This window comes from Capricornis sumatraensis, chromosome 1 (genome assembly GCF_032405125.1).
Source record: "Capricornis sumatraensis isolate serow.1 chromosome 1, serow.2, whole genome shotgun sequence".
NCBI classification, from domain to species: domain Eukaryota; kingdom Metazoa; phylum Chordata; class Mammalia; order Artiodactyla; family Bovidae; genus Capricornis; species Capricornis sumatraensis.
Window position 1 is genome coordinate 188,190,165 of NC_091069.1, and position 114,152 is coordinate 188,304,316.

Below are 114,152 nucleotides of genomic sequence, written 5' to 3' on the forward strand. Positions count from 1 at the left end.
TTATTTTCTTGGGCTCCAAAATCACTGCAGATGGTGACTGCAGCCATGAAATTAAAAGATGCTTGCTCCTTGAAAGAAGAGCTATGACCAACCTAGACAGCAAAGGTCCATCTGGTCAAAGCTATGGTTTTTCCAGTAGTCATGTATTGCGGTGAGAGTTGAACTATAAAGAAGGCTGAGTGCCGAAGAATTGATGTTTTTGAACTGTGGTGTTGGAGAAGACTCTTGAGAGTCCCTTAGACTGCAAGGAGATCACACCAATCAATCCTAAATGAAATCAGTCCTGAACATTCATTGGAAAGACTGATGCTGAAGCTGAAACTCCAATACTTTGACCACCTGATGTGAAGAACTGACTCCTTGGAAAAGACCCTGATGCTGGGAAAGATTGAAGGCAGGAAGAGAAGGGGACAACAGAGAATGAGATGGTTGGATGGCATCACTGACTCAATGGACATGAATTTGAGCAAGCTCAAGGTGTTGGTGATGAACAGGAAGTCCTGGCGTGCTGCAGTCCATGGGGCTGCAAGGAGTCGGACATGACTGAGCAACTGAACTGAAAAGAATATCTGTGAAAATAATACTTCAGTTCAGTTCAGTTCAGTCGCTCAGTCATGTCTGACTCTTTGCGACCCCATGAATCACAGCACGCCAGGCCTCCCTGTCCATCACCCGGAGTTCACTCAGATTCACGTCCATCGAGACAGTGATGCCATCCAGCCTCATCGCTAAAATTTGTGAAACGTCAGTGAATAAAACCACTCCATTGTTTTGTTTTTCCTCTGAAACTTCCAGACTGCCTTCTGGCCAGTTGATGGGCTGTGGAGACCACCTGAGGCCAACTGCATCTTCAAAAACTTTGTCCCAGTCTGAACCCAGCCTCATTTATCTTTAGTCTTTGGCCTGCTGCCTAGGACGTAATAGTTGCTCGATTCGTAGTTGAAGTATTAATCTTAGAGATAATCCTTAGGAATGCCAGAAGAAGGAAAAAAAAAAAAAACTGGAAGGATTGGACAGACAAGAAAGTGGTATGTTCCACAAGGTCTCTGCATGAGAGTTCTGTACATGTTTGGTTGATATTAGTACCTTACTCATTTAGATGAAATGCATGAAGTGTTTTATATGTTCCAGGTATGTGTCATATCATATAATTGTCAGGATCCCACATATCTGTCTTTGCTAAGAAGGATAATGAAGACTGTGATGAAGCTGCACCAACGTAGTGCGTCTAGAACTTGTCCAGGGAAGCCAGCTCCTCTGGGCCAGGGGTTTGCAAATCTGGACTTACTGGCAATTTCACGCATCTTCCAACGTCCTGCCTGACCTACTTTGTGATGGGAGCAGGACAGGGGCCAGCAAAGAGGAAGAGACGGCAAGGGTGTGCTGAGCACGGGGCTGCTGTCAGGGAAGGAGGAGGACTGAGATGGAGGATGGGCATCAGAGCCCGGGAGAGTCCCGGGGCGGGAAGCTGTGCCGGGGCCGGAGGCGGTGCCGGGTTCACATTGGCCCAGCAGACGCCCCTCCCCTCCCCAGGACGCGCCCAGCGAAAGTGATCTTGCCTCGCAGCTGAGGGGTGAGGGGCAACTGAGCAAATATGGCTGAGTTCACGCGGCTGCAGAACTGCCTGGCACTGATCCGTCTGCGAAACCCGCCAGTCAATGCGATCAGGTAACGGGCTCTCGGCGATCAGTCCGGGGATGGCTAGCAGGGGCGTACCTGCCTGCCTGAAGTGGAGGCTTTGACTTCCCCCTGCTGGTTTAAACAGAGAAAGACACTGACACGGATAGAATCAGGGCATATGCCAGGACCTTTTACGTTGTGGTTTCCCAGACGATAAAGCGTCTGCCTGCAATGCGGAAGACTCGGGTTCGATTCCTGGGTCGGGAAGATCCCCTGGAGAAGGAAATGGCAATCCACTCCAGCACTCTTGCCTGGAAAATCCCATGGACGGAGGAGCCTGATAGGCTACAGTCCATAGGGTCGCAAAGAGTCGGACACGACTGAGCGACTTCACTTTCACTTTACATTGGTAGGCTCGGTACCTGTTTGCAGAGACCTCTTATCTCCGTTTCGCTGATAAAGAAACCGAGGCTGAGAGGAATACAGCTAGAAATTGGGGAGCTGCGCCCGAACCGGCCTGTCCGTGCCAACTTCGTGCTGAACTCCTGTTTACTTGCAACTTTGACTTCTCAGATGTACTTTCTAGTCCAGAGGTCTTAGTGCCTCTGTCCGCGCCAACTTCGTGCTGCACTCTTCTGCTTACCTGCAACTTTGACTTCTCAGATGTACTTTCTAGTCCAGAGGTCTTAGTGCTGTGCTGCCTGGACCTTGATCACTCCCTTCCCAACCTGGAGTCCAGGCCACCCTTACAATGTGTAACTAAAAGCTTTGGGAGTCCAAAAATAAGGTGGCTTCACACTGTTAAAAATAAAGATCCCTATTAATGCCAATTTAGTGAGTAAAAGAGAATTATGTCCTGGCCCAGAAACACAAAGATGTATCTCTTGGTTTGTTCTAAACTTCAAGGTCTTAGTGCTTTGGTGAAGATCCATGTTAGAATAAGCTCATGTCAGAATTAGCCTATTAAATAGCATTTCCTGAAAAACTGCTATGCTGTTTATGTTATTTTATCGTGGAGTACTTTTCTTGTTAAACTAGTAGAAGCATTACTTTAAAAAGTGAGATTAATGCTGCTGTTTTGAAAATTAATGATATATAGGTTTGTGCTAAGTCACTTTAGCCGTGTATGAATCTGTGTACCCCTAAGGACTGTGTGCCCCTAGGCGCCTCTGTCCATGGGATCCTCCAGGCAAGAATATTGGAGTGAGTTGTCATGCCCTCCTCCAGGGGATCTTTACCACCCAGGGACTGAACTCTTATGCCTCTTGCATTGGCAGGGAGGTTTTCACCACTAGCACCACCTGGTTCTTTTATATCTCTGGAAAAAGTATAGTGATCAACCTGGGGAAAAAACCACTCATCCACAGGGAGTAGGGAAATGATCATTTACAGAGAACATATAAAGCATAAAGAGAACGACTTTTGGTCAGAATCCTTACTGCATGCTGCTGGAGCAAAAAGAGACTGAAATGAGAAGACATGCTAATTTTAACTGAATTTTTGTCCTGTCATCAGATTTGGTTTTATCATTAGCATTAATATTATAACTTTTATTTTAATATAAAATTTTGCATTTAATAATATAAAAATTTTCAGAAATAAAATCACACAAAGAATAAGTCCACTTACTTGCCACTCAGAATAAAGCAAAATATTGTTATTTCAGTTTTGATGAAGAAAAACATGAGTACTACAATTACATATCAATTTTGAACTTTGCATTTCAATTAAAATTACTAAGTATTAGGACTCTGCCTTAGTCTCTTCTCATAATGGATAACTGTGCCCATCTCTAACTTTGGGGAAAATAGTTCCACAGTTTAGTACTTATAACTAGGAATATTTTCCCATAACTACTTAAAATGTGTCTGGTATTTAACCTGTTCCCTTTCCCCCTTGCAGAAGAAATTTTAGTACCTACCTCATTAAGTTGTGAGGTTTAAATGTGTTGCCGATTAGAAACTGACACTTAGATGTTGTGTGTGTGTGCGCACTTAGTTGTGTCTGACTTTTTGACCCCATGCACTGCAGATTACCAGGCTCTTCTGTCCATGGGAGATTCCAGGCAAGAATACTGGAGTGGGTTGCCATTTCCTACTTCAGGGGATCTTTCCAACTCAGCCGCGTCTTTTGCTATCTTTCATTGGCAGGTGAATTCTTTACCACTGCACCACCAGCTATCATTATTTTTATTAGGCAAAAGGCCTGTTACAAGCCCCTACCAACAGGCCCTGCTGCTCAGGATTCATTGCAGCTGCATCAGGATTTTCTCCACTTGACGATAAACACTTTTTTGCACTTTCCTCTTGAACTTGTACTTAGGTGAAGGTATGTGTCCTAGCACGATCATCCAGTTTAACAGGTCCCCCCTTTTTTTTTTCTCTTTTTGCTTTAGGCTTTTCATCTCCTCTTCCTTTCGCCCTTCCTATTTCTAATTTTATTTGGGAAATTATTTCTTCTTAGATAAGTGAGAGATTCTTATTTGAATATATTTTGGCCCAAACAGTTCAAATCTTTCTATGTTCCTTTAGCTAAGCGAGATTTCTTTCTATTTGGATAAATGCCAACCCTCTTTATAAATGTAGGAGATGCCTAATTACTAGATTTGTCTCCCAAAACAATGGCTTTTATATATTTTTAAATTATATTTTACACAGTAATCCATGTTTTACATAGCAACCTAGGACACAAACACACAAACACACATACAAATATGTAACTGAAAGCAAAGTTTAGTGAAACAAAACTTTTCTTTTTATTTGATGTATTCTATTTTCATTCTGTTTCTTTGAAAAATGCTGGTCACAAGCCATGACTTTGATGACTTCTGGTTTTAAAAAATGGTCACAAAAAAGACTTCTAAAGTGACAGAAGGCTAAGTTCTTTGGTCATCACTCATGAAATGTTACCTTTAGACTCCATTTCTCCATACCTGAGAATATTAAGGGGAGAAAATAATTTCTTAACCCCTGTGACTTTGATATTGCTATGAAGGTGTGGTCCCTTTTCACTCAGCTAGAATCTAGTAAAGCTGTATGTATAATAGCCATTTTCATTCTTCTTTTTCTTGTTTTATTTTTGCAAAATTGTGTGTCTGTGTGTGTGCTCAGTCACCCAGTTGTGTCTGACTATTTGCAGCCCCGTGGACTGTAGCCCCTGCACTGGCAGGCGGAAGCTTCCCAGGTGGCTCCCAAGTATTAGGATTCTGCCTATCTCTCCTCATAATGGAAAATTGTGCCCATCTCAAACTTGTGGGGTAAATAGTTTCACAGTTTGCTACCTACAACTAGGAATATTTTCCCATAACTACTTAAAATGTGTCTTGTATTTAAACTGTCCCCTTTCCCCCTTTCAGGAGAAATTTTAATACCTATCTCATTAAGTCGTTGTGAGGTTTAAATGTGTTAGAGATCTGACAGTTAGCAAATGCTGTTTGTGTGTGTGTGTGAGTGTGTGTGCTTAGTTGTGTCTGATTCTGTGACCCCATGCACTGTAGCCTACCAGGCTCTTCTGTCCATGGGATTTTCCAGGCAAGAATATTGGAGTGGGTTGCCATTGCCTATTCCAGGGGATCTAAAGTGACTCAGTAGCAGAATCTGCCTGCCAATGCAGGAGACGTGGGTTCAGTCCCTGGGTTGGGAAGATCCCCTGGAGAAGAAAATGGCAACCTACTCTGGTAGTCTTGCCTGGAAAATTCCATGGACAGAGGAACCTGGTGGGCTACAGTCCATGGGGTCGCAGAAGAGTTGGACACAATTTAGCAACTAAACAACAACAACAAATGATGCAAAATTAACAAGAAGATAAGAAATGAAAGAGTAGGGGTTGATTGAAATGGGAAAAGCCAGACTTGTCTCCTCAGTGGCACAGATTGGGCTCATTTTGGCTAATTTTGCAGCCATTGTTTACCCAGAAAGCAGTATGTGACTTTTGGACTTCTCAGTATTCTGGATGGTTCAAATTCCGTTTTTCTGTAGCAGATTTGGTTTCTAATGAAATCAACTGAAGGCAAGAGGTTTTGTTTGATTTCATCTGGGTTAAATGGTGAAAAGTAACTAGGTGAAAGGGAATTACCATATACAAGAGCAAGTATCTCCTTTATTCCCTGAGGTTTTTTAATTAATTAATTTATTTTTTAATACCAAAAACCTTTTGTATTGGGATGTAATCAATTAGCAATGTTAGTTGCTGGTTTGAACAATCTGGCTTTGGTTGTTTTTTAAGTTTTTTTCGCTCTGTATAAAATTCCCCCATATTACTTAGAATTCTAAGGCAAAATTCACCGGACTCTGGTTTTATAATTTTTTCTTTAAGCAGTTCTTCACTACTCTTCCTAGAGCTCCTCCTTTGCCATCCCTTAGCACTTACTGATCCTCTGCTTCTTGGAAATTCTCCTCTATGGTCTCGTTGGACTCCTCGGTACTGAATCACTCAGCTGAGCCTCTCCCGCCTCTTAAATATTTACAGGATCTACTCTCAGCTCTTTTTTTTTTTTTTTTTTCCCTTTGGCAAACTCATTCAATCTTGGTTTTAACCATCTCCTCTGGGGATGACTCCCTCATCTACTGAAACTTGACAAAAATTTACCAAATGCCCTTCCTTTCCCAGACCTTGCCATTACCTTTAGGTAATTAGGCTTGGCTGCTAGTTACAGAAAACTCAACATAATAGTGGATTAATCGGTTTTTAGCTGGATACATGGCTGCCCAAAGTAAAGACTCTATTTCACAGCAGCAAGTTCAGCCCAAAGCATTAAGTTCTGGCCAATGGAATGGAAATGGACTTAGTATCTGCAACCTTAGGGAACAGTTAAAGTATTAGTATTAGTTTAAAGTGTTAAGTATTAGTTTGCGGGTAACTTGCATCCCCTGCCACATGACTTAGAGTGTTATTTTTAGACTATTTCAGTTTTCTTTTATTAGGCCAATATCAAAATCAAAAGCACTTTCTTTCAGAATGTCCACATCATTTTCTCTGTACCTTTATTATAGCACTCATCTCAGTATGCTATTGTGTTGTGTACACTGTTGTCCCTAGGATGTCTTAAACTCCTTTCACTATACAGAGAAAATGTGTGTAATATTTTAAAATTGATAGTGTTGATTCTAAGTGGTCAAAGTTACAGCAAAATGCAGGAAAACACTTTTATTTTCTGAAGTTTATGTGTTTAATCACCTCAGGGCTTACTTCACAGTAAACATATATTATTTCTTAAATTAGTGAAAATTTAACAATAAGTATCTAGGATTTTTCTACAACATGTATATGTTTAATTTTTCATTGTTAGAAAAGAAAAAAATAAACTCTGAGATGGTAGAAATTTGATTGTGACTAATGCTACATGTAATTTTTTTTCCCCTTTTAGTATAAATGTTGCCCGTGGAATAAAAGAGAGTCTGCAGAAAGCTATAACAGATGATACAGTTAAAGCCATTGTGATTTGTGGAGCAGATGGCATCTTCTGTGCAGGTAATGTGTCCAACCCTTTCCCACTCTCTCTGACATCTCACGCAGACTGAGATCAGTGCTACATTACCTGTACCCATGGGCAATCCTGTAGTATAGGTGATGAGTAGGGGAGGAAGAAGAAACATGGAGAAGGAGACAAAGAGTCACAGGAGAGACCCAGAGAAGATGCTGACTTTAATCTCTTTTATATTGGATTGGTCCTTTGGAGGACATTTAGTTCCAGGATTGATAGCTATTATACCTGCTAGTATACACCAACCAGTCCATCCTAAAGAAGATCAGTCCTGGGTGTTCATTGGAGGGACTGATGTTGAAGCTGAAACTCTAATACTTTGGCCACCTGATGTGAAGAGCTGACTCATTGGAAAAGACCTTGATGCTGGGAAAGATTGAGGGCAGGAGGAGAAGGGGATGACAGAGGATGAGATGGTTGGATGGCATCACCGACTCGATGGACAGGGGTTTGGGTGGACTCCGGGAGTTGGTGATGGGCAGGGGGACCTGGCGTGCTGTGGTTCATGGGATCGCAAAGAGTCAGACACGATTGAGTGACTGAACTGAACTGAACTGATACGCCTAGGGTTACCTCATAGCTCAGTTGTTAAGAATCTGCCTGCAGTGCAGGAGACCCCGATTTGATTCCTCAGTCAGAATGATGTGCTGGAGAAGGGATAGGCCACCCACTCCAGTATTCTTGGGCTTCCTTTGTGGCTCAGCTGGTCAAGAATCCTCCTGCAATGCAGGAGACCTGGGTTCAATCCCTAGATTGGGAAGATCCCCTGGAGAAGGGAAAGGCTACCTACTCCAGTATTCTAGCCTGGAGAATTCCATGGACTATACATGCAGTCTGTGGGGGTCACAAAAAATCGAACACAACTGAGCGACTTTCACTTTCACTTATCACTTCAGTATACACCTACTGGTACATACCTGTTCTGCATATGTCTCTACCCTATGTGAGGTTGGGGAAGTTCCTTAAATCTCCTGAAATCCAATTTCTCTGTTGATAAAATGGATACCATAATATGTATACCTTAACAGAGTTTTGTGAGGTTAAAAGAGATAACACATCTGAAAGCCCCTAGAGCAGTACCCCTAGAGCAGTACCAGGAGAAGGCAATGGCACCCCACTCCAGTACTCTTGCCTGGAAAATCCCATGGATGGAGGAGCCTGGTAGGCTGCAGTCCATGAGGTCGCTAGAGTTGGACACAACTGAGCGACTTCACTTTCACTTTTCACTTTCATGCATTGGAGAAGGAACTGGCAACCCACTCCAGTGTTCTTGCCTGGAGAATCCGAGGGACGGGGAAGCCTGATGGGCTGCCGTCTATGGGGTCGCACAGAGTTGGACATGACTGAAGCGACTTAGCAGCAGCAGCAGCAGCAGAGCAGTACCTGGATGAAGAAGATGTTCAATAAATGTTATCTTTTATTTCACACAGTCTTGAAATGGAGTTCATTTTTTTTCTGTCACCCATCTCAGTGACCATGGACTCTTAATTATCCTGTGAAGGGGTGGGATGGAGGACAGAGAAATGACGATGAAATTTCTAGAGTAGGTCATCAGCCTCCTGTAATTTAATTTTGTGTGCTTCGCAGCGTCTTGGTGAATACAAGGATCAAACCAAAAAGTTTGCCATAAATGATGATTTTTTAAATTTTACTATCAGTATTCAACTGAAATACAGTTCACTTATCCTACAATTTATGTAGAAATTACCACTGATTTTCAACGGAGATCAAGCCCTGAGCCTTTGGAGTGGGAGCACTGACTCCAAGACCCTAGACTACCAGAGAACTAACCCTCAGTTCAGTTCAGTTCAGTCTCTCATTCGTGTTCGACTCTTTGTGACCCCATGAATGGCAGCACGCCAGACCCCCCTGTCCATCACCAACTCCCGGAGTTCACTCCTGGAGTTCATGTCCATCAGGTCAGTGATGCCATCCAGCCATCTCATCCTCTGTCGTCCCCTTCTCCTCCTGCCCCCCAATCCCTCCCAGCATCAGAGTCTTTTCCAATGAGTCAGCTCTTCGCATGAGGTAGCCAAAGAACTGGAGTTTCAGCTTTAGCATCAGTCCTTCCAAAGAAGACCCAGGACTGATCTGCTTTAGGAAGGACTGGCTGGATCTCCTTGCAGTCCAAGGGACTCTCAAGAGTCTTCCCAAACACCACATTTCAAAAGCATCAATTCTTCGGCACTCAGCTTTCTTCACAGTCCAACTCTCACATCCATACATGACCACTGGAAAAACCATAGCCTTGACTAGGTGGACGTTTGTTGGCAAAGTAATGTCCCTGCTTTTTAATATGCTATCTAGGTTGGTCATAACTTTCCTTCCAAGAAGTAAGTGTCTTTTAATTTCATGGCTGCAATCACCATTTGCAGTGAATAGGGAGTATCAAATAGTGAGAACTTACAAAAAGGAAACCACTTGAATACAAGACCTGGCATCACCCAACCATCAGTAGCACCCTGTGCAGGACGCCGCATCTAAACAACAAACAAAACAAAAGTACAGGATTACCACTTCACTCAGCCTTGCTCATCAAAGGAAAAACAAAGAAACAAAAACTCAGCACAAATCTCCTGTGAAAAGAAGAGAGGCAAAAAGCAAAGGAGAAAAGGAAAGATATAAGCATCTGAATGCAGAGTTCCAAAGAATAGCAAGAAGAGATAAGAAAGCCTTCTTCAGTGATCAGTGCAAAGAAATAGAGGAAAACAACGGATTGGGAAAGACTAGAGATCTCTTCAAGAAAATTAGAGATACCAAGGGAACATGTCATGCAAAGATGGGCTCGATAAAGGACAGAAATGGTATGGACCTAACAGAAGCAGAAGATATTAAGAAGAGGTGGCAAGAATACAAGGAAGAACTGTGCAAAAAAGATCTTCACGACTCAGACAATCATGATGATGTGATCACTAATCTAGAGCCAGACATCTTGGAATGTGAAGTCAAGTGGGCCTTAGAAAGCATCACTACGAACAAAGCTAGTGGAGGTGATGGAATTCCAGTTGAGTTATTTCAAATCCTGAAAGATGATGCTATGAAAGTGCTGCACTCAATATGCCAGCAAATTTGGAAAACTCAGCAGTGGCCACAAGACTGGAAAAGGTCAGTTTTCATCCCAATCCCAAAGAAAGGCAATGCCAAAGAATGCGCAAACTACTGCACAATTGCATTCATCTCACATGCTAGTAAAGTAATGCTCAAAATTCTCCAAGCCAGGCTTCAGCAATACATGAACTGTGAACTTCCAGATGTTCAAGCTGGTTTTTGAAAAGGCAGAGGAACCAGAGATCAAATTGCCAACATCTGCTGGATCATGGAAAAAGCAAGAGAGTTCTAGACAAACATCTATTTCTGCTTGATTGACTATGCCAAAGCCTTTGACTGTGTGGATCACAATAAACTGTGGAAAATTCTAACAGAGATGGGAATACCAGACCACCTGACCTGCCTCTTAAGAAACCTTTATGCAGGTCAGGAAGCAACAGTTAGAACTGGACATGGAACAACAGACTGGTTCCAAATAGGAAAAGGAGTATGTCAAGGCTGTATATTGTCACCCTGCTTATTTAACGTCTATGCAGAGTACATCATGAGAAATGCGGGGCTGGAAGAAGCACAAGCTGGAATCAAGATTGCTGGGAGAAATATCAATAACCTCAGATATGCAGATGACACCACCCTTATGGCAGAAAGTGAAGAGGAACCAAAAAGCCTCTTGATGAAAGTGAAAGAGGAGAGTGAAAAAGTTGGCTTAAAGCTCAACATTCAGAAAACGAAGATCATGGCATCCGGTCCCATCACTTCATGGGAAATAGATGGGGAAACAGTGGAAACAGTGTCAGTCTTTATTTTTTTGGGCTCCAAAATCACTGCAGATGGTGATTGCAGCCATGAGATTAAAAGAGGCTTACTCCTTGGAAGGAAAGTTATGACCAACCTAGATAGCATATTCAAAAGCAGAGACATTACTTTGCCAACAAAGGTCCGTCTAGTCAAGGCTATGGTTTTTCCAGTAGTCATGTATGGATGTGAGATTTAGACTGTGAAGAAAGCTGAGCGCTGAAGAATTGATGCTTTTGAACTGTGGTGTTGGAGAAGACTCTTGAGAGTCCCTTGGACTGCAAGGAGATCCAACCAGTCCATTCTGAAGGAGATCAGCCTTGGGATTTCTTTGGAAGGACTGATGCTAAAGCTGAAACTCCAGTACTTTGGCCACCTCATGCGAAGAGTTGAGTCATTGGAGAAGACTCTGATGCTGGGAGGGATTGGGGGCAGGAGGAGAAGGGGACGACAGAGGAAGAGATGGCTGGATGGCATCACTGACTCGATGGACATGAGTTTGAGTGAACTCTGGGAGTTGGTGATGGACAGGGAGGCCTGGCGTGCTGCGATTCATGGGGTTGCAAAGAGTTGGACACAACTGAGCGACTGAACTGAACTGTATGCACATGTACGGAATCTAGAAAAATGGTGCTGAAGAATTTATTTGCAGGCCAACAGTGGAGAAACAGACATAGAGAATACACTTTTGGATGTGGGGAGAGAGGAGGAGAGGGTGAGGTGTATGGAAAGAATAACATGGAAACTTACTTTACCATATGTAAAATAAATAGCCAACAGGAATTTGCTGTATGTCTCAGAAAACTCTAACAGTGGCTCTGTATCAACCTAGAGGGTTAGGATGGGAATGCTGATTGGAGGGAGGTTGAAAATGAAGGGAATATGTATACTTTGTCTGATTCATGTTGGGGTTTGACAGAAAACAAAATTCTGTGAAGCAATTATCCTTCAATAAAAAAAGAAAAAGAAAAAAAAATTATCCGGTGAAGATGCAAAGATAGTGACAAAATATGGCCAAAGTATCTGAAGTGATGATTTATTCATATTTGTGGCACATTTTCTTCTTTCCCAAATGAATATATTACACTGTTGGCAAAAGTTGCATGGATATAAAGGCCCATTTATTCTTACTGTAACCAGAGGAATTTTTTTTGCTCTTCTTCTTTTTTTAACCAGAGGAGCTTAATGTATATCAGTAGTAGTGTAAGAAGAAATAGATGTTGAAATAGTGACAAGAAATATTTAAAGTTTAATAATTACCATTTAGTTTACCTTCTATATACCAGTACTGTGTGACTTATTTATTTATTAACAATGGAAATAGTAATATTTTTACATACTTTAAATTTTAATCCTCAGTTGTTGTTCAGTTGCTCAGTTGTGTTCTATTCTTTGTCACCTCATGAATTGCAGCACACCAGGCTTACCTGTCCTTCACTATCTCCTGGAGTTTACTCAAATTCATGTCCATTGAGTTGGTGATATTAATCCTCAGTAAATCCTACAATTTTCGCCTACTGATGACAAGGCTGAACCTAAGAGAGATTTAAAAGTGTGCCAGACTTTTCAGTTCAGTTGAGTTCAGTTCAGTCGCTCAGTTGTGTCTGACTCTTTTCAACTCCATGAATCGCAGCACGCTAGGCCTCCCTGTCCATCACCAACTCCCGGAGTTCACTCAGACTCGTGTCCATTGAGTCCGTGATGCCATCCAGCCATCTCATCCTCGGTCGTCCCCTTCTTCTCCTGCCCCCAATCCCTCCCAGAATCAAAGTCTTTTCCAATGAGTCAACTCTTTGCGTGAGATGGCCAAAGTACTGGAGTTTCAGCTTTAGCATCATTCCTTCCAAAGAAATCCCAGGGTTGATCTCCTTCAGAATGGACTGGTTGGATCTCCTTGCAGTCCAAGGGATGCTCAAGAGTCTTCTCCAACACCACAGTTCAAAAGCATCAATTCTTCTGCGCTCAGCCTTCTTCACAGTCCAACTCTCACTTTTACTAGCTATTAAATAGCTGATTCAGCTGTTTGAAAACTTAAGGTTGGGAGTCCAAGATGGTGACTTTGAGGCATGGAATGAAAGATCAGAATTATGAAAAATCAGAACTGATATTTCTTGTAAAAAAAAGGAGGTAGGAGAGAATGTTGGAAAGTTCAGAAGCAGAAAAAATAACTGTCCTAGAAAAGCATTGGGATTATCAGGCTTGACTTAATGGACTTAAGTAGAACAATGTACCCAACAACTGGAAAATATATATGCTCCAATCTGCCACATTTACAAAAATTGATCAGGTACTGGACCATGAAAGCTTATCTCAGTAAATTTCATTTAGACTGTGTTCTCTGACAACAATACGATCAAGCTAGAAATCAATAGCAAAAATATAACTAAAGATTCTCATGTGTTTGGAAAATAAATTCATTTCTTAATAACCTTTTAGTCAAAGCAGAAATCATGATGCAATTTAGAATACATTTTGACATAAATAATAATAAAAACTTAAAACTTGAGGCATAAGCCAAAGCATAGCTTAGCAGGAAATGTATAGCCTTAAAGGTATAAGTCAGAAAAAAAAGAAAAGACTGAAACATATTGTGTTAAGTGTCTCTATCAGGGGACTGACAAAACAAGCAATAAAACAGATCCAATGAAGTAGAAGGAGGGAAATGATGGAGGGGAAATTACTAAAATAGAAAACAAATGTGAATTATGAGAACAATAATGTCAAAGGTTCTTTGATTAGTAATAACAATAAAATTGATAAAGCTTCAGAGAGACTTGAGAAAAAGAGAGAAGGTACAAACACTACGTATAAAGAATGACAAAAGGGATAGCACTACAGATGCTCTAGCCATTAAAGAAGATAATATGAACAAGTAGAAAAATAGAGTTTACAAAATTGACTCAAGGAGAAATAGAAAACCATTAAAGAAATTGAATCAGTAGTCCAAAATTTCACACGGTAAAGTCAAGTCCCAAATGACTTCATTGGTAATCTCTAATTGAAAAGTCAAGAGAAATATTATTCTAATTTTACACTAACAGAGGATAAAAATAAGAGGGAACACTTTCTAAATTAGTTTCCTGGGGCTTCTGTAACAAATGAGCACAAACTAATGACTTACAATGACAGAAATTTATTCTCTCAGCATTCCAAGGCTTAAAGTTCAAAATCAAGATATTTGCAAGGCCATTCTTTTGTTGTTGTTGTTGTTGTTGAGTGGCTAAGTCATGTCTGACTCTTCACAACACCATGGACTGCAGCATGCCAAGCTTCCCTGTCCTTCACCATCTCCCAGAGTTTGCTCAAATTCATGTCCATTGTGTAGGTGATGCCATGCAATCATCTCATCCTCTGTCATCCCCTTCTCCTCCTATACTCAATCTTTCCCAGCATCAAAGTCTTTTCCAGTGAGTCAGCTCTTTGCATCAGTTGACCAAAGTATAGTACTGGAGCGTCAGTTTCAGCATCAGTCCTTCCAATGAATATTCAGCATTGATTTCCTTTACGATTGACTGGTTTGATCTCCTTGCTGTCCAAGGGGCTCTCAAGAGTCTTCTCCAGCACCACAGTCTGAAAACATCATTCTTCGGTGCTCAGCCTTCTTTATGGTCCTACTCTCACCTCTGTGCATGACTACTGGAAAAACCATGGCTTTGACTATGTAGACCTTTGTCAGCAAAGTGATGTTTCTGCTTTTTAATACACTGTCTAGGTTTGTCATAACTTTTCTCCCAAGGCACAAGCATCTTCAGTTCCAAGGAGCAAGCCATTTCATGGCTGCAGTCACTGTCTGCAGTGATTTTGGAGCCCAAGAAAATAAAGTCTGTCACTGTTTCTATTTTCCCCCCATCTATTTGCCATGAAGTGATGGGACCAGATGCCATGATCTTAGTTTTCTGAATGTTGAGTTTTAAGCCAGCTTTTCACTCTTTTTCTTTCACCTTCATCAAGAGGCTGTTTAGTTCCTCTTTGCTTTCTGCCATTAGTGTGGTATCATCTGTGTATCTGAGGTTATTAGTATTTCTCCTGCCAATCTGGATTCTAGCTTGTGCTTCATCCAGCCTGGCATTTCACTTGATGTACTCTGTGTAGAAGTTAAATAAGCAGGGTGACAATATACAGCCTTAATTATCTATTTTTGGCTGTGCTAGGTCTTCACTGCTGCCTGGGCTTTTCTCTAGCTGTGGTTAGAGGAGGCTACTTTCTAGGTGCAGTACGCAGGCTTATTGCGGTGGCTTCTCTTGTAGAGAACGGGCTCTAGGGCACATGGGCTTCAGTAGTTCTAGCTCTGGGGCTCTGGAGCACAGGCTCAATAGTTGTGGCACCCAGGCTTAGTTGCTCTGTGTCATTTGGGAGAACCCATGTCTCCTGCACTGGAAGGCAGATTCTTTACCACTGAGCCAACAGGGAAGCCCTGCAAGGCCATTCTTTCTCCAAAGGCTCTAGGGAAGCCTCCTTCCTTGCCTTCTCTAGGTCCCTGGTGGCTAGCAATCCTTAGCATTCCTTGGCTTATTGCTGCATCGCTCCTATCTCTGCCTCTGTCTTCCTTTGGCTTTCTCCTCTGTTTCAGTATTTCCCTGATCTTACACAGACCCATCCTAATCTGGTATGACCTCTTCTTTACCTGATTATATCTGCAAAGACTCTATTTCCAAAAAAGATCATATCCATGGGTTCCAGGTAGACACTATTCAGTCCAACTCATCTCCCAACTCATTCTGTGAGGCTACTTAAGATCACAAAATAATTTACATATATGCATCGGGAAAAAACAGACTTCACCAAAATATTACATTGATATCTCTGTGTGGTGATATTTGGGGTAATATTTATGTCCTTTATAATCTTGTGTATTTTAAAAAATTTCTATAATGGATATGTTTAGTTGCTTGTTGGGGTCCTTTAATGGACTGGAACCTGGTGGTCCAGAGTCGACGATAAGAAAGTGAAAGAAAGAAAGAGGCTGATATTCCCTGGTTTACGCAGAAAACCAATAAAGCCCTTGACACAGGACTTGCATCACTCTCAAAGACACCAGGCATCCTCTCGAGGGGGTGAAGGAAGAGGCGCCTTCTCGAGAGGGTCTTAGAAGCCCGGGCAGGAGAGTGAGCACAACGGGTTTCTATGCTCCAGAGAACTAGCCAGGGAGAGACAGAGAGAGAGAGAGAGAGAAAGAAGGACAGACATGGGGACCCAAGCTCTGATGGAGCAAAGGTGCGTTAATGATCTTTCTGTGAGTATATACAGGCTGTTGTACAAGACATTTCTTTTGACAATGATAAAGATCAGAAAACCAAACATACAGCAACTGTTACCAAGGGAACAAGGGATTAATAATGGTCACAAGGTCAGGAGACAACCCATATCTCAAGAAAGAGGATGGAGACTAAGCAGTTTTGTCGTAAAGAGAAAGTTTACTAAAGGAGATTCAAGCCTGTCTCACATAATGACCTCAGTTCCTGGGAGCAGCGTGCTGTTCCATTTTGATAAGGAACAAAGGACTTATGAGAAACAGCACATAGGAATCCTCCTGTTAAACACTCCCTAACAATTCCCCCTTATTTATTTAAAATTTGTAAAAAGAATTCTGACCAGTAGAGTTTGTTTAGTTTTAACAATCTTTGCATGAAGGCAATAGTAGATGACAAATATAATTGTCAAGACAATCACCAAAATTACAGTTCCAGACCCGATGCTGTGAGTAATGCTTTAAAACCATCTGCGTGGGTCTAGCCCAGATAATTGATCAGCTAGTTGTTCAGCTAAAGTTTTCAAATTAGTGGAAGAGAACAGATTTTTAGAAAAGGCTTCAAAAATTTCTTTTTGTAATAATTATACATTCAGAGAGGCATTATCATGTATGTTTTGTTAATGAAATTTGATTTGCTCCCAGTTGTAGGCACTATTATTGAAATGAACGGAAGTAACACAAAATTGAGTAGAATTCCAATCACATTTTAGCATCACCTGTTTTTGTACATCTGTTAATTGATCTCCAGTCCATCTGATGGCTGTTTTTAGTTCCTGTATTTCATCTTGAATATCCTCATCTATCTGAGCCTGAGTGGCCCACATAGTATGAGCATCTTTAGTCCAATTTTGGATAAAATTATGTGTTTGAGTTGAGGTTTGTAAAGTAATGCCAGTGATGGCAGCACTGATGCAAACAGCTATTAATCCCAAAATGAATTGTTTAGATCACCAGAGCAATTTATTAAGTAACTGGGAAGCAAGTCCAGCCATGGGACCTTCTTCCCAGGGCCGCTGGAGATTTATTGGTAACCACAGATTATGTTGAGATTGAAGAATCAAAAGGGAGTCATTTCTCAAGGAAATAGAGGAATTAAGACAAGTATATAATTTACAATTTATACAAGTTACAGAATGTAAAGTATAATTGAATTGTAAATTTCCTATAGCTATAACAAAAGGAATTGGAACACAAGCTTGTATGAAATATGATTGATTATAATGAAAGAAATAGTTTCTATGACTATGATTGGTCCCTGTGAAATGTCCAGTCCAAGTCCTAAGTTCTTTGGTGTTCACACCAAGTTTTCAGATGTCCCATTGTTTAGGCCCCATCTGTTTATCAAGGATGATTCAAGGACGAGGGGGGCCATTCCACCGTCAAGCCACCCAAGAAGTCCTTTGTCATGGTAATGCTCCATTGTAGTATTAGTAACCTTCCATGCTACTCGAGTAACATAATCACACACCGTGCTGTTAATATCATCTGAGCAGTTAGATAACCACATACCATGGGGTCCCCAGTCGACAATTGTATGATTAGCCATAAACATTAATTTTCCTGACTTGGCCTGACATTTGTCCCAATGAACAGAAATATATTTAAAGTTCTTATTAGTAAACCCTTTGCATAGTGTTCTTTGTTCTTTCCTTAACTCTTTCCCTGAAGTTTCAGTAGCCTAAACATGGTTCACGAACAAAGAAAGGGCAGTAAATAATCCAAGCAGCGTCTGAAAGTCCTCTTTTGGAGGCAGGACGAAAGCCCATGTTTGTCGACTAACATTAATATATAATTTTGTTGGGCCCATGCATAAAGGAAGGATTTTATAGCCTAGAGAAATGTTAATTAGTTTTCTTTCTTTCTCAGGATGAGAGGGCCCCTCCAAGTTCCAAGGAGGGGGCATATGTGTTGAGTCATTAGTGGATACAATTGGTCCTATCTCTGTCCATTTTATAACCTACAATAAAAAGGGGGGTTAGGTATATAAGCCCAATAAGTGTGATCAATCAGGTCAGCCTGAGCGAGGGAAGCAAAAGCAAGCAAAGCAAGCATGGCGAAAAAAGAAAAAAAATATTTTAAGGATTCTGAGGCATTCCCTGTTGAGAAATCAGATTTTCAGCTCGATTAGTAAGGATTTTTATCTGTCCGCCAGTAGGGAGATCATAAGGTCGATGACATCAAGTGTGGTGTTTTTGGAAATTTTAAAAGCTGCTATGGCTTGTACTGGTATTTCTTCCCCCTGGGGTTTTTGTTGTTTTGTCTCTAGTTTGAATGTTGGGGGCCCCTTTAGGCTGAATCTTCCAAAGAGGAAGCCAAATGAGTTTGTTAAATCCATCTGGAGAAATAGAAGCATACCCTTTTCCCTGTAAGATTAGTTTCTTAGATTTCCATTGATTAGTTAACCTGTCTTGATACCAAATGGGCAAAGGAAGGGAGGTGTTCTTCAATGTCTCGAAACGTTTTTCTGCTTTGGTCAAAATATCTCTTTGTGGTAAGTTTAAAAAATTTAGAACAAATAAAGTTATATTAACAATAGTTATAGAAAGAAAGGTAAGCGATAATGATGAAAACATTCCTAGGAAATATTTCAGTCCAAAAAAAAAAAATCATCTAGAGATCTGTTTGGGGACTGGTATTTGGCTGTGGTTTTGAATTAATGGGTTGATTTCCTCCTCATTCAGTACATACATTTTTCCTGATATAAAAAGAAATAGGATCTGACTATGTTTTAAGTGGTTTGTGTTATTTGGGGCAAAGGATTGGGAGCAAACACTCAAACATTTTTTCCTAAGTGAAATTATTGAAAAGCTGATGCAGAACAACTTGATAAATGAAATGCTGCTCACATCCAAATACCTGACCTTGTCCCCGGAAAAAAAACGCAGCCTGGCAGCTGCTGAATCTCTCTGTACAGTGTGTTAAGGAAGATGATTATATTTACAAGACAGACCTGAAAAGAAGGTGAATATTTTGCACTTTTGATACTCTTAGAAACAAATAACTTATTTGGCAAATGGTGCCTTTTTTATGTTGTTTTTGTTTTGTATTGTGAAATAGGCACTGAAGTTGATGTTATTTTGTTTTAAGAATCTTACAGACTGGAAACAGAAATAAAGCTATATTAACAATAGTTACAGGCTTAAAGAATATATTGCATTAGAATCTAGTAAAGTTTGCTCTGGATAAGGAAGATAAAAGTGTTTTTGTGCATTTCCCCTTATTTAATATTTTATTTGCAGTTTTACTGTGTAATGTGTTTGTTTAATTATGTCTTGTATTTGTGGATTATAAGGAATGTTTGTAATCTGTTTAATAGAGAATGAATGTAAAAATTGTTTGAATTGTTTATAAATATAGGCAGGGCCATTGTCTGTTTTTATAGAATTAGGTGTTCTCATTATTGTAAAGTAAGCTATCAGGTGGGTTATAACATGTCATGTAGTTTCACCTCAGAGAGGTGTGGCCCCTATAGAAGAATTTGTATAGATGGAGACATGTAAGAAGGAAGAGGAAGAAAGTTCAGGGCAATGAGTTACATACATTTGCCATAAAATTTTCTTTCATTTCTCATAAACCTTTTTTACATTTTTGTATTCATCATTTTATTTGCCATTTCTTATATCTTTTATTAAAAGCATATATCTTACTTTTCTTTAGCAACTATGAAGTGTCTTGTATATTAGCATTTTATAGATTGGTGAAAATATTCATTATATCATATTATCAGTTCAGTTCAGTCGCTCAGTCGTGTCCGACTCTTTGCAACCCCGTGAATCACAACACGCCAGGCCTCCCTGTCCATCACCAACTCCCGGAGTTCACTCAGACTCACGTCCATCGAGTCAGTGATGCCATCCAGCCATCTCATCCTCTGTCGTCCCCTTCTCCTCCTGCCCCCAATCCCTCCCAGCATCAGGGTCTTTTCCAATGAGTCAACTCTTCACATGAGGTGGCCAAAGTACTGGAGTTTCAGCTTCAGCATCATTCCCTCCACAGAAATCCCAGGGCTGATCTCCTTCAGAATGGACTGGTTGGATCTCCTTGCGGTCCAAGGGACTCTCAAGAGTCTTCTCCAACACCACAGTTCAGAAGCATTAATTCTTCAGTGCTCAGCTTTCTTCACAGTCCAACTCTCACATCCATACATGACCATAGGAAAAACCATAGCCTTGACTAGACGGACCTTTGTTGGCAAAGTAATGTCTCTGCTTTTGAATATGCTATCTAGGTTAGTCATAACTTTCCTTCCAAGGAGTAAGCATCTTTTAATTTCATGGCTGCAATCACCATCTGCAGTGATTTTGAAGCCCAGAAAAATAAAGTCTGACACTGTTTCCACTGTTTCCCCATCTATTTCCCATGAAGTGATGGGACCAGATGCCATGATTAGGCATAATAAAAGCATTACATAATGTTGATGACTTAAGACATGTCTTAATTAGATTAGCAAAAATTACATTTAAATTATATATTTAAATTATATTTATATTTAAATAAACATTATATTTAATATTGAATAATTTTCAGTTCATGTGAAGTTGAATTTAAATAGACCTTATTAACCTCATATTATCCAAAAACAAAGACATATATTGAGACATATATAATTTTAGATAGATAGGCATAGTTTTTTGCTTGAAATTAAAAAAATTTTTTTTTTTTAGTTCCACCAACTTGTTTATGGCTGGAGTCCTAGATAGAGTGGGCTGTGTATCCCAAGAACATGGTAAGAGTTAACTTTAGGTTTTTTCTTAGGTCTGTTTTTGTTTCCCAGGCAGAACTGGAGCTCCAAAAAAGTATTTTAACAAGTTAACCTTTCCCTAACTGCATGTGTAAGAAGAACCAGTTTTGCAATTTCAAAAAAGATTTTATTTTAATCAGTTTTCTCTGGAGTCTAAAGAATATCCATGGCCATTCAGTGTCAAAATATCATTTCTCCTTTTTGTAGTTACAGTATATTATTAATGATATATGCATGAGGGAATTGCTGTTACATTGGATGTAAAGCCTTGGCTACAAAATTTTGACAAATAGTGGGACTGTTAAGCATATCTTGAGGTAACATAGTCCATTGAAATCTTTCATGAGGCCTGATATGATTAGGATAAGGGAGAGAGAAAGTGAATCTCTCCCAATCTAAAGGGTGTAAAGGTATATATAAAAAGCAATTTTGTAAATCAATAATAATAATGTGCCAACTTTGAGGAATAGTAATAGGTGATGGGATCCCTGGTTGTAATGCACCCATAGGTTTCATAGATGCATTAACTTTTCTAAGGTCTGTTAAGAGACGCCATTTGTTAGATTTCTTTTTTACAACAAAAATAAGAGAGTTCTAAGGAGAGTAAGATTCCTCAGTCAGTCAGTTCAGTCAGTTGAACTCAGTCGTGTCTGACTCTTTGCAACCCCATGAATCACAGCACGCCAGGCCTCCCTGTCCATCACCAACTCCCGGAGTTCACTCAGACTCACGTCCATCGAGTCCGTGATGCCATCCAGCCATCTCATCCTCTGTCGTCCCCTTCTCCTCCTGCCCCCAATCCCTCCCAGCATCAGAGTCTTTTCCAATGAGTCAATTCTTTGCATGAGGTGGCCAAAATATTGGAGTTTCAGCTTCAGCATCAGTCCTTCCAAAGAACACCCAGGACTCTCCTTTAGAATGGACTGGTTGGATTTCCTTGCAGTTCAAGGGACTCTCAAGAGTCTTCTCCAACACCACAGTTCACAAGCATCAATTCTTCAGTGCTCAGCTTTCTTCACAGTCCAACTCTCACATCCATACATGACTACTGGAAAAACCATAGCCTTGACTAAACAGATCTTTGTTGGCAAAGTAATGTCTCTGCTTTTGAATGTACTATCTAGGTTGGTCATAACTTTCCTTCCAAGGAGTAAGCCTCTTTTAATTTCATGGCTGCAATCACCATCTGCAGTGATTTTGGAGCCCAGAAAAATAAAGTCTGACACTGTTTCCACTGTTTCCCCATCTATTTCCCATGAAGTGATGGGACCGGATGCCATGATCTTCGTTTTCTGAATGTTGAGCTTTAAGCCAACTTTTTCACTCTCCTATTTCACTTTCATCAGGAGGCTTTTTGGTTCCTCTTCACTTTCTGCTGTAAGAGTGGTGTCATCTGCATATCTGAGGTTATTGAGATTTCTCCTGGCAATCTTGATTCCAGCTTGTGCTTCTTCCAGCCCAGCGTTTCTCATGATGTACTCTGCATATAAGTTAAATAAGATTCTTCAATATGTTTTAATTCTAATTGTGTGTCTCTAAGTTCTTTAGTAGCCTGTAATTTATCTTTCTTAAGGGGCCATTTCTCTGTCCAAATAGGCTCGTCATTCTTCCAAGTTATTTTAGTAATTGCTTTGTTTGTTAAATGAGCAGTGGCCCTTAGGAAAAATGTAGAAGGTATATCTGAGTTTACCATAGAATCTGAGATGACATCATAATTTGAATCTCTCCTTTATAATCTGAATCAATTATTCCAGGATGAACAGTAATTCCTTTAGAAGTCAAACTAGATTGGCCAAGTAAAAGACCGAAGGTTTGTGAGGGCAGAGGTCCAAAAAGACCGGTAGATACTCTAGAAGGACCTGCTTGAGGGTAAAGGAAAAAATCATTTAGGGCTGGTAGATTGGTGGCAGTACTGCCGGATGTTGAGGGTTTGAGGGAAAAGATAGAATTTCCCCCTGGTTTTTGTTGTACGGGACCTGGGAGGTCCCCTGTTTGGAGTTTCCTGGAATAGGTTTTCCTTCAATGTCAAATTTAGATTTATTATCCTTAACCCTATGCATTCCTCTATGGCAGCAAGGGCAGATTCTTGGAGGATTTTTTTTATTAGTCTTCTTAGGGCAGTCTCTTTTAAATAGTTTTTATCTCCACATGCAAAGCATCCTTCATTTCTCTTTCTAAAGATAGCAGCCATTGTCTCAGCTAGCATTTGCATCTTTTGAATTTCTGATCCTAGATTGTGACAACCCTCCAAATAATCAATAATAGTGCCAGTCTCATGAATTGGAGCAATAGCTCTTTGATATTCCTGATTTGCATTCTCATAAGCAAGTAATTTCTCTAGCTGTTTCTTAGTTTTTTTTTCCGATTACAGTACAGGAAATAGCAGTTTCTAATCTAGCTAAAAAATCAGCAAAATTTTCACTGGTCCTTTTAATATTTTAGTGTAGCTACCTGTAGGCTCTCCTTGAGGAGTAATTCAATCCCAAGCTTTAAGGGCTACTGTTTTTAATTGTTCATGCAATAAGGGAGGGCATTGTGTTTGAGCTTCTATGGTATCAAATTGTCTGGTGCCAGTTAGCATTTCAAAAATAATTTGGTTTTGGGGAGTGCCAGCTCGAGTATTCTTGTTAGCATGATCTCTGGCTATATCATGAAATCACATTGTCCATTGAAGATATTCTCCTGGTTTAAGGAGAGCTTTTATTAAAATTCGCCAATCATAGAGAATAAAGTTTCCAATAGAAGATGCTACAACATTTGGAAGTTCTTTAGTAAAAGGCAAATGTGGGCCATACATAGTTATAGCCTTTTTCATTTGTTGCATGTAAAAAAGATTAATATTGTCATATTGAGGTATTATGTGCCCTTGAGCATCAGGATTTCTTAAAACTAGAAAGACACAGAAACCATTGGCATCAGAAATTTGTGATTGCAAAGCCATTAATTTAGAGAGCCTCTTTGCAGAGAAGAGAGAGTAAGTTCTGATTTTCTGCAAATATGAGTCTGTGCCAAGGATTTATCATTATTGTCCAGAAGAGCATTGCCAGCTTGGGTGTCAAAAAACATCTTAGAAGAGTCATTATTAGCATCATTAGGTTCTAACAAAGTAGAGACTTCTGAATTCATGCCTGCTGGCAGAGGATGAGCATTTGGAGTAGCTGGGGCAGGACTAGTAGGAAAATTTTGAAATATTTTGTGTTGTTCTAATTGGGCCTTTTGTAAAGTTTCATCATCTAATTCATTTTCAAGCAGTAAGTGTTCTGTCTGTTGTCAAATATTGTGAGGGGTAAAATTTACCTTGAAATGGCAGAATTACAGCTTTAATGAGAGCCCATAGGAACCAGAAATCAATTGGAATATTTTTTTCCCTGCTTGGTGGCTCATTCAACATTTTCTTTGACCCATTGCCAAATTTCTAAATCAAAACTGCCTTCATCAGGGAACCAGGGATTATGTTCGACTACTGTTTGAAGGCAAGCCTCTATTCATTGGCGTGAAACCAGAAGTCCCTGAACTTTAAACAAATGGTGAAGTGAAGTAGAGAAATAATGGGGCTTTCCAGCCATTTGACCCATGTCTAGTACTTACCGACCTCCATAGGGCCTGACCTCCATAAGCCTGGAGTCACTCCATCCAAAATGCCACGTATACCAGAGTCCTTGTTCTGGACACCACTTGTTGGGGTCCTTTAATGGACCGGAACCTGGTGGTCCGGAGTCGACGATAAGAAAGTGAAAAAGAGAAAGAGGCTGATATTCCCTTTTTCACGCAGAGAACCAATAAAGCCCTTGACACAGGGCTTGCGTTGCTCACGAAGGCACTAGGCGCCCTCTTGAGGAGGTGAAGGCACAGGGCGCCTTCTCGAGAGAGTCTTAGAAGCCCAGGCAGGAGAGTGAGCACAACAGATTTCTACGCTCCAGAGAATTAGCCAGAGAGAGAGAAAGAAAGAAAGACACGGGGACCCAAGCTCTGATGGAGCAAAGGTGCTTTAATGATCTTTCTGTGAGTGTATATAGGCTGTTCTACAAGAAGTTTTTTTCGACAATGATGAAGATCAGAAAACCAAACGTACAGCAACCATTACCAAGGGAACAAGGGATTAATAATGGTCACAAGGTCAGGAGACAACCCATATCTCAAGAAAGGGGATGGAGTCTAAGCAGTTTTGTCATAAAGAGAATGTTTACTAAAGGAGATTCAAGCCTGTCTCACATAATGACCTCAGTTCCTGGGAGCAGCGTGCTGTTCCATTTTGATAAGGAACAAAGGACTTATGAGAAACAGCATGTAGGAATCCTCCTGTTAAACATTCCCTGACAGTTGCTCAGTTGTGGTCCGATTCTTTGCAACTCCATAGACTCTAGCCAGCTAGGCTCCTTCTGTCCATGGGATTTCCCAGGCAAGAATACCGGAGTGGGTTGCCATTACCTTCTCCAAGGGATCTTCCTGATCCAGGGATCCAACCTGCATCTCCTGTGTCTCCTGCATTGCAGGCAGAATTTTTACTTGTTGAATCATGGGGGAAGTCACTTTATAATGAGTATTATTTTTGTAAATAAGAAAACCAGTAAATGTTACTCTCATTGATTGCAAAAGAGTCTATCAGAAAAACATAATTCTAAGCTGGTTGATCAATATATAACTCACAAATATGTCTGCATTTTACGAGGTTTTATATTGTAATAACTGATACCCTTAAAAAAGATACAGGTCTAAATGGCTGTGAAAAGAGTTGGTGAGCAATATCATGCCAAAAATGAGGAGGGGCTAACTCAATCTCAGAATCTTTGCTTCCTTTCTCTGAACTTTCAAATTTTTCTGAAGGTAGAGTTATTACTATCGTATGGAAAAACAGATTTTAGATTACAGGACTTCTGATAAATATTTGATGACTTTCATATCATTCTACATTTTTCAGGCTACTTGTTGCTTTACTGCGTCTGCAGCCAAAGAATGAAGTGTTTCAGGGATCCAAAGAGATCTGAGATTCCTTAAGTGCTATCTGATAGTCTATTGTTAAATAGCAAAGCCTTCCTCAACTTTATTTTTTCCTTTTCTCTGTGTTCTTAGGTGCCGATATTGGAGAATTCAAAGTTCATAAGAGCTTTGACATGCAACTGGGAGACATAGTAGATGAAATACAGAGAAACAAGAAGCCTGTGGTGGCAGCTATCCAAAAGGTGGCTTTAGGAGGGGGACTGGAGCTGGCCCTGGGCTGTCACTATAGAATTGCCCATCCAGAGGTAAGAGAGGGGATCCATACAGGAATTTATGTAGGGAGCTTTTCTTTAAAGCAAGCATTAAATGTTGTCATAAGCATCAGAAGTGATCACTGTAAATGGTTAGCTTACTGGTTGATAACTCTCAGATACTTCTAGCACTGGTGTTCAGCTGTTATATACCAGTATAGTGGTACTGGTTGTTGAAATGTTGAATTATGTCCAATCTAGCTGATAAATAGCTGCTACCCTGAGCCTGTAACTGACCCTTCACTAACCCTTGGCCCTCCCTGTGAACCACTAGATAAAGGGGAACTCCTGTACAGTGCTATTGCCCACATCAAATTTCACTAAGCCATGCTTGTACAGTATGAAGTATTAAATATTTGGACGTAACTTCTGAGTATGCATGTTTATTTAAATTTTCATTTCCTATCTCAAACATTTCAGTTTTGTGGTCTCATAATTATTAGTACTTAAGGATATCACCAGATGGTCAACACCGAAATCAGACTGATTATATTCTTTGCCAAAGATGGAGAAGCTCTATACAGTCAACAAAAACAAGACCAGGAGCTGACTGTGGCTCAGATCATGAACTCCTTATTACCAAATTCAGACTTAAATTGAAGAAAGTAGGGAAAACCGCTAGACCATTCAGGTATGACCTAAATCAAATCCCTTATGATTATACAGTGGAAGTGAGAAATAGATTTAAGGGACTAGATCTGATAGATAGAGTTCCTGATGAAATATGGAATGAGGTTCATGACATTGTACAGGAGACAGGGATCAAGACCATCCCCATGGAAAAGAAATGCAAAAAAGCAAAATGGCTGTCTGTGGCGGCCTTACAAGTAGCTGTGAAAAGAAGAGAGGCAAAAAGCAAAGGAGAAAAGGAAAGATATAAGCATCTGAATGCAGAGATCCAAAGAATAGCAAGAAGAGATAAGAAAGCCTTCTTCAGTGATCAATGCAAAGAAATAGAGGAAAAGAACAGAATTGGAAAGACTAGAGATCTCTTTAAGAAAATTAGAGATACCAAGGGAACATGTCATGCAAAGATGGGCTCAATAAAGGACAGAAATGGTATGGACCTAACAGAAGCAGAAGATATTAAGAAGAGGTGGCAAGAATACACGGAAGAACTGTGCAAAAAAGATCTTCATGACCCAGATAATCACGATGGTGTGATCACTAATCTAGAGCCAGACATCCTGGAATGTGAAGTCAAGTGGGCCTTGGAAAGCATCACTACGAACAAAGCTAGTGGAGGTGATGGAATTCCAGTTGAGCTGTTTCAAATCCTGAAAGATGATGCTGTGAAAGTGCTGCACTCAATATGCCAGCAAATTTGGCAAACTCAGCAGTGGCCACAGGACTGGAAAAGGTCAGTTTTCATTCCAATCCCAAAGAAAGGCAATGCCAAAGAATGCTCAAACTACTGCACAATTGCACTCATCTCACATGCTAGTAAAGTAATGCTCAAAATTCTCCAAGTCAGGCTTCAGCAATACATGAACAGTGAACTTTCTGATGTTCAAGCTGGTTTTAGAAAAGGCAGAGGAACCAGAGATCAAACTGCCAACATCCGCTGGATCATGGAAAAAGCAAGAGAGTTCCAGAAAAACATCTATTTCTGCTTTATTGACTATGCCAAAGCCCTTGACTGTGTGGATCACAATAAACTGTCGAAAATTCTAACAGGGATGGGAATACCAGACCACCTGACCTGCCTCTTGAGAAATCTGTATGCAGGTCAGGAAGCAACAGTTAGAACTGGACATGGAACAACAGACTGGTTCCAAATAGCAAAAGGAGTACGTCAGGCTGTATATTGTCACCCTGCTTATTTAACTTGTATGCAGAGTACATCATGAGAAACGCTGGACAGGAAGAAACACAAGCTGGAATCAAGATTGCCAGGAGAAATACCAATAACCTCAGATATGCAGATGATACCACCCTTATGGCAGAAAGTGAAGAAAAACTAAAAAGCCTCTTGATGAAAGTGAAAGAGGAGAGTGAAGCTCAACGTTCAGAAAACTAAGATCATGGCATCCGGTCCATCACTTCATGGGAAATAGATGGGGAAACAGTGGAAACAGTGTCAGACTTTATTTTTGGGGACTCCAAAATCACTGCAGATGGTGATTGTAGCCATGAAATTAAAAGACTCATACTCCTTGGAAGGAAAGTTATGACCAACCTAGATAGCATATTCAAAAGCAGAGACATTACTTTGACAACAAGGGTCTGTCTAGTCAAGGCTATGGTTTTTCCAGTAGTCATGCATGGATATGAGAGTTGGACTGTGAAGAAGGCTGAGAGCCAAAGAATTGATGTTTGTGAACTGTGGTGTTGGAGAAGACTCTTGAGAGTCCCTTGGACTGCAAGGAGATCCAACCAATCCATTCTGAAGGAGATCAGCCCTGGGTGTTCTTTGGAAGGGATGATGCTAAAGCTGAAACTCCAGTACTTTGGCCACCTCATGCAAAGAGTTGACTCATTGGAAAAGACTTTGATGCTGGGAGGGATTGGAGGCAGGAGGAGAAGGGGATGACAGGGGATGACAGAGGATGAGATGGCTGGATGGCATCACTGACTCAGTGGACGTGAATTTGAGTGAACTCTGGGAGTTGGTGATGGACAGGGAGGCCTGGCATGCTGCGATTCATGGGATTGCAAAGAGTCGGACACGACTGAGTGAATGAACTGAACTGAAGAAGACATGTTCCTATTGAAAACAGCACACAATTAATAAATCCATTTATTTCTGAAAATAGATTTAATTTAGGTTATTAGACATATAGATTGAAGTTTGTGATGCCTGCCCTACAATAGTAATATTTTTATGTGATATATTTTCTGATAATAAAGGTAATATTCATCATTGTAATAGACTATAAAATACAATAAAATCATCTTTAATTAAAGTCACCATAAACTCACAGTTCGGAAATAACTGCTATTAACATTTTATCTTTTTTCATTCTGATCCTTTTCCTGTGTAACATTTTTTCTTATATTTATTTTTCTTTGCAACCTTTCTTAAAAAAAAAAACTATGGCATTTTATTGTATTCTATTTTCTACTAATACCATATTTAAATTATTATTATATATTTTTTATCCATTCTACCAGTGTCTACCATTTATTTACATTTAACATAATTACGGATGAGGAAGGACTTTGGCCACTTTCCTGTTTGTTTTCTACATCTTATATTTCTTTTAATTCTTCAATTTCTCCATTAATACTTTTCTTTATATTAAATGGATAAGTTCTGGTAATGGATAAATGGATAAATTCTCTTATCGTTTCTTTTACTGTATATTTTTTAGTTATTTTCTTAGTGGTGATTGCCCTAGGGATTATAATTAACATCTTAATTTGCAATAAACTAGTTCAGATTCATCGGAGAAGGCAATGGCACCCCACTCCAGTACTCTTGCCTGGAAAATCTCATGGACGGAGGAGCCTGGTAGGCTGCAGTCCATGGGGTCGCTGAGAGTTGGACACAACTGAGTGACTTCACTATCACGCATTGGAGAAGGAAATGGCAACCCACTCCAGTGTTCTTGCCTGGAGAATCCCAGGGATGGCGGAGCCTGGTGGGCTGTTGTCTATGGGGTCGCACAGAGTTGGACACGACTGAAGCAACTTAGCAGCAGCAGCAGCAGTTCAGATTCATACTAACTTAGGTTCAATAGTATGCGAAAAACTTGCTCCCTTACAGTTCTGTTACACACTTCCTTTATATTGTTATTGTCACAAATTATATCATTATACATTGCATGCCCATAAGCATAAATATATTATTATTGCTTAATGTAATGGCCTTTTGGATCAGATAAGAAAAAAGAGGAATTACAAGCAAAAAATTAATTACATTAATACTGTCTTTTATATTTACCCATATAATTACCCTTTAACAGTATTCTTTATTCTTTCATGTGGATTTAAGTTACCATCTAGTGTCTTTTCATTTTATGCTGAAGCATTTCTTGTATGGTAGATCTGCTGGCAACAAATTCAGTTTTTATTTATCTGAAAAATGTCTTAATTTGCTTTCATTTTTAAAGACTACTTTTGTTGGAAGTAGAATTATTAGTTGACAGTATTTTTCTTTCAGTACTTCAGACATGTCATCCCACTACCTTCTGGCCTCCATAGTTTCTGATGAGAAATTTACTGTTAATCTTACTGGAAATATTTCTTAAAAATATTTTAAATGGTTATATAATTCCCCTCTTATATTAATAGATTCATCATAATTTATTTAACCTTTTCCCTTTGTTTTAATTTTTTTAATGAAACTTATAAATAAAGATGAGCTTCCCTGGTGGCTCAGAGGTAAAAGAATCTGCCTGCAATGCAGGAGCCTCAAGACTCAGGTTCGATCCCTGGGTCAGGAAGATCCCTTGGAGGAGGGGATGGCAACCCACTCCAGTATTCTTGCCTAGGGAATCTCATGGACAGAGGAGCCTGGCAGGCTATAGTCCATGGGGTCAAAAAGAGATATGACTGAAGTAACTTAGCATGCACACACGCATAAATAAAGACACATATCTTGTGTTCCTTTTTCTGTGTTCCTTATATCATGACCTTCTGAACATTGAATGCAGATCTAAGTTACAAGCAATAATAAGTCAGGGAATGGGGATGACCAGTGGTGGGGGAAATGGTGATTAACAGCTAGGAAAGCCTCATGTGAGAGAGACTCAAACATTCCAGGTATATTGGAGCTGTTGGCATCACAACTTGGATAAATGGCGGTCTGTATTTAAGTATCCTCCTCCTCCCATCCTTATACCTGGGAAATGACTAACAGAGCTTTGGCCACTTTTAAGACTAGGGAAGTCATGTGATTAAGGTCTCAAGGTCACCCTCTCATCTGAATTGAGATTGCTGCCTGACTTTCTTTCTTCCTATCTTTCTTCCTTCCTTCCTTCCTACCTTCCTTTCTATAATAGCTTCACTTAGATATAATTCATATACCATGTAATTCACTCATTTAAAATGTACAGTACAATAGTATATTAGTATATTCACGGAGTTATGCAGTGTTTACCACAACTGACTTTAGAATATTTCATTGCCCCCCAAAGAAACTTCACACCGTTTAGGAGTAACCCACCATTTCCCTCTACCCCAGTCCTAGCAACCACTAATCTATTTTCTGTCTATATGGATTTGCCTATTCTAAACATTTCATGAAAATGGAACCATATAATATATTGTGTCTGTTTCTTTCCATTCAGCATTATTTTTTTCATTGTAGCATGTCATTAGTATTTCATTCCTTCCAATGACTGAATATTTCTTTTTATGGATATACCATATTTTCTTTATCCATTCATTACTTGATGGGCATTTGGATGGTTTCTCCTTTCTTGGATTTATAAACAATGTTGCTATGAAAATTTTCGCACAAGTGTTTTTTTGTGGGCATGTTTTCATTTCTTTTGGTTATGTATATAGGAGTGGAATATCTGGGTTGTTGTTGTTCAGTTGCTAAGTCGTATCTGACTCTTTGTGACCCTGTGGATTGCAGCACACCAGGCTTATCTGTCCTTCACTATCTCCCAGAGTTTGCTCAAACTCATGTCCATTGAATCGGTGATGTCATCCAGCCTTCTCATCCTCTGTCACCCACTTCTTCTCCTGCCCTCAATCTTTCCCAGTATTGGGGTCTTTTGCAATAAATTGGCTCTTCATATCAGTTGGCCAAAGTATTGAAGCCTCAACTTCAGCATCAGTCCTTTTAATGAATATTTAGGGTTGATTTCCTTTAGGATTGACTGGTTTGATCTCCTTGCTGTCCAAGAGACTCTCAAGAGTCTTCTCCAGCACCACAGTTTGAAAACATTAGTTCTTCAGAGCTCATCTTTCTTTATGGCCCAACTCTCACATCTGTACATGACTACTGAAAAAACCACATCTTTGACTAGTTGAATCTTTGTAGGCAAAGTGATGTCTCTGCTTTTTAATACACAGTCTAGGTTTGTCATAGCTTTTCTTCCAAGGAGCAAATGTTTTTTAATTTCATGGCTGAAGTCACCATCTGCAGTTATTTTGGAGCCCAAGAGAATAATATCTACCACTGTTTCCACTTATTCCCTATCTATTAGCCTTGAAGTGATGGGATCAGATACCATGATCTTATATAGCTATATGGAAACTCTATGGTTAATCTTTGAGAAACTGCCAAATTGTTTTCCAAAGTGACTGTGGCATTTTACATTCCCACAAGCAATGTATGAGAGTTTTATATTCTCCACATCCTCTCTAAAACCTGTTATTGTCTGTCTTTTTTTTTTTTATGCCAGCCATCCTAGTGGTTATGAAGTGGTATCTTGTAGTTTTGATTTGTATTTCCCTGATGGCTAATGATATTGCACGTCTTTTCATGTGCTTGTTAGCCATTTGTATCTTATTGGAGAAATGTCTGTTCAGATGCTTTGCTCATGTTAATTGGATCACTTATGTTTTTATTATTGAGTTTTAAAAGTTCTTTATATATTCCAGACATATGATTAGAAAATATTCTCTCCCAATTTTTGGATTGTCTTTGTAATCTCTTGGCTGCTTGGCTCTTTCAGGGCTCCATAGAGCTGTTTCTGGAGATTATTATTTGGGTTGGCTGAGACAGGTTGTAATAAAGTCAGAGAAAAAAATGTATAAGGAGCTAGGGATGTGTTTCAACATGAAGACTTAGTGATGGCACAGTTCTGTTTATGCTGTTAATTAAAGGAGCGGGTATACATTGATTTCCTCTGTAGAAACCTTCACTGAATTCTGTGCAACAATGTTTTTGAGGGTGTGAGAAACCCAAGGGAATGCTTGCCTTGACTCTGAATGTAGCATCTCATTCTAATGACCTTTATGCCTTCAATCTTTGATAGGCTCAAGTTGGCTTCCCAGAAGTCACACTAGGAATCCTTCCTGGTGCAAGAGGAACCCAGCTTCTCCCCAGACTTGTTGGAGTGCCTGCTGCACTTGACTTGATTATCTCAGGTGAGTACTAACTCTGCCAATGGCAGCCTGGATCAATGTGAGGAAATAGACAAGGATTTAGAAACATTCTGGCTTGATAGTCTTCTACCCATGTAATGTTAAGAGGATACTTTAACTTCTTTGATGTCAGTTTTCTCATCTGTAAAATGGAAAGAATATCTTTCCTGAGAGCTTCTCAAAAGTTACCATGAAGAGCAAATATGTGTACCTTTTAGATGAGAGTATATACAAAGCCCTAATCACATTTAAGAGTCTACTCATAGACACTGCTTTTGCATAGGGTGCATTATATTCAGATCTTACTCAGAAATCATAATATACAACAAGAATTAAAACTAGAATTTCCAAGGAAAGATTTCAAGTTTTAGTTTGGAAATGACTGAATTTTTCATTTCCCAGGTGTGAAGATATTAGCCTCAAATAGAAGTTGTAATCTTTCAGTAGAGAATGTGAACAATGCAACACTAGAAAACATTTCTCCCACATTGCAGGTGGATTTTTTTTACCACCTGAACCACCAGGGAAGTCCAGGAATCTTGGGGTGGGTAACCTATCCCTTCTCCAACGGATCTTCCCAACCCAGGAATTGAACCAGGGTCTCCTGCATTGCAGGCAGATTCTTTACCAGCTGAGCCACCAAAGAAGCCCTTAGAGACCCTGCATTTACCAAATATTAAAAGACATAAAAGATATTTCCAGTTGAAGTAAGGTTGGAAGATAGTGCATGCATCAGTGTTTATTCCAAACAGAAATAATGTGAGACCTGGGGTCAATCACTTTACCTCTCTGTGCCTTAGTTTCCTCATAAATGTATATAACGGCAGTGCCTACCATATGGTGATATGATGAAGATCAGATGCATTAATGAATACAGTGTGCTTAGAACAGTCCTAGACATGGTAATACATGTTAGCTATATATTATTATTCCTACATCTGACTTTCTAGTAAAAGAGGAGGATTGAGTAAAAATAAGATGAACATCTTGGTAACAGACTGTATCCCAAGGAACAGGCAATAAAAAGAGCACATGCTTTGGAATTAAAGACCTGAGCTTGAATCCTAGCTGTGCTACATATGAACATGTATGCTTTGTACAAATTCTGTTTTATTTACTCATGCAATAGCTGTTTAATTTTTTTCTCATGTGCTGGGCCCTGTTGCAGGCAGTGGACCTATAGCAGCAAATCAGACTTACCAAAACTCCTGTGCTTATAGAGATTACATATAGAAAATAGCAACGATAAGAATAATTATCATTATTATATTCCATCTGTTCAAAAATGCACAGTGGTATCCACATCTTTGAACTCAAGATGCTTCTTACATTCCCTGGAGTCATGGTTTGATTGGCAGTGTTTTTTCTCCCCTTGTTTCTGTGGGTCAGTGATTTTGGAACAGCTTAGTTGAGTTCTTGCTCAAGGGTTCTCTTGAGATTGTAGCCGAGACACTGACTGGGGCCACAGTCATCTGAAAAGTTGAATGGGGCTGGAAGATCTATTTCTGGGATGGCTGAGTCACATGGATGGCTGGTTCCTGTTGACTGTGGCAGAAGGCTTCATTTTCTTTCCACGGGGGCCTCTCCCTAGAGTTTCCTGTATCCCCTCACAACATGGAAGCTGGCTTCCTCTAGAGTAACTGGTCCAAGAGGGAGCAAGGCAAAGACTGCAGTGTCTTCTATGACCTAGCTTTGGAGTTTCATGCCATCTTTTCTGAATTATCTTATTGATTATACGAGTCTTTCCTATTCAGCTTGTGAGGGGAGCTTAAATACCCAGAGGTCAAACACACGGCAGGTCACTTTGGTGACCAGCTACCATGCTGGGTACTCTTACTAAATGCCACGGCTACCTATTATGTAAGTAGTATATCTGGTCGATTAGATGGAGACAAGCGCTGAGGAGAAAACATAAAGCAGAAAAGGGAAATGTGAAATGATAGGCTGGGGGGTGGGTAAAATTTTATAGGTAGGATAGCTAGAAAAGGTTTTCCTACAAATGAATGTGAGTGAAGACCTGAAGGATTGAGGAAGCTTTTTTCGCCAATATCTAGTGGAAGATATTTCACATGGAGAAAATAGCAAATACCAAGCCCTGAGGTAAGGCTTACTTGGAAATTTCAAAGAACAGCAAGAAGGTCAATGAAGCTAGAGTGAGGTGAGTAAGGGAAAGAGTAGTTGCGGGTGAAGTCACATCCTATAGAGCCTTGAAAATTATAGAGAGAACTTTGACTTTTCTGCCTAATGAGGTAGAAAAGCGTTGGAGTGTTTTGAGCAGAAGAGTAACATGCTGTCACTTGTGTGTTTTGCAAGATCACTCTGGCTACTGAAACTATACTGATGGGAGGTTAGGGCAGAAATAGGAAGACTGGTTAGAAGGGTGCTTTAATAATCCAAGGGAGCCATGATGGAAATGTAGACCTGAGTGGTAACAATGTAAATGGTGAGACACGGTCAAATTCTGGATATATTTTGAGCCAACCAGGATCTTGTGATATATCAAATGTAGAGGTGAGAGAAAGGGGAGAGAAGAATGATTTAAATGGCTTGAGCAGCTGGAAGGATGGTGCCATTACCAAGATGGGGATTTCTGCTTGTAGAACAGGTTGTAGGGAAGAATTGCAAGAGCTTAGTTTTGGACATGTGAAGTTTGACATCCAAGTGGAGTTGTCAGGTAAGACAGTTGGATAGACTGGCCTGGAATTTAGAAGCAAGATTGTCTGAACTCATCTTGGTCTTTGTTTTTTCATCAGTAAAACAACCACATAGTTGTTCTAAGGAATAATGAGATTACATGACATGCTTCTGCTAGAGTACCTGTCACCTAGGAGATATTTTATAAATAGTAACTGTGGTAGGCATAACAATGCCCCTCTCCAAGATGTCCACATCCTAATCCCTAGAACTTGTGAATATATTACCTTACATTCAAAAGGGACCTTGCAAATGTGATTAAATTAAGAATCTTAAGATGTGAGATTATTCTGGATTTTCTAGGTGGGCCCCGCTTATCTCAAGGGCCCTCAGAAGTGGAAGGAGAGAGGTCAGAGAGGAAAGAAGATGGTACAAATTGGCTTTGAAGATGGAGGAAGAGAAGAATAAACGTGGGTAGCCTTCAGAGACAGAAAAGCCAAGGAAATGGATTCTCTCTCCGAGCCTCTGGAAGGAGCACAGTTTGCTGACTTATTTTAGATTCCTGATGTCTTGCTTCTGGAAAACATTTTTCCTGAGAAAGGATGCTAAAAAAAAAAGTTGTTACTGGAAGTTGAAGATTCCCTACTGATGTTAATGGGGAAAAACACCAGCTTTGTAGGCACTGCCCTGTAGGAAATTAATATGTAAATAAATTTAGATTAAATTAATGAGTAAATAGCTAACCTTTTCTTCTGAAAACCATGAGAGAGGTAATTCTGGAAAAGTGGATCAATTACAATAACTGCCGCTTCTCCACAATTTCCCTAAAATGCCATCTGAAAACAACTGAATCTTTAGCAGTAACCACAAAAGATGTGCTTGGGCACATTGCAGTTCATCCCTGATGTTTTCCATCCATTCAGATGTGGAGAACTACAAGTGCCTTGCCCTTCCTTCTGCTGTTGTTTTCTAGATCCCATCTCCCTTGTTCACTGAAGTGCACCCAGGGTACTGGGGAAGAAATTGCAAGTGACATCTTTATCCTGCCAGCCTTTCAGATTTAGTTAGGTCCAGGTGGGTTTTCTCTGAATTCAAACAGGATGTTAAGGGCAAGTTTTAGTACCCATGGCTCCCAGTCACCAGTAATACATATGAGCAAATATTATTTCATGACTAAGACAAACTAACAGACAAAACCTTTAACACTCAACCTAAAATCTATGAAAATATGCTATGACATTAGAAAAATGAAACATAAATGTGAGTCTGTTGAAACAGATTAAAGAAAAAGGTTAGCAAACTCAATATTCTGAATTAGAAAAGAAAATATATTATTTATTAAATAAAAAACCTGTTTGAAATCAATATGTTAGCCAAAATAATTTTTAAAGCATTGAAAAAAGGATGCAATAGAACAGACTACTGAATCAGCAACATGGAGGATAGAGACCCACTTATAGAATTCAGAAGAATTTTTTTAAAAGATACATGAAATGTAAATGAAGGCAGCAGACATGGAAGGTCTCTAATAGAGGTCTCTGCGACGAATAATAAACACTTCCAGAGCACAAGCAAAAATGGGAGAAGCAATAATCAAAGGGAAAAAGGGAAGAAACTCTTCAGATACATAAAAGAATCAGAGATTGTATTTTAGCAGACACACCATTTTCCTGGAAAATCTGATGAAATGTCAATGCCTTGTGTTTTGATAAAGGTTTTAAACTTTCAGGAAATAGAATCCTGCAAGCTTCCAAAGGATAAAAACAAAATACAACAAAAGGTTACTCTCAAAGTAGCTAAAATCACACCAGCCACAAATAAATTCTAAATGTATGGATTCATATATAAGATGCTACATGGTCTTTAAATGTGGTCCAAATCAGGAGTTGTCAAAGTGTGACCCACAGACTCCTAGGTGTACCTAAGACCATTGTGTGGGGTACAGGGGGCTGGAGGGGAGGCAGTCCTTGAAGTCAGCATGGTTTTTGTAATAATAAGAGGTTATTTTATGCCATGTGGTATCAAAACAGATTGAATGAAGAAGCAGAAATGAAAACCCAGCTATCTTCTATTAAGCCAGAAATTAAAGAAATTTTAAAAAATGTAAAACAATGACACTCTTCTCACTAAATTCTTAAAATAGGATTATGTACATAAAATTATTTATGTTTATATGTAATAGGTCTATCATGATTATTTTAAAGTGATTTAATAAAGGCACATTTCTAAAGTTCTCAGTTATAATTTCTAATATAGTAAATATTGATAGAAATAACCCACATATACAAAGGCTCTTAAGAGTATTCCATAATTTTTAAGAGTACAAAGGGGTCTCAAGACTAAAAATTTTGAGAACTGCTAATCAAAACACTTGTGCTTTGACACAGAAACCACAATACAGAACTGTGCACACAGTCCAAATTAGAAAATAACGTGAGTCTATATTATTACTAATATATCATTCAGTTCAGTTCAGTTCAGTCTCTCAGTCATGTCTGACTCTTCGCAACCCCATGAATTGCAGCACGCCAGGCCTCCCTGTCCATCACCAACTCCCGGAGTTCACTCAAACTCACATCCATCGAGTCAGTGATGCCATCCAGCCATCTCATCCTCTATCATTCCCTTCTCCTCCTGCCCCCAATCCCTCCCAGAGTCAGAGTCTTTTCTAATGAGTCAACTCTTTGCATGAGGTGGCCAAAGTACTGGAGTTTCAGCTTTAGCATCATTCCTTTCAAAGAACACCCACGGCTGATCTCCTTTAGAAGGGACTGGTTGGATCTCCTTGCAGTCCAAGGGACTCTCAAGAGTCTTCTCCAACACCATAGTTCAAAAGCATCAATTCTTCAGCGCTCAGCCTTCTTCACAGTCCAACTCTCACATCCATACATGACTACTGGAAAAACCATAGCCTTGACTAGATGGACCTTTGTTGTCAAAGTAATGTCTCTGCTTTTGAATATGCTATCTAGGTTGGTCATAACTTTCCTCCCAAGGAGTAAGCGTCTTTTAATTTCATGGCTGCAGTCACCATCTGCAGTGATTTTGGAGCCCCCCAAAATAAAGTCTGACACTGTCTCCACTGTTTCCCCATCTATTTCCCATGAAGTGATGGGACAAGATGCCATGATCTTAGTTTTCTGAACGTTGAGCTTCACTCTCCTCTTTCACTTTCATCAAGAGGCTTTTTAGTTTTTCTTCACTTTCTGCCATAAGGGTGGTGTCATCTGCATATCTGAGGTTATTGATATTTCTCCCGGCAATCTAATGTATAATTTATACAGTAATTGATACAGTTACTAAGAAATTTAGACTAAAGTCTAAAATGGCTTTTTTTCGCCTTTAAATAAGGAGGTGTTATAAATTCTGTAGAGCTTGAAAGGGGAGTTAGGAGAACTAAATTTCTTGTCTTCAGTAAAATAGATTAGAAATTGCTTTAATTTACAATGGTAGGGTAACTGCAATTTTAAGAATGTGAACTGTTCTAAGTCCCTAATGCAGAATTCACAAGAGAATGCTTACAGTCAACCCAACATACTACAGAAATTCAAAGCACACGAGAGGGTTCACTCTGGAAAGGGCAAAATAGAAAGGAAGCAGAGAAGCATAAAATATGGTGGGAATTCATAACAGTGTGAAATGAGTCTGTGAATTCTAAGGTTTATATTGATAGAAATTAAAGCATTTGGAGGAATACTGAGGAATTGTGTGTTCCTGCTTTCAGTATTAAGCCTGAAGGGCAAGGATATCTTGAAGGAAATCAGGAAGGAACCTGGCTTCTTTGACAAAAAGCAAAAAAGTGATCTAGGATTCACTTTTTTCAAAACACTGCTGCTTATAGAAATATCACTATTTTTAACATGATGAAGAGAAGAGGTAAAAGCAGTAAGAGTATGATGGATTTTGATTTGCACAGAAAAGGTCACAATAAATGAGAAGAATGCTAACATTAGAATCATCCTATGTTTTTAAGTAGTCTCTATAATTTTAGGGGGACTTTAAAATGGCATCTGGCAAGTGTTCTGTGTAGAATTTTTTTTCTGAAGGCTCGAAAAGAAGCCACAAAGGAAATTGGAAAAAAAAAACGAGATTACGTGGCTTGGAGAAGTCTCAACTTCAAGTTGCTCCAGTCTCTTTGTAGTAGATCAAGGCTTGGCTCTCATTAGATCGAACAGTGGTTATTGTCTACACTCAGAGCAGCATAAGAAAGAACAAGTTCAAATCTCAGCATGAGCATTTGGGTTGGATATACAGAGCTGTCTCTTCAGATCCTTGAAACAGAATAAAAGTACCTGAAATCTCATTGACTCCATACAAACAGTAGCAGTACTCCCAACTTTTGTGAAATCCAGGTCAGAAGAAATCATTATAGCTGAAGGAATTTTCAGTCCATCCTGTGGGTATCTCTTGTCTCCACTGTTCAGCTGCCCCAAAGATCCTTTTAGTAGCCGCATTTTCATATTCCATTCTGTGTCCCTTTGGGCCCCTTAATGTGGGGGTCTGATTCACTCATCCCTCACCTAAGTGGTTTTATACCTGAGAGACTTCACCCTTGAAGCCAGTTACCCACTCCTCCCTGTCCTCCTCACCCCAGGAGGAGATCTGAAGGCCTGCCTTCAGAGGCATTTCCAGCAGACTGCCCAAATATTGCTGTTACAGAGTGACCCCTGCCAAAAATCATTGAATTGTCTATCTGATCAAGAAAACCCATTGGTTGCTCCCTGAAGCACTAATAAGAACCAGGAATGAAGGTTTTGCTTTGGAGATGGCATCCGACAACACTCTGGAAGAGCAGCGAAGACTGTGGAGGAGTTGGGCCTGCAAGACTGATTTGGTGGTTGCTCTTCAGAAGCCCAAGGTGGCGCTAGTGGTAAAGAACCCACCTGCCAATCCAGGAGACACAAGAGATGCAGGTTAGATTCCTGGGTTGGGAAGATCCTCTGGAGAAGAAAATGGCAACCCACTCCAGTATTCTTGCCTGGAGAATCCCATGGACAGAAGAACCTGGCCTACAGCCTACAATCCACGGGGTCGCAAAGAGTTGGATACGACTGGAGCAAGTTAGCACGCATGAACAATGTAGAAGCCCAGATGATGCTGGCAAGCGAGCTGTGTGTCACTGTCTCTCCTTCTGCCCTTGTGTTGAGGAATGCTTATATTCCTTAACCTCCTACTTCAGAGTATGCCGATCAGATTACACATTTATATCTGTTGAACTTGAGAGTGATGCTAACCCTCATGAAACTTCTGTTAGCCCCTAGAGCTTCCAATCTATTATTACACCAGAGGCTGCCAGTGCCACCTCTGGACAGTAGGTGCTCCTGGCACCACCATCACCACCACCAGACACTCAGTGTCACCACCTGCAAAATGAGATTTGAGCTGTTATCTACTTCAGCTGAAAACCATCAATTAAGCCCTCCATTTGTCCTGTTGGGGATTATGGGCCACATCCTGGTGCCAGGTCTGAAGAAACAATTGTCTGATCATCTCTACATCCTTTTTACCTTCCTTTTTGGTTCCAAAGCTCACACATTAGCAATTTCACAAACTAAGGAAGAAGTTGAGATGCTGGGTAGCCAAAAAACGCAAAGGTCCATCCTATTTTCCTGTGACATTTTGATTATATCTTATATAATATCAACTTAATAATGCTTTCCCACTGTCAATCCAACTGTATTTATGTTTGAGGACTCTTCATAATCAGTGGCAACGCTTGGTATATGTTAGTATAAGAACAGGTGGTACTACAACTGCTCTTTTCTTACTACCTTTATTATTTTTTAACTGTATTATTATAAAGATTCAATCCTCTTATAATTATATAGAGATTTATAATTTATAAAGTGCTTCTATAGAGATTTAAAGAATATAAGGAAAATGTTTTATTTTCACTTAATACTCATAATAACTCAGGTAAGCATAATTATTGTCAATTACCAACAAAGAAATTATGGTTCTAGTATAGCTCACACAAATAGTATAGGCAGAGTTGGAACTTGAATCCAAGTTTTCTGATTATCTCTGCAGTAATTTTCCACTATAACAATCAGTGTAGTGCTTATTTATTTTGTAATAGATGTTTATATCTAGGACAAGTGAACTTCCTACTAGAGAGAATGGTGCTTTTGCTTTAATCTCACATTGTTCTGTTTTATTTTGTTTTCTTTTAGGAAGACATATTTCAGCAAATGAAGCACTTAAGCTGGGTATTATAGATAAAATTGTGAACTCAGACCCAGTTGAAGAAGCCATCAAATTTGCCCAGAGAATTTCAGGTAAGAAGATAATAAAACTAGCACAAGTTTGGAAATAAGTTAAATGTCCATCTTAATATGGTACTCCTTAAATATTTTATGGCATGTCCAAACAGAATATGATATAGATTTAAAATGAATGAGAGGGCTTCCCTGGTGGTTCAGTGGTAAAGAATATGCCTGTCAATGCAGGAGATATGGGTTCGATCCCTGGTCCAGGAAGATCCCATATGCCATGCTGCAGGGCAACTAAGCCTATATACCAAAAAAAAAATATATATATATAGATAGATAGATAGATAGATAGATAGATATATGTATGTATATATAGTGGAGAAATAACTCCAGAAATAATGAAGAGATGGAGCCAAAGCAAAAACAACTCCCAGTTGTGGATGTGACTGGTGATGGAAGCAAGGTCCAATGCTGTAAAGAGCAATATTGCATAGGAACCTGGAATGTCAGGTCCATGAATCAAGGCAAATTGGAAGTGGTCAAACAGGAGATGACAAGAGTAAACATCAACATTTTAGATATCAGCGAACTAAAATGCACTGGAATGGGTGAATTTAACTCAGATGACCATTATATCTACTAAAGTGGGCAAGAATCCCTTAGAAGAAATGGAGTAGCCATCATGGTCAACAAAAGAGTCAGAAATGTAGTACTTGGATGCAGTCTCAAAAACAACAGAATATCTCTGTTTGTTTCCAAGGCAAACCATTCAATATCACAGTAATCCAAGTCTATGCCCCGACCAGTCATGCTGAAGAAGCTGAAGTTGAATGGTTCTATGAAGACCTACAAGACCTTCTAGAACTAACACCCAAAAAAGATGTCCTTTTCATTATAGGGGACTGGAATGCAAAAGTAGGAAGTCAAGAAACACCTGGAGTAACAGGCAAATTTGGTCTTGGGGTACAAAATGAAGCCAGACAAAGGCTAATAGAGTTCTGCCAAGAGAATTCAACCTCTTCCAACAACACAAGGGAAGACTCTACATATGGACATCACCAGATGGTCAACACCAAAATCAGATTGATTATATTTTTTGCAGCCAAAGATGGAGAAGCTCTATACAGTTAGCAAAAACAAGACTGGGAGCTGACTGTGGCTCAAGATCATGAACTCCTTATTACCAAATTCAGACTTAAATTGAAGAAAGTAGGGAAAACCACTAAACCATTCATGTATGATCTAAATCAAATCCCTGATGATTATACAGTAGAAGTGAGAAGTAGATTTAAGGGACTACATCTGATAGAGTGCCTGATGAACTATGGACAGAAATTCATGACATTGTACAGGAGACAGGAAGCAAGATCATCCCCAAGAAAAAGAAATGCAAAAAAGCAAAATGGCTGTCTGAGGAGGCCTTACAAATAGCTGTAAAAAGAAGAGAAGCCAAAAAAAAAAAGGAGAAAAGGAAAGATATACCCATTTGAATGCAGAATTCCAAAGAATAGCAAGGAGAGATAAGAAAGCCTCCCTCAGTGATTGGTGCAAAGAAATAGAGGAAAATAGAGTGGGAAAGACTAGAGATATCTTCAGAAAATTAGAGATACCAAGGGAACATTTCATGCAAAGATGGGCTCAACAAAGGACAGAAATGGTATGGACCTAACAGGGCAGAAGATATTAAGAAGAGGTGGCAAGAATACACGGAAAAACTGTGCAAAAAAGATCTCCACAACCCAGATAATCACTATGGTGTGATCACAACCTAGAGCCAGACCTCCTAGAATGTGAAGTCAAGTGGGCCTTAGGAAGCATCACTACAAACAAAGCTAGTGGAGGTGACGGAATTCCAGTTGAACTGTTTCAAATCCTGAAAGATGATGCTGTGAAAGTGCTGCACTCAATATGCCAGCAAATTTGGAAAACTCAGCAGTGGCCACAGGACTGGAAAAGGTGAGTTTTCATTCCAATCCCAAAGAAAGGCAATGCCAAAGAATGCTCAAACTACCGCACAATTGCACTCATCTCACACGCTAGTAAAGTAATGCTCAAAATTCTCCAAGTCAGGCTTCAGCAATACATGAACAGTGAACTTTCTGACGTTCAAGCTGGTTTTAGAAAAGGCAGAGGAAGCAGAGATCAAATTGCCAACATCCGCTGGATCATGGAAAAAGCAAGAGAGTTCCAGAAAAACATCTATTTCTGCTTGATTGACTATGCCAAAGCCTTTGACTGTGTGGATCAAATAAACTATGAAAAATTCTCCAAGAGATGGGAATACCAGACTACCTGACCTGCCTCTTAGGAAACCTATATGCAGGTCAGGAAGCAACAGTTAGAACTGGACATAGAACAACAGACTGGTTCCAAATTGGGAAAGGAGTATGTCAAGGCTGTATATTGTCACCCTGATTATTTAACTTCATGCAGAGTACATCATGAGAAACGCTGGGCTGGATGAAGCACAAGCTGGAATCAAGATTGCTGGGAGAAATATCAATATCTCAGATGTGCAGATTCTGCTGCTAAGTCGCTTCAGTCATGTCCGATTCTTAGGGACCCCACAGACTGCAGCCTACCAGGCTCCTCCGTCCATGGGATTTTCCAGGCAAGAGTACTGGAGTGGGTTGCCATTGACATGACCCTTATGGCAGAAAGTGAAGAGAAACTAAAGAGCCTCTTAGTTGAGGCTTCTCTTGAAAGTGAAAGAGGAGAGTGGAAAAAGTTGGTTTAAAGCCCAACATTCAGAAAACTAAGATCATGGCATCTGGTCCCATCGCTTTGTGGCAAATAGACAGAGAAACATTGGAAACAGTGGCAGACTTTATTTTGGGGGGCTCTAAATCACTGCAGATCGTGATTGCAGCCATGAAATTAAAAGACGTTTACTCCTTGAAAGGAAAATTATGACCAACCTAGCTGCTGCTAAGTCCCTTCAGTTGTGTCCAACTCTGTGCGACCCCATAGACGGCAGCCCACCAGGCTCCCGTCCCTGGGATTCTCCAGGCAAGAGCACTAGAGTGGGTTGCCAATGCCTTCTCTCCAATGCATGAAAGTGAAAAAAGAAAGTGAAGTTGCTCAGTCATGCCCGACTCTTAGTGACCCCATGGACTGCAGCCTACCAGGCTCCTCCGTCCATGGGATTTTCCTGGCCAGAGTACTGGAGTGGGTTGCCATTGCCTTCTCCGATGACCAACCTAGACAGCATGTTAAAAAGCAGAGACATTACTTTGCCAACAAAGATCCATCTAGTCAAGGCTATGGTTTTTCCAGTAGTCATGTATGGATGTGAGAGTTGGACTATAAAGACAGCTGAGAGGCAAGAATATACAATGGAGTAAAGACAATCTCTTTAACAAGTGGTGCTGGGAAAACTGGTCAACCACTTGTAAAAGAATGAAACTAGATCACTTTCTAACACCGCACACAAAAATAAACTCAAAATGGATTAAAGATCTAAATGTAAGACCAGAAACTATAAAACTCCTAGAGGAGAACATAGGCAAAACACTCTCAGACATAAATCACAGCAGGATCCTCTATGATCCACCTCCCAGAATACTGGAAATAAAAGCAAAAATAAACAAATGGGATCTAATTAAAATTAAAAGCTTCTGCACAACAAAGGAAAATAAAAGCAAGGTGAAAAGACAGCCTTCTGAATGGGAGAAAATAATAGCAAATGAAGCAACTGACAAACAACTAATCTCAAAAATATACAAGCAACTTATGCAGCTCAATTCCAGAAAAATAAATGACCCAATCAAAAAATGGGCCAAAGAACTAAATAGACATTTCTCCAAAGAAGACACACGGATGGCTAACAAACACATGAAAAGATGCTCAACATCACTCATTATCAGAGAAATGCAAATCAAGACCACAATGAGGTACCACTTCACACCAGTCAGAATGGCTGCGATCCAAAAATCTGCGAGCAATAAATGCTGGAGAGGGTGTAGAGAAAAGGGAACCCTCCTACACTGTTGGTGGGAATGCAAACTAGTACAGCCACTATGGAGAACAGTGTGGAGATTCCTTAAAAAATTGCAAATAGAACTACCTTATGACCCAGCAATCCCACTGCTGGGCATACACACCGAGGAAACCAGAATTGAAAGAGACACATGTACCCCAATGTTCATCGCAGCACTGTTTATAATAGCCAGGACATGGAAACAACCTAGATGTCCATCAGCAGATGAATGGATAAGAAAGCTGTGGTACATATACACAATGGAGTATTACTCAGCCGTTAAAAAGAATTCATTTGAATCAGTTCTGATGAGATGGATGAAACTGGAGCCGATTATACAGAGTGAAGTAAGCCAGAAAGAAAAACACCAATACAGTATACTAACACATATATATGGAATTTAGAAAGATGGCAATGACGACCCTGTGTGCAAGACAGGAAAAAAGACACAGCTGTGTATAACGGACTTTTGGACTCAGAGGGAGAGGGAGAGGGTGGGATGATTTTGGAGAATGGCATTCTATCATGTATACTATCATGTAAGAATTGAATCGCCAGTCTGTCTGACTCAGGATACAGCATGCTTGGGGCTGGTGCATGGGGATGACCCACAGAGATGTTATGGGGAGGGAGGTGGGAGGGGGGTTCATGTTTGGGAACACATGTAAGAATTAAAGATTTTAAAATTAAAAAAAAAAAAAAAGACAGCTGAGCACCTAAGAACTGAGGCTTTTGAACTGTGGTGTTGGAGAAGACTCTTGAGAGACCCTTGGACTGCAAGGAGATCCCACCAGTCCATCCTAAAGGAAATCAGTCCTGGGTATTCATTGGAAGGACTGATGTTGAAGCTGAAACTCCAATACTCTGGCCACCTGATGCAAAGAACTGACTCACTGGAAAAGACTCTGATGCTGGGAGGGATTGGGGGCAGGAGGAGAAGGGGACAACAGAGGATGAGATGGTTGGATGGCATCACCGACTCAATGGACATGAGTTTGAGTGAACTCCAGGAGTTGATGATGGACAACGAGGCCTGGTGTGCTGCAGTCTGTGGGGTCACAAAGAGTCGGACTGAGCAACTGAACTGAACTGAACTGATATGTATATACTTCCCTGGTGGCTCAGATGGTAAAGCCTCTGCCTACAATGTGGGAAACTCGGGTTCGATCCCTGGGTTGGGAAGATCCTCTGGAGAAGGAAATGCAATCCACTCCAGTACTCTTGCCTGGAAAATCCCGTGGATGGAGGTGCCTGGTCGGCTATAGTCCATGGGCTCTCAAAGAGTCGGACACAACTGAGCGATTAAACTTATGTATACAAAAATTAAAAATAAACTGAATGAGAAACTCTATGTATTGACATGGTTTGATTGCCATAGTATATATTGTATTGTTAAATGAAAAAAGAATCATGTATACTGGCACAAAGACAGAAACATAGATCAGTGGAACAAAATAGAAAAACCATGCACCTATGGACATCTTATCTTTGACAAAGGAGGCAAGAATATACTATGGAGGAAAGATAATGTCTTTATTAAGTGGTGCTGGGAAAACTGTCAACCACTTGTAAAAGAATGAAACTAGAATGCTGTCTAACACCATACACAAAAATAAACTCAAAATGGATTAAAGATCTAAATGTAAGACCAGAAACTATAAAACTCCTAGAAGAAAACATAGGCAAAACACTCTGATGTAATCATAGCAGGATCCTTTATGACCCACCTCCCAGAATATTGGAAATAAAAGCAAACATAAACAAATGGGACCTAATTAAAAGCTTTTACAGAACAAAGGAAACTATAAGCAAGGTGAAAAGACAGCCTTCAGAATGGGAGAAAATAATAGCAAATGAGGCAACTGACAAAGAATTAATCTCAAAAATATACAAGCAACTCCTGCAGCTCAATTCCAGAAAAATAAGCGACCCAATGAAAAAATGGGCCAAAGAACTAAACAGACATTTCTCCAAAGAAGATATACAGATGGCTAACAAACACATGAAAAGATACTCAACATCACTCATTATCAGAGAAATACAAATCAAAACCACAATGAGGTACCATCTCACCCAGTCAGAATGGCTGCTATCAAAAAGTCTACAAGCAATAAATCCTGGAGAGGGTGTGGAGGAAAAGGAACCCTCTTACACTGTTGATGGGAATGCAAACTAGTATAGCCACTATGGAGAACAGTGTGGAGATTCCTTAAAAAACTGGAAATAGAACTGCCATATGACCCAGCAATCCCACTGCTGCGTATACACACCGAGGAAACCAGAATTGAAAGAGACACGTGTACCCGAATGTTCACTGTAGCACTGTTTACAATAGCCAGGACATGGAAGCAACCTAGATGTCCATCGGCAGATGAATGGATAAGAAAGCAGTGGTATATATACACAATGGAATATTACTCAGCCATTAAAAAGCATGCATTTGAATCAGTTCTAATGAGGTGGATGAAACTGGAGTCTATTATACAGAGCGAAGTAAGTCAGAAAGAAAAACACCAATACAGTATATTAATGCATATACATGAAATTTAGAAAGATGGTAACGATGACCCTGTATGTGAGACAGCAAAAGAGACACAGATGTAAAGAACAGACTTTTGGACTCTCTGGGAGAAGGCGAGGGTGGGATGATTTGAGAGAATAGCATTGAAACCTGTATATTATCATATGTGAAGCAGATCACCAGTCCAGGTTCGATGTATGAGTCAGGGTGCTCAGGGCTGGTGCACTGGGATGACCCTGAGGGGTGGGATGGGGAGGGAGGTGGGAGGGGGTTCAGGATGGGGAACACATGTACACCCATGGCTGATTCATGTCAATGTATGGCAAAAACCACTATAATATTGTAAGGTAATTAGCCTCCAATTAAAATAAAATAAAAGAATCATGTATACAGTAGTTCAACATTTGTATAACAGAAAAGGGGGGACTGAATGTCTATATAGGGAGAAGGTGTGTTTGTAACTGTTTGTTTATGTATAGGATACTTCTGTAAGGATTCACAAGAAAAGATTGATGGTTGCCTCTGAGAATGGGGCTAGCTAGCCAGCAGAAGCAGTCAGAGGAGATGTCTCTTTTTATTCTTCTGTACCTTTTGAATTTTTATTGAATGAGTATATGTTCTATTAATAAGTACAATTGAAATTTAAGAAGAACCAAGCAGGACTTCCCTTGGTGGTCCAGTGGTTGAGACTCTGTTTGCAATGCAGGTTCTCATCGGAGAGAGTCGGGGAACCAAGATCCCACATGCCTTGTGGTATGGCCAAAACATTTAAAAAAGAAAAAAAAAAAAGAATAAGAAAAGCCATGCAAACAAACACTTCAGCAATTAGAAGGCAGGCTGTATAATCTGCCACAATAAAGCCATGGTTCTGACTCAGTGAGCCCGGTTTTCTCCCTCTCACTGGTTTCTCACGTCATGGACTTATGACATTCCTAGATGATTTTTTTTCTTTCTTTAAAAAAATGTTCCTTTTCAATTTATGGAGGTTGGCAGCAAGATGGAGAGGGTTAAAGAGAGTCAGAAAAAATAATTGGAAGGAATGTTGGGCTACAGGCAGAGCAGTGTGTTCATCTCCCCAGTTGGTGGTAGGTAATGGCTCAGTGTCATTCAAAGGCCTCTCTGAAAAAGTCATTCTTTTGTCCACGCTGGCAGGGACCAAACACTTCCCTGAAATAATCCTTCTTTTTGTGGCTCTAACCACTTACTGTTTCATTTCAATAGTGAAAGCTTAAGCTGGAGAGGCCAGGGACTGTGAGGAGAAAATACGGGTGACTCTAAAGAGAGTTAGCGAGGCTTTGCCCTAAGGGGAATGAGTTTCCTGCTGTCTTCTCTTCTTTCCAGATAATCTTCACCACAGTTTCATCTGGTTTTGTTGTGCCTCCTGAGAGCACTTATTGTTTTGTTAGAAGTCAATTGGCCTACAGGAAAGGCTGTTTGCATTTGGGGGGGTCCCTAAATGGTTTTTGGTTTGGGGTTTAAGATAGACCCATGTCTATCATTTCTCACCTGTGGTTTTCGTTTGTAAGGACATGATTTCAACAGGAAGTTCTTTTCTTTGACTTCTGGAAATTCAGATTTGAGAGTTAAGTTACTTCAAGAGATAGATCGGGATCATGGTCTGGTACATTTATACAATAATCTTATAATTAATAAAATAATTTATTTTAAAATGAATAAAATCATAATTATTTATATCTTACAATTAATAAAAATTTTAAAATTAATTTTAAATAAAAAATTTAACATTGAAGTATTATTTTTTAAAATGTACAAAATGGCCTACTCAATCTCAGTAATATTATTACACAGTTTGTCCACTTGGTGGCATCCAAATATTGAAGAGAAATCATTTGCTTTAAAATTTGGTAATTTACCTGTTAACAGTAGGGGAATGGTTATGGGCTTTGGACAATTGTGTATCATAAATTATAATCATCAAAACTTGGTAGAAATGTGAAATGGTGATCTAAAAGTGTCTAAATACAAAATTACACATGTGCTGTGCTGTCGCTCAGCCGTGTCCGACTCTTGGCGACCTCATGGACTGTAGCCCGCCAGGCTCCTCTGTCCATGGGGATTCTCCAGGCAAGAATACTGGAGTGGGTTGCCATGCCCACCTCCAGGGTATCTTCCCGATTTTATACTTAGAGCTACATAGTGTGTTATGAATGGTGACAAAAATGTAAAGAAAATACACAAAAATGAAAATAACTTGTTTCCCCCCCAAAATTTCATAAATGATTTTTGCTTTGGTTTTGATTTTTCCAGCTTGAGGTGTAATTTACACACAGTAAAAGTCACCCAGTTTAAACGTAGCAATTCGATGAATTTTTGTAGTAATGTACAGTTGTGCGGCCCTGCTACAATCAAGATATGGCTCAGTCGCTCTAAAAAGTATGCTCCTGCCCCTTTTAAGTAGATTCCTTCCCCTGCCCTTGGCCATATATGACCACTGGCCTGTTTTCTGTTACTATAGTCTTGTTTTTTAGAATTTCATATAGCATGTGATCTTTTGTGTCTGGTTTCTCTCACTTAGCATGATGTTTTTGAGGTTCGTGATGTTCTTTAACTTAAAAATATTAGTAAAGCAGTCTGAAAGGCATAGTTGAAAAACATACATGTGTGGTTGCATACCTTGTGATTATACTAAAAACTCCTGAATTATAAACTTTGAAACGGTGACTTTCATAGTATGTGAACTAAATCTCAATTTTTAAAAGCATATGTAAAATTTTTGAGTTCTTTCTCCATTTGTAAAAATATTTCATTAATTCAACCTATTCTCATCCCCATCATTACCCTCAACTTGCACTGCTGAAATGTTGACCTACAAAAAGAACAAAAAGAAAGGATTAAGAACACTTATTTATATATGATTTATGTTGATGTATGGCAAAAACCAACACAATATTGTAAAGCAATTATCCTCCAATTAAAAGAAGTTTTTTAAAGCTGTAGTAGTAAAGTATGAGTCTAAAAAAAAAAGGGAGAGAGAGAGAGAATTCTTATTTAGTTTCCACATGCAATAGGCAAATTGAAAAGGAAGGAAATTTCCAGTGGTCAGTGTTGCAATTGGAATCAGTTTTGAAAAAAATTGCAGTTTTGGAGCCAGTTTGTAAGAGGTTAACATATATATCTAAAAATATGATTTGGGCAGTAGCTTCAAGTTTCTCTATAAATTTAACACACATCCTAGAGAGTTGACTGTGGAAGTTAATTAGCTTCATGTATCTTAATACTCTTGTTACACGAAGCCTCCCTGATGACTGCAGTGCAATAGATTTAGCAGAGCAATTCAGTTGCTTGGCCAAACCAGATTGCTTTGGCTGAACTCGGGAGGGGAGGGTCCTGTCAAATGCGGTTTATTTGCATTTGGCCAGCAGCCTGCTTGTTCCCAAATGGAGTAAGAACCCCTTGTTCCCACGAGTGTGATTCTGGCATGAAGCTGAAAGTGTGTGCTGTTAGCTGAAGATGAGCACAGGGGACATCCAAGTGGGAGCCTCAGCTCAGGAACCCAGTGCTCTGGTTTTGTCCCTCCAGCAAACCCTGGTCCTATTACTATCACTGCCCTGGGCTGTGATAGGCATTTTTAGCGATTCTTATTCTGCTCAAAGACCTTGATCTGTTTGTTCATTTGGATTTTGTGACTTAAAAAAAATCTTGGTGGTTTCATCTGTCTTTGTCTTCTATTTTATCTTTTGCTGTTTGTAATTTATTTTTACTCTCTGTGAACATTTGCATAAACATGTTTCACAAAAGCACAGTGACACTGCCTTACCTAGGAAGCCTAAGCACATATCTAAATCGGGCTTCTTTTTTATGTACCCCAGTTCTTTGGGGCAAAGAAGGCGATGGCACCCTACTCCAGTACTCTTGCCTGACAAATCCCATGGACGGAGGAGCCTGGTAGGCTGCAGTCCATGGGGTCGCTAGGAGTCGGACACGACTGAGAAACTTCATTTTCACTTTTCACTTTCATGTGTTGGAGAAGGAAAAGGCAACCCACTCCAGTGTTCTTGCCTGGAGAATCCCAGGGACAGCGGAGCCTGGTGGGCTGCCGTCTATGGAATCACACAGAGTCAGATGCGACTGAAGCGACTTAGCAGCAGCAGCAGCAGTTCTTTGGGGACCCCCTCAAGCCCAGAAAAAGTGCAGTTGTTCTGTCTGTTCTTTGCAGAGCTTCTGTGAGAGAGAGTCTATTTATCCGAGCTAGAGAGAGTCCTGTATGTCTTCGGAAACCATTTTTGTAAACTGCACACTGTACATTGTGTCTCTTTATCCTAGAGAGAGAAAATCTCTTCTTGTCAGCTTACTAGAAAGGAAAAAGGGAAAATAATCATCTCTTTTTCCTCCTTGAGGCATATGATTCACTTATTTTCTAAATGAAAACTTCTGCCTTAGAAAACTTCAAAGAATTGAGAAAAAAATATGAATGGGTCAGGGAAAGAATTCAATTATAAGCATACTTGAATCATTAATTAGCTCCTCTCTTTCCCATTTTCCTGGGGAGCTAGTGCTGGTTCTGACCTGCTCACACTTGCCTCACACTTTAGAACTAGCAGGTATATAAGAAATGCACTTTGAAAACACCATACCTGTAGACCCAAAGGGGAAATTCTGAATAATTTTGTGGGAATAAAATGAAGTTGTAAAATAATAGCATCCTTCAGTTACAGCCACAGAACAAAAAGGATAGGAAATTGAGCAGGCAAAAACCTCCTAACGGTTATGCCCTGATCCAACACTCTCCAATAGATATGCTTAGTTTGGTCTGGACAAGTGCTGTGGGGGATCCCCAAATGCCTGTCTGCGGTCTCAGAGGTTCTGAGTATCCCTGGGATACTAGAAATGTGCCAATTGGCTAAAATTACTGCACACCATTAAGCATTTTCTTCTTCCTTTTTTTCCTTTCTCTTCTCTCTTCAATCTCTGCCAGGTCAAAGTAGCCAGGAGCTGCAGATGACTTCTGATATGGTGGCTGATAAATGCTTTGCTCTTGGACCTCCAAAAGGCTATAACTCAAAAGCAACTATTGAATTTTTTTTTTTTTTTGACTGTACCAGGTCTTTGTCGTGGCATGTGGGATCTTTAGTTGTAGCATGTGGGATCTAGTTCCTTGACCAGGGATCAAACCTGGGCCCCCTCTAAGCATGGAGTCTTAGCCATTGGACCACCAGGGAAGTCCCAAAATCACCTATTAAATTTTTTAAAAATACTCATGTCCAGGCCCCACCCTTAAAGAATCTTAACTGAGTTCACAGTGGAGCACTTTAAAAGTCCTAAAATAACTCTGATGTGCACTATGATGTTGAGAATCAGCCCCTGTGATGGTGGGGCTGGTGGCAGCGTTACAAGGACAGATCCAGCTCTAAGATACCCATCTAAGCCCTGTCCCCACAAAGACTGTACTAGCCACCTGTTGTCAGGTGCCACAAAACTGACAGCTCTGACCTCTTTCCTCATCTACTCGATCCTCTTCCCACCACTTCCCTCTCCCCACTATCTGTTCTCATCTCTCTTATGGGCCACTAGGAAATTAAATCAGCTGTAGGCCCTGGAAAGGTCTTCTTTCTCTGCTGAGCTTGAAAAAAAGTAAAAGTGTTGGTCACTCAGTCCTGTCCTACTCTTTGCGACTCCATGGACTATATACTGCCAGCCTCCTCTGTCCATGGAATTCTCCAGGTAAGAGTACTGGAGTGGGTAGGCTTTCCCTTTGCCAGGGATCTTCCTGACCCAGGAATCATACCTGGGTCTCCTGCATTGCAGGCAGATTTTTTACTGTCTGAACCAGCAGGGGAGCCCATAAACTGAAGATTGGCTAACTCACAGGATAACTGAACAATTGTGGCTCAGATGATTAAGAATCTGCCTGCAGTGCAGGGAACCCGGGTTCCGTCCCTGGGTTGGGAAGATCCCTTGGAGAAGGGAGTGGCAACCCCACTCCAGTATTCTTGCCTGGAAAATCCCATGGACAGAGGAGCCTGGTGGACAACAGTCCATGGGCTACAAAGGGTTGGACATGACTGAGTGACTAACACACACACACATATGCTCTTTGGTGAAATATCCATTCAAGTTTTCACCCATTTTAAAAACTGAGTTCTTTGCCTTATAGATCTTTATATACTCTGGATGTAGATACTTCATTAGATATTTGATATGCAAGTTGTATTCATTGTCTGTTGCTTGATATAACAAGCTCAACAAGCTCAGCAGTTTGAACAATGCAAATGTATTATCTTATCTATCTACAGATCTGAAGTCTGGTAGGGGTCTCACTGGACTGAACCCAACGTCAACAGTTGCACTTCTTTCTGAAAGTTCTTGAGGAGAATCTGTTTATTGCTCACTTGAGTTGTGGGCAGAATTCAGTACTTCTGTTGTGGGACCAAGGTCTCCATGTTTTTGCTGGTTGTAAACTGATGGCCATTCCTAGCCTAGAGGAGTGGCTCTTGGTCCCCTTCCTCCATCTTCAAAGCCACATTGTCATCAAAAGAACTTTCTGTGTGGCATCTCTCTGACTCTTCCTCTCTCACTACAGCTGAGAGAGGCTCTCCTCTTTTAAGGGTTCGTGAAATTAGATTGGGCCTACCTGGATAATACAGGGTAAACATCACATCTCAAAGTCTTTAACCTTAATTATATCTGTAGAGTTTCTTTGCCATGTAAGATAATACATTCTCAGGTTCTGCAGATTAGGAAGTAGATGTTTGGGGAGCATGTTATTTTGCCTACCATGCAAGTGTTTTCTCCTAGTCTATGGTTTATCATTTCATTTTCTTTTTTTTTTTTTCTTTTTTTTTATTTAATTAATTTTTTTTAAATTTAATTTTAAAATCTTTAATTCTTACATGTATTCCCAAACATGAAACCCCCTCCCACCTCCCTCCCTATAACATCTTTAATGATGTTCTTTGAAGTACAAAAGTCTTTAATTTTGATGAAGTCCAACTTAATGAATTTTTTTCTTTTGTGGATTGTGCTAAGAATACTTTGCCTAACCAAATGTCATAAAGATTTTTCTTATTTTTTTAAGAAAGTCTTACAGTTTTAACTCTTCAATTTAGATTTATGGCCCATATTTGAGTTAATTTTTATATGTGGTGCTAGGTAAGGACCTGTTTACTTATTTCATGTGAATATTCGGTTGTCCTCAGCTTTGTTCGTTTAAAAAAAACTCTCCTTTCCCTCATTAAATTGTTTTGGCACCTGTGTTGGAAATCAATTGGTGATGATTGTAAGGGTTTATTTCTTAACTCAGTTTTTTCCATTGATTTGTATGTCTATCTTTGTGGCAATATTATACAGTCTCCTTTTCTAGGTACTTTAAAGTTTTTGTTACTGTTAAGAATGGAATTGAAATTATTTTGAACCTAAAATATTATTAACTCAGAACTATTTTCCTTAAGCTCACTGGCAGATTAATATAACTAATCTATCTATTATCTTGGCCTTGAAGTAAAAGGAAGATGTAACTTTTATGCCTCTATTAGGTAACTTGAAATTACTTTGAATCTATTAAATTCTATCTTATGGGGCTAAGTTGCAAAGATATCAGAGATTTTGTTATTAGTGTTACATTAGATATCTTGACAACTGAGTCAGTTGTAGTGAGGTGGATGAACCTAGAGCTTAGTATAAGGAGTGAAGTAAGACAGAGAGAAAAACAAATACCATATGTTAATGCATATATCTGGAATCTAGAAAAATGGTACTGATGAACCTATTTTCAAGAAGGGCATAGAGACACAGACATAGAGAATGGACCTGTGGACACAACAGGGGAAGGAGTGGGTGGGATGAATTGAGAAAGTAGCGTTGACGTATATACACTATCATGTGTGAGATAGCTAGCAGGAAGCTGCCATATGACATAGGGAGCCCAGCCTGGCACTCGGTGTGGCTGAGGGGAATAGGGGCCAGGAGGGAAGTTTAGAGGGGAGGGGAGGGAGGCCTAAGAGGGATATATATATATATATATATGTATGCATAATTATGACTGGTTCTTGATATTGTATGGTAGAAACCAACACAACATTGTAAAGCAATTTTCCTCTAATTAAAAAGATTTTTAAAAAGAAACACATTAATTAATCATTTAATGGAAAACTATCTTAAATAGTGTTTATTATTATATACGCACGAGCCTGTGATATAAGTGAACAGTTCCAAATTTTCTTTCTTATTTCTTTTAGATCAATCTCCAGAATCCCGTAGAATCTGCAACATGCCAGTCCCGAGCTTGCCCAACATGGACGCCATTTTCAGTGAAGCCTTTCTGCAGGTGCGGAAGCGGTACCCTGGGTGGCTGTCTCCGGAGGCCTGTGTCCGAGCAGTCCAGGCTGCTGTCCAATATCCATATGACATGGGCAGCAAGAAGGAAAAGGAGCTGGTCCTGTACCTTAATACCTCAGGGCAGGCCAAGGCCCTGCAATATGCTTTCTTTGCTGAGAGGATGGCAAATAAGTGGTCCACTCCCTCCGGGGCTTCCTGGAAAACAACATCGGGACGACCCATCTCCTCTGTTGGCGTTCTCGGTAAGAACATGAGCAATGTCACTCCCCAAATCTGCATTTGTCAAGTACTACCATTTGCTTTGGGCCACTACATGCCAGGCTCTTTGCTGAACATATCACTTTTTTAGTTAACTTAATTTTCACCCCAGCCCATGAACTATCTTTGCATGTGAGGCTTAGAAACACTAGGCCTTCTCAACAGTGAACTAATTAAACCCAAGTCCTCTAATGCTACATCTGTGTGATTCCAGACTCCGGGCATTTTTAAACTCATTTCTGCCTCTTACATGTCTCTCATCCCTGGGTTTCCCAGCAAGATTATGATGTGTACCACATTTCAAGGTGTGGCCTGTCACTCCTATAGCTAGGGATTGGGAATGAAGGTTGTGTCTTTCTGGTCCTTGCATCCATTCACTTCTCCTGATTCAAAGCCATTATCCCCAAATTCATCTTTACCTGAAACATGGGCTTCCTTACTTTTTCCCCTTGAAAATTTCTCAAACAAAATGCCTTCTTTCCTCAGAAGCTAGCTCTCTGAATGGCTTATTTGGGCCACTATCCTAAATTTCACTTAGTCTTAGTCTTGGCCCAAGAATGGTCTTGGGTGGATTCCAAATCCCCTGAAATAGTAAGTGGAGTATGGTATGTATTAGCCTGTATACAGTCTTCTGGGAGAGGAGGTCCAAAGTTTACTAAAAGCACCAACTTTCTTAATCTTCACCAAGCTCTCTAGCACCAGTGCAGTGTGAATGAAAGAGCCTTCTCTACATTTTCTTAGTCTGAAGCTGTCTCAGTGAAATTTGGAAATAAACTAGTACGTCTTCAACACAAACATACTGTGCTCCTTGTAGCACTGACTCTGTTCACTTGTGATTTTTTAAGGAGCTGGATAAATAGTGTGGCAAAGAACTGATTGTACCTTTTTATATTCCTTCAGCAACACCGATATTTGTTTCTAGTTATGTACTTACCTGTTTCTTCTTTCCTATATTCCTTCAAGCCAAGAAAAATTAATGCAGAATAATAGTAAAAACTCTTTATCAGTATCGTGTTTGTCAACCATCATTTGAGAATTTCCCTGTTTCCTTATCGTGAGCTTTTTAAAAAGACTTCAGGTTTGTGTCTGGCATGGAATGTTTATAAGTGCAAGGTTTTTTTTTAAGTATACACCACATTGTTCTGAAAAATATTTGCAAAAGCTTTTAAACTACATAGAAGACAATGTGGATGAAAATAAAGTGAGAGCTGGTCATTTCCCCCTTCGTCATGTTTATCCGCTTCCTGCTCTGCCCGCCTTGGTCTTGGTGACGCGGCCCCGCTCTGTGCCCCATGTCCTCTGGAATGCGCCCACAGCCTCATCTGGCTCACAGTGGCTGTCCCTCTGTGTCCTGCCTGGAACCTGCCTTACCCCGGGCACTTGCTTCTCCTGACGCCCTCTCGAGAGGGCTGTTGCTTCTTCCCACACGCCCTGGACTGCGCTGCCACCTCCCACTTCCCCTCTCAGACCGTGACCCCTTCCTGGACACTCTTCCTCTGTTTTGCTGCCGTCTCCCCGCCTGCTCTATCCCTCCTCATCACTGTCCGCGCTCCCCGGCCTTGGCCCTCATTTCAGTGCCTGGCTCACGGTTATCCGCTTTGGCCCCAATCCTGCTGTCCTTGTTGTCCTCGTCCCCTGTGTGGAGAATCCATCCAGCCCTGTTGCTTCCAGGTTCCTTCGCCTCCTCAGATCCAGTGACATTCGCCTCACTTCACTTCCGTGACCCACACTTCGGGCTTCACCCTGAACATTTCTGCACCACTGAAATGTGAACTTTTTCACTACAACCTTGTGTTTCTCCACATCCCTTTCTCAGTTATTCCAACTGCATGTGTTACTTGATAAGCTCTTTTAATCTTTACCTCCTTCTCTATTCAGTTTTCATTTCCAATCATCACTTCAGCTACTCTCTTGCCTACATCCTCAGAAGCCATGACTCGTCGTCCTTTCATTGGGCCCCCAGGAAAACCCCAGCCCTGATGAGCCCAGGTTTGCGCGTCAGTGAGCCTGTGCTCTCAGAGTGGGTCGGCACCACTGCAAGTCCACTTTCTTGCACCTCGCCTGGGCTCTCAGGGCTGTCGGAAGGGGAGAAGACTGCTGTTGACTAGATACTGAAGAGCCAGTAGTCAAAGCATCCCTTATCCTTTATTTACTTTGAGTAGAAGGGATTCTTGACGATGTTTAATTCCAGGGTAGTTAAAGGCAGTGACTTGGTCCAGGAACAGGACTCCTGGTCCCTGTCTGTGTGTGTTTAGTGAGGAAAATTTAGGAAACTAAATTCAATATACATACAGTATTGACTTATGAAAACATAATTACCAACAGTGAAAAGCTTGGTCTTTCAGCCCTACTTTCTTGAGAACTTTGAGACCACAAGGTTGTGAGAAGTTAGTGAAGAACTTTTTGAAGGAAACAGTTACTGGTTTCGTGTATATTTTTAGTGATTAAATGAAAAAATATCAGTTTATAGAAATGAAGATCTAAAATAATAACTGATACTTCTCCCCCGCCCCCCCAACAAGACATTGTTTATTAATCAGAAGAGCAGCAAGGATAATTCTGCATTAGGTTAAAAGCTGCATTTCAAGGGCCCAAGTTCAGGCTTCCCTGGTGGTTCAGTGGTAAAGAATCCACTTGCCAATGCAGGGAATGTAGGTTCGCTTCCTGGTCTGGGACGATCCCATGAGAGAAGCTAAGCCCCTGCACCACAACTACAGAGCGTGTGCTCTAGATTCTAGGAACTGCAACTATTGACCAATGCTCTAAAGCCTGTGCTCCACAGCAAGAGAAGCCACCACAGTGAGAAGCCCGTGCACCACAGCTAGAGAACAGCCCTCACTCACTGCAACTAGAGAAAAGCCCACACAAAGCAATGAAAACCCAGCATAACCACAAATATGTAAACAAAAATATATTAAAAAAAAAAGGTCCAAGTTCTGTTTCCAGGTTCTCTTATAGGAGTGAAAAGGCTAGCACCTTATAGCCTTCTACTTTGTAGAAGTAGCAACTTCTACAGAGAGCTGTTACATGCTTTGTCTGATTTGATCTTCACCAAAACTCATGAGATCAGAGCTTCAAGCAGTCACATTCCCAACTTGAAGAATTTGGAAACTAGGACTCTGAGTATAGTGACTCCAAGTCACATGCTGAAGGCGTGGGGTAGGACTATAACTCAACCGACTGCTCTTAAAAATCCTTTCCATCCTTCTATTTCTACTTGCTGCTAAGCTGCTGCTAAGTTGCTTCAGTTGTGTCCAACTCTGTGCGACTCCATAGACGGCAGCCCACCAGGCTCCCCCGTCCCTGGGATTCTCCAGGCAAGAACCCTGGAGTGGGTTGCCATTTCCTTCTCCAATGCATGAAAGTGAAAAGTGAAAGGGAAGTTGCTCAGTCGTATCCAACTCTTCGCGACCCCATGGACTGCAGCCCACCAGGCTCCTGTGTCCATGCCATATTTCTATACGTTAAGGATGCAGGCTCTTCACATGACCTGGGTTGAGTCCCCAGCACACCTACTTGCTAGGTATCAGACCTCAGGAAAGTTACTTACATCTTCAGGTTGCTCATTTGTAAAGTGGGTTAAATGATAGGACTTAATGCATAGGGTTGTGGTGAGGATTAAGAGTTAATATATGCAAAATGCTTTAACGCATTTCTAATATGTTCCTTATGAACACTCAACAAGCTTTAAGTTTTTTTTTTTTTAAGCTTTACTATTAATAGTATAAGGTAATTTAACATGGAAGTTTTCACGCTTACAAGGAAGTGAGTAAAATTATAGCTAAGACACTTCTAGAAAGCATTAGTCTGGCCCACTCTGTGGGTAGGACTATGAGCTATTTGGGGCTGCAAAGGTCCTTCAGCAGCCCTGCTCTGTGAGGGGAATGTGAGGAGCTGTGCTCTGCCCTCACAGGTGGCTTTCCTTCTCTGCCGTGTTCAGTGCCATCATCTGTATCATGTTGTACTGTACGAAGCTCTTTCACGTAAACTTCTCATGAGTCCTTCTTGTTCCTGTGAGATTGTACCCTCTGCTGCTGCTGCTGCTAAGCTGCAGTCGTGTCCAACTCTGTGCAACCCCATAGACAGCAGCCCACAAGGATTGGTAGGAATTTTATATGAAGCTTGGGACTGAAAGCCAGAGGGCCAGGGTTTTGAACCGTCAACTCTACCTCTGGTTTATGCAGGCTAAAGTTTAGGATACAAGCTGCTACAGCAGTGAGAGCTATCCAGCCTTCTTGTTACTGAGTGAAACACAGATGTTTAGTAAATTTGCAAAACTGTTTTAAATAATTCAATATATGTATTAAATAATTTAATCTGATTTAAAAATTAAATATATTCCAGAGGAACTAAATCAATAATTTCTAATGATTGATAATATAATATATTCAAAACCAATCCTCACAAGGGATTAAGAGGTATAAATTATTATATATGTAATAAATAAGTTACAAGGATATACTATACAGTACAGATAATATGACCAATATTTTATGATAACTTTAAATGGAATATAATCTATAAAAATCTGAATCACTATGTTATATACCTAACACTAATATAATATTGTAAATCAACTATACTTCAATTTTTAAAAAAAGACCTAAAGCTAGTCAATGTGAAGTGCAGAAGAGTAATATGTACATAGCTTTCACTGAACTGTTTCATCCACAGCAGGTTGGTCAGGTAACAGATAAGCTGCTGCTGTAACAGATAACCATCTCAACAGCTTAACACAATAAAGATGTATTTCCTACTCACTCTCAAGATAATTCTAAAATCAGGTTCTTTCCAACTAGTGGCTCTACCATTCTCCTGGACAAGGGTCAGCAAACTTTCTGTAAAGTGCTAGACAGTAAATGTTTTTGGCTTTGGGGGCCTTATGTTCTCTACTGCGACTACTCGACTCTGCTGTTGAGGGCGAGTAGAGCCACAGACCATATAAAAACAAATCAGTGTGATTGATTCCAGTAACACTTTATTTATGGACACTGAAATTTGAACTTGATATCATTTTCAGGTGTCACAAAATATTCTTACTCTTTAATTTTCAACTATTTAAAACATAAAACCATTCTTAGCTCACAGGCAGTTAGAAGCAGGCAGTGGGCTGGATGTGACCTGCAGGCCAACACCTGCTCTAGGGTCTCCTCCAAGTCCTCAGAGTTGATCTCTGCATCCTCTGTACCCAGGTGGTAATGAAGGATCTTGTAGGAGATTTTAGGGGCCAGTAGTGATCCCACATCACCCTTCCCCCATTTCCTCAACCAGAATTAGTTACAGGCCCTACTGGGATATAGGAGGTCTAGAAAGTACAGCCTCCTATGTGCCCAAGAAGAAAATGAAATGGTATGGGGAAGAAACGGCAACATATTTGCCATCAAATAATTTTCCTTTATTTTCCATTCTTCTTGCCTTTCTTTAAAATATTTCTCACTTTCCTTTTCTCTTCCCCAGCCAGGTGGTTCATCATTTCATACTGTTTCAGTATGACCTTTCTTTAAATATTTCTTCCTTATCTTGAAGCTTTTCTTGACTCATCTAACCAAAAATAATATCTTTCCTTTAAAGCACCAAAGAACTTCTCTCATCACGTACCTTACCTTACATGGTGAATACTTGTGAACTTTTCTTCTTCCCATCGCTAGATTATAAGATCCTTGAGGGTTGTGTTAGTGTTAGTCACTCAGTTGTGTCCATCTCTTTGTGACCCCATGGACTGCAGGCCACCAGGCTCCTCTGTCCATGGAATTCTCTAGGCAAGAATACTGGAATGAGTGACCATATCCTTCTCCAAAGGATCCTCCCAACCCAGGGATTGAACCCTGGTCTCCTGCATTGCAGGCAGATTCTTTAACATCTGAGCCGTCAGGGAAGCCTTGAGGGTTGGTACTACACAGATTTTTAATTACAGTTTTCTTGAGATGAAACTCCTATGTGATAAAATTGACCCATTTAAAGAGTAAAATTCAACATAAAATGGTGCAGCTGCTATGAAAAACAGTTTCTTCAAAAATTAAAAATAGAATTATCATACAATCCAACAATTCCACTTCTGGGCATATCCAAAAGAATTGAAGGCAAGAACTCAAACAGATATTTGTCCACTCATGTACACAGCAGAATTATTCTCAATAGTGGCATAAAGGCAACCCCAATGTCCATTGACAGATGAATGGATAAACAAAATGTGCTACATATATATATATATATATGTACATATACAGAGGATACAAAGGGATAATATTCAGCCTTAAAAGGTGGGGAATTCTAACACATACTACATGAATAAACCTGAGGCTCTTCTGCTAAGTGAAATGAGCTAGTCACAAAAGGACAAATACTATTTGATTCCACTTATATGAGGTATCTAGAGTACTCACAATTATAGAGTGTAGAATGATGATTGCCAGGGAGAGAAATGGGGAGTTCTGGTTTAATGAGCACAGTTTCAGTTCTACAGGATGAGAAGAGTTCTAGAGATAGATGGTGCAAGATGGTGCTGGTTACACAGCTTTGTGAATGTGCTTAATACCACTGACCTGTACACATAAAAATGGTTATGATGTTAAGTTTTATGTTATATGTATCTTATCATAAAACATTGTTAAAATACATAGTAACAATGTCACCAAAAAAGGAGCACACTTAAGTTGTTTTTAGATATTTGTAAAGTTGTCCAACCATTGCCACAATTTTATTTTACTTTTTTAGACTTAAAAAAATTTTTTTTTTTAGTTTTTTGGCTGTGCCCCATGGCCTGTGGGATCTTATTTCCCCCACCAGGGATTGAACCCATGTCCCCTGCATCAGAAGTGTGCAGTCTTAACCACTGGATTGCCAGGGAAGTATGCCACAAACAATTTTAGAACCTTTTCATCACCCTAAAAAGAAACCCTGTACCCATTAGCAGTCATTCCTCATTGCCCTTCCTCCCAGCTCCTGGCAACTACTAATCAATTTTCTGTCTCTATTGATTTCCCTATTTTGAACATTTCATACAAATGGAATCATATAACATGTAACTTTTTGTGTCCAACTTTAACTTAGCATAATGTTTTTTAAGGCCCATCCACACTATAGGATGTATCATTTACTTTACAGCTGAGTGATTTTTCCAAAGGAGAGATATATTGTCCGTGCATGCTCAGTCATATCTGATTTTTTTGGACCCTATGGACTGTAGCCCGCCAGGCTCCTCTGTCCGTGGGATTCTCCAGGCAAGAATACTGCAGTGGGTTGTCATGCCCTTCCCTGGGGCATCTTCCTGACCTAGGGGTCCAACCTGTGTCTCCTGCCTTTGCAGGTGAATTCTTTACCACTGAAACCAACTGAGTAGCCCCAGAAAGAGATGCTACCTTTTGTTTATTCATGCTGATGGACATTTGGCTTGCTTCTTCTTTTTAATTTAATTTTACTTATTTGGCTGTGCCTGGTCTTAGTTGCAGCACACAGGATCTTCTAACTTTGTTGAGGTATGTGAGGATGTGAACTCTTAACTGCAGCATATAGGACCTGAGAAGGGTTTAAACCCAGGCCCCTGCACTGGGAGCATGGAGTCTTAGCCACTGGACCACCAGGGAAGTCCCTGGCTTCTTTCTTTTTTCTGGCTATTTTGAATAATGCTGCTATGAATATTTGTCTATAAGTTTTGTGTGGACGTATGTCTCCATTTCTCTTGAATTATGTATATAATCACCTACTTGCCTACTCATATGGCAACTCCATGTTAGACATTTTGAGGAACCTCCACCTTGTCTTCTACAGCAAGAGCACCACTTTACAATCCGCCATCAGTGAATCAATGAATCAATTTCTCCATATTCTCACCAGAACTTGTTACTGTCTGTCTTTTTAATTATGGCTATCCTTGTGGGTATGAAGTGGTAGTTCACTGGGATTTTGATCTATATTTCCAAAATAACTGGTGATGTTAGGCATCTCTTTATATGCTTATTGGCCATTTGTATATCTTCCTTGGAGAAACGTTTATTATATCCTCTGCCTAATTTTAAATTCAGGTATATGATTTGAAAATATTCTTTCCCATCCTGTGGGTTTTTTTCACTTTCTTTTTAGTGTCCTTTGAAACACAGAAGTTTTTAATTTTAATGATGTCCAATTTATCTGTTTTTCTTTTCTTTTATTGCTTGTGTTATTGATGCCATTTCTAAGAAATCATTGCTTAATCCGAGCTCATGAAGATTTCCTCATAAGAGTTTTATAGTTTTAGCTCTTACTTTGGTGTTTGATCATTTTAAGTTAATTTTTATGTATGGTGTGAAGTAGAAGTTCAACATCATTCTTTTATGTGTGAATATCCAGTTGTCCCAGCACCGCTTGTTGAAAAAGTCTATTCTTTCCCCATTGGATTATATTGGCACCTTTGTTAAAAATTGATTTTCCATACGTGTATGAATTTATTTGTAGACTCTCAGTTCTATCTCACTGATCTATATGTCTGTCCTTTATGCCACTATCACACTGTCTTGAATACTGTAGATTTGTCAAAAGTTTTGAAATTGGGAAGAATGACTCTTAAAACTTTGTTCTTTTTTTTTTCTATACTGTTTTGGCTATTCTTCATTTCTTGTACTTCTATATGACTTTTAGATTCAGCTTGTTAATTTCTGCACAATACCAGTTGGACTTTTGATAGTTATTGCACTGAATCTGCAGATTTACTTGGGTAGTATTGCCATCTTAACAATATTGTCTCCTGATCCACGAACATGGGGTATCTTTCAATTTACTTAGGTTTCCTTTCATTTCTTTCAGTAACGTTCTTTGGTTTCTCATGCACAAGTCTTAAAGTTCTTCCTCAAATTTATTCCAAAGTATTTTGTTCTTTTAATGCTATTAAAAGTGGAATTGTTTTCTCAATTTCATATTGTTTATTATAGAAATACAATTGATTTTTATATATTGATCTTGCACCCTACAGTCTTGCTGAACTTGTTTACTATTTTGAATAGTGTGTGTGTGTGGATCCTTTTTATTGTTATACCCCCTGGAGCACCTAATACAGTTCGTAACATTAACTAGTATTCAATCCACCTGTAGTCCTTGAGTTGCTGTCTTTGAATGCCACGTTTCCACAGAAACCTTCCATTCACTGAATAATTTCCCATTTTCCAATACCATTGACTCTTTCTTCTTCTCTTTCACTCTTATCTACAGGCTTAGGAACAATGGGCCGAGGCATTGTCATTTCTTTTGCAAAGGCCCAGATCCCTGTGATTGCCGTAGAATCAGACAAGAAGCAGCTAGAGACTGCAAGCAAGATAATAACCTCCATCTTGGAAAAGGAAGCATCCAAAATGCAGCAGAGTGGCCACGCTTGGTCAGGACCAAAACCCAGGTTAACTACATCTATGAAAGAGCTCAGTGGTGTAGATTTAGTCATTGAAGCAGTATATGAGGAAATGAACCTGAAGAAGCGTGTCTTTGCTGAACTATCAGCTATATGCAAGCCAGAAGCATTTTTATGCACCAACACTTCAGCCCTGGACATTGATGAGATTGCTTCTTCCAGTGACCGTCCTCACTTGGTCATTGGCACCCACTTCTTCTCACCAGCTCATGTCATGAAGTTGTTAGAGGTTATTCCCAGCCGATTCTCTTCCCCCACCACCATTGCCACGGTTATGAATTTATCAAAAAAGATTAAGAAGATTGGAGTAGTTGTAGGCAATTGTTTTGGATTTGTTGGGAATCGAATGCTGAGGTCTTATTATGATCAGACATACTTCTTATTAGAAGAAGGCAGTAAACCAGAGGAGATAGATGAGGTGCTGGAAGAGTTTGGTTTTAAAATGGGACCTTTTAGAGTGTCTGATCTTGCTGGGTTGGATATAGGTTGGAAATCCCGCAAAGGGCAAGGTCTTACTGGACCTACATTGCCTCCAGGAAGTTCTGCCCGGAAGCGAGGTGGCCGGAGATATTGCCCAATTCCTGATATGCTGTGTGAGTCAGGACGGTTTGGTCAGAAGACAGGTAAGGGTTGGTACCTTTATGATAAGCCTCTGGGAAGGATTCACAAACCTGATCCCTGGCTTTCCCAATTTCTGGCACAGTACAGGGAAACGTATCACATCAAACCACGAATCATTACCCGGGATGAGATCCTTGAGCGCTGCCTATATTCACTCATCAATGAGGCATTTCGCATCTTGGAAGAAGGGATGGCAGCTACCCCAGAGCACATTGATGTTATCTATTTACACGGGTATGGATGGCCAAGGCACAAGGGTGGGCCCATGTTCTACGCTTCCACAGTTGGGTTGCCCATGGTGCTAGAGAAGTTGCAGAAATACCACAGGCAGAATCCTGATATTCCCCAACTGGAGCCTTGTGACTATCTTAAAAAACTGGCTTCCCAGGGAAACCTTCCTCTGGAAGAGTGGCAAAGCTTGGCAGGACCCCCCAGAAGTAAACTGTGATTCGGCCTTTCAGGTTTTGCCTTACCTGCTGGCATCAGGCAACACTCACTGAATTTCATAGAAACTAATCCAAAGAGATCCAAAGTAAGATTGCTCTGAAATACAAAATGAAAGGAATAATCAGTTGGCTAAAACCCCTCTTTGGATCTTCTGTCTGATGATTCTAATGGGTCAAATCTTCAGGAATGTGCTTCTTATGCCAGCGATCTGTCTGTATCAGATAAATGATTTCAGTTGCACTGAATAAACTTGTGTTAACATTGTAATAACTAAGGAGAGAGGCTCAGGAATAAGTTGAGGTTCCCAGTTCCTTGATCATTTGAGAAATATGTCATCAATTATTAATTGATAAATGCATAAATTCATGTTGAGTCTTTCATCCTCACACACGTGGCAGTGATAGGAAATATTATGGACCCTCCATCAATAGATCCTCATTGTTCACGCCTAAGCATCTTGCACAACACTTAACAGACCTAAAACCTGGAGGGGCATTTATCCAGCAAGGAAGCCTGTGATAAAGGCTTCAGTTCAGAGTCTCAGAGGTAGAGTGGAGACAGTTGGCAGGGTAGGGTCCGCAGTAGGGGTCTGTATGCGTGAACTTGGAAAGCTGCCCAGGGGGAGGCCAGGGGCAAAGTTTCAATGGCAGAAGGGTGTTGAAACTTAAGCAAAACACAGTTGGGAGTTAGTGAGGAAACCACATACTTCAGACCAGAATGGGGAGTCAAAGGAGCTTAAAAAGTCACACTCAACATTATCATTTCTGTCCAAGGCCCATGTGTACAGTTGTCCTTGCTGCTTGTAAGAGGCTCAGTAATGTCTGATGACAATTTCCTCAAGACCACTAGATGTCTTTATTTACCCTTCTATTCAAGCAGCAGTAATGGAAAGTGAACTCTGGGAGATTGTGAAGGACAGGGAAGCCTGGAGTGCTGCAGTCCTTGAGGTCGCAGAACAGGACATAACTGAGTGATGAACAACAACAACAAATTACACTTGTTAACTTAGTGTAAGGTGGGAATCTCAGGGATCTAACCTCCTCTAATTCTGTGATAAAGTAATAATACCAGTTTCCTGGTCATGGGAAGCCTTTGTGATGTTGAGTATGAAATGGTTGAATCCTGACAAGTCTAAAATTATTGAAAAACAAATTTTGTGTAATTTTGTTATAAGAATTCTTCTCTTTTTACTGTTTGCCTTGTTTGGTTAAAAGTTGAGGGGCTAGTCAACCCAATAACTTGTACACAAATGTTTAGAGCAGAACTATTCGTAACAGCCCCAAATTGGAAACAATCCAAGTGTCCATCAACTGATGAATGCCTAAATAAAATGTAAACTGGCCATACAGTAGGATATTATTTAGTCATAAAAAAAAGAGAAGTGCTAATACATACTACAACATGATGAATCTTGAAAATATTATGCTAAGTGAAAACATAGGCAAATCTATTGAGATAGAAAGCAGATTACAGTTTGCCAAAGGCTGAATGATTGGGGGTAGGGAACAGGGTGTGGCTGCTGATAGATACAGAGTTTCTTTCTGGGTTAATGAAAATGTTCTGAAATTATTGTTTTGATGGTTGTATAACTCTGTAAATCTACTTAAAACCATTGAGTTGTATACCCTAAATGTATGAACTGTATGGTATGTGAATTATATCTTAATCAAGTTAATAAACAAGTAAGCAACTTGTTTACTTACTTAGGAAGTCTTGTGGACCCTTCATTCAACAGATACTCTGTGCACCCGTGAACATCTTGCACAGCACTTGGCAGATCAAGAATCTGGAGGGGCATTGATCCAGCAATCCTTTGTCATATAAGGAAACAAATAGGCTTAGGTTATTGTCCTTCAGGGTCATGTGAATGAATTGGTTTTTACGATGTTTTTGCCAAGGAACCCAAGCAAAATTACCAAAAGTTCTAACAGAGAAATCTTGAATGAATATAGTACAAGTTTTCATTGTAAAAAGTAAACCAAAAACAACAAAAAAAAACTTTTAGAATGTGCTTTGAATTGTAGTTCAATTTAGAATAATTTTTGAGATATATATTGTTGGAGTTTATATAATTAAAGAGAAAAATAGAAAAAATTCCTGAAAATAGTAACTCTGCAAAGTAACTTAGTTTCAAATTAATGAACACATAACTTTTTCTTCTTTAGACCTTGCATAGATTTCAATTTTGAGCTCTTTTTTCTTTTTTTTGAGTTCTTAAAACTTCTTTTCCTCCTACATTCTCCTCTAGATCGGGGTTTTGACACTAGAGTGTCTATAAATAGATTTTTATGAGTCCATAATCCCTGAAACTTTATGCTAATATTTGTGTGTATGTATCTGACTGTATTTCTTAGAAAAGGTACCATATCTTATCTTATATCATATTCTCTGAAGTGTCTGTGACTCAATAAATGTTAAGGGCCAACATTTTATATGTATCATGGGAAGAAGAAATTGAGTTTATTTATCCTTATTTTGTATCAAAGGAGGCAAAATTGATTCAAACTATTGGGTTCTGCACACAGCAGTGGTTAATATGAAGAAACCTTTCCAGGATATACTATCCAATTATTGAAAATGCACTTGCTTAAAGGCTTATTTTGTTGTTATTAAAAAATTTGTAAACTATCTTTCAAAAAAATCACCTTCTGAATGACATTTTAAAAATGTGTTCTAATAGTAATTGACTCTGACAAGAACTACATATTACAAGTACCCTTGAAGCTTTGCCATAATACTCCAGCTTTGAAGATGAGACTAATGATATTCCTTAAATCAGAAAAGCCATTGTGCAGCTGTAATTTCTATCTGCTTATTCGTTTCCAGCAGAAATAGGTGTGCTTGCAAGAAAGAGAGTGAGAGGTCCTAACTCCCTTGATTAATGATGTTACAGAAATGTGCCTACAAATCATACTCCACAGCATTGTTGTTCAGTCTCTGCCACTCTTTGTGACCCTATGGCCTGTAATACACCAGGCTTCTCTGTCCTCCACCGTCCCCTGGAGTTTGCTCAGATTCATGTCCATTGAGTTGGTGATACCTTCCAACCATCTAATCCTCTGCCACCCTCTTCTCCTCCTGCCCTCAATCTTTCCCAGCATCAGGGTCTTTTCCAGTGAGTTGGCTCTTTGCATCAGGTGGCCGAAGTATTGGAGCTTCAGCAACAGTCCTTCCAGTGAATATTCAGGGTTGATTCTTTTAGGATTGACTGGTTTGATCTCCTTGCAATCCAAGGGACTCGCAAGAGTCTTCTGTAGTGCCACAGTTCAAAAGCATCAATTCTTTCTCCTGAGCCTTCTTTATGGTCCAGCTCTCACATCTGTACATGACTACTGGAAAAACCGTAGTTTTGACTATACGGACCTTTGCTGGCAAAGTGATGTCTCTGCTTTTTAATATGCTCTCTAAGATTGTCATAGTTTTTCTTCCAAGAGCAAGTGTCTTTTAATTTCATGGCTGCAGTCACAGTCCGTAGTGATTTTAGAGCCCAAGAAAAATAAAACCAGTCACTGTTTCCACTGTTTCCCCATCTATTTGCCATGAAGTAATGGGACCAGATGCCATGATCTTAGTACTTTGAATGTTGAGTTTTAAGCCAGGTTTTTCACACTCCTCTTTCACTCTCATCAAGAGGCTCTTTAGTTCCTCTTTGCTTTTTGCCGTAAGGGTGGTATCGTCTGCATGTTTGAGGTAATTGATATTTCTCCTGGCAATCTTGGTTCCAGCTTGTGCTTCATTCAGTCTGGCATTTCACACGATGCACTTATTTCACATGATGTACTCTGAAGGGTGACAATAGCCTTGATGTACTCCTTTCTCAATTTTGAACCAGTCAGTTGTTCCATGTCTTGTTCTAACTTGCTTCTTAATCTGCATACAAGTTCCTCAGGAGGCAGGTAAGGTCGTCTGGTATTCCAAGCTCTTTAAGAATTTTCCACACAGTTGTCATACACAGTTAAAGGCTTTCAGTTCAGTTCAGTTCAGTTCAGTCACTCAGTCGTGTCCAACTCTTTGCAACCCCATGAACCACAGCATGCCAGGCCTCCCTGTCCATCACCAACTCCTGGAGCCCACCCAAACCCATGTCCATTGAGTGGGTGATGCCACCCAATCATCTCATCCTCTGTCATCCCCTTCTCCTCCTGCCCTCAATCTTTCCCGCCATCAGGGTCTTTTCAATGAGTCAGCTCAGTCAGCTCGTCGCATGAGATGGCCAAACTATTGGAGTTTCAGCTTCAACATCAGTCCTTCCAATAAACACCCAGGCCTAATCTCCTGTAGGATGGACTGGTTGGATCTCCTTGCAAAGGCTTTAGCATTGTCAATGAAGCAGAAATAGATGTTTTTCTGGAATTCCCCCCTGCTTTCTCCATGATCCAACGATTGTTGGCAATTTGACCTCTGGTTCCTCTGCCACTTGGGAACCTGAAATTTCTAGAGTCTTACACTTGTGTTTAAAATAGACACTGAGAAAGTCAGAAATATTGCAGACTCATTAGATTAGCTGAACTTTCTTGGTAGCCATTGATGAGATTAATCCAAATCAAGTTCTCTGGACTATGTTTAAAAACAACTTTAATCACATACACTATTGATACTATGCATAAAGTAGATATCTAATGAGAACATACCTCACAAAGCTATACAACACCCAGTATTATTTCCAGGGCTCACTGTGTAGAGGTTTCAAGCCAAAACCAGTTTCTTCTGTTTATTGCTTCAAGTATCTTTCTAAAAGTTAGGAGACAAAAGTAGAGGGAAAGTCTCTATTTAGACTGTCTCCACTTAGATAGTCTCCAATGGACCAAACTAAGGAAAAGATGACCCTTGAACAACACGAGTTTGAATTGTGCAGGTCCAGTTAAACCTGGATTTTTTTTTTTTCCAGTGGTAAACATTTCAGTACTACACCATCTGCGGCTGATTGAATCTGCTGACACAGAGGAGCCATAGCTGAGGAATCGAGTATATGGAGGGCCCACCTGTCACTAGTGGTAAAGAACCCGCCTGCCGATACTGGAGTCATGAGACGTGGGTTTGATCCCTGGGTCGGGAAGATCCCCTGGAGAAGAGCATGGCAACCCACTCTAGTATTCTTGCCTGGAGAATCCCATGGACAGAGGAGCCTGGCAAGCTACAGTCCGTAGAGCTGCAAAGAGCTGGACATGACTGAAGAGACCTAGCATGCACACACTATAAATTATGGCTGAAATTCTAGACTGGGTCAAGGGTCAATACCCCTAACCCCAACCTTGCTCCAGGGTTAACTGTACATGTTATCTGCTCCTCTTGGTTTTTTTTTTTTTTTTTTCCTTTTTTCCTGGCACCCTTAGAAAGAGGAATGTGAGAGAGATGACAGGGCTTTTAATTCTTGTCCAAAGAATTCCAGGGTATTTCTGTTGTAATATTTGTTCTCTTTCACCAAACTTAAACTAGCCTGGGAGTGAGTGCCTGAAAGTATCGGATAAAATGACATGCACAGAGCTGATGTGATCGACCTTGTGCATATCTTCCACCTCCTCTAAGAGAGCACAGAAGCAATCGCTAATCCTGGATTTAATGTAAGAGCCTTGGGATGGGGTACTGCAAAAGTTTCTCCAACCAATTCATAAGTGCACTTGGATTCCTGAAGACTGCCAAGGCCTGAAAGTCCTTGATTTGTGAGTTTTGACAGGGACTGTTGGCTGTCACCCAGTGCTTCTTCTGTAGCAATAAACTTTACACACTCTAGTTTCTAGCTTAAGCATTCGTGTGCTCACAATAAATAATATTATTGTCAGCTTCTCTTGAATCCAGTTGTGAATATGTGACTAAGATTTAGACAATGGGGTGTAAATGGCAGTGTCAATAGTAGTTTTCGGGAACTGCCGGGGGCCAGCGTGAGGAACTCCGCCCATGGCAAAGGTCATGAGGAAGGAGGCTTGGCATACGCAAAGGCATGATCAAGCCTCAGGAAACCCCCTGTTCCCGAGCATCTAACCCCAAAACCAGAGTCTGTTTTATGCTCTCACCTACACCTCTGACTTTATGGGGGGCTCTCCCCCATAACCGTTTCTCTCGGAGAAGGAGTAAACGTGCAGCTCCAAGGCAATAAAAATTCTTGGGCGTGACAAGAGTGTTTCAGCTTACGGACTCCTCTGAAGGTTATCTAGCCCGCCTGTATAGGTTTGTCCGGCCGCATGTGATTGTTTACAGCCTCCCAATCTGAGAGGCATGAGATGTTTTAGATTTACTAAAGGCAAATTCTTTTGAGGAGTTGGAAATTATTAGTATAGTGGGTTGGTTAGGAATTATATTGGTGAAGGGTTTTTCATTTGTTGTGTCAATAATTGCTGCTAATTCCCTCCCCTGGGTGGGACAAGGATGTCTCAGGTCAAACCTCTCTGCTGACAGACGAGCTTGTGTGAAAGGATTATCCATACTCCTGCCACATGATTGTTTACTACCTCTCAACCATAAACAGCACAGAGAGTTTTGGGAGTCTTAATTAGCATAGGGCTTTTTCTTCTTGTTGAGTCAATGATTGCCGCCAGGCCTCCATATCCTTAGGCACCTGGGAATATATTAATCAATGTATTTGGAATATATTAAAGGAAATATAGTAGTTTTTGATGTTAGCAATACTAGACTTTTTGAGTTAATGAATTTTCTCTTTTGTAATAGATCACTGTACTTTGTTATAAATCACTGTGTCCTTGTTATATAAAAATGTAAATTTATCACTATTTTAAGACTAAATAGATCTTAAGGGGAGCATTGGTGAAAGGATTTTCATTTGTTGGGCTGATGTTTGCTGCTAAATCTCCATGTTCCCTACCCTTATAATGAATATAACTAACATATAGGAGAAATAAGCATTAACCTTTAAGCATATAGGAGAAATAAGTATTAACCTTTAAGATTAATCAGTTAACCTTGGGTTAAATAAATTCCTTTCTTGATTGTAACTCTCTACACCCTCACCCTATAGGAATGTAACTTTATTTGGAGGGTGATGCCTGGTTTAAGAAAAAACACCCTTGGAAAAAAAAAGTTTTCGGTTATCAGAAAGAAAGGATCATAAAATCCCTAAGACCTTTTTATGTGAAGCACCTGATTTTGATAAAGGTCAGGACTGCTGACCCCCGCGTGACTCTGTATTCATCCCTATATGTAACAAAAGGTATATAAGCAAACCCCAAAATAAAGAAATCGGATCAGTTTCCGGAAAGACTGATTCCCCCATGTCGCTTCTTTCTTGCTCCCGTTTCTCTGGCTGAATTCCCATCTGGATTCAGCCTCCTTTTCTCCACTACACTGTTTCCTACTACACTATCCGTTTCATCTCTCTCTATATCTGTAATTAAATATGTATTTTTCCAAAGATGCCGACGCCATCCCCACCTTCGAATTCCCTGGATCCACCGGGGCTGGACCCCGGCAGGGAACCTACCTTAAGGATCAGATGATAGGCATCCTTTTCCTATTTTTGGGGGGGTGTGGGCTTCCCTGGTGGTGCGAGTGGTAAAGAACCTGCCTGCCAATGCAAGAGATGTAGAAGACCTAGGTTCAATCCCTGGGTCAGGAAGATCCCCTGAAGGAGGGCATAGCAAACCACTCCAGTATTCTACAATCCACATTTTTCCCTTTGACTCTATGCTAAATACATCTCCTATCTGGTGCTTACCCTAACAACACCCTTCCCCTTAAAGTTACATATCGGAAAGAAAGCTGCAGAGCCACCTAACTGCCAGACTCAGTTATTGGGTTACTGACACCAGTTTCAGAGAAGGCAATGGCACCCAACTCCAGTACTCTTACCTGGAGAATCCCATGGACAGAGGAGCCCGGTAGGCTGCGGTCCATCGGGTTGCTAGGAACCCCATGGACACGACTGAGCAACTTCACTTTCACTTTGCACTTTCATGCATTGGAGAAGGAAATGGCAACCCACTCCAGTGTTCTTGCCTGGAGAATCCCAGGGACAAGGGAGCCTGGTGGGGTGCTGTCTCTGGGGTTGCACAGAGTTGGACATGACTGAAGCAACTTAGCAGCAGCAGCAGACACCAGTTTATGACTGCCTTTGAGGAAGACAATGCAAGAGGAAGAAATCAAGATCCTATCACCTTTGTTCCTCATCAGTGACTCCTGACTGTGAGCAATTGCCTCATATAAGCCCCTAGACTCCTCATGGAGGCGGGGCACAGTTCTTGAGGCTTGAGCCTACTGTGTTCCCCTCTCTGCTGGCTGAGAATAAAAGCTGCCTTTCTATTTTCTCCAGACTCTGTCTCTGTATTTTTCATTGGGCTTCAGCAGGCAGAGAAGGCCAAGATTTTGGCTGGCAACACTGGTTGATGTCAGCCAGCCCGATCAGTCTATCTCCTTGGTTGTTTGATTCATCTTCTGTGGCAGCTATTTTCTGGAAGGCCCTAACATGTGATGCACAGCTCTTCATCCTTTGTGCCCACTCCTATCTGTGCATCCCTTCCCCAGTTTTTGCTGTCTCTGATCTTCCAGTATTTTTTCCTTCTGGGCCCTGACAAACCTTCCAAGACCTTGCCATTGCCCATGTACTCTTATCTCAGGCCACTTCTTGGAATCTTTCTCGTTCCTTCTTCTGCCACCTGCCATGGCATTTTGGCATGTCTGCTTCACCACCCGTGTGCAATCACTTTCTCCAAGCCTCCGAGAGCCAGCCTAGCAATGTGTTAGTAATGTGTATCCTAGAACCTGCCTGGAAACAGAGCCTATTTGTGTCTCTGTATATCATGGAAAGGGTTTCCACATCAGTAAACTCACTCTACCAAAATTTATGTTCTGCCCATCTTGATCCAGCCCCGTCACTGGTCACTCCTACACGCTCTCCAGCTTCTGCCAACGCCTCTTGGCTAGATCCTATACCTCTTTGAGGATACGAACCCTTTCTTGTGTTAGTCTTAGCTTCTCCCTGGATGGGTTATTTTGTAACTTCACTCTTGTTACTGTTCTGATACCTGGGAGGGGAGTTATTTCCTGAGCAGGTTTGTGTCTTGCGTAATAGAAGGCTCTGAATTGTTTTTGAGTAAGCGGGGAGCACAGGTCTTTAGGAAGGAGAAGTGGGCCCCTTCTGCAGGCCCAAAGTGTTCAGGGGAACTCAAAATTCGATATTTTCAATTCACTGACCCAGATGTCCCCCTTGCCATTCACAGGGTCCCACTTCTTCTCAATCAAGGCCTTAACTTTGACAAAGCAGAATTGCCATGAAAAGTCACCCTTCTCTGAAACTCCATTTGCCTCATAATTAAGCCCTGGGCCTGACCATCTGCCTTTTGTATCCTGTGACTTCAGCCGATATCTCTCTTATATGTTGCCAGGGAAGTCCACTGACATTCACAGTTTGTCTTAGATTGGTAGTTAATCACCTTCACACCTTTTATTGTATTTCTCCAGTACAGGAAGAGCCCTCAGCAACAGCCATCTGAATCCATGTAATTATAACTTCCTGTAACCTCTCAAATGTCTGAAATAGCACCCCCATTACCTTCTATGGATATTTTGTCCCAACTTGTCCACTGATCAAGCTTTTAACATTTGCACAGTTACAGCATTCTAGTTTTCAATACTCCATTTACTACCAGATGGCATTTCCGTTGCTGGTTGACTGGTTTGTAATCCAGCTCTAGAATCCCATTTTAGATTTTGCTTCCTGAGACCACTTCTGTTAGTGATTGGTGTCGAACACGTTTCCCAGGAAAGAGACTTCCCTGTAGGAAGGTTCCTAGTGAGAGCCCTGTTGAGGGAGTGAAGAAAGCAAAACTGAGCAGAAGGAGGAGTTGAACCATGAAGCAAATGTGACAGCAGCCTCAGCAGATCTTCGGGAAGCTCTGAGGCTCAGAAAGCCCTTCAGAGATGTCCTGAATGGAAGCAAGGGGGTTGGGCCTTTGCACTTCCAACTTTTGGGGTGTGGGTTGTCCTCAGGGAGGGAGGCATGGCCTTGGACAAAGCATATACCTTCAGCCAGGATGAGTATCCTTGGAGGAACTCAAGCCCTTGGCTTCTCCCAGCAGCCTAGGGAGTACTGCCTTGCTGCTAAAAAGGAGGACCTGGGCCAGGCACCACAGCCTCCAATACACAGCTTCTGCCGTATAGACCTTCCAGGTCACCCTCCCCATAGCAGCTGGTCCCTGCTGTGGTCAGGAAGCCCTGAACTCCCGGCCGTCCCTCATCACCAGGACTCCCATCCCAACAGAGCTCTGTATATCTCCTCCTTTGGTGCCTCGTCTTCTTCAACTATCTAAATCCTTCCCTGAGTCTCCCAGGACCCACAATTTCCATCAGTAAAATCTCTTCTAATCTAAAAATGTGCTCTGAATATTCCTTCATCTTCTTGGGCCTAAATTCTTGGAGTATTCAAGGCAGCCTCCAATGACTGCCTTCACCAGCCAGTTTCTGAATAATTGAGAAATAAAACAAAAAGTAATTATGATGACCAAATATCACCTTTCTTGTTGGTAGAGGCCAGATTGGAGGATATGGGTTTAGTGTATAACCTTGTGGACCTGATAACATCACACTTGAGAATTAGACCACCCCACATATTCACACGTATTTCACACATGGACCACTTTTTTTTTTTCTCCTGAAGCCCTCGGTTATGCAGTTTTAAATAATTCCCTGTTGTATATAAATTGTCTCAGCCCTCTTTTGGAAACATGTGAGGTATAATTAGAAAAAAAAAGAGAGGCAGGATTCTCAGAAAACAGATAAATGATAATAGGATCTAATGTGTTATGCACCAAATCATAAAGTTTGGATATTACTACTGGAATTCTGCAAAGGAGGTTGTCACTAAAAAATTAAAGCCCCAACCTCAAGGAGCCTATTCTGTTAAAAGACACTTCCCCAGGCCATTCACTTCCCCACTCTTCTAGATGGCTATTTCACACCCCCTTTTTTTCTGAATTTCGTCACCTCCTTCTCTCCCCCTTCTCTGTTGATGTCCTTGCACAGAAAAAAATAGAAGCAATCAGAGGAGAACGACCACAAGTACCCACCAACACAGCTTGCCCACCCACCTCCCTGCATCTGTGCGCCTATATCCTGCTGTCCCTCCTATTTCTGTGAACCAACCACCTGTGTGTATCAATGCTCAGCTCCTCCACTACACTCTGATACCATCCCCTTGCACCTACTCAAATGCACCACTCCAGTGAGCCTCTCCTCTTCCTTCTGCTTCATCAACCCCCCTCTTCCTATGGCTTCTTTCCAACTAGCATACAAGTAAGCAGTAATGTCTTCAATCTTAAAAAAGAAAATCTTGTTTGAAAATAATTTCTGCTCTCTTAAAAAGTCTTGATCCTATCTCCCTGCCCCACTACTAGCTTTTCTCTTCTTTTCTTCACGCCAAACATCTAGACTGATTATTCTCATTGTTTCCTGTCGCTTCTCTCTCATTTTCTCTTGAACCTGTTTCAATCAGATTTGTACTCCCAGCACCCCACCAACAATGCCTTTGTCAGGGTCACCAATGGCTCTTTTAGTGTTGAATCCAATGGTGAGTTCCTGATTCTCATCCCATTGATTCATCAATCATTCCCTCTTCCTTAAAAAGCTTCCTTCATCTGATCCCAGGACACCACCTCTCTTGATTTCCTCCACCTCACTAGCTTCCTTCTTAGATTCCCCTGCTGGTTCTCTATCTTTCTCACCAACAAATATTGGAAAGCCCCATGGCGCAGTCTTTAAATCTCTTCTTTGGTTGATGTACACCGACTCTCTTGGTGATCTCATTTAGCTTCAGGCTTTAAATATCATCTACACGTTGAAAACTCCTAAATTTATACCTTTAGCCTGGACTTCTCCCTTGGTTGACTGTCAATTTGACATTTCCATTTAGATGTCTAATGGATATCTAACACTTTATACGTTCAATATCAAGCTCTTGATATCTGCCAGCATGCCCCTTCCCCAACCCCCCAACGAAATATAGGCTTTTCCTGCAGCTTACCCCATTCTATCCTGCCAATTGCTCAGGACACAGACCTTAGTGTTATACTTGACTCTTCTCTTTATCTCACTTTCCACATCTAACCCATCAGCAAATCTTGGTGATTCTACCTGCAAATGAATCCAGAGGCTTGTTACTTACTACCTCCTCTGCTGTCACCAGGGTCCAAGTTATCTTCGCATCCTAATGGGACTCCCTACTTCCCTCCTATTACTGTGGCCTTATCAACACAACATCTAGAGCAACCCTCCTATTCAAAATCCTCTATGGTTTCCCATCATGTAGTATAAGAATAAGATTCTTTACAATGCCACAGGAGCCCGCATGATAAAGTCCTACTACATCTTTGACTTCAGCCCCTATTTCTGTTTTGGATCATCCTGCCCCAGCCAACCTCCTTGGTGTTCTCTGCATATAGCAAGCAAGCTCCCACCCCAGACCCTTTGCACATCCTGTTCTGTCTACCTGAAACTCATGGCCCTCAGATATCTGCATAGCTTGCTTTCTCCCTTTTTTAGCCTCTGTTTCAAGGTCATCTTGTTAGAAGGTGTCAGAAGGACAACCTCATATACAATAGCAATCATTCCCTTCCTTGTTACTCCATATCTCCTTGATCTTGCATTTTTTCCATAGCGTAATTACTGTCTGACATATTATATATTTGTTTATTTACTTTTTTTCTATAATCCTTCCCCTGATGTAAGTTTCTTGAAAGTGTGTATTCTGGGTGTTTTGTTTGTTATTCTATCAATCTAGTCCCTTAAATCTATTTCTCACTTCCACTGTATAGTCCTAAGGGATTTGACTTAGGTCATACCTGAATGGTCTAGTGGTTTTCCCCACTTTCTTCAATTTAAGTCTGAATTTGGCAATAAGGAGTTCATGATTTGAGCCACAGTCAGCTCCCGGTCTTGTTTTTGCTGACTGTATAGAGCTTCTTCTTCTTTGGCTGCAAAGAATATAATCAAACAGTGGAAAATTCTGAAGGAGGTGGGAATACCAGACCACCTGACCTGCCTCTTGAGAAACCCGTATGCAGGTCAGGAAGCAACAGTTAGAACTGGACATGGAACAACAGACTGGTTCCAAATAGGAAAAGGAGTATGGCAAGGCTGTATATTGTCACCCTGCTTGTTTAACTTATATGCAGAGTATATCTTGAGAAATGCTGGGATGGAGAAAGCACAAACTGGAATCAAGATTGTCGGGAGAAATATCAATAACCTCAGAAGTGCAGATGCCACCACCCTTATGGCAGAACGTGAAGAACTAAAGAGCCTCTTGATGAAAGTGAAAGAGGAGAGTGAAACAGTTGATTTAAAGCTCAACATTCAGAAAACGAAGATCATGGCATCCGGTCCCATCACTTCATGGGAAATAGATGGGGAAACAGTGGAAATAGTGTCAGACTTTATTTTTTGGGGGGCTCCAAAATCACTGCAGATGGTGATTGCAGTCATGAAATTAAAAGACGCTTACTTCTTGAAAGGAAAGTTATGACCAACCTAGACAGTATATTAAAAAGCAGAGACATTACTTTGTCAACAAAGGCCCGCCTAGTTAAGGCTGTGGTTTTTCCAGTGGTCATGTATGGATATGAAAGTTGGACTATAAGGAAAGCCGAGCGCCGAAGAATTGATGCTTTTGAACTGTGGTGTTGGAGAAAACTCTTGAGAGTCCCTTGGACTGCAAGGAGATCCAACCAGTCCATCCTAAAGCAGATCAGTCCTGGGTGTTCGTTCATTGGAAGGACTGATGTTGAAGCTGAAACTCCAATAGTTTGGCCACCTCATGTGACGAGCTGACTCATTTAAAAAGACCCTGATGCTGGGAAAGATTGAGGGCAGGAGGAGAAGGGGACGACAGAGGATGAGACGGTTGGATGGCATCACCGACTCAATGGACATGGGTTTGGGTAGACTCTGGGAGTTGGTGATGGACAGGAAGGCCTGGCGTGCTGTGGTTCATGGGGTCGCAAAGAGTTGGACATGACTGAGTGACTGAACTGAACTGTTTGTTGCTCTAGTTGAAACCTAGACCAGTGCCTGGTACATAGGACATGCTCAATATACTAGATGATCCTTGAACAATGTAGGGGTTAGAGGTGCTGACTGTGTGTGAAGCTAAAATCCATGTATAACTTTTGCCTCCTCCAAAATTTAGCAATTAATTGCCTACAGTTACCAGGAAGCCCTACCTGTTACATAAACAGTCAATTAACACATATATAGTATGTTATATGTATTATATTCTGCTTTCTTTATAGTAAGAAGATAGCATCGCCGACTCGATGGACATGAGTTTGAGTAAGCTCTGGGAGTTGGTGATAGACAGGGAAGCCTGGCGTGCTGCAGTCCATGGGGTCGCAAATAGTCGGACACGACTGAGTGACTGAACTGAACTGAACTTCTTATAGTAAAGTGAGCTAGAGAAAAGACAATGTTGTTAAGAAAATCATGGTGGTTCAATGGTTAAGAATCTGCTTTCCAACGCAGGGGATGTGGGTTCGATCCCTGGTCTGAGAACAGAGATCCCCTATGCCATCAGGCAACTAAACCCTCGCAATACAACTAGAGAAGTCTGTGCACCACAGCAAAGATCCAACTTGGTCAAAAAAGAAAATTATAAGGGGGAGAAAATACATTTACAGACTGTACTGTATTTATTAATACCGTTAGTTTATGTTGCCTGTTTACAAGATGTTATACCTACATCAATATTGTCTTATATGATACAGAACATGGTAAATGTTATTTTTATTACTAATACTAGACATCAAAAATGAAAAGAGAATGCCAAAAAGAAATTTGTATTTATTTGCAGGTGTAAAGTTTCATACATCAATAGCAAAGCAGCAGCAGTATGATTACTTCAGAGTGGCCTAGCCTATAAGCTAATGAATTAATTATCACAAAATTTTTATGGCACAGAATATTACAGTCATCTTCGTAACACAGTACTGGAAACATTGTTGCATCAAAAGAACACCCTAACTTGTGATCGCAGGGTGATACAGTTTACCCAGTTACCAGAGAGGCATTCTATATAGTAATGTAATTCTTTGGAAGCAAAGTTATGTAACATTAAAAAAAAAAAGACAAAAAAACACCACATATTAATTTTATATCAAATATCACTCACTTTCTGCCTATGTTAGGATAGGCTAGTATCTACATATATTTTATACAGTCCTGATACACCTTTTTCTTAAATTGTTCAATATTTCTAGGTTATGTGGTTCATTTGTGAATTGTTTCAAATTGTTGCAAATCTCAAAAAAATTTGTCAACATATTTATCAAGAAAATCTGCATGTAAGTGGAATTGTACAGTTGAAATATATGTTGTTCAAGGGTCAACTATATTCACTGAAGAAGTAAAAATCTTAACGTAACCCTTGTCTGAGGTTAACCATTCTAAACTATCATAACTCATGTTCTGCATACTGGAGATTAGCCCAGGCTATTTTAAAAATACTAAAGGATAGTTGTAGAATGATTGCTCATCTATGTCTATTTAAAACTACATTAGGACAGCTTAACATAAGGTCATATAAAAACTAAATTTCTGTAGGTAACCTAACTTCTGTCTTGTCTACTCACCTGAAACTATAGAACACATGATCCAATAAAATTTTTCTCAATTTGTGATTTGCATTAAAAATACTTACAAATAACTAAAAAATATTTTGTGTACAATTTTAAAATTCTCTTTATTTAAGATAATAACATTACATAAAAGAAATATAAAATTCAAGAATATTTGTTAATAGAATGTATGAAAATTTGAAATTTGAATTATTGCAGAAAATCTAAGGTTTTCTATACTTCTGTATTTTCAGTTATTCAACTGGTTCTCAGAAATATCTCATAATTTAGACTCTATGTCAGAAAATGGAATAACATTTTTGAAGTAAACTTTAAATAAAGCATTCCATGAACTTGTTGTATTGAGTTTTTTGCTGCACTCCCCACTAGATGGTGCTGCTAAGAAGTTTTCTTAAAAATTCCAATTTAGAGATACACTTTTAACCAGGCAACAGAATATCGTTCATATGTTTAATGGTTCTGTAATAACATTTGTTTTTAAAACTTTCAACAAAATGTTCTGTGGGCTTCTAGAGTTTATGTGTGGATGTGATGTGGGTCAGTTTTATAAATAACAGACAATCTGAGTAGGTGAAAATTGGAGAGAGAATTTCAGCTGTAACGGCATTTGAAATTATTAAATTTCCATTGATCGTCATGTAGTTGGCTTCCAATAAACTTTCTCAAACTTAAAAACTTGTTAGGTAAGATGTACATAATTTTCTTGTAGATCATGCTCAATCTACAAAAGTGTGTATTTCAGTTAAAAACCCCAGTTGCTTATCATTACATGGTTCATGAAAAGACAGCTTTATTCATTCTTTGAGTTTTAAAACTTGTAATTGAACAGTTGTACTTATGGTTCTTTCTGTGAAGATATTTTGTCTATTAGACAAAAATTCAGTGTTTTTTTCAGTGTATAATATAAGCTGTGCATGTATGCTAAGTCACTTTAGTTGTGTCCAGCTCTTTGTGACTCCATGGACTGTAGCTTGCCAAGCTCCTCTGTCCGTGGGATTCTTCAGGCAAGAGTATGGGAGTGGGTTGCCATGTCCTCTTCTAGATCTTCCTGAGCCGGGGATTGAACCCTCATCTCTTTACTCTCCCGCATTGGCTGCTGCTGCTGCTGTTGCTAAGTCACTTCAGTCGTGTCTGACTCTGTGTGACCCCAGAGACGGCAGCCCACCAGGCTCTGCTGTCCCTGGGATGTTCCAAGCAAGAACACTGGAGTGGGTTGCCATTTCCCTCTCCAATGCATGAAAGTGAAAAGCGAAAGGGAAGTCACTCAGTCATGTGCGACTCCTAGCGACCCCATGGACTGCAGCCTACCAGGCTCCTCCGTCCATGGGATTTTCCAGGCAAGAGTAATGGGGTAGGGTGCCATTGCCTTCTCCACCTGCATTGGCAGGCAGGTTCTATACCACTTGCGCCACCTAGGACCAGTGTAATAGTATGAGCTTTTGGTAAAATATAGCAATTAGCCCTTATGACCATTTGCTAAGAGCTGCTAATTTCAATGGGAAAGCCCAATGGATACAGGGAGTCAGATTCTATAATTTGCTACAGATTTGAAATTTTAATGGATATTTGAGATCAAAGTCCTGTTTTATTTTATCCTTTATGGAAATTGAATCTCATTGTGAAATAGCCATTGTGTTTGTTCTTTCTAGATTAAATTTCCGCTTCTTTTCCTTTTACAAATTGATTCTATTTTCTACCTTTTAATTATTATTGTCTTCGCAGATTTATTGAGATATAACTGCATACAACATTGTGTAACTTTAAGGTGTACATGATGACTTGATATAGACATATATTGGGAGATGACTACCGTAAGATTAGTTAGTGTTTATCACCTCACATAGTTGTTGTGTGTGTGTGTGTGTGTGTATTGAGACCATTTAAGAGATACTCTGGAGAAGGCAGTGGCAACCCACTCCAGTACTCTTGCCTGGAAAATCCCATGGACAGAGGAGCCTGGTAGGCTGCAGTCCATGAGGTCGCGAAGAGTCGGACACGACTGAACAACTTTACTTTCACTTTTCACTTTCATGCATTGGAGAAGGAAATGGCAGCTCACTCCAGTGTTCTTGCCTGGAGAATCCCAGGGATGGGGGAGGCTGGTGGGCTGCAGTCTATGGGGTCGTACAGAGTCGGACACAACTGAAGCGACTTAGCAGTAGCAGCAGCAAGAGATACTCTCCCAGCAATACAAAATAGTACTGTTAACTTTAGTTGCCATGCTGTACATTAGATGCCCAGAATGTATTCATCTTATAACTTTAAGTTTATACCCTTTGACCACCTTTACTTATCGCCCTCCTTCTCCCCAGCCCCTGTTATTGTTGTTCAGTCGCTAAGTCATGTCCGAGTCTTTGCAGCCCCATGGACTGCAGCACACCAGGCTTCCCTGTCCTTCATTATCTCCTGGAATTTGTTCAGACTCATGTCCATTGAGTTAATGATGCATCCAACTATCTCATTCTCTGTCGTCCCCTTCGCCTCTAGACCTCAGTCTTTCCCAGCATCAAGGTCTTTTCCAATAAGTTGGTTCTTCGTATCAGATGGCCAAAGTATTGGAACTTCAGCTTCAGCATCAATCCTTTCAATTAATATTCAAGACTGATTTCCTTTAGGATTGACTGGTTTGATCTCCTTGCTGTCCAAGGGACTCTTAAGAGTCTCCTCCAACAACACAGTTTGAAAGCATGGGTTCTTTGGTGCTCAGCTTTCTTTATGGTCCAACTCTCACATGCATACATGACTACTGGAAACACCATAGCTTAGATTGCTGCTGCTGCTGCTAAGTCACTTCAGTTGTGTCCAACTCTGTGTGACCCCAGAGATGGCAGCCCACCAGGCTCCTCCGTCCCTGGGATTCTCCAGACAAGAATACTGGAGTGGGTTGCCATTTCCTTCCCCAATGCATGAAAGTGAAAAGTGAAAGTAAAGTCGCTCAGTCATGCCCGACTCTTAGTGACCCCATGGACTGCAGCCTACCAGGCTCCTCCATCCGTGGGATTTTCCAGGCAAGAGTACTGGAGTGGGGTGCCATTGCCTTCTCCGTAGCTTAGATTAGATGGATCTAAAACCATAGTTTAGATTAGATGGACCTTTGTTAGCAAAGTGATGTCTCTGCTTTTTAATACACTGTTTAGGTTTGTCATAGCTTTTCTTCCAAGGAGCAAGCATCTTTTAATTTCATGACTTCAGTCACTGTCCACATTTGGAGCCTAAGAATGTGAAATCTGATACTGTTTCCACTTTTTCGCCATCTATTTGCCAGCCCCTGGTGACCACCAATCTACAGTTTCAATGAGTTCAATTTTTTTAGATTTCATTTATAAGTGAGATCATATAATATTTGTCTTTCTGTGCCTACTTAGTTCACTTAGCATAATGCCCTCAAGTTTTATCCAAGTTGTTGCAAGTGGCAGGATTGAATCATTATTGTTACTTTATCCTAGTGTTACCAGAATTGGGATGAGAAAAGGAAAGGCATCATTTACATAATCATTTGCTTAATCATCTACATTTATCTGCATAAGTAATATAAATCTATTTGAGCACACAAGAGGCAGATGGGAGGGGAAAGGAGAGGAGCCTGGAGGGGGCGGGGTTGGAACTTTGCAAGGGTCTTCTGGGTCTTCCCTTTCGGAATGTGGGGTGACAGCATCCAGGGAGACAGGAGAGACAGAGGCTGACCTCTGGACTTGAGGGCACTGGGGCGACAAGGGGATACAGATGATGAGACTGTCACTGGAAAGAGCCAAAGAGGAAAGGAGAGCAGCCTGGAGGAGCACAACTCGATGCACTTCTTTCTTCTCTCTGCAGCTGCTGTTCCCTCTGCCAGTGGCCCCAGCCCAGAGATGGGGAAGTGGGAGCTCAGGGCCAGGAGTCAGCAGCTGTTCCGCTTGGCTGCTGGCAGGGGAGCAGCCCAGCACACAGACGTCTTTCTTCTTCCTCGGAGAGAGTGGGAGGCCGCTCTAAGTGGAGCCTTGTTTCTTGGTCTCTCCATCCCCCAATTATCAGAAGGAAACCTCTGTGTCGTAATCTGTCTCCCACTCCCGGACAGGGCTCGGTCACAGGACAACACAAGAGAAATGATCCCAGCCTATTAGCACCCTCTTTTAACTTTTGAGCTTTTAACTCTTTTAACTCTGGGCTTCCCTGGTGGCTCAGATGGTAAAGAGTCTGCCTACATTGCGGGAGAGCTGGGTTCAATCCCTGGGTCAGGAAGATCCCCTGAAGAAGGAAATGGCAACCCACTCCAGTGTTCTTGCCTGGGAAATTCCATGGACAGAGAAGCCTGCCGGGCTATAGTCCACAGGGCTACAAAGAGTTGGACACGACTGAGTGACTAACACACACTATTCCTGCCATTTTAACTCTTGAAGAGTTAGGCAATTTGGCAGATCCCAAGGCCAGAGGCTGGCTTCAGCTGGAGGAGGCAGTTTGGGAGGAATCTTGGTCTGATGCTCAGAGTCATTTGTTTCTCTGCCTCCAGAAGAGTTAGCAAAATAGGACAGTAATTGTCAAACTTTTAAGATTACATCTTCTCTGGTTTAAAGAATAAGAAGAGAGCTAGAGAATGAGTGAGAGAATGCACTCTTAGTGTGACTTAATATAGGCATGATAATTTTTTCTCTTTGGTTGCTAAGTTGTGTCTGACTCTTCTGGGACCTGCATGGACTGTAGCCCCCCAGGTCCTCTGTCCATGGGCTTTTCCAGGCAAGAACACTGGAATGGGATGCCATTGCCTTCTCCAGGGATTGAACCCACATATCCTGAACTGACAGGCGGGTTCTTTACCACCGAGTCACCAGGGAAGCCCAGGCATTATAATTACCTGTGTCTTTATCATGGAAAAAACTTGCACTCCTTACTATTGCAGGGCACTTTTCTAAATATTCTTCAAGTATTTTGTTTTCATAACAACTCTGTGTGGTAGGTATTATTAGCTCATTTTACAGATGAGGGAACTGATGCACAAAAAGAATTCTTGCCTAAGAGCACACAGTGGCAAACTGAAGATTTTAACTTAGGCCATCTGACCAGGCGGTCTATGCTCTTAACTAGTATTCCATGAGATATATACTTAGTTATAAACGCACACGTATGCTACTGTGATTATATGTAGTTTATGAAACATAGACATACAGTGACATTTTAAAAGATGAGGGTAAAAATAAATATAAATAGAATTTCTACTATATTATTTCTTTTTTACCCAGATGGATTGTTTTATAATCCCTCACCTTAGAGAATATTCTGAGAAGTTGGAGCCCGGTGGGCCACCACAGGCTTGGGGAACAGATGTACCATTGCACCAGTAACCCACTGGGCTCCCATCCTTTCCAGCACAGGGGCCCTTTTAACATTAAAACAGTTTTGCAAGTGCTCATATAAAAGTTATACCTTTTGTATATGTTGACTGAGAAAGGACTCAATGATTAAAGCTATCAAGTAACACTTGTGCTTTTAAATGACTTCATTTTATCCACTGCAACACTGCAGACAAAGCATGTTGCCCTCCATATCTCAAAAAATGCACCAACCTAAGAGTTAAGTATTCTGTTTTATTCAGCGGACTTGCTGAGGACTTAAACCAGGAACTTAAGATAACTCTAAAAGGCTGTCTTCCAGGCTTAAGCCTTCAGCATGCTCAGTCACTTCAGTCATGTCTGATTCCTTGTGACTCCATGAACTGTAGCCCACCAGGCTCCTCTGTCCATGGGATTCTACTGGCAAGAGTACTAGAGTGGGTTGCCATGCCCTCCTCCAGGGGATCTTCCTAACCCAGGGATCTAAACTGCATCTCCTGCGTCTCCTGCATCTCCTGCATTGCAGGCAGATTCTTCATAGCTGAGCCACCGGGAAAGCCCTTAAGTCCTCAGCAAGTCTACCGAATAAAACATAATTCTCAACATTTTAGGTTGTGCATTTTTTTAAGTTGACAACAGTATCTACATCATGTAGAAAACCATCCATATATATGCTAGTCACATTCATTTTTCAGTCTATATACATTCCTTGGTGTGGTATGGATTTCCCTGCTTTATATAATAATCCCTGGCCCCTGGGGGTACCCAGTTTTTGTAGATGTTGAGATCTGCCTATGTAGTGGAAACAGTCTGTGTTCTGGAACCAGCCAGGCCTGGAGTGAATTTCAGAGCCAAGTGTGTGTCCCAAGATGAGTAACAAACCTTTTTGAACCAGAGCTTCCTGATTTGTAAAACAAGGATAACACATTCTTGCTTGTCTGTTGTAAGGAGAGCTCCATAGGAAAGTCTCTAGTATGTACTGACACAGTACATGGTAGTAATGGTTCTCAGAGGGCTTCCCTGGTGGCTCAGATGGTAAAGAATCTGCCTGCAGTGCGGGAGACCGGGCTTGATCCCTGGGTTGGGAAGATCCCTGGAGAAGGGAATGGCAACCCAGTCCAGTATTCTTGCCTGGAGAATTCCAAGGACAGAGGAACCTGGCAAGCTACAGTTCCAGGAGTCGCATAGAATCGGACACGACTGAGCAACTAACACCCACACCCACACACACACACACAGTTCTCAGAAGTAGATCTCCTCTGAAGCTGCTGCTGCTACTGCTGCTAAGTCGCTTCAGTCGTGTCCGACTCTGTGCAACCACATAGACGGCAGCCCACCAGGCTTCCCTGTCCCTGGGATTCTCCAGGCAAGAACACTGGAGTGAGTTGCCATTTCCTTCTCCAATGCATGAAAGTGAAAAGTGAAAGGGAAGTCGCTCAGTCGCTCAGTTGTGTCTGACTCTTCGCGACCCCATGGACTGCAGCCCACCAGGCTCCTCCGTCCATGGGATTCTCCAGGCAAGAGTACTGGAGTGGGGTGCCACTGCCTTCTCCTACTGAAGTTTAAATTTAGTTCTTTCCAAAACTTTAGGAGTCCTGGCAATTTTGTGATTTGTAATTTTGTATTTTTTTTCTTAAAGAGAGGCTCTAAAATTGTATATATTTCAGGTCCATGTGGGTCCTCCCATTAGTTTCCGACAACCCTTTGACTCTAAAAGGATCACCTGAGGGTCAAGGTGCTGTAATGTCCGGTGAAGTGCCCTGTCTCTCTGAACTAGGAGTAAAGGCAAACAATGTGAGTGCATGGGAACTGCTGAGTTCCCAGAGAAGAGGCTTCAACAGCTACCGTCCAAGAAGATGCAAAAGTGAGAGCAACAAGTATTTAGCCTCATTGGGGTGTGGGTGTGGTGAGGAGCAGGAGTGGTGTGTGTGTGTGTGTGTGTGTGTGTGTGTGTGTGTATGGTGGGGACACACTGAGAAGGAGCAGAGATGCTTCCTGAATCCCCTAAGCTCTGTATGGCAACCATATCAGCAGGGATTCCCTTCCCCATCTGCCTAGTCAGACCAGAATTGAGATCATCTCTTAGTTGGGGTCTGAATGGTATCCTGAGTAGATGGTTCTCAATCCTGGTTGCACAGGCAAATCAATCTGGGGAGCTTTGAAAACATCCTGAAACTTAGAGATTCCCATTCATTCGGCCTTTGGTTGGGCCCAGAACCTGGTATTTTTACAAGTTCCAGCGTGTGGTCAGGAAAGCCATTGTCTAAATTAGTACGAGCAACTTCACCAGGACGTCAGCCGCGTAAACAGCAGCAGGTGGCATAGACCTTTCTTAGGACAACTGTGGGCCAGAAACTGCATTAGGAACCAACACACCTAAGAGCTTTGACTGTGGGCCACAAGGAATTTGTAGCCTACTCAGGGAGAAGCACACAGGCTGCTATGATGCTTGGAAGAGAGACTTTCAGTGCAGCTAGGATGTGTCAAGGAAGACTTCCTGGAGGAGTAACCTGAGTCATAAGTGGATAAAGTAATTATCCAGATGAAGAAAAGGGGGGAAAAATAGTGGTCCAGACAAAAGGAACAATCCTTGAATAAAGATTTAGAGGTATGGACCATATTTAGAAGGTGTGATGGTTAATATCATGTATGAACTTAACTGGGCCATGGGGTACCCAGATTTATTATTTCTGGATGTGTCTGTCAGTGGGTTTCTGGATGGGATTAACACTGAACTGGTAGGCTGAGTAAAACAGATTGCTTCTCCAGTGTGAGTGGGCCTCATCAAATCCATGAAGGCCTGAATAGAATGAGAACCCTCTCTCTACCTTACTGTCTTGGAGCGGGGAACGGGTCTTTCAGGTGTGAACTTGGACTGAAACTATGTCATGGGTTCTTCTGGGTCTGGACTTCTCAGTCTCCATAATCATGTGAGTTAATTTCTTATTTAAAAATCCCTTTTGAATATCAGTTCTGTTTCTCTGGAGAGCCCTGACTGATACAGAAGTTATATTGGTTGGGGTGGGTGTATGGGAATGACATGCATTGGAGAAGGAAATGGCAACCCACTCCAGTGTTCTGCCTGGAGAATCCCAGGGACGGGGGAGCCTGGTGGGCTACTGTCTATGGGGTTGCACAGAGTCGGACACGACTGAAGCGACTTAGCAGCAGCAACAGCAGCAGCGGGGGAGAAAAGTGAGACAATGAGACTCAGGCAGGGGGGTGAGAGGGTCAAGAGAACATGGGATCATTGGGCAGTGATAGCTTACAGTGACCGATGTCGGATTTGTGGTCTCCAAAGGTTTAGCTTTGGGACCGGGGACCAGGATTGATTACTCAAGAGCTTTTGTGTAGCAGAGTTTCATTAGAGTATGAAAAGGGACAAGAGAAAGCTTCTGACATAGACATCGAAGTGGAACAGAGAATGCCCGCTGGCTAGTGTTAGCAAGGGAGCTACATATTTTTTAAATTAGTTATTACAGTAAATCAAAAGAATGTCTCAAGGTTGTAAAGATCTTACGAGACCCACTCCCATAATTTACGTTTTAAGATAACAGGATTCAGTTCAGTTCAGTTCAGTTCAGTCGCTCAGTCGTGTCCAACTCTTTGCAACCCCATGAATCGCAGCAGGCCAGGCCTCCCTGTCCATCACCAACTCCTGGAGTTCACTCAGACTCACGTCCATCGAGTCTGTGATGCCATCCAGCCATCTCATCCTCTGTCGTCCCCTTATTCTCCTGCCTCCTGCCCTCAATCTCTCCCAGCATCAGAGTCTTTTCCAATGAGTCAACTCTTTGCATGAGGTGGCCAAACTATTGGAGTTTCAGCTTTAGCATCATTTCTTCCAAAGAAATCCCAGGGCTGATCTCCTTCAGAATGGACTGGTTGGATCTCCTTGCAGTCCAAGGGACTCTCAAGAGTCTTCTCCAACACCACAGTTCAAAAGCATCAATTCTTCGGTGCTCAGCCTTCTTCACAGTCCAACTCTCACATCCATACATGACTACTGGAAAAACCATAGCCTTGACTAGATGGACCTTAGTCGGCAAAGTAATGTCTCTGCTTTTGAATATACTATCTAGGTTGGTCATAACTTTCCTTCCAAGGAGTAAGCATATTTTAATTTCATGGCTGCAATCACCATCTGCAGTGATTTTGGAGCCCAAAAAAATAAAGTCTAACTGTTTCCACTGTTTCCCCATCTATTTCCCATGAAGTGATGGGACCGGATGCCATGAATCCTTTGTTTTCTGAATGTTGAGCTTTAAGCCAACTCTTTCACTCTCCTCTTTCACTTTCATCAAGAGGCTTTGTAGTTCCTCTTCACTTTCTGCCATAAGGGTGGTGTCATCTGCATATCTGAGGTGATTGATATTTCTCCTGGCAATCTTGATTCCAGCTTGTGTTTCTTCCAGCCCAGCGTTTCTCATGATGTACTCTGCATACAAGTTAAATAAGTAGGGTGACAATATACAGCCTTGACGTATTCCTTTTCCTATTTGGAACCAGTCTGTTGTCCCATGTCCAGTTCTAACTGTAGCTTCCTGACCTACATACAGATTTGTCAAGAGGCAGGTTAGGTGGTCTGGTATTTCCATCTCTTGAAGAATTTTCGACAGTTTATTGTGATCCACACAAACAAAGGCTTTGGCATAGTCAATCAAGCAGAAATAGATGTTTTTCTGGAACTCTGTTGCTTTTTCCATGATCCAGCGGATGTTGGCAATTTGATCTCTGGTTCCTCTGCCTTTTCTAAAACCAGCTTGAACATCAGGGAGTTCACAGTTCACATATTGCTGAAGCCTGGCTTGGAGAATTTTGAGCATTATTTTACTAGCATGTGAGATGAGTTCAGTCGTGCAGTAGTTTGAGCATTCTTTGGGATTGCTTTTCTTTGGAATTGGAATGAAAACTGACCTTTTCCAGTCCTGTGGCCACTGCTGAGTTTTCCAAATTTGCTGGCATATTGAGTGCAGCACTTTCACAGCATCATCTTTCAGGATTTGAAACAGCTCAACTGGAATTCCATCACCTCCACTAGCTTTGTTTGTAGTGATGCTTTCTAAGGCCCACTTGACTTCACATTCCAGGATGTCTGGCTCTAGATGAGTGATCACACCATCATGATTATCTGGGTCATGAAGATCTTTTTTGTACAGTTCTTCCATGTATTCTTGCCACCTCTTCTTAATATCTTCTGCTTCTGTTAGGTCCATAACATTTCTGTCCTTTAGTGAGCCCATCTTTGCATGAAATGTTCCCTTGGTATCTCTAATTTTCTTGAAGAGATCTCTAGTCTTTCCCATTCTGTTCTTTTCCTCTATTTCTTTGCATTGATCGCTGAAGAAGGCTTTCTTATCTCTTCTTGCTATTCTTTGGAACTCTGCATTCAGATGCTTGTATCTTTCCTTTTCTCCTTTGCTTTTCGCTTCTCTTCTTTTCACAGCTATTTGTAAGGCCTCCCCAGACAGCCATTTTGCTTTTTTCATTTCTTTTCCATGGGGATGGTCTTGATTCCTGTCTCCTGTACAATGTCACGAACCTCATTCCCATAGTTTATCAGGCACTCTATCTATCAGATCTAGGCCCTTAAATCTATTTCTCACTTCCACTGTATAATCATAAGGGATTTGATTTAGGTCATACCTGAATGGTCTAGTGGTTTTCCCTACTTTCTTCAATTTAAGTCTGAATTTGGCAATAAGGAGTTCGTGATCTGAGCCACAGTCAGCTCCTGGTCTTGTTTTTGTTGACTGTATAGAGCTTCTCCATCTTTGGCTGCAAAGAATATAATCAATCTGATTTCGGTGTTGACCATCTGGTGATGTCCATGTGTAGAGTCTTCTCTTGTGTTGTTGGAAGAGGGTGTTTGCTATGACCAGTGCATTTTCTTGGCAAAACTCTATTAGTCTTTGCCCTGCTTCATTCCACATTCCAAGGCCAAATTTGCCTGTTATTCCAGGTGTTTCTTGACTTCCTACTTTTGCATTCCAGTCCCCCATAATGAAAAGGACTTCTTTTTTGGGTGTTAGTTCTAAAAGGTTTTGTAGGTCTTCATAAAACCGTTCAACTTCAGCTTCTTCAGCGTTACTGGTTGGGGCATAGACTTGGATTACTGTGATATTGAATGGTTTGCCTTGGAGACGAACAGAGATCATTCTGTCGTTTTTGAGATTGCATCCAAGTACTGCATTTTGGACTCTTTTGTTGACCATGATGTGTACTCCATTTCTTCTGAGGGATTCCTGCCCGCAGTAGTAGATATAATGGTCATCTGAGTTAAATTCACCCATTCCAGTCCATTTTAGTTCGCTGATTCCTAGAATGTCGACGTTCACCCTTGCCATCTCTTGTTTGACCACTTCCAATTTGCCTCGATTCATGGACCTGACATTCCAGGTTCCTATGCAATATTGCTCTTTACAGCATCGGACCTTGCTTCTATCATCAGTCACATCCACAGCTGGGTATTGTTTTTGCTTTGGCTCCATCCCTTCATTCTTTCTGGAGTTATTTCTCCACTGATCTCCAGTAGCGTGTTGGGCACCTACTGACCTGGGGAGTTCCTCTTTCAGTATCCTATCATTTTGCCTTTTCATACTGTTCATGGGGTTCTCAAGGCAAGAATACTGAAGTGGTTTGCCATTCCCTTCTCCAGTAGACCACATTCTGTCAGACCTCTCCGCTGTGACCCGCCCGTCTTGGGTTGCCCCGCGGGCATGGCTTGGTTTCATTGAGTTAGACAAGGCTGTGGTCCTAGTGTGATTAGATTGACTAGTTTTCTGTGAGTAAGTTTTTCAGGAAGGAGAAACTGTCCTCAAGCAGGATACATTGTTGTTATACAATCCTTAGCACAGAGTTTAAACTGAGTTTTGTGTAATCATCAGTTTTCTCCTTTCCTTAGTCTTAGTTTTATGTGACGAAGACTAAGGAAAGTAGAAAAAAAAAAAAGATGTTTGTCCTTTCCTCCTCCTTGAGAATTCCAGACCCCTACCTCCTCAACAGCCCCAGACCCCTCTCTCATCCGGGACCCCCAGACTTCTTATCAACCTGGCCAGGGGCAGGCTGGCTGGACTGGCTGGAGCTGAGCCAGGTGAGCAGCTCCTGTGAAGAGAGGGGAATAACTCAGTGCCAGTGTGACCACAGGAAGCTCCTCTGGACCCCAGGCTGGAGGAGGAGGGACCACAGGGCTCTGGACAAACCAGCCACAGAGGGTGACAGAACAGGGAGGGGGACCACATTTGCGGGGTTTGAGTTCCTTTGAACTGATGGAGAGGCCCTGGGTACATCCTGGAAGGGCTTTTAGACAAACACAGAGTGAGACTTCAGGCCATCTTGGAATTCAACCCCTCCCCTCTCTGGGCTGGCAAGACTCTTCCCAAAGCTATGTCACTTAGGAGCTCAACCATATACGTTTATTCTCAATAATATATTTTGTTTGAAAGTTTAAAAAAAAAATTTTGTACACCCATGTTTTCTCTGATAAGGTCCTTTATGCTTCTATGGACAGAAATTTATTTCTTCTCCACCACTTAGATAAACTTTTTTTGTTTGTTTTTCTAGATCCTTTAACCAGTTTGTTTGTTCTAGTTTATATTTAGTGCTCTGACTCATGTTAACACTCTTTACTATGTTCCGGTTCTACGCTAAATGCTCTACATACATTATTTAAGTCAGTCCTCCTCAAAAGTACACTCAAGTTAGGTATTATGAGTCCCATTTTACCAAGAAGGAAAAAGAGTCTTAGGAATTTAAAGAAACCCATCAAACTTGATCTGATTCCAATTTCTTAATTATTATAAGTAAATGCTTTTTTATACCAATAACTAACTGTCTCAATTGTATTTATTAGTGATTCCTTCCCTCACTGTCCTAGTTCTGATTTGTCACTTATTAAACTCTTAGAATTTGAATTAATCTGTTACATTTTTATTTTTCTGACTCAACAACTTGATTATTTTTTAACTTGGTGCTCCATTGCTTTTATAATTACCAGTCTATAATATGTTTTAAAATTTAGTAAAGCAAAATCTACAGTAGGGTGAGTCAGTAATAATTATGTTTAAAAAAATTATTTGGCATTCTTGTTACTATTATTGTGGACTTCCCTGGTGGCTCAGAGGTTAAAGCATCTGCCTGCAATGCGGGAGACCTGGATTCAATCCCTGGGTTGGGAAGATCCCCTGGAGAAGGAAATGGCAACCCACTCCAGTATTCTTGCCTGGAAAATCCCATTGACAGAGGAGCCTCGTGGGCTACAGTCCACAGGGTAGCAAAGAGCCGGACATGACTGAACAACTTCATTTTCACTTTCTTGTTACTATACCAGAGGAATTCCTCTCTTCATTTGTTAGGGACTTTAACTTTCTGAGGTTTCAATTGATAAATCTGCATATTAACCTTGGAAATACTATTATATTTACTTTCCCAATTAACAGTAACTATAGCACTCAATTTATTAATGACCCTGTCTATAATTTTTATGAATAAACCTTGCCACAAGTTATATCAGTTCCCATTATTTGGTCTTTTTTTTTTTTTTCGCTATAATAGCAACAATAGAATCCATTTTTATTGTATTTCCTTGTTATATATCAGTACATATACTGATTCATATATAATACACATACACATATGTGTGACATGCAGTGTGTGTGTGTGTGTGTGTGTGTGTGTGTGTGTGTGTGCGCTTAGTCGTGTCCAACTCTTTGTGACCCCATGGACAGTAGCCTGCCAGGCTCCTCTGTCTGTGGAATTTTCCAGGCAAGAATGCTGGAGTGGGTTGCCATTTCCTGCTCCAGGGGATCTTCCCGACCCAGGGATTGAAACTGTATCTTCTGTGTCTCCGCATTGACGGGTGGATTCTTTACCACTGCACCACCTGGGAAGCCTGTATAATATGCATATATACCTAAAATTTTTTGGAGTCAGTCCTGCAACTAAACTCATTATTTCCAGTAAATTTTTAGTTACTTTTCTTAGATTTCTTGGTCTATATTCCTGTTCTTTATAAAACAGATAGTTTAGTTTCTTCCTTTCTGATATTTATACCTAGTATTTTCTTTCTTCTTGAATAGTTATTGACAACATTTCTGGAACAATAAATCTGATTTGAGAAACCAGTATGTGTTTCTTCTTTAAGAATAAAATCAACTGTTTGTTTTCAATACACTCTATTATGTTTAGACTGGAAATCCAACGTAGCTAATGTTGCCTTAGTTTCCTGTTTGGAAGAACTGAAGATAAAAATAGTGTGGCAGTAACTTAAACAAAAATAAGCCAGAAAAAAAAAAGGTATATTATCAGGACTTAGAAGCAATTGTTCCTATGACTTTTTCTGGGCATTGCTGGTATATTTCATACACACGAGTCTCTTGAATTTGTCTCTCCTTGGACTCTAGATCCCTAGTGCCACAGTCTGTAGTTATGAGGGTCCCTGCCCTAAGATGCTGATATTTTTCTTGTTACCAATACCTCTTCTTCCACATTCCTTACCTGGGAATAAAGGATTTATTCTCATATAAAAGAGGTGAGTTTAAACACAAGATGCAGAGCAGGATTTTGCCTTTCTGATGAATTAATGAACTATATTCCATAAGACAAAAAGCAACCCTAAATTACCAACACCTGCTTTTAAAAGCTTTCATCAGGAAGAAATGAAAATTATAGCTAAAAACTTGTTAAAATCTCTTTGAATATATATTATTATATTATATGTATTTCCATTTTCCTGTTAAAGTGATATCCTATATTACTTTTACTTCTTTGTATATACCTGTTTTGTGTTTTTAAAATTAAGCATAGTGACTAGTACATGAAAGTGTTTTTCTCTGCTTTTACTAACACAAAATCTTAACATTTATGTTCATTAATGAGATTGGCCTATAATTTGATTTTATTCTTATTCAGATTTTGAAATCATTCATTTTCACTTCATGTAATAAATTGGATAACATGCAACACACACAAACCCGTACATTCAAGGTTTATGTGACATAGACATTTTTTGTTGTTGTTCTTTGAGAGTTTGGGAAATTTTTGTGTACCCGTCAGGACTACGCATCTTTGTGGGAGTAACTGCTAGTATTTCTCAGTTATTTAATCTTTCACAGGGCTTTATATTTTTGTAAGCAGGCATTCATTTTGGTTATGCATTATATTCTTATTTCTAATCTTATTAATTTGAATTTTTTCTTGTTTTCATTGAGACAATAGTCATTTATTAAAAAGCACTTTTTAAATACACATCTTGGTTTTGTTCTTTATTTTATTTACATATATTCTTGTTTCTTTTCTTTTTTTTTTTTTTTCTACTCTTGATTTGCTACTTGCCCCACGCATTGGAGAAGGAAATGGCAGCCCACTCCAGTGTTCTTGCCTGGAGAATCCCAGGGACAGCAGAGCCTGTTGGGCTGCCATCTATGGGATCGCACAGAGTCGGACACGACTGAAGCGACTTAGCAGCAGCAGCAGCAGCCCCTGGCTAAATAATTTAGCATTTTAGTTCATTATGTTTACCTTTTTATCTATTTATTAATAAAGGTGCTTACAGTGATCTTTCTACCAATAACTGGTTTGTACAAAGTTTCCCTATGCAACAGTGCAATGTTTAAGAGCATGGGCTTCAAAGTCAGGCTGCCTGGGTTCCTATCTCAGTTTTAGCCTTGGACAAGTTACTGAACCTCTCTGTGCCTCCAATTTCCTTATCTGTAAAGTGGGGATGGTTTCTAGGATCCACCCTGGAGATCATTTATGTAAAGATTATATGAGACAGTATGAGTACTTAGTATAGTACACAGCACATAGTAAGTTGTTAATAAGTGTTAGTATGGGAATTGTTATTGCTATCATTTTTAATTAGAAAATGTGGATTACTTAGTTCTTTCTGTAGGAGACTTCAAAGGGAAGAGGCACCTCCAGTGACAGGTAGGATGAAAGAGAAGCCTGGCGTTGAGGACTGGTGTCTGGCTGAGGGGTGGAGAAGGATCTGCGATTCCCAAGCTGATGGTGTGGGTCCCCAGCTGGAAAACCATGTAAACTGCTTTCAAGAACTAGAGGTTGGTCAAGCACAATACAGCAGGGTTCTAGGTAATTATAGCTTCTGCTCTTTTTGCTTTTTCTTCCTCCTCTACCTTATCCTTGGGGCTTCTCAGGTGGCGCTAGTGGTAAAGAATCTGCCTGCCAACACAGGAGACACAAGAGACGCAGTTTTGAAACCTGGGTCGAGAAGATCCCCTGGAAGAGGAGATGGCAACCAACTACAGTATTCTTGCCTAGAAAATCCATGGACAGAGGAGCCTGGTGGGCTACAGTCCACGGGGTCGCAGAGTCAGACACCACTGAGCATGCACGCTACCTTATCCTTACAGCTTCTCGACTCCATCTTTATCCCCCTCTTACCCCAGTTCAAACCCAAATGAATCTCCACTAAAATGTAAATGATTAAATAAGATATAAGTGCTAATGTATTTGAATTTTACATTGGTGTAGTTCCAAGGTAAATTAACTTTCATGTGGATTTCTCGGGCTCACTTCAATAAAGTGTTAGGGTTTTTTTTGTTTTGTTTTGTTTGTTTGCAAGGGGGTTGACAGGCTAAGCGTAGGGGAGGGGCCTTCTTAAGTATTCACATATGTGCCTTATAGCCCATCAGCCTAGTCTTATCTAGAAGTCAAAGCCAGACAGCTGATTTGAATTTTTGTTAGGGGCAACGGAGGTTTACAAAGAGAGTGGGAAATAGTCTGTAAATTAATATCTGTATGAGTAGGGTGATGGTTCTGTGAGAAGTAAAATGTGAGGCCTCCTTCCTAGACATTCTTGTCTCAGATAACCTTCTTCCTGGCTTCCCACTCAACAGGGAAGAAATTTTTAGTTGGAATGGTCAGAGCCCAGGACATGGATTGGGCAGTGAGGTAGATCGTATTTTCTCTAACTGTCTCATCTCTTACACTGTTCTTATGATGTGATACTGACATGCTTCATTCTGAGGGAGGTCTGCCCTCTCCCTTTGAACCCAGGCAGACCTTTGTAAGTGCCTCAACTAGTCACATGTAACAGAAGGGATGCTGTGTTATCTTTGAGGCTGGGTCATGAAAGTTACTATGACTTCCACCTGGCTTTCTCTAGAGGCACTGGCCGTGTTAGGGGAAGCCTTCTGGAGAGGCCACGTGTGAGCACTCTGGCCAACAGCCAACTACAGACATGCGAGTGAATGCTCCTTTACACATGTCCAGTCCTCAGCCTTTGAGTCTGCTGTGGAGACTGCAGAAATTGCTGAGCAGAGACAAGCTATCTTTGCTGTGCCCTGTCTGAATTCCTCTTGCTCCACTGGAACCACAAGACATAATCAACGATCCTTGTAAGTTGTTACATTTTGGAGTGATTTGTCACACAGCACCAGATAAGGAAAACACACTACATTTATAACAGGGTGTGAGCCCATGGGCTCCTCTCCTGCGCTTTCTATCTCTCTTCAAGATGCATCGTGCCTGGCGAGTCTCTTTTCTCTTCTACTTTCCTTCTAACATGCACTTGGAGGAGCAAATAAACCAAACCTATTGCATAAACCTGGCCATACAGGTCCTCTATTTCTTAGACTTCTTCCTCTTTGCACATGATCAGGGGGCAGGGATATACCAAGAAGAAGGAGGCTCTGTTTACTTCTTTACCAGAGAGCTCTACATTGGGGTATGGGCACCTGGGCCCTCCTAACACGGAGGCATCTTGTTTCACAACCTGTGATTTCTTTCCATCCTAAGTTTCCTTGGAGCCTAACGGGAGGGTGATCAGGCAGTGGCAGCAAGGCAGGGTTTGTGCGTTGCTGGGTCCTTGCCTGTAATGCAGTATCAAAACCTCATCCTATGGGTAGAGAGTGAAAAAGGAGTAATCAAAATGTAAAATGCACAAAAGCAGAAGCCAATTCCTCTTCATATCTCTATGTGGAAGAAAAAGAACAGCAGCTTTAGAATCACAACATATGATTTCTTTCTCTACCAGGATAGATTGTAGAATGAGGAGTTTGAAGACCTTGGGCAAGTCAGCTCGTCACTTTCCTGTGACTCCATTTTCCTGAATGTTAAAAGGGGAGTTTTCCTTAATCCTGTCCATCTGTGAATCCATAAGTCTCTGCTCTCAGTCACTTTCCAAGCTATTTACACCTTCAGTTTCCAAACAGAACATATGCATTTGGATGGGCACCCACAGGCGATGCGAGAAGGATGAGGGTGGCTCTGTGGCTCCTGGAAATCACAACAGCTGCCACTGGGGCTCAGCTCGCTCTCTTTGGGAAGTGGAGGATGAAATTTTCCCCGGCATCAGCTGCTCCTTGGGAAATCCAGCTGCCAGTGATGAGAAACAGCCTTGGTCTTACTTTTATCTCACCTTAGATGAACTAGCTCTGCTCAGGCCTGGAATAACATGAGTGCCCCAAAGTCCACTCAGGTCAAGTAGAAATGAGGAGTACAGCAAGCAAGCCTTATTCTATCCCATTGAAACTGGGGCACAGAAGGGCTTCATTTTACAAATAGCTATATAAAGAACCTGAATGAAGCCACCACAATGTTTAGAACTAACTGCATTGATGATTCTTTGTACCTGATTCACTGGGGGTGGGAGGGAAAGAGGGGCTTCAGGCAGAAGCTTTCAGTGTTGACTCGTTGCATGCCATCTTCCTACAACTAATTTCAACCTGACTTTTTTGAGATAAATTGATATATAAAATCATACTCGTTTCAGTTATACAACACAATGATTTGAAATATGTACCTATTGTGAAATAATCACCATAAGCCTAGTTAACATCCATCACCAGACATTTTTTTTCTTGTGATGAGAACTTTTAAGATTTACCATTTTATCAACTTCCAAATATATAACACAATATTATTAACTCTAATCACAATGCTGTAATTAATTATATTCCCTGCTGCTACGAGCATGCTCAGTCATGTCCGACTCTGTGACTCCATGGACTATGGCCTGCCAGACTCCTCTGTCCATGGGATTCTCCAGGAAAGAATACTAGAATGGGTTGCCATTTCCTTCTCTAGGGGATCTTGCCAACCCAGGGGTTGAACCTGCATCTCTTTTGTCTCCCGCATTGGCAGGAGGATTCTTTACCACTGCACCACCTGGAACATTATCAGTTATATCCTCAGGACTTATTTTTCTTACAATAAAATTTTACACCTTTTGACTCCCTTCCTCCATTTCTTCCACCCTCCACCCCATGGCTCCTGCCTCTAGTAATCACCAATCTGTTCTCAGTATCTATGAATTTGCAGAGGGTGTTTTTGTTTTAGAGTCGACGTGTAAGTGAGATTCATAAAAGTATTTGTCATTCTCTGTCTGGTTTGTTTTAGCATAATGCCCTCAAGGTCCATCCAAGTTGTTGCAAATGGCAGGATTTCCTTCTTTTTATGGCTTATTATCCTCACACTGACTTATGAAATAACAGTATCATATTTCTGACATGTTCTTCCACTCCCAGCCTCTGCTGGACACACACTACCTGTACACTACACCAGGCGTGTCAGCCACAGCACCTCCCTGTCCATAGTTTCTTCAGTGGGAGACTGTGCCTGCTAAAGGAGCAGTTTAGGTGGCCTTTGCATCACGTGACTTCACTTTTTTTTCCTTCAGTTGCCAATGACTGCTAAGATGGTGGTCAGATTCTCACTCTCAGGAATTCAAACTGGGAGGAAAGAAGAAAAGCTAGGTCCTATCAAGAACTGAATTAGAAAGGATTAATAGTGGAAAAGAATAAGTAGGGGTTGAGACCATATGAGGTCAAAGAAGAAAGCAGATACTATGAGGGAAGAGAAACTTTAAGGTAGACAACAAAATAATAGAAAAAATGTGTTCATGATATGAGGCAAGAACAGCAGAGTCACGTTTCTGCAGCGCAAGAGTGGCCACCTGCTGCTGTTGGCCCCAGGGCTGCTTTATATGCAACCCCGGTTCCTGGAGGCCTGAATGTTCAATGACTTCTGGTCTTTGTTTCTTTTTTTTCTTCCTTTTAAAAAATATTTATTTATTCATTTATTTGGCTATGCTGGGTCTTGGTTGTGGCACATGGGATCTATCAGCTTCGTTGCAGTATTCGGGAACATTAGTTGTGGCATGCGGGATCTAGTTTCCCAACCAAGGATCAAACCTGGGCCGCCTGCACTGGGAGTGTGGTCTTAACCACTGGGATCACCAGGCAAGTCTGAGGTCTTGGTTTCCTTTAGTGCACCATGTACCTCCTGACTTTAAAATTCAGATTGTACAAAGAACTGAATACCTGAACACACACCCACCCTCCCACCCTCTAGGACACCGAGTACTAAGAACTCTAGAATGGATGCTCTGTGATGACTCCTGTTCTCTGAACAAAATGCTGAGGACATTCACTGTGTCCTGGAGAGCCCTTCCATGCGAGATGATGGCCGATTATATCACTGCCATAATGTCTGCTACCACTTAAGCGGCTCTTGTGTGCCAGGAACTATACTTGGCATTGAATAACCATTGTCTCCTCACTTAATCACAACCACCTCCTCTAAAATTGGTGTTATCAACCCTGTATACAGCTAAGAAAATGCTGGCTCAGAGAGCATATGTGATATCAGTTGGCAAATGGTGAAGGCAAGATTTGAACTTAGGGCTGCCTGACTCCAAAACTCAAGTCCTTCTCACTCTGCTGTGACACCTTCCTAAGGAGAGCTGTTAAATCCAGCTTCTCTAGAAACTGAATTCAGCTTCCCACACTGCACAGAGTTTCAGGTGGGTTTGATTTGATAGCTTTAAGGAAGGCAGGGATTCTGCAGTTCATAGGTCCCCATCGCTGTCTATTACCTTATATCCAGAGCTCTTCACTCCTTTATGTTATTTTCTTGGCCCCAAAGGCAGTGGAGTTTTCAGCCTCTGTGAGTGAAGCACACTAATGTGTAAGTACAAGTTCTTATGCAGAGTACCCTATTTCAGACTTCTCTGAGCCAGCCTCCAAGTAGCTATTAGTGTTCTCCCTGAGAATGATTCCCAGCCGCTTTGATCTCCACACATCCCCAATGGAACTCTTTCTCTTTCTCTCCACATTCCTCCTTCTTTGTTCCCTAGCTAATGACTAGCGTGGTCCCTGAAACTCCTTTGCTCCCCGAAACTCCTTTGCTCCTCAGACTCAAATAATCCAGAATTTTATTGATTATACCTCTTCAGGATTTATACCACTTCTCCTGCTTTCCATTCCCACCATTCAGGCTCTTTCCCCACCCCACTCCCCCTCTCCCAGAGTGGAAATTGTCTTACCTCTCATCTTGCCCCATTCAATTTCTCCTACTGGCTCATTCTAGGCTTAATAGTTTTTAATGGGGTAGCTATTTTATTTTTAAGTTTAACTAATCAATTTTATTGCAATAAGTGGTTAAAATTGTAAATTCTCCTTGGATAATACTTTGTTTTAAAAAATTGAAGTAGAGTTGTTTTACAACATTGTGTTAGTTTCAAGTGTATAGCAAAGTGATTAGTAAAAGTGAGTATATTTTGAAAAAGATATATTCATATATTCATATGAAATATGAATATATATTCATATATGAAAAAATATAAAAAGGACATATATTCTTTTTCATGTTATATTATAAAATATTGAATATAGTTGCCTGTGATATATAGTAGGTCCTTATTCTGTATCTATTTTATATATAGTAATGTATATAGGTTACTCTGAAATTCCCAATATAGCTTAACTCTTTTGTTTATTTATTTTTGGCTGTGCTGGGTCTTTGCTGTTGAGCAGGCTTTCCCCTAGTTGTGAAGAGTGGGGGTTACTCTCTAGTTGCTGTGCACGGGCTTCTCACTGCAGTTGTTTCTCTCGTTGTGGCTCCCAGGCTCTGGAGCACAGGCTCAGTAGTCGTGGCGCTTGGGCTTAGTTGCTTTGTGGTAGGTGGGATCTTCCTGGATCAGGGATGATCTTATGTCTCCTGCATTGGCAGGCAGATTCTTTACTACTGAGCCACCAGGGAAGCCCCGCTAATATTTAAAATTCACACTTGATCCTGTCACTCTGGACTCAGAATCCCTCCTACATTAGCTATCTCTTGCTGCATACCAGATTATCTCATAGTTTCTGTGGGTCAGGAATCTGGGTGTTGCTCAGCTAGCTCTGCTGCTGCTGCTGCTAAGTCGCTTCAGTCGTGTCTGACTCTGTGCGACCCCATAGACGGCAGCCCGTCAGGCTCCTCGGTCCCTGGGATTCTCCAGGCAAGAACACTGGAGTGGGTTGCCATTTCCTTCTCCAATGCATGAAAGTGAAAAGTGAAAGTCAAGTTGCTCAGTCATGTCCGACTCTTAGCGACCTCATGGACTGCAGCCTACCAGGCTCCTCTGTCCATGGGATTTTCCAGGCAAGAGTACTGGAGTGGGGTGCCATTGCCTTCTCCGGCTCAGCTAGCTCAGGGTCTCTTAAAACTGCAGTGAAGGTATTGGCTAGAGCTGTTTCATCTCAGAATTCAGTTGGGAAGATTTGCTTCCAAGCTCATTCATTTGGTTTTTGGAGCCTCGAGTCCTTTCCAGGGTTGGCCAGAAAAGGTCATTTCCTTGCCATGTGGCCTTTTCTGTAGGCCACTCACAATGTGACTGCCGGTTTCCCTCACAGTGAGATCTCCGAGAGAGACAGAGACTATGACAGCAGAAGCCATAGTCTTTGTAACCTAATCTTGGAAGTGACTCCATCACTACTTTTGGGGTTGCTTAACCCAGTCCACACTCAAGGGAGGGAATTATTCCGAGTGTGAATACCAGGAGGTGGTGATCCCTGGGGCCGTGTTAGAGGCTGCTCGCCACAACTTGCACTCTCCTGAAGCTGTAGTTTGGCTCTGCTCTTATGGGGTTGCAAAGAAATGAGGTTCTAGTATTCCCAACAAATATGTATCAGCTTCAGTGGGAGCAGGTGGACTTCATGAATTTGTTTCATTCATGTTTTCTGGTGTATTTTTATTGAACAAAGTGCTTCTAGCTGAAAAGTATTTAAAAAATTACTGGTTTAGGAGACTCTGTCTAAACCTTGTAGGGCTTCTCATGATCTGTCCCTCCTGCCTGTTCCACTCCTCATCTGACTGGCCTGTCAGGCCAGCATTACTTTCAAGCAAGACAGACTTACAGAGTGGCCCTTTGCCTTTCTTGCCTGTATGCATGCTGGCTCTTTTCCATCATACCCCAGCCCAAGCTGACTGCATTGCTAGGGCTAACTCATCCTTTCCATGAAATATTTTTTGCTCCAGGCAGATTTTTCTGTTTCCCCCTCATTCTTTTACTGTGCTTTGTATAACCTCCTTAGACAAAGCAATTATCTTTTGTATTCTTATGGTTGGTTTATGTTTCCCTTCTAAATTTTCTCCAGCATCTAACCCAGGGCCTGGCACACAGAAGATGCTCAATGGCTATTTGTGGAGCGGATAAATAAGCCTGGCACTGGATGCGGGATGCTGCCTAAATGCCTGGGGCCCCAGGTGTGGACGGAGTGCTGACCGCAGCCCAGCATCTTCAAGGGTTGCATGCGGCACCTTGGCCATCTCATTTATAATCCACGAGTCAGTCATTGTATTCCAGATTGCTCTTCACTGTCATTTTAGCCTTTAGCTGCTTACTGAAATGAGCTAATTAAAGCTGAATTATTTTAATTGCTAATCATCAAGAAAAAAGGTTTTCTTCTTTTTTTTTTTTTAATGGAAATGGCAAACTGTGTGTGTTATCGTACCATTAAAAGAAGCCAGGATGTTCTTGTTTCAAAATTACGATGGGTTTGCTGCTTCCAGAAGTGAGTGTGGACCACTGGGGCGTAAAGAAAGGTTATGCTGTGTGGAGCACAAAATTGACCTAGATCCTTCTCCATTAGTGTCACATCGCATTACTCAGGAAAAGTCCAGGGGTTATTGGGCTTGAGCACTGAGAGTGTGTACAGATGCCCACCGGGGGCTGATGGCTTGGCACATTAATCATAGGCCTTTTGCCCTCCTCTTTTATGTTCAAAATCTATTCTGGAGGTTATTTTTCCACAAAAAACTTTTTATAGATAAAGATATTTCTCTAGTTGATAAGACAAATTGGAACAAAACTTGGTGTATCCCTTTAAAGGGCAGCTAAGGGATGGAATGGTGAATTTTGAAAATTATATGAAGATGATCCACAAATATCTACCACTTCCACTGCTTCAAAAAGACTACAGGAACTGCTGTTCTGAATTGCTCAGGGTGTTACAAAACGGAACTTGGGTGTGCTTTACTAACGCAAAGCGAAGCCAACCTACGGTCATTGGGTTGTGGTGAAGGCAAGCATGAGGTGCCAAGCGTGGCAAATGGGCAGCTGACAACCTGAATTCCTGGATGGCTCCTAAGGAAGGGTTTCTAAAGGCAACATTATGGGTGAGGGTTGTTTGAGACATTTTTCTGGTTGCTTGGTAGCAAGCTAACAAGGTGATGTTTCAGGAATCTCAATCATCAGCCTTTTCTAACCAATCTGGGGACTATGGGCTTGTGATCAGCATATAGTCATCATCTTCCACTGGGTGGGGGTCTTAGTTTCTGTAGAATAATGCAAAGACGTGCATTAGATTGTTTTATATATATGTATATATATATATAATCTCTTTAGAAGAAACTAGAAGTCTTGTGACCCTATTGTTCTAATCATTAACTACTTTAGTCTGTTCTCTGAAACTCAAAGGAAGCCAAAGAAGGGGAGGGCACAGAGGGCCTTGTATCCATGAAAACCCTGCAGGATCCTTCTCAGTTTTAGGGACCCATCTGTTTTTCTACTTTGCCTTTAATGAAGGTGCAATGGAATATTTTGCAGGAAAGCTGTGCATGGTGCACCATGTAGCAGAAGGTTAGGGAAGGACCATGAGTATTTACTATGAGTCTGTTCTTGCAATGTCTAAAATACCTCTTGGCAGAGTTGTTGCAGCCTGGGCCACTCACCTATAAGAGGTTAAGACATTCATTCAATAAGATTACAAGCCAGTTTGTTAAGCAAGACTTCTTTTTTAATTTCAAAGGCTTCATAGAAATCTTCATGTTCTGGGGGCTTAATGGTTTAAAAAATAGATGTTTTGCCTTTCTATACTGTTTTTTGCGTTTTTTTTTTTTTCACTGTTTAGTCATGCATTTTTTAATGTGTCCATGCAAAAATATTTGTTGAGTGTCTTCTAGTACCAAGTGGTAGGCACAGCATGTCCTTGAGTACGGAGGAGTGAGAAAACTAAGAAAAGGCTTCCAGTTGGCTTCCAGCTAGAATCTGAAGGAAAGGAGGGGCATTCCTCATGTATAAAGTGAGGGGCAGGCAGTTCAGGGCAAAGAGAACAGAATGGGGAAAGGCATAGGGGCAGACAGGAAGGATAGTGCATTACATGTCCAGAAGCAAAGTAACAATCTGGAGAAGATTTGGAGCCATGGGGAGGGCTTTGTATAGCCTCAAGATTCAGAGTTTTTTCAGCAGGCAATGAGAAGTGTCAAAGGTTTTTAAGGCCAGATATGTTTTGATTGGGCTTCCCAGGTGGTCCAGCGGTAAAGAATCCACCTGACAGTTCAGGAAACACAAGAGACTCTGGTTTGATCCCTGGGTTGGGAAGAGCCCCTGGAGGAGGGAATGGCAACCCACTCCAGTAATCTTCCCTGGAGAATCCCATGAACAGAGGAGACTAGTGGGCTATAGTCCATGGGCTCACAACGAGTCAGACACAACTGAGCACACATACACACACACACACACACACACACACACGCACACACGTTCTGATCAGATTTATGTTTAAGAGAAATCTCTCAGCATAATGAAGGAAGGATTGAACATAGAGAGTCTGTAAACATGGGAGAAATTTGAAGGTGTTGAGAGGAAGACTGATATTTGTTGAAGATCTGCAATGAGCCAGCTATTGTGCTAGACTCTTGACATGTTATCATAGTTACTGACTACTGCAGGTGTATGGAATAGGAATTATAATTCTCATTCAAGAGATGAAGCTAAATAATGTGTCCAAGATCACTCAGCTAGGTGGTAGAGGAGCTGAGCTTTGATTCTGCTCTGATTCCAAAGCTACTGTTCTTTCCTTTAAATCAAAGTGGATGATGAGGGTCTGAATTATGCCAGCGGCAATGCTAAAGAGGCAGCCTCCCTCCCCACTGAAGACTCTTAATATAGTTGCACCTCATTTGGAAGCTTCTCCATCCACTTCATCATTCTAATTGCTTTAATATGACAAATTGACCAATTACTAGCAGGTTATTTATAACCATGGTGGAATTAGTTGCTTGGTTCAATCAAGCAACCAAAAGTAACTGATTTGTAATGACTCGATTTATCAAAGTGTTCAGAGTGGTTGGTGTGCATAGACAAAACTCACATTAGCATTAGACAAAAACGTGCAATCGAGAATGGCTGACTATTCACAAATGACATCTGAACCAAAAGGTTTCTAGCACTAGCTCCATCTATAACCAAGTGGGCAGATCATAGTTTTGAGTGCCAAGAGATATTCTGGAAAATCATTTTTGTTTTGCTGAAAAAGAAACTGAAGTCTGGAAAGCATAAATGATTTGCCAAGGCCTCCTAACCAGAAAACAACAGAGCTTAGACTTGAACCATCTCCACTGTTCTGATGCCCAGTCCCAGAGAACATGTCCCACTTTGCCTGCTGCACTGTGACTCTGAGCAAGTCACTTAGCCTCTTGAATCCTCAATTACTTTGCCCACAAAAAGATAGAATCGGTGGATGTCATCAGTGAGCTTTTACTCTGTAAGAAGCTACTCAAAACTTAGCCTCTTGAAACAACAGCTGTTTTATGTGGCTCCTGATTCCGTGGCATGTCCTCATGGTTGCTCTGCCCAGGACTGGCTCAGCAGAGTGCTATTGGACTTCTCATTCCTGTGATCAGCAGGTGAGTCCAGGGTAATCTAGTATAGCCTCACTATACTTCTATACTATGCTTCTATTGGTTGATAGACAATTATCTGGGCATTATCACCTGGGGGAACCTCCATTCTCCTCCACAAGGCATTTCATCCTCCAGCAGGCTTGTTCCACCAGCTTGTATACATTTTGGTCTCATGGTTTCAAGCACAGAAAGAAAAAGCAAATTTCAATGAGCACGTTCTTTGGAAATCTTCTATGCATATTTTCTATTTTCCCACTGGCTAAAGCAGTGAGAGTTGGACTGTGAAGAAAGCTGAGCGCCGAAGAATTGATGCTTTTGAACTGTGGTGTTGGAGAAGACTCTTGAGAGTCCCTTGGACTGCAAGGAGATCCAACCAGTCCATTCTGAAGGAGATCAGTCCTGGGATTTCTTTGGAAGGAATGATGCTAAAGCTGAAACTCCAGGACTTTGGCCACCTCATGCGAAGAGTTGACTCGTTGGAAAAGGCTCTGATGCTGGGAGGGATTGGGGGCAGGAGGAGAAGGGGACAACAGAGGATGAGATGGTTGGATGGCGTCACCGACTCAATGGACATGAGTTTGAGTGAACTCCGGGAGTTGGTGATGCACAGGGAGGCCTGGTGTGCTGCAATTCATGGGGTCGCAAAGAGTCAGACACGACTGAGCGACTGAACTGAACTGAATTGAAAACAGTTCAGATGATGTGGTATGCAGCATCTAAAATGGCTCCCAGTGATTTCTGTCTCCTGATATTTATGTCTTTGTGTAACCTCTGCCCCTGATATGAGGGCTGGACCTATTGATTGGCTTCTAATAGACAGAATATGCAAAATGATGAGGCATCACTCTGGGACTAGATTATAAAAGACTGACACTCTGACTCTTTCTACATGCTTGCTCTCGTAAAGCATGAAGAGGCCTACGAAGAGGCCCATGTGGCAAGGAACTAAGGGTAGCCACCAGCCAACAACCAGTAAAGAACTGAGACCTTCAGCCCAACAGTTTTTAATGAATCAGATCCTGACAACAATCAATCAGTGAGCAAGCTTAGAAGTAGGCCCTTCCCCAGCTGAAACTTCAGACGAGAATGTAGCCCTGGCCCATACCCTCATTGCAGACTTGTCAGTGACTTTGAAGCAAGTGACCTAGCCAAGTAATACTTGGAGTTCTGACCACAGAAACTGTGTTGTGTGTGTTAATTTGGGAGTGATTTATTACACAGCAGTAGGTAACCAATATACATAGCTAAGGTCAGCATCAGTGTGGGAGGGAAATATCAAGGGTATGGTTATTGAAAAGGTAATTATAGGAATTATTCACACACATTTATAAACAGTTTTCTATAGATGGACGTTTTCCAGCCTTTGGGAGTCTGAGATGGAATAATTTCCACTACTTCAACAATGATAATTAACTCTGTGTTAAGTACTGGGAACAATATGGTGAACAAGAACAGAGGCCATGTTCCTGGCCTCAGGCACCTACAGTTTGTAGCAGAGGAGAGGGGTTGAGGAAAGGCATTAGCTCAATAATTCCTTCTTTTTTTTTTAACTTAAAATTTTTTTTTCTTTTTACTTTTTTAATTGAAGGATAATTCCTTTAAATAATTTTGTTGTTTTCTGTTAAACCTCAACATGAATCAGCCATAAATAATTCCTTCTTTAACTACGTATTTAAAGCTGTTAAGTGATACAAAGGAAGTATGTATATAACTTAGTTTGGATTGGTATGAGAAAACTTGAGACGGCGGCAGATAAGCTGAAGAGGTAGGCAGGAGAGAAAGAGGCAGGAAAGAGATAAATTCCACAGTAGAAGTGGCATTCTTAAAGGGAAGCTGGATAGGTGGCCAGGAGCTACGGAATAAGCTCATATTTATGGTCAAATTGTATCCTGCTATGTGATAATGGTATTGTAGGTATGTTTTTTAAACTTTCATTTAGAGATAGATGTTAAAATATTTATGGATGAAATTATATGATGTGTGGTGTGGTGTGGTTTAGTCGCTAAGTCAGGTCCGACTTTTGTGACCCCATGGACTACAACCTGCCAGGCTCCTCTGTCCATGGGATTCTCTGGGCAAGAATACTGGAGTGGGGTGCCATTTCCTTCTCCAGGGGATCTTCCCGACCCAGGGGTCAAACCTGGGTCTCCTACCTTGCAGGCAGATTTGTTACCAGCTGAGCTACGATGGACGCCCACGATGTGTGGGATCCGCTTCACAATAATTCAGGGGCAGGGTGAGGGTCAGGAGTGGATAGAGCTGCAGATGAAAGATTTTCCAAGTGAGTTAATAATTATTGAAGCTGGGTGATGGATACTTGTGGGCTCATTATACTACTCTACTTTTCTATAGTCCATAATAAAACTTAAAAACCTTATATCCTGAAAACACATCCTGAAGGCTATATATATGTATAATGTTTGAGAGGTCACAGCACATATACCTTCTCGTGCTCCATTCTGGAAAATAGAGGTTAATAACATCTTTAGGGCAAGGGAATGGAATGAGTTTTATGTTACAGAAAATGTAAAGACTTCTCAGCTTCAAATCATATGGCTAATGTAGAGTATTTGGGTCATTTACCTTGCCTCCTGGCTGTAACACATTACTTCTGCTCATTTTTCACTAGCTCAGATGGCATGGTTTCATATATAACAGAAACTTATAATATGGTTCACTCTTGAATAAAAGCCAGTGGAAGGATTCTGTTCAAATTACATAGCATGGAGAGTGTTAGAGTGAATTTATGGGTTAGGAAAGGAAAAGAATAGAGTAGGAGAGAGGGGAATCCTCTTTTGTTCAAAAAATTCTGGGTTGGCTTTCTATGGCAATAATGGATTATTAATTTTTCTCTTTTATGCATGTTATTCTGAGGTGGGTCAGGCTGTGAAATTAATAGCAGGGATGGAGACATGAGTCAGGGATGTACTTCCTTAGGATATTTTTGGTTGGGGAGAGAGATACCTGGGGCTGAAGCTGAAGACATGATGCTTCATGTTTCAATGTTCAATTGTTTCAATGTTAGGTTATTTGGGGAATCATAGTTTGAGATTTTGGTTCATATCTTCCTTGACAGTACCTTTGCCACCAAATTGTTTCTCTTTAGTTCAGTTCAGTTCAGTCGCTCAGTCGTGTCCAACTCTTTGCAACCCCATGGACTGTAGCATGCCAGGCTTCCCTGTCCATCACCAAATCCCGGAGCTTACTTAAACTGATGTCCATCTAGTTGGTGATGCCATCCAACCATCTCATCCTCTGTTGTCCCCTTCTCCTCCTGCCTTCAATCTTTCCCAATATCAAGGTCTTTTCCAATGAGTCAGTTCTTCACATCAGGTGGCCAAAGTATTGGAGCGTCAGCTTCAGCATCAGTCCTCCCAGTGAATACTCAGGACTGATTTCCTTCAGGATTGAGTCGTTTGATCTCCTTGCAGTCCAAGGCACTCTCAAGAGTCTTCTCCAACACCACAGTTCAAAAGCATCAGTTCTTTGGCACTCAGCTTTTTTATAGTCCAACTCTCACATCCATAATGACTACTGGAAAAAAAACATAGCTTTGACTAGACAGACCTTTGTTGGGAAAGTAATGTCTCTGCTTTCTAATATGCTGTCTAGGTTGGTCATATCTTTTCTTCTAAGGAGCAAGCATCTCTTAATTTCATGGCTGCAGTCACCATCTGCAGTGATTTTGGAGGCCCCCAAAATAAAGCCTGCCACTGTTTCCGTTGTTTCCCCATCTATTTGCCATGAAGTGATGGAACTGGATCTTTGTTTTTTCAATGTTGAGTTTAAAGCCAGCTTTTTTACTCTTTTCTTTCACTTTCATCAAGAGGTTCTTTAGTTCTTTTTCACTTTCTGCCA

General features: G+C 40.9%; 1 protein-coding gene across 1 annotated transcript; it reads left to right on the plus strand.

Annotated features, from left to right (window-relative positions):
• The first annotated feature begins 1,588 nt into the window (after positions 1 to 1,588).
• Positions 1,589 to 69,508, plus strand: EHHADH (enoyl-CoA hydratase and 3-hydroxyacyl CoA dehydrogenase). The gene is made up of 7 exons (XM_068965314.1): positions 1,589 to 1,668; positions 6,986 to 7,089; positions 26,008 to 26,180; positions 33,065 to 33,176; positions 41,981 to 42,085; positions 56,715 to 57,056; positions 66,253 to 69,508. The coding sequence occupies exons 1-7, from the start codon at positions 1,595 to 1,597 to the stop codon at positions 67,512 to 67,514; spliced, it is 2,172 nt and encodes a 723-aa protein (XP_068821415.1). The 5' UTR covers positions 1,589 to 1,594; the 3' UTR covers positions 67,515 to 69,508.
• The last annotated feature ends 44,644 nt before the right edge of the window (positions 69,509 to 114,152 follow it).

Bases quoted from the DNA above. Each gene is read 5' to 3' on its own strand.
- EHHADH (XM_068965314.1), top strand. From the start codon at position 1,595: ATGGCTGAGTTCACGCGGCTGCAGAACTGCCTGGCACTGATCCGTCTG. The intron at 1,669-6,985 runs GTAACGGGCTCT...TTCCCCTTTTAG, and splicing joins CCGCCAGTCAATGCGATCAG to TATAAATGTTGCCCGTGGAA. The intron at 33,177-41,980 runs GTGAGTACTAAC...GTTTTCTTTTAG, and splicing joins ACTTGACTTGATTATCTCAG to GAAGACATATTTCAGCAAAT.